At 37.4% G+C, this 144,179-nt stretch overlaps 1 protein-coding gene across 1 annotated transcript; it reads left to right on the top strand.

Annotated features, from left to right (window-relative positions):
• Nucleotides 1-70,113: 70,113 nt before the first annotated feature.
• On the top strand, nucleotides 70,114-121,065 carry LOC309830335 (copine-8-like). Its single transcript, XM_082666813.1, has 3 exons — nucleotides 70,114-70,279; nucleotides 119,230-119,270; nucleotides 120,750-121,065. The coding sequence occupies exons 1-3, from the start codon at nucleotides 70,143-70,145 to the stop codon at nucleotides 120,806-120,808; spliced, it is 237 nt and encodes a 78-aa protein (XP_082522939.1). The 5' UTR covers nucleotides 70,114-70,142; the 3' UTR covers nucleotides 120,809-121,065.
• The last annotated feature ends 23,114 nt before the right edge of the window (nucleotides 121,066-144,179 follow it).

Genomic DNA, 144,179 nt, shown 5'->3' with positions numbered 1-144,179 from the left:
AATCTATAAATCTAATACACTAATGAGTTCTATTCAAATTCTAAAATACTCCCTGTACTATTAAAAGGTACAATTTCTAATCCACAATAGTTTTTCCTAAAATCCAATTCTGTCACACCCTGCAGGTGAACTGGGGTTATAATTTGTTTAATTCTTCACTTCCTTCTTCAACTCTTCCTTCAAACCCCAGCAAGAGGCAGGAGTGGTCCTGGCTTTTGCTCTACTGCTCCCTTCTTCTCCTTCGCCATCACCCAGTCATCTAGATTTTCCCTACCCATTCTTCGTATTCTACATTACCAAAGCCCAGCAGCTGGTTATCTTCTAAAACTCTCCTTTAATGGAGGGGAAGCTGAGTGGGCTAAGATAGACCTGAGCAGTATTTGTAGAGGAGAGAGGGCAGGAAACACCTGCAGGTGAATAAATCCTGTCCCTCTCCTAGAAAGATAAACTGTCATAGATATTTCTCATCCTTTTTTTTTGCATAGAATTAAACAACCTCTTCAGTGGGCTATATTAAGATCAAAATAACTGAATTTTGGATATTCAGCAGAAAGACCCGTGCTGAATTTGCAGTTCATTATATTTAAGATTGAATGCTGGGCCAAACAACTAACTTAATTCACGTATTCCCAGTCTTCCTTTGGGAAAAACAAATTGCTGGAAGGCATTTTTGGACAATTTTCTGGCAAAGCCTAAATATATTGAATTTATTTGAAGGAAACAAATTTAGCAGCTGCAACAGCATTTCAAGGTTATATTTTTTCTTGAATAACAGCTCATTTATATTAATCAGATTCCACACACATATACACAAAGGTGCTAGATTCTTCCCACACAGATTTTATTAGTAAATAGTGAACTTTCAAATAGCTCTCATAACCAATGCTAGCTGAAATGTACAAACGTGATACTGAGCAGATAGAATTATTGATATGATGATAACTTATGAAAATTTGTTAATTTCTATTGAAAAGATGGATAAATGAGATAATTGCACGTTCATGTACTCTAGCTGCCAAGTTCTGAGTAAAATTCCTTGATGCAATTTTTGAAGCATAAATTTTAAGCTAAGTGTTATAACTGATGACAACTTAATCAGAATTTTCTTGAGGAAAAAAATTATTAAAAAAGAAATACATGACCATATTCATATTTAAATTCTTTGATTTAAATGATACCAGCCAAAGACTCTCATGGGATCAGAATAATCTATCAGTAAAAACTTTTTCTCTTCAAAGCCTTGATTTTTGTCTTAGCAACAAACATACAAACAAATTTTGCTGCCACCTTTAAGTTTGGATGAACTGCATGAGCAGTATCTTATTGCAGAAATAATAAAGGTAATTTATTTACATCTTCTTAGACAAAATTAGTAACATGACAGAAATAGGACTTGTCAAATGGAGGATGCAAAGATGAACATAAATGGAGACAATCTGCTTACCTATAGCAGTGAACAGTGTATGTCCTAGACCTCATGTAAAGATTCATATCTGTACTGGGAGAAGTCATGAAAACTTCGGGAGGAAAGGAGGTAAATAAAGGCACTACTGGAACTAAACAGAGACAGGAGAAAAGAGCTGCTAAGGTGTCCAGGATTCACCATGCAGGAACTGTCTATTATCAGCATTCTCTGGTAGTATTCCCAAATGAAAAGCAGGAAAAGAAAATGTGGTCCCATGTTGTAGCCCCTCTGCAAAAGACCCAATGCCATCTTTCTGGCACTATAAACTCCTCCTCATTATTTTCATATCACATAATTATATTCCGTGATTACCCTAGAGAATTCTCTGAAAACATTAGGATTACTAGAAATCCATTAGCATGACTAGAAAAGTATGTTGTATATAAATATGCAAAAGTTACCAATTATTCTATGTATTGTAATAACCAGTGAAAACACCTACTCATAAACAACTTAAAACTAAGGATAAGTTAATCACAAAACATCTAGAAATTAATTTAAATTAAGAAAGAGAATTGTATAAAAAAACAAACATGCTTATTACTTGATATGGAAGAAGGATTTAATAAATGAAGAGAAATATGGAACTCTTCGGTGGTATAACTTAATGATACAAATATTTAAATTCGTTCTAAATTAAAGCTTTAATACAACATTTGTCAAAATTCCAAAGCAAGAATAAAGTCTCAGAAAAATGAAATGTGAAACTAGAGGTGAGGAATAAATCATCAAATCATCTAAGAAGAGAGGAAACCCAGGTCTGGGTGGGTTAAAGAGGCATTAGAACAACAACAACAAAAATCCCATAATTCAAAGTGGGTTTAGTTATTTCATTCAAAGTCCATTTATTCTAGCATAATAAAAGTTTAAATTTTGTGTACATTTCTATCACAAAGCAGGTTAATGAATACATTTATCTCAAATCAACAGATTTTTTCAATAATCCCAGTATTTCAATGTAAGGAATTCAAAGGCAGAGTATTAAATGTTCTTTTTATTATATATGAATATGATATTACCAGCCTAAAATCATGTTTGGAAAATTTTCTAATGGGCTGTGGTTTTTGTTATTCAGCACCCACTCCTTCCCTCTCACACTCCCTCATTTTTGGTAATAATACTGTTATTTTCCTTTGGGGACAGACCTCTACTCCATTATCATTCCATGTGTTTTGATGCATTGACTCTTCTCATGTTCAAGAGTGTGCATGAAATGGGGAGTGGGGACTGGGGAGTGGGGCATGACTAACTAGTAAGAGCCTCACATCCCCTGGCCAATGTGATTGAATCAAGGGTCTGCACGGGTCCCAATCCAACCCAATGAAATATAATGTGAAAGATTTTTACCAGGATCACTGAAAGAGTCAAGTTTTCTTCTCCAGCATAACATTTGCTATACAAAATTACGTGAGACTACAACTGACAAGGAGTATGATAATGCAGAAAATAGAAGGTAAGGAGAGAACCATGTGAAATCCTGGGTCAAGATCATATTTTAAAATATTATTTAAAACATGATTACTTAGATTTTTCTGTTTTTGATTCCATAAATTATCTTTCTATTCAAATCACTTGACTGAGTGTCCTCTTACTGGCAGTTAAGGAGTCATAATGGATTCAACCAACTATTTAAAAGTGAAAAAGGTCAATACATTATTTTGTAAAGGAAAAGGAAGGATTTTACATGTTGCTATAACATACAAAATATGAATGTTATACAAAACACTTCAGTGAGAGTTATGTTTAAAAGCTTTTAAATTCAATTCATAAAATACCTATAGCTTCTGTTCAGAGACAAACAGTCCTTTTTTTTTTAACAACTCTATTGGAGTATAATTGCTTTACAATTGTGTGTTAGTTTCTGCTTTATAACAAAGTGAATCAGCTATACGTATACATATATCCCCATATCTCCTCCCTCTTGCGTCTCCCTCCCACCCTCCCTATCCCACCCTTCTAGGTGGTCACAAAGCATAGAGCTGATGTCACTGTGCTATCTGGCTGCTACGCACTAGCTATCTATTTTACATTTGGTAGTGTATATATGTCTCTGCCACTCTCTTACTTCATCCCAACTTACCCTTCCCCCTCCCTGTGTCCTCAAGTCCATTCTCTACGTCTTCATCTTTATTCCTGTCTTGCCACTAGGTTCGTCAGAACTATTTTCTCTTTTTTTAGATTGTATGTATATGTGTTACATTACAGTATTTGTTTTTCTCTTTCTGACTTACTTCACTCTGTATGACAGACTCTAGGCCCATCCACCTCACTACAAATAACTCAATTTCTTTGTTTTTTATGGCTGAGTAATATTCTGTTGTATATATGTGCAACATTTTCTTTACCTATTGATCTGTTGATGGACACATAGGTCGCTTCGATGACCTGGCTATTGTAAATAGTGCTTCAATGAACATTGTGGTACATGACTCTTTTGAATTATGGTTTTCTCAGGGTATATGTCCAGTAGTGGGATTGCTGGGTCATATGGTAGTTCTATTTTTAGGTTTTTAAGGAACCTCCATACTGTTCTCCATAGTGGCTGTATCAAATTACATTCCCACCAACAGTGCAAGAGAGTTCCCTTTTCTTCACACCCTCTCCAGCATTTATTATTTGTAGATTTTTTGATGATAGCCATTCTGACTGGTGTGAGGTGATACGTCATTGTGGTTTTGATTTGCATTTCTCTAATGATTAGTGATGTTCAGCATCTTTTCTTGTGTTTGTTGGCAATCTACATGTCTTCTTTGGAGAAATGTCTATTTAGGTCTGTTGCCCATTTTTGGATTGGATTATTTGTTTTTCTGATAATGAGCTCCCTGTAAATTTGAGAGATTAATCCTTTGTCAGTTGCTTCACTTGCAAATATTTTTTCCCATTCTGAGTGTGTCTTTCCTTCTTGTCTATGGTTTCCTTTGCTGTGCAAAAGCTTTTAAGTCACATTAGGTTCCATTTGTTTATTTTTGTTTTAATTTCCATTTCTCTAGGAGGTGGGTCAAAAAGGATCATGCTGTGATTTACGTCATAGAGTGCTCTGCCTCTGTTTTCCTCAGAGTTTTATAGTGTCTAGTCTTACATCCCAGCCTTTAGTCCATTTTGAGTTTATTTTTGTGTATGGTGTTAGGGAGTGTTCTCTTTTCATTCTTTTACATGTAGCTGTCCAGTTTTTCCAGCACCAGTTATTGAAAAGGTTATTTTCTCCATTGTATACTCTTGCCTCCTTTATCAAAGATAAGGTGACCATATGTGCATGGGTTTACCTCTGGGCTTAGTATCCTGTTCCATTGATCTATATTTCTGTTTTTGTGCCAGTACTATCCTGTCTTGACTACTATAGCTTTGTAGTATAGTTGAAGTCTGGGTGCCTGATTCCTCCAGCTCCATTGTTCTTTCTCAAGATTGCTTTGGCTATTCAGGGTCTTTTGTTTTTCCATACAAATTGTGAAATTCTGTGTTCTAGTTCTGTGAAAAGTGCCATTGGTAGTTTGGTAGGGATTGCAATTAATCTGTAGATTGCTGTGGGTAGTACAGTCATTTTCACAATGTTGATTCTTCCAATCCAAGAACATGGTATATCTCTCCATCTGTTTGTATCCTCTTTAATTTCTTTCATCAGTGTCTTATAGTTTTCTGCATACAGGTCTTTTGTCTCCTTAGGTAGTTTTTTTTTTTTTTAACATCTTTATTGGGGTATAATTGCTTTACAATGGTGTGTTAGTTTCTGCTTTATAACAAAGTGAATCAGTTATACATATACATATGTTCCCATATCTCCTCCCTCTTGTGTCTCCCTCCCTCCCACTCTCCCTATCCCACCCCTCCAGGTGGTCACAAAGCACCGAGCTGATCTCCCTGTGCTATGCGGCTGCTTCCCACTAGCTATCTACCTTACGTTTGGTAGTGTATATATGTCCATGCCTCTCGCTTTGTCACAACTCACCCTTCCCCCTCCCCATATCCTCAAGTCCGTTCTCTAGTAGGCCTGTGTCTTTATTCCTGTCGTACCCCTAGGCTCTTCATGACATTTTTTTTCTTAAATTCCATATATATGTGTTAGCATACGGTATTTGTCTTTCTATTTCTGACTTACTTCACTCTGTATGACAGACTCTAGGTCTATCCACATCATTACAAATAGCTCAATTTCATTTCTTTTTATGGCTGAATACTATTCCATTGTATATATGTGCCACATCTTCTTTATCCATTCATCCAATGATGGGCACATAGGTTGTTTCCATCTCCGGGCTATTGTAAATAGAGCTGCAATGAATATTTTGGTACATGACTCTTTTTGAATTATGGTTATCTCAGGGTATATGCCCAGTAGTGGGATTGCTGGGTCATATGGTAGTTCTATTTGTATTTTATTAAAGAACTTCCATACTGTTCTCCATAGTGGCTGTACCAATTAACATTCCCACCAGCAGTGCAAGAATGTTCCCTTTTCCCAACACCCTCTCCAGTATTTATTGTTTCTAGATATTTTGATGATGGCCATTCTGACCGGTGTGAGATGATATCCCATTGTAGTTTTTTTTTTTTTTTTTTTTTTTTTTTGCATTATGCGGGCCTCTCACTGCTGTGGCCTCCCCCGCTGTGGAGCACAGGCTCCGGACGCACAGGCTCAGCGGCCACAGCTCACGGGCCCAGCCGCTCCGCGGCACGTGGGATCCTCCCCGGCCGGGGCACGAACCCGCGTCCCCTGCATCGGCAGGCGGACCCCCAACCACTGCGCCACCAGGGAAGCCCCTCATTGTAGTTTTGATTTGCATTTCTCTAATGATTAATGATGTTGAGCATTCCTTCATGTGTTTGTTGGCAGTTTGTATATCTTCTTTGGAGAAATGTCTATTTAGGTCTTCTGCCCATTTTTGGATTGGGTTGTTTGTTTTTTTCGTTATTGAGCTGCATGAGCTGCCTGTAAATTGTGGACATTAATCCTTTGTCAGTTGCTTCATTTGCAAATATTTTCTCCCATTCTGAGTGTTGTCTTTTGGTCTTGTTTATGGTTTCCTCTGCTGTGCAAAAGCTTTGAAGTTTCATTAGGTCCCATTTGTTTATTTTTGTTTTTATTCCATTTCTCTTGGAAGTGGGTCATAAAGGATCTTGCTGTGATTTATGTCATAGAGTGTCCTGCCTATGTTTTCCTCTAAAAGTTTGACAGTTTCTGGCCTTACATTTATGTCTTTAATCCATTTTGAGCTTATTTTCGTGTATGGTGTTAGGGAGTGATCTAATCTCATAATTTTACATGTACCTATCCAGTTTTCCCAGCACCGCATATTGAAGAGGCTGTCCTTTCTCCACTCTACATTCCTGCCTCCTTTATCAAAGATAAGGTGACCATATGTGCATTGGTTTATCTCTGGGATTTCTATCCTGTTCCATTGATCTATATTTCTGTTTTTGTGCCAGTACCATACTGTCTTGATTACTGTAGCTTTGTAGTATAGTCTGAACTCAGGGAAACTGACTCCTCCAGCTCCATTTTTCATTCTCTACATTGCTTTGGCTATTCGGGGTCTTTTGTGTTTCCATACAAATTGTGAAATTTTATGTTCTAGTTCTGTGAAAAATGCCAGTGGTAGTTTGATAGAGATTGCATTGAATCTGTAGATTGCTTTGGGTAGTAGAGTCATTTTCACAATGTGGATTCTTCCAATCCAAGAACATGGTATATCTCTCCATCTATTTGTATCATTTTAAATTTCTTTCCTCAGTGTCTTATAATTTTCTGCATACAGGTCTTTTGTCTCCTTAGGTATGTTTATTCCTAGATATTTTATTCATTTTGTTGCAATGGTAAATGGGAGTGTTTTCTTGATTTCACTTTCAGATTTTTCATCATTAGTGTATAGGAATGTCAGAGATTACTGTGCATTAATTTTGTATCCTGCAACTTTACCAAATTCTTTGATTAGCTATAGTAGTTTTCTCGTAGCATCTTTAGGATTCTCTATGTATAGTATCATGTCATCTGCAAACAGTTACAGCTTTACTTCTTCTTTTCTGATTTGGATTCCTCTTATTTCCTTTTCTTCTCTGATTGCTGTGGCTAAAACTTCCAAAACTATGTTGAATAAGAGTGGTGAGAGTGGGCAACCTGGTCTTGTTTCTGATCTTAGTGGAAAGGCTTTCAGTTTTTCACCATAGAGGACGATGTTGGCTGTGGGTTTGTCATATATGGCCTTTACTATGTTGAGGAAAGTTCCCTCTATGCCTACTTTCTGCAGAGTTCTCATCATAAATGGGTGTTGAATTTTGTCAAAAGCTTTCTCTGCATCTATTGAGATGATCATATGGTTTTTCTCCTTCAGTTTGTTAACATGGTTTATCACATTGATTGATTTGCGTATATTGAAGAATCCTTGCATTCCTGGAATAAACCCCACTTAATCATGGTGTATGATCCTTTTAACGTGCAGTTGGATTCTGTTTGCTAGTATTTTTTTGAGGATTTTTGCGTCTATGTTCATCAGTGATATTGGCCTGTATTTTTCTTTCTTTGTGACATCCTTGTCTGGTTTTGGTATCAAGGTTATGGTGGCCTCATAGAATGAATATGGGAGTGTTCCTCCCTCTGCTATACTTTGGAAGAGTTTGAGAAGGATAGGTGTTAGCTCTTCTCTAAATGTTTGATAGACCTCGCCTGGGTAGCCATCTGGCCCTGGGCTTTTGTTTGTTGGAAGATATTTAATCACAGTTTCAAGTTCAGTGCTTGTGATTGGTCTGTTCATATTTTCTAGTTCTTCCTGATTCAGTCTTGGCAGGTTGTGCATTTCTTAGCATTTGTCCATTTCTTCCAGGCTGTCCATCTTATTGGCATAGAGTTGCTTGTAGTAATCTCTCATGTTCTTTTGTATTTCTACACTGTCAGTTGTTACTCCTCTTTTTCATTTCTAATTCTATTGATTTGAGACTTCTCCCTTTTTTTCTTGATGAGTCTGGCTAATGGTTTATCTATTTTGTTTGTCTTCTCAAAGAACCACCTTTTAGCTTTATTGATCTTTGCTATCATTTCCTTCATTTCTTTTTCATTTATTTCTAATCTGATTTTTATGATTTATTTCCCTCTGCTAACTTTGGGGTTTTTTGGTTCTTCTTTCTCTAATTGCTTTAGGTGCAAGGTTAAGTTGTTTATTCGAGTTGTTTCCTGTTTCTTAAGGTGGGCTTGTATTGCTATAAACTTCCCCCTTAGAACTGTTTTTGCTGCATCCCATAGGTTTGGGTCATCGTGTTTCCATTGTCATTTGTTTCTAGGTATTTTTTGATTTCCTCTTTGATTTCTTCAGTGATCACTTCATTATTAAGTAGTGTATTGTTTATCCTCCATGTGTTTGTATTTTTTGCAGATCTTTTCCTGTAATTGATATGTAGTCTCATAGCGTTGTTGTCGGAAAAGATACTTGATACAATTTCAATTTTCTTAAATTTACCAAGGCTTGATTTGTGGTCCGAGATATGATCTATCCTGGAGAATGTTCCATGAGCACTTGAGAAAAATGTGTATTCTGTTGTTTTTGGATGGAGTGTCCTATAAATATCTATTAAGTCCATCTTGTTTAATGTATCATTTAAAGCTTGTGTTTCTTTATTTATTTTCATTTTGGATGCTGTGTCCATTGGTGAAAGTGGGGTGTTAAATTCCCTTACTATGAATGTGTTACTGTCGATTTCCCCTTTTATGGCAGTCAGTACTTGCCTTATGTATTGAGGTGCTCCTATGTTGGGTGCGTAAATTTTTACAATTGTTATATTTTCTTCTTGGATCTATCCATTGATCATTATGTAGTGTCCTTCTTTGTCTCTTCTAATAGTCTTTATTCTAAAGTCTATTTTGTCTGATATGAGAATTGTTACTCCAGCTTTCTTTTGGCTTCCATTTGCACGGAATATCTTTTTCCATCCCCTTACTTTCATTCTTTATGTGTCTCTAAGTCTGAAGTGGGTCTCTTTTAGACAGCATATATATGGGTCTTCTCTTTGTATCCATTCATCCAATCTGTGTCTTTTGGTGGTAGCATTTAGTCCATTTACATTTAAGGTAATTATTGATATGTATGTTCCTATTCCCATTTTCTAAATTGTTTTGGTTTCATTATTGTAGGTCTTTTCCTTCTCTTGTGTTTCTTGCCTAGAGAAGTTCCTTTAGCATTTGTTGTAATGCTGTTTTGTGGTGCTGAACTCTCTCAGCTTTTCCTTGTCTGTAAAGGTTTTAATTTCTCCATCAAATCTGAATGAGATCCTTGCTGGGTAGAGTAATCTTGGTTGCATGTTTTTCTCCTTCATTACTTTCAATATGTCCTGCCACTCCCTTCTTGCTTACAGAGTTTCTGCTGAAAGATCAGCTGTTAACCTTATGGGGATTCCCTTGTGTGTTATTTGTTGTTTTTTCCTTGCTGCTTTTAATATGTTTTCTTTGTATTTAATTTTTGTCAGTTTGATTAATATGTGTCTTGGCGTATTTCTCCTTGCATTTATCCTGTATGGGACTCTCTGTAATTCCTGGACTTGATTAACTCTTTACTTTCCCATATTAGGGAAGTTTTCAACTATAATCTCCTCAAATATTTTCTCAGTCCCTTTCCTTTTCTCTTTTGCTTCTGGAACCCCTATAATTCAAATATTGGTGCATTTAATGTTTTCCCAGAGGTCTCTGAGACTGTCTTCAGTTCTTTTCATTCTTTCTCTTTATTCTGCTCTACAGTCATTATTTCCACTATTTTATCTTCCAGGACACTTGTCCATTCTTCTTCCTCAGTTATTCTGCTATTGATCCCATCTAGAGTATTTTTAATTTCATTTATTGTGTTGTTTATCATTGCTTGTTTCATCTTTAGTTCTTGTAGGTCCTTGTTAAATGTTTCTTCCATTTTGTCTATTCTATTTCCAAGATTTTGGATCATCTTTACTATCATTATTCTGAATTCTTTTTCGGGTAGACTGCCTCTTTCCTCTTCATTTGTTAGGGATGGTGGGAGGAAGGAGGGAAGGAAGGAAAAAAGAAAGAAAGAGAGAAGATAAAGTAAAATAAAATAAAGTAAAATATAATAAAGTTATTAAATTAAAAATAATTATTAAGAAAAAAATTCAAACAAAAACAAAAACAAAAAATGGATGGATAGAACCTTAGGACAAATGGTGGAAGCAAAGCTATAGAGACAAGATCTCACACAGAAGCATACACATACACACTCAGAAAAAGAGTAAAAGGGGAAAAAATCTTAAATCTTGCTCTCAAAGTCCACCTCCTCAATTTGGGATAATTCGTTGTCTATTCATGTATTCCACAGATGCAGGGTACATCAAGTTGATTGTGGAGCTTTAGTCCGCTGCTTCTGAGGCTGCTGGGAGAGGTTTCCCTTTCTCTTCTTCATTCTCACAGCTCCCAGATTTGGCCCCGCCTCTGTGTGTAGGTCGCCAAAGGGCGTCTGTTTTTCGCTCAGACAGGACGGGGTTAAAGGAGCCACTGATTGGGGGGCTCCGGCTCACTCAGGCTGGGGAGAGGGAAGGGCCCGGAGTGCGGGGCGAGCCTGCGGCGGCAGAGGCTGGCGTGACGTTGCCCCAGCCTGAGGCTCACCGTGCGTTCTCCCGGGGAAGTTGTCCCTGGATCCCAGGAACCTGGCAGTGGCGAGCTGCACATGCTCCCCAGAAGGGAGGTGTGGATAGTGACCTGTGCTCGCACTCAGGCTTCTTGGTGGAGGTAGCAGCAACCTTAGCATCTCATGCCCGTCTCTGGGGTCCGTGCTTTTAGTCGCGGCTCGTGACCGTCTCTGGAGCAGCTTTAAGCAGCGTTCTTAATCCCCTCTCCTCGTGCACCAGGAAACAAAGAGGGAAGAAAAAGTCTCTTGCCTCTTCGGCAGCTCCAGACATTTTCTTGGACTCCCTCCCGGCTAGCCGTGGTGCACTAACCCCTTCAGGTTGTGTTCACGCCGTCAACCCCAGTCCTCTCCCTGCACTCCTACCAAAGCCCGAGCCTCAGCTCGCAGCCCCGCCCGCCCCGGCGGGTGAGCAGACAAGCCTCTCGGGATAGTGAGTGCCGGTCAGCACCAATCCTTTTTGCGGGAATCTCCCCGCTTTGCCCTCCACACCTCTGTTGCTGCGCTCTCTTCCACGGCTCCAAAGCTCCCCACCTCCGCCACCCACAGTGTCCGTACGGGAAGGGGCTTCCTAGTGTGTGGAAACCTTTCCTCCTTCACAGCTCCCTCCCACTGGTGCAGGTCCCGTCCCTATTGTTTTGTCTCTGTTTTTTCTTTTTTTCTTTTGCCCTACCCAGGTACGTGGGGAGTTTCTTGTCTTTTGAGAGGTCTGAGGTCTTCTGCCAGCATTCAGTAGGTGTTCTGTAGGAGTTGTTTCACGTGTAGATGTATTTCTGGTGTATCTGTGGGGAGGAAGGTGATCTCTGCGTCTTACTCTTCTGCCATCTTCCTCTCTCCTTAGGTAGTTTTATTCCTAGGTATTTTATTCTTTTTCTTGCAGTGGTAAATGTGAGTGTTTCCTTAATTTCTGTTTCACATTTTTCATCATTAGTGTACAGGAATGCAAGAGATTTCTGTGCATTAATTTTGGATCCTGCTACTTTACCAAATTCATTGATTAGTTCTAGTAGTTTTCTGGTAGCATCTTTAGGCTTCTCTATGTATAGTATCATGTCAACTACGAACAGTGAGAGCTTTACTTCTTTTCCAGTTTGGATTCTTTTTATTTCTTTTTCTTCTCTGATTGCTGTGGTTAATACTTCCAAAACGATGTTGAATAATAGTGCTGAGAGTGGACCACCTTGTCTTGTTCCTGTTGTTAGAGGAAATGGTTTCAGTTTTTCACCATTGAGAACGATATTGGCTGTGGGTTTGTCATATGTGGCCTTCATTATATTGAGGTAAGTTCCCTCTATGCCTACTTTCTGGCGAGTTTTTATCATAAATGGGTGCTGAATTTTGTCGAAAGCTTTTCTGCATATATTGAGATGATCAAATGTTTTTTCTCCTTCAGTTTGTTAATATGGTGTATCACATTGATTGATTTGCAAATATTGAAGAATCCTAGCATTCCTGGGATAAACGCCACATGATCATGGTGTACGATCCTTTTAATATGCTGTTGAATTCTGTTTGCTAGTGTTTTGTTGAGGAGTTTTGCATCTATGTTCATCAGTGATATAGGCCTGTAGTTTTCTTTCTTTGTGACATCTTAGTCTGTTTTGGTATCAGGGTGATGGTGTCCTCATAAAATGAATTTGTGAGTGTTCCTCCCTCTGTAATATTTTGAAAGAGTTTGAGAAGGATAGGTGTTAGCTGTCCTGTAAATTTTTGATAGAGTTTGCCTGTGAAGCCATCTGGTCCTGGGTTTTTGTTTGTTGGAAGATTTTTAATCAGTGTCTCAGTATCAGTACTTGTGACTGGTCTGTTTATACTTTCTATTTCTCCCTGGTTCAGTCTTGGAAGATTCTACTTTTTAAAGAATTTTTCCCTTTGTTGCAGGTTGTCCATTTTATTGGCATAGAGTTGCTTGTAGGAATCTCTCATGATCCTTTGTATTTCTGCAGTGTCAGTTTTTACTTCTTTTTCATTTCTAATTCTATTGATTTGAGTCTTCTTCCTTTTTTCTTGGTGAGTCTGCCTTATGGTTTATCAATTTTGTTTATCCTCTCAGAGAACCAGCTGTTAGTTTTAATGATCTTTGCTATCTTTTCCTTCATTTCTTTTTCATTTATTTCTGATCTGATTTTTATGATTTCTTTCCTTCTGCTAACTTTGTATTATTTGTGTTCTTCTTTCCTAATTGCTTTAGGTGTACGGTTAGGTTGTTAATTTGAGATGTTTCTTTGGAATGTCGTGTTTTCATTGTCATTTGTTTCTATGTATTTTTTGATATCCTCTTTGATTTCCTCAGTGATCTCTTGAGTATTTGGTAGTGTATTGTGTAGCCTCGATGTGTTTGTAATTTTTACAGATTTTTTCCAGTAATTGGTATCCAGTCTCATAGCATTGTGGTCAGAAAAGATACTCGATATGAATTCAATTTTCTTATATTTACCAATGCTTGATTTGTGACCAAAGAAATGGTCTATCCTGGAGAGTGTTCCATTAGCACTTGAGAAGAAAGTGTGTTCTGTTCTTTTTGGATGTAATGTCCTGTAAATATCAATTAAGTCTGCCTTATTTAATGTGTCATTTAATGCTTGTGTTTCCTTATATATTTTCATTTTGGTTGATCTGTCCATTGGTGAAAGTGTGGTGTTAAAGTCCCCTACTATGATATTGTTACTGTTAATTTCCCCTTTTAAGGCTGTTAGCATTTGCCTTATGTATGGAGGTGCTTCTATGTTGGGTGCATAAATATTTACAATTTTTATATATTCTTCTTGGATTAATCCCTTGATCATTAAGTAGTGTCCTTCCTTGTCTCTTGTAATAGTCTTCATTTTACCGTCTATTTTGTCCGATATGAGAATTGTTACTCCAGCTTTCTTGTGATTTCCATTTGCATGGCATAAGTTTTTCCATTCCCTCACTTTCAGTGTGTATGTGTCGCTATGTCTCATGTTGGTCTCTTGTAGACAGCATATATATGGGTCTTGTTTCTGTATCCATTCAGCCAGTCTGTGTCATTTGGTTGGAGCATTTAATCCATTTACATTTAATGTAGTTATCGATATGTATGTTACTATTACCATTTTTTAAATTTTGCGGGGATTGTTATGGTAGGTCTTTTCCTTCTTTTGTGTTTTCTGCCTAGAGAAGTTCCTTTAGCATTTGTTGTAAAGCTGGTTTGGTGGTGCTGAATTCTCTTAGCACTTGCTTGTCCGTAAAGTTTTAATTTCTCTGTCGAATCTGAATGAGATCCTTGCTGGGTAGAGTAATCTTGGCTGTACATTTTTCCCTTTCATCACTTTAAATATGTCCTGCCACTCCCTTCTTGCTTGCAGAGTTTCTGCTGAAAGATCAGCTGTTAACCTTATGGGGCTTCCCTTGTATGTTATTTGCTGTTTTTCCCTTGGTGCTTTTAATAATTTTACCCTGTATTTAATTTTTGATAGTTTGATTAATATGTGTCTTGGCATGTTTCTCCTTGGATATTTCCTGTATGGGACTCTCTGCATTCCTGGACTTGATTGACTATTTCCTCTCCCATATTAGGGAAGATTTCAACTATAATCTCTTCAAATATTTTCTCAGTCCCTTTGTTTTTCTCTTCTCCTTCTGGGACCCCTATAAGTTGAATGTTGGTGCATTTAATGTTGTCCCAGAGGTCTCTGAGACTGTCCTCAATTCTTTTCATTCTTTTTTCTTTACTCTGCTCTGTGATAGTTATTTTCAGTCTTTTATCTTCCAGGTCACTTATCCATTCTTTTGTCTCAGTTATTCTGCTATTGTTTCCTTCTAGAGAATTTTTAATTTGATTTATTTTTTTGTTTGTCATTGTTTGTTTGCTCTTGGTTCTTCTAGGTCCTTTTTAAATGTTTCTTGTATTTTCTGCATTTTATTTCCAAGATTTTGGATCATCTTTACTATCATTACTCTGAATTCTTTTTCAGGTAGACTGCCTATTTCCTCTTCATTTGTTTGATCTGGTGGGTTTTTACCTTGCTCTTTCATCTGCTGTGTATTTCTCTGTCTTCTGATTTTGCTTAACTTACTATGTTTGGAGTCCCCTTTGCACAGGATGAAGGTTTGTAGTCCCAATTGTTTTTGGTGTCTCCCCCAGTGGGTAATTTGTTTCAGTGGGTTATTTGGTTCAGTGGGTTTTGTAGGCTTCCTGGTGGAGGGGACTGGTGCCTGTGTTCTGGTGGATGAGACTGGATCTTGCCTTTCTGGTCGGTAGGACCACATCTGGTGGTGTGTTTTGGGGTGTCTGTGACCTTATTATGATTTTAGGTAGCCTCTCTGCTAATGGCTGGGGTTCTGTTCCTCTCTTGCTAGTTGTTTAGCATAGGGTGTCCAGCACTGTAGCTTGCTGGTTTTTGAGTGGAACTGGGTCTTTGTGTTGAGATGGAGGTCACTGGGGGAGCTTTCACCATTTGATATTACATGGAGCTGGGGTGTCTCTGTTGGACCAGTGTCCTGAACTCTGCTCTCCCACCTCACAGGCACAGGCCTGACACCCACCCAGAGCTCTGAGACCCTGTCTGCCACACAGCTCAGAAGAAAAGGGAGAAGAAAATAAAGAAAGAAAAATAAATAACTTAAAATAAAATAGAGTAAAATAAAATAACATTATTAAAATAAAAAATAAAAATTATTATTGAAAATAAAGTTTTAAAGTAAGAAAAGAAAGAAAGAAAAGAGCAACCAACACAAAAAACAAATCCACCAATGGTAACAAGCCCTAAAAACTATACAAAAAAACAAAAACAGAGAGAACCCTAGGACAAATGGTAAAAGCAATGCTATACAGACAAGATCACACAAAGGAGAATACACATACACATTCACAAAAAGAGAAAAAGAAAAAATATATATCTATATATAACAAAAATGAAGAGGGCAACCAAATCAATAAACAAATCTACCAATGATAATAAACTTTAAATACTAAACTAAGGTAAACATAAAACCAGAAACAACTTAGATGCAGAAAGCAAACCCCAAGTCTACAGTTGTTTCCAAAGTCCACCACCTCAATTTTGGGATGATTCATTGTCTATTCAGGTATTCCACATATGCAGCATACATCAAGTTGATTATGGAGATTTAATCTGCTGCTCCTGAGGCTGCTGGGAGAAATTTCTCTCTCTCTTCTTTGTTCGCAGAGCTCCTGGGTTTCAGCTTTTGATTTGGCCCCTCTGCATGTAGGTCGCCTGAGGGCATCCATTCTTCACTCAGACAGGACGGTGTTAAGGTAGCAGCTGATTAGGGGGCTCTGGCTTACTCAGGCTAGTGGGAAGGAGGGGTACAGAATGCGGGGAAAGCCTGCGGCCGCAGAAACTGGCATGACATTGCAACAGCCTGAGGCATGCTGTGCGTTCTCCTGGGGAAGTTGTCCCTGGATCATGGGACCCTGGCAGTGACAGGCTGCACAGGCTCCCAGGAAGGGAGGTGTGGATAGTGACCTCTGCTTGCACACAGGATTCTTGCTTGCTGCAGCAGCAGCCTTAACGTTTTAAACCCTTCAGTGGTGTCCGTGCTGATAGTCATGGCTCGTGCCCATCTCTGGAGCTCATTTAGTCGGTGCTCTGTATCCCCTCTCCTTGCACACCAGGAAATAATGGTCTTTTGCCTCTTAGGCAGTTCCAGACTTTTCCCCCGACTTCCTCCTGGCTAGCTGTGGTGCACTAGTGCCCTTCAGGCTGTGTTCATGCAGCTAACCCCAGTCCTCTCCCTGGGATCTGACCTCCGAAGCCAGAACCTCAGTTCCCAGCCCCCACCTGCCCCAGTGGGTGAGCAGACAAGCCTCTCAGGCTGGTGAGTGCTGGTCAGTACCAATCCTCTGTGCGGGAATCTCTCCGCTTTGCCCTCTGTACCCCTATTGCTGCACTCTCCTCTGTGGCTCCGAAGCTTCCCCGCTGCCACCCACCATCTCCACCAGTGAAGGGGCTTCCTAGGCTGTGGAAACTTTTCCTCCTTCACAGTTCCCTCCCAGAGATGCAGGTCCTGTCCCTATACTTTTGTCTCTGTTTTCTTTTGCCCTAGCCAGGTACGTGGGGAGTTTCTTGCCTTTTGGGAAGTCTGAGGTCTTCTGCCAGCATTCAGTAGGTGTTCTGTAGGAGGTGTTCCACATGTAGATGTATTTCTGATGTATTTGTGGGGAGGAAGGTTATCTCCACGTCTTACTCCTCCACCATCTTGAAGGTCTCTCAAGCCATCCTTTGAGAGTCACTTGCTCTTGTATGAAAATTTCCTTAATGATTAATGCTTAAAGAACTCCATCTGAAGAACTCCATAGGAAGATGTGTAATAAATCATACTCAAGGTAAATATGTACTCATATTTATTAATTCTGAACAAAAGCCTGAATCATTTGTAGGAGGAAAATACAAAGTGTATGAGAGCCAACAAAATTTAGCTTGACCACTAAACTACTGAAACAATAACACACTGAGATATAAAATTCTTCTTCCCTTCTTTATTACTGTCTTTTATATAGTTCCCTGCCACTGTTCACATACCTGATAACTTTTGTCCAGTTTGGGAAACCTCAACATGCCTGTGGTTACCCTTTCAAAACCTGGGTGTTCAGTTCTTGATCTCCTTATTTCCTGCTTGGGATTTTAGACAATAAATATTCATCAAGCTCCTGGTCTTCACATGCAGTGAACTAAAAATCTTCCACCCTTAAAGAGTTTACATTTCACTGGAAAAGGCTTGAAATATAATAAATAACTATGTAATATAATGTCAGGTATTTAAATGATGTGAAATGAAATATTACAAAGACACAAAGAATGCTACTTTAGATAGAGTGGTCAGGAAAGGACTCTGAGGAGTGACATTTAAGCAAAGTTTTCAGTGATCTAAGGGGTGATCAACATCTTGGGAGGGAACCAACGGAACAGCAAGAGTATCGTACCTGAAGCAGTACTTGCTTATGTTGTAGAGAGAGCAAGAAGCCCACTCTTGGAACAGAGGGAAAGAGTGACAGAATGAAATTGGAGAGGTAGCCAGAAGACAGATACATATAACCTTACAGGTGGAAGCAATTTTGAACTTATTCTAAGAAGTCTTTGGAGGGTTTTTACCAAGAGACATATAAGATGATTTACATTTTAAAAGGATTACTCTGGTTGAAGTGCAGAATATAGATTATTCTATGATAAGAGGAATAAAGTATTATATATGTAGAAGTAAGGAGAACAGCTAGAGTGCTTCATTAATCCAGGAGAGAAAAGGTGAAGTTTTAGATGAGATGTGAGAGGAGCAGAGGAGTTGGTCCTCTTGGTCACACATTCTTGAAGTCATACTCACTACCTTGTTATCATTAAGACATTTTTTTTTTTTTTTTTGCTGTACGCGGGCCTCTCACTGTTGTTTTCATCTTTGTATCCCCAGAATATTGAACTTTACAGTATTCAATAAATATTGGATAAATGATGAAATGTCCTAGCAGAACTAGAACCACAACTGGTTTTTTTTGTTTGTTTTTTTTTGTTTGTTTGTTTTGCGGTACGCGGGCCTCTCACTGTTGTGGCCTCTCCTGTTGCAGAGCACAGGCTCCGGACGCGCAGGCTCAGCGGCCGTGGCTCACCGGCCCAGCTGCTCCTCGGCACGTGGGATCTTCCCAGACCGGGGCACGAACCCGTGTCCCCTGCATCGGCAGGTGGACTCTCAACAATTGCGCCACCAGGGAAGCCCCAAGACTTTTGCTCTTCAAAGAAAGTTCATAGTATTCCAGCTTGCTTGATCATTTTGTCCAGTTATGATATTTCTTTGGTATCACAAGGGCCTCCAAGCCATTGAGTCCTGAGCTCATTCCTAATCCATCAGCTTTCTCCCTTCTTTTCTGTCTTCCTTATCCAGCTTACATTCCATGGTTCCTAATTAAGTAAGAGTCATGCTAATATCTGTAACATCCTTGTTCTTTAGCTTGTTCAACTCACCAATCTGGCAAAAATGCAAATCTAATTGAGCCCATTATCTGCTTTCTTTATGTTTTTATTGAAGTATAATTTACTTACAACATTACATTAGTTTCAGATGTATAATACAGTGATTTGATATTTAATACATTAAAAATGGTCATTGTGATAAGTCTAGATACCATCTGTCATAGCACAAAAAACATTACAATATTTTTGATTATATTCCCTATGCTGTACATTACATCCCCATTACTTTTTTACTATATAACAGGACATTTATACCTGTTAATCTCCCTCAAGTATTTCACTCATCCCCCACCCCCTCCTTTCTGGCAATAACTAGCTTGTTCTCTGTATCTATTTCTGTTTTGTTATAATTTTTTGTTTTGCTTTCTAGATTTTATATATAAGTGAAATCATATGGTATTTGTCTTTCTCTGTCTGACTTATTTCACATAGCATAAAATTCTCGAGGTCCATCCATGTTGTTGCAAGTGGAAAGATTTCATTCGTTTTGTATGGCTGAATAATATTGTGTGTGTGTGTGTGTGTATCACATCTTTTTATCCATTCATCTATCTGTGGGCATTTAGGTTTTTTCCATATCTCAGCTATTGTAAATAATGCTGCAATGAACAGAGAGGTGCATATGTCTTTTTGAATTAGTATTTTTTTTTCTTAAGAAAAATACCCAGAAATAGAATTCCTGGATCATATGGTAGTTCTATTTTTAATTTTTTGAGGAACTTTCATACTTTTTTTTTCTATAGTGGCTGTACCAATTTACATTCCCACCAACATTGCACAAATGTTCCCTTTTCTCCACATCCTTGCCAACACTTGTTATTTGTTGTCTTTTTGATGATAGCCATTCTAACAGATGTGAGATGAAATCTCATTGTGATTTCGATTTGCATTTCCCTGATGATTAGTAAAGTTGAGCATCTTTTCATATGTCTTTTGGCCATCTGTGTGTCTTTTTTGGAAAAATGTCTATGCAGGTCCTCTGCCCATTTTTTAATTGTACTGTTTGTTTTCTGAATGTTGATTTGTATGACTTCTTGGCATATTTAGATATAAACCCTTTTATCAGATATATTGTTTATAAATATCTTCTCCCATTTAATGGGGTGTCTTTTAGTTTTGCTGATAGTTTCCTTGCTGTGGATATAGATGATTTTACTACTTTTGTCTTTTAACATTCCTAATAGCTTTATAAATGGTGAATCTACTACTCTTACTGTATGTTTGCCTTTACTAATGAGATTTTTCCTTTAATAATTTTCATATTTCTACTTGTGGTCTTTTATTTTTCACTTAGAGAAGTCCGTTTAACATTTCTTGTAAGTCTGCCTTAATGGTGCTGAACTCTTAGTTTTTGCTTGTCTGTAAAACACTTGCTCTCTTCCTCAAATCTGAATGATAGCCTTTTAAGATAGAGTATTCTTGGTTGTAAGTTTTCCTTTCATCAGTTTGAATATATTGTGACACTTCCCTTTGGCCTACTTACATATAGGAGTTTCCTCATAGGTAACTAGCTACTTTTCTCTTGCTGTTTTTAAGATTCTCTCTTTATCTTTAATTTTTTTCATTTTAATTTTAATGTGTCTTGTTTGGACCTCTTTGGATTCATCTTGTTTGGGAATCTCTGTGCTTCTTGGACATGGATTTCTGCTTCCTTGTCCAGGTTAGGGAAGTTTCTAGCTATTATTTCTTCAAATAAGTTCTCTGCCCCTTTCTCTTTCTCTTCTCCACCTGGTACCCCCATAATGCAAGTCAGTACATGATGTTTTCCCAGAAGTCTCTTAAATTATCTTTAAATTTTTTTTTCTCTTTTTTATTCCACTTGTGTGATTTCCACTACTCTATCTTCCAGTTCATTGATACATTTATCTGCATCATCTAATCTACTGTTGATTTCTTCTAATGTCTTTATTTTTAGTTTCATTTATTGTGTTCTTCAGGTCTGTTTGGTTCTTCTTTATATTTTCTAACTCTTTGTTAAACTTCTCACTGTGTTCATCATTCTTCTTCCAAATTTGTTGAGTATCTTTGTGATCATTACTTTGAACTCTTTATCAAGTAGATTGCTTATCTTTGTCTTGCTTAGTACTTCTTCTGAAGTTTTGTCTTGTTCCTTCATTTGGAACATATTCCTTGTCTCCTCATTTTGCCTAATTCTCTATGTTTATTTCTATATAATTGTTAGGTCAGTTATCTTTCCTAATCTTGGAGAAGTGGCCTAATGTAGGAGGTGTCCTATGGAGCCAGCAGCATACTCTCCTCTAGTATCAGAGCTATATGCTCTAGAGATGCCCCTACATGGGTTGCATGGGCCTTTCTGTTGTGGTGGGGCTGACTACTGGTAGGTGGGGCTGGGCCCTGACCCAGCTGGCTACCAGGCCCTGCCTTGTGTGGTAGCTGCCAGTCCACTGGTGCTTGGGGGCCAGGTTCCAGCATGGCTGGCTGAACAATCTGGGGGACCTGGGGCTGATGCCCACCTGCAGATGGAGAGTCTGGATGCCAATGTGGCTAACCATGGGACCCAGTTGTTCCCAGGGCTGGTACCAGCCTGCTGGTGGGCAGGTAAGGACCTGGTTTAAGTGGCTACAGGGTGGACTCCTAAATGGCATTTGCCAGCTTTAGTGTTCTCCTGGTAAAATGAATTCCCAAAAATGAATGTTGCCAGTATCTATGTCCAAAGGGAGAGTCCCAGTTGCCTTCTGACTCTCTGGGAAGCTCTCTAAGATCAGTAAATGGGTCTGAGTCAGGCTCTTGTCAAATCACTGCCTCTGCACTAGAACTAGGAGTGTGTGAGGTTTTGTGAGTATCCTTTAAAAGCAGAGTCTCTGTTTCTTATAGCCATCCATTTTTCTGGTAGGCAAGCCCTGCTGACTTTCAAAGCCAGGCCTCCTGGGAACTCAACTTCCCGGTGCAGGACCCCATGGCTGGGGAGCCCAATGTGGAGCTTGAATCCCTTGTTCCTTGGTGAGAACCTCTGCAGTTGTGATAATCCTCCTATTTATAGGTCTTCTACCCAGTGGCATGGGTTTTGATTATACCATATCTCTGCTCCTCCTACCCATCTTATTTTGGTTCCTTCTTTGTATCTTTACTTGTGGAAAATATTTTCAGCTACTTTATTAAATAGTTCAGGTAATTCTATTAAATAGTTGCTCTGTAAATAGTTGTAATTTTGGTTTGCCTGTGGGAGGAGGTGAGCTCAGCCTCTTCGTATTCCTCCATCTTGGTCACACTCCTTCTTTATCTATTTTTGTACCACAACTTTGTAGCATCACCCAACACACAGAAAAAGAAAACCTGGATATCAATCCTTAATAATGCTTCCACCTTATCTCTGATACCCATTTTCAATATATCACCAATTTTCTCTATCTAGTATCCTAAATATCCCTCAAATCAATCCAGCTCTTCATGTGTAAGCAACTCTTTTGTCAAAGTCATTTTCAACTCTTGCCTGAACTTCTTCAAGAACCACTAACTAGTCCTCCAAAATCTTGTACCTATACAACACAATCCAATTGTTGAAGCCAGAATGATTTTTTTTTTTTTTTACAATCAAATTTGATCATGCTACTTCTTTGGTTAAACATTTTCAGTTGTTCTTGGGATAAATTTTGTAGGATGGCCTATAAATAGGGGTACTATATAGCTAATAAGTGTCCAAAATGGGACACTTTTTAAAGTGAAAGGGGGAACTATTAATAGATATGTTAGAACTACTTACATGAACCTGGAATAATCAGTGAAAACTGGGATATATAGTCAGATAACATAATGCCTGATTGATCCTGTCACTCTCTAACTCTCCAGTTTCATCTCATATTCCATCCCATAATTTTAAAATACTCCAGCCACAATCACATGATTCCTCTTTGTGGATCTAGGGCTTTTGCCCAGTGTTTTTATGCTCACTGGAATGCACTTTCTGTTCCCTCACCATATTATCTGTTCAATTCATCCTTCATCCTTCAACTCAGATTTTACTTTCTCTTCCCCTTTACAGGAAACTTTTGAAAAGAGATGTTTATTTTTCCTTATTTTCCATTCACTGCACAACCTGTGCCAATTTGGCTTCCCTCTTATACAGGAAAACAGTCTCTGATCCTCCAGTCTAGGTCAAGTTCTCCAGTATATTCTCTTATAACGTCGTTTGCCTCTCCTTATAATTTAAGGATTATCTCTGTGGTTGTTTGGCTGTTTTACTTTCTAGATTATTAATTTTGTTTATTATTTATGTAAATCTCCTGGCAAAATATCTACTACAATAGTAGACACCCGATACCTGTTTGTTAGGTAAGTTACTGAATAAATAAATGAAAATTTAAAGCAAAAATGAAAAGAGAGTAATCATACTTGTCACTCTCTTCTGATGAATGGGAGGTCTGATACTCTATGTGTTAATTCCAACATAATTTAATTGGAAATAATATAATTTATTTTTTTACTAGTATACCCCAAATATTTGTTATTGGTCTTTAGAGGATCTATAACTTTGCCCTGTCCTTCATTGAAGCCACACTGAGATAGACACAGTTGTAGAATATTTTTCTTCCTTTTGTTTTATCTTATTACTTACATTTATTGTTGTAACTGATACACATGGTTTAAAGGAATGTAAGAATAAGCACATACCTGTGCTTACCACATATTACCACAGGTAATAAGAAATTAACTGTACATCTTTTCTTCCATATAAGACAGAATATACCTGTTCCCCCTGCTCCTACCACCACCCCACCAGCAAATTAGTTTGGGGATAAGCATAAAATTCCTTATACCTAAATAAGTGCAAAAAATTTTTTTTCTAAAAGAAAAATAACTGCGTGTATGGAGGAATAGAGTGAGAGTGGGGTAATAATATTTTTGGCATTTTAGTGAGATGGATGGAGTTGTTTAGGTTCATCTTGGCTCTACTATTCACACATCTGAGTCATAGATGTTTCCACAGTAAAATGGAGAGACTAGTACTAAGCCGTCAACTTGTGAAAACAAATTTTACAACATAAAACCTTAAATTTTTTCAGGACTGTACATGTCTAAGAGTCTAGGCAGTGAACCTGAATGGAGACTCAGATCACAAGGTAGACAACAAGAAACTATGTAGCTCCTGATAGCAGCAAATAATACCATGTATATAGTAATTTTTCCAAACAATTGAATCTGAATCTTATCAAGCCTTTAGGTCTAACCATCAATTTACAGGAAATATAAGGAACAGAGAAGCTTAGTAATTGACACAACAGACATGTCATCAATAAAATTCAGACTGTGGTAAACTTATAAGACAAACAACATAGTTTCTACCATAAATAAATTGCAAGTGTGGGAGGAGGATGATTGAGGGAAGGGAATCTATGTTAAAATAAATTTTATAGATATACCAAAAAATTGCCATCTGTGATCTTTATTTTGATCTGATTCAATCAAATAAACATAAAAAATTGTGAAAAACAAAATTGTCAGGGAAATGTGAACTCTGATTGGGTATTTAATAATAATGAGAGATGTGATTAACTTTTTAGGTGAGATGTTGGTTTTGTGATTATGATTTTATACTTGATTCATCATTTAAGTCTACATGCTGAAGTATTTATAGATGCAATGGTATGATGTCTGGGATCTGCTTCAAAATAATCTAGAGGAAGATTGGAAGGGAATTAGATACTAATGAAACAAAATTGGCTTTGAGTAGGTAAATACATAAGACAGGTGATGGGTACATGGGGTTTTATTATACTATTCTTCATGTATTTTATATTTTAAAATTTTGTAATAAACTCCAAATTAAAAAAAAATCTCTAAGGGAAAAAAGCAATTCTTTTTCTTCCTCCTTTTCTTTCTCTTCTTTTTCCTCCTCCCTCTCCTCCTCCTTCTCCTTCTTTTATCTCTCTCTCTGCCTCTCTTTGTTTATCTTACTATTGAGAAAATGGAAGCTAGGAGAAATTAAGTGACTTGTCCAAGGCACAGTAATTTCCATACTAGCAGTTTCTAGAATGGAGATCATTGAACTCATATCTCAGCAAGAAATATCTATGTGTGTGTGTGTGTGTGTGTGTGTGTGTGTGTGTGTGTGTGTCCCTTTGTATTTTTCTCCTTGGAAAAAAGATATTTTCTTTTCCTTGGACTCTCAAAAGAATCTGATGTGGATGCAGATCTCTTTCAGAGTAAATATGGGTGCAGAGTGCAGAATCTTATGAGGTCATATAACATACTCTATTTCTTTTACTTTCTAATTTTCAGTAAATAATTACTTTTGGGCATCCAGATAATGTTTGATTACTATAAATCATAAAGCATACATCTTCTTCTTCCTTCAGTCCTAGCCAAACTGAAGCTGTAAAATAATTGAAAACTTCATCTCAAAGCAATTTTATCATGAGGAAATATTTCTTTTTCTAATTACTCAAGATGCATACTACTTGTGAAGAAAAAACTCGGTAAGTATAAAGAGCTAAAAAGGAAATCCTACTTCTCCATAAACTATTCTCCTTGGAAATATCCATTGTATACAGTTTAGTGTGTATCCATTCAGATTTTTCTATGGGTTTATATCTATATGAGTATTCACACATATATACATTTTTAAAAAGTACTTAACTGGGAGCATTCTATATATTTTTCCAGTGGCTTGCTTTTTCTCCTTAACAGTAATGATTAGCATATAATTCTCTGCAAGCTGCTATAGATTTCCTTGCTCTATTTAACCACATATTTTAATAAATAGTATGGATGCACTATAATTTAGTTATTCCCTTACTGTCAGATATTTAAGTTGTTTTCAGTGTTTGTATGACAAACAGTATTATGGTACATATGCTGTACATGTAACTTTGTTGCATGTAGGTTACATGCCTATATCTATAGGATAAATTCCCCAACGTGGAATTATTCAGTCAATGATTTTCTCTAAAGTTGTATTCAGTACTACTATATTTCTCTCAAAAAGGCTATACAAATTACTGTCTCACTGGCAGTGAGTTTCAGGGCCCATTTCCCCATATTCATGGTGATAATAGTTATTATCAACCCACTGAATTTAATTCAATTTTATGTATAAAAGATAGTAACTCATTTATTTCTCTACTTCCTAGATAGTCTAAATGTCATTTACAGATTTATGGACCATATCTATTTATTTTGTAATTTGTTCTCTCTATTCTTTTTTTTTTTTTTTTTTTTTGCGGTACACGGGCTTCTCACTATTGTGGCCCCTCCGTTGCGGAACACAGGCTCCAGACATGCAGGCTCAGTGACCATGGCTCACAGGCCTAGCCGTCCACGGCATGTGAGATCTTCCCGGACCGGGGCACAAACCCATGTCTCCTGCATCGGCAGGCAGATTCTCAACCACTGCGCCACCAGGGAAGCCCCCTCTCTATTCTTTTATATTTAAAATAAATTTTTTTGTAGACAATATACAACTGATATTATTTTTTCTATTATATTAATTTCAGATATTATCTTTCAGTCATTTGCTTGTCTTTAATTTTGATTATAAAATCCATTGACATAGAAAAGTTTTGATTTTTGTGTAACTTTCTAGTGTATATAATATTGTTTCTTGCTAGGAAAGCCCCCCGAACATCAGCATTAAGAAAATGTATATGTATACTTTGATTTTTAAAATGTTTTCTTCTAGTAGTGTTATACACTTGTTTTATATATTTTAACTTGTAATCCATTTGAAATTTTTTTGAATATGGTGTGAGGTAAGGATTATTTATTCCAACTTGATTGTTAATTCCATTAGGAGCATTTAATAGATAAATTAGATAAACTATGCTTTTCCCATTGATTTGAATTTTCAATTTTATCATAAAGCTGTATTTCCATTAAAACATTTTTTTCCTTTTTACTAATTCTTCTGGTAAAACAGTGATATTTTTGTTTGCATTTAATTAGTAAATACTTTCATATATTTTAACATATATTATTGGTACATATCAAATATATATAATTTGTAATATATAATACAATCATATGTATAATATACATTTTTTGAACAATTTTCCAAAGATTTGGCTATTAATGCACATTTCCTGTTCTTTTAAACTTTAGAATTCCAAGTTCCTGCTGGCATATTACATAATTGCTTTGAATTTACACAGTAATTTCATAAATTTGGTTTTAATTTATTGGCAAAAGTAAAATATATCTATTTAGTTGAGGCTCCTTTTGTACTTTTCAGTCAAATTCGATAGTTTTATTCCCAGAGCTTTTAGATAGTTTTTATCATGTTTATTCTAGTTCTGGAACAAGGAAATGTATAAGATGAACCTAAAACATCTTTTCATACCACAAAGCAAGAAGCTATCAAAGAGTCATGTCAAAAAAGCACTCAGGAGCCATGTTGAATAGTCTCATAGACCAAAGATGAGAAAAAGTTGTTACCAACAAAAGTAGTATCTTCAAATGGCTTTAAACAAGAATATGTTTAAATCTATATGTTCATAATAGTACCAAAAAATCATTTGTTAACTTTGAGATTACTAAGGAAATCATTGTTTAGAAGTCGACAAAGGGAAAAATGTTATCATGCCTTTCTTATACAAACTGTACCTCAGAGTAACCAAATATTTAATGAGGGAATGAGCCACTAATCTAACTACCAATTTCTAAGAAATACAGGGGATAGAAGATTATGTTAATAGGCAAAGCAGAGATGTACTCAGCAAAATAATGACTGTAATAAACTCTTCAGGACAAACAACACAGTTCTTTAAAACACAATAACACCTCTCCAGAAAAAAAATCACAAGGAAAAATAGGGAAGAGAAGACTTGAGAATAAAACAGACCTAAGAGGTTTATCAAATAACTAAAATATATGCCTGTTTTGTTTCCTGATCCACTAAAGAAACTAAAGAAAACACTAAAAGACAATGGTTAAATGTAAACTAACTGTATATAAAATAATACAAGATATTTGTTACTTTTTAAATGGTATAACAAAACTGAAGTTATGTTTTAAACTTCACTCTGAGGGAATACCTTTACCTTGTAGTTAATAATGTAATCTTTAGCTACATTTATACTGCTATTATGTCCATTTGCTAAATTTTTAATTTTTTTTTTTGTGGTACGAGGCCACTGTTGTGGCCTCTCCTGTTGAGGAGCACAGGCTCCGGACGCGCAGGCTCAGCGGCCATGGCTCACGGGCCCAGCTGCTCCATGGCACGTGGGATCTTCCCAGACCAGGGCACGAACCCGTGTCCCCTGCATCGGCAGACTGACTCTCAACCACTGCGCCACCAGGGAAACCCTAAATTTTTAATATTTTAACAATCACTTTTTACATTTCCACAAACTCATTTTCCTGAAATTCCATTAATGTGTTATGGATATAATTTTCTTTCAGTACATTATTTTTAACTTAATGTGTTTTAAAGTAGTATTCTGCTCATTCTTCCCCACCCCCCAGATGTTATTTATATTGTTGACTGAATTCAGTGATTTCACAATGTTGATTTTCCCGTAATTTTTACAACTCTTTTTTTTAATATCTTCATATTTTTAAATAAGTGTGATTTCTAAGGTGAAATCTGACATACAGGTGAGAATTAGCTAGATAAGACAAGGAGTATAGCAGAAAGAGTGATTAAATGAGAAAAACTCAGGGCTAGTATGAAAATATACATTGTTTAGTATGGCTGATATAAAATTGTTAAAGGGGTGTGGTTATGATACAGTAGGCCAGAGAGTTAAAAAAAATGCTTTATATGTAATGCTAAGACATTTTGGACTGTATTCTACAATCAATGGGGAGTAATAACTGTGGCTTACAAAAATTACTTTGAGTAAGTGGTTTTCAAGAAAATGTAATGCATTCCTTTAAGAGAATGAGATTCAAAGATATAGGCTTGGTTTGATAGCTGGCTTCACAACTTACAAACTTCACACAGTAAGGCAAGTTATATTATCAACCTTGCTAAATTTCAATGCCTTTCAGAAATTGCAGCTAATAATACCCACCTCATGTGTTGTGTAAGAATTAAGTTAGTCTTACATTACACTTACTCAATAATGTAGTAAATGCTCAAGGAATTAGGATTTTTATCATGCTGGTAAATCTTCCTTTAGACATCTTGAGTTGGAATTGCTATAAGTTATTACAGTAAGTCCCCTGCTTTCGAATCTTCAAGTTGTTAACTTTCAAATCTAGGAACATGCATTCGTATGCTCAATTATGTAAGTTAGTTCACGTGTCTGGCATACATTGTCATGTGTGTGCATCCTCTACAAGTGGTTGTGCTTTTGTGTACTTTACTGTAGAGTACTGTATAGAGTACATTAGTACAGTATCTTTATTTCAAGCCTAGGATGTCCAGAACAGGTGTAAAAGCAGCAGTGATGTAGCTGGTACTGCTGAGAAGTGCCAAGCAATAACAATGGAAACAAAAATGAAAATAATTGAAAGAGTGGAGCGAGGTGAACACACAGTAGACGTTGCTCATTCTTATAACATAAATAGTTCAACCATCAGCATGATTCTAAATAATAAGGACAAGATCATGGGACATGTGAAGTCTGCTGTGCAAGTGATGTTGACAATAATATCGAAGAAGTGTGGAAAAGTGATGGAGGAAATGGAGAAACTTCTCAGTGTGTGGATGCAGGATCAGCATCAGCATCGAGTCCCCCTCAGCATAATGCTGATTCAAGAGAAAGTTAAAAGGCTTTATGAAGACTTGAAGAAGAAACATGGTGAAGAATCAGAGGGTACATCTTTTAATGCCAGCCATGGCTGGTTTCATCGGTTCAAGGTAGAGCCAACCTTCACAATGTAATAGTAAGTGGCGAGGCAGCAAGTGCAGATATGGTAGCTGCCTGGGAATTTCCTGAAACCCTTCGAGAAATTATTGATGAAGGTACGTATTACCCAACAAGGTTTTTTAATGTGGGTGAGACAGGACTGTACAGGAAGAGGATGCCAGACCGAAGTTACGTCAGTAAGGAGGAAACGTTGATGCCAGGCTATAAAGCAGCAAAGGATAGGCTAACTCTGTTGTTTGGTGGCAATGCATCTGGCGATATGAAGCTGAAGCTTCTCTTAGTTTTTCATTCAGAGAACAAAAGAGCCCTTAAAAACATAGCCAAGAGCTCTCTTCCTTTGTGTGGAAGAGTAACCCCAAAGCCTGGGTTACACAGGCCATTTTCTAGGACTGGTTTTTCCACTACTCTCTCTTGGAGGTAAAGAAATATTGCTTCAAGAAGGACATCCTATTCAACATTCTTTTGCTGCTTGACAGTGTTCCGGGTAACCCTCCATTCATGGATGACTTTCACCTCAATGCCACTGAATACTAAGTCACTCATCCAACCTATGAGCCAGGGAGTTATAGGAACTTTCAAGAAATATTATTTACATCACACTTTTTGTCAGACAGTAAAGGTGAGTGATGAGTCAGGAACAACCTTGCAACAATTTTGGAAGAACTATAACATCTATAATGCCATAAGAAACATTGACTTTTCTTGGCATGAGGTTATGGCCATCACCATGAATGGGGTTTGGAAGAACTTTTGCTTGCAGTTTGTTCACAATTTTCATGGATTTGAGAAGGTGGATGAAGAGAGAGTACAAAGAGGTCTTCAGCAACTTAGAGACCCTCAGCTAGAAGCTGGAGCTAGATCTGTGAGGACGACTTCATTGAACTCCTTGCTGTGCAGCACGAGGAGCTTACTAATGAAGACCTGATGGAATTGGAGGCCCAGAGAAAGGATGAAGAGAGACAAGAGGAAAAAGAAGTATCTGAAGAACCGAAGAGATTCATGATGAGGAAACTGCAAGGGGATTGTCTTGAAAGAATGCATGATAATTATTATGTAAGATGTAAAAATATAGTGTTGGAAGAGCTGAGAGTACATTTAAAAGATGTGTTTGTGTCTAGTTCTATATTAGACACTGGGGAAGATATGGAGGAAGTTGCATTTGAGGTGGGAGATAAAACAATGATAGGATTTTGATAGATGGACATAGGCAATTCAGGTGAAGGAAATGGTACAAACCAAAGGAGAGTAGAGATAGATATTGAACTTGCACTGAAGGTAATCTAATAGCTAATATTTGTAAAAAATTCCCTACAAGTTTTAGGCAAAAGTTTCCTAAATATAGGTCTCCAGCTTTGATCTTTTCCTCAAGATCCTGTTACAAAGACAAATATTAGGGTTTTTGGTTTCATGTATATATTCCCATACTTGAACTTTTCTATAATACCTTAGAAATACTTTTCGAAATTGGTAATTTCATGATTAAAGAAGTAATACTTTTTCTGCTAATATTATAGGCTGATTTTTGTCATAAATTTATAATGTTGTAATGGCAAGACAAATTTATTACTTGTTTAGATTTTTTTCCTGTAAATGGATGGATTACTAATTCTTCTTGCTATGACAATTGTTCGATTTTCCTAGCCCTTCCACCAAATAATAGTTTTGGGGACTCTCCTTAGATTCTGAGTCATGAAAGTTCTCTAAGATGTGTTAATTAATGACTTCCAATGGAAACAAAGAGAGAGGTTGTGGAGGAGTGATTGATATTTACATCCTGTGGTACTTGAGTTCATTTATACCATTGAAACCTAGAAAAATGCAATGCTTTAAAGACCAACTTCTTGTATTCTTAAATGTTCTGTGTCTACTTATTCTGGAGAATTGTAGTTGCTTATGGGCTCTGGGGGGAAAACACCTTTGTGTCTTAAGGTAGGTGAGGACTCAGTATTTTGAGTCTATTATTTTTTATGATACCTCATCATCAACAGCTACCCCTATGGCACTTACACAATATTTCTCTAACTCCTGTTTAGTGCATTGCAATAGAAACACATGTTCATGTTTTGACTTAAAAATTAAGTTTAGCTCAATTTCCTCCTTATTTGTTAAATTCCTTGAGTCAATTGCATGGGGTCCTCTAGAGCAAGTGTCATAACATGAAATATAATAGGAAATATATTTTTCTAAAGACATATTCTCCATGCAAACCCTCTGTGTTAACATTTCCTGCTTTTCAGCTAGAGAAAATGTCCTGTGTTATTTCCTACAATTACTTGGTAGAAACTGCGTAAAAGGGCACAGTGAATAAAACTTTTCAAGTCACCATATTGCAAGAAAAGCAAGTCTTGGAACAAGGCTCTTTCTATCTAATTTTAGGCATAGTTACACAGTGATACTTAATACCAAAAATCAAAGTAGGAAGTAAGGAAGACATGAAGCGAGTGGTCCCTGGCTTCAGAATTTATGGGTCACTTGGGTACCATTTCAGAACACTTGTCTTGTGATATTAGCTTTTGCTGCCAAGTGGCTGATAGGGTTACATTTTCTGGTCTAAATTCCTGACTTAGAACAATGAGTAACTTAGAAACTGAGGAGAAAGGGAGTCTACTGACTTCTAGTTTAATTTTAGAAATGTTCTTAATTGTAGTCAGCTTAATTTTTTCAGATTAAGGGTTTGTGTGTAAAATAATGGGGAAAATGGAACAGTTCATTACTGTTGACATTGCACAACTAACAGACTCAATCTGCTAACGTGTTTCTTCCTTAATTTATTTATTCATTCATTTAGCACTGTTTAGTATTTATTTCTGAGCTAAGTTTACTATCAAAGGTGCTGAGAGGAAATAGAGAAGTGAATAAGACATGGTCCCTTGCCTCCAGAAATTAATTCAGTCTAGTGAGAGTTTAATATTGCCTTTGCACATACAGGGGGAGTTTTAATTGATGATCATTTAAATTTGGCATTTGCAACTGACTAAATATATAAGAGCATGATTGGAGGAGGTTTGTTAAGAAGGTATCATTCTAAACTGCTAATGCAGATAAGGGACAGATTTCTCACTCTATGAGACTCATATCTCCCTCAAACTGAGCTTACTCACAGTCTTAAGTCCCTATTCTAGCCAGTAGTGGAAGACTATTCTTGAGTTTACCCTTTAGGGTAAGCTCAATCAATGTTTTGTATTCTCCTCTTGTCCTCTCTCCCTAGGTAAGCATTTAATTTTCTTGGGGCTTATATAGCATCATGAGAACATAAGTCCAAGATCCAAAAGTTTGAATTCATTCAGGTTTGATTCCTGTCCCTGTGTCTCTAGCCTCTACTTCATAATAATGAAGATACATTCCTTGGATAGAAGCATGTTATATGGTATTCCATGACAGTAATTAAGGTTCGGCTGTGTTAGCACTTAAGGCAATTCTTTCAACTAGTCAACACAGTAATTGTTCTGTTGAATTAGGGTCTGTGTCTACCAGCAGGATGGATGATATTATCTTGCTTTTTGAGGCTATTCAGTCAATCAATATTCATAAGATACATATTTGTGGTGCAATGAGCTGATTTGCATGGGATTTCCTGGGTTTACCATATACTTTAACACTGAGAAGCAGTTTGTCTTATAAAACTGAGAAAACTCAGTTACGGCTGGGAGTCAAATTCTTATGATGTTGTAGTGCTCTCTTATAGGATGGCTTTAATGCTCTGAATTCATTGAATGATGCATTTTCTTTCATATTCATGGTATTTGCTTCTTATGTATACAACACTGCATTCTTGTTCACAGGTTTGAATATATCCAGGAAAATTCTTTCATGGAGATACTATAACAGTTCCATTGAACTGAGATTTCTGCCTGGCAATTTTAGGCTCATATTGCCACTTAATGAGAGGTAAAAATACTCAACTGGCTTGGATAATTTAGCCTCTCAAAAGGAAAGAGATTTACTACTACACAAAGGAGACAGAAAGGAGTAGTAGATAGATGCCAGAAGGTCTCTGATACATGCATGTTCATTAAATGGAATAAAAAGCAATACCGTAGAGGAAGGACTTCCAGGGTGTGGTTAAGATAAAAAACTTAGGCAAAGAACCCAGGCCAGATTAGGTATTAGCTGAAGGATAGGGAATCAGTAAATGGGATGGTTAATGAGATATGGAGGTCATAAATACCAACTATAGCCTTATAACCAGTTGTAGATACAAAGAAGGGTATACTCATATTGTTCTTCTTGCAGGATTACATGTACACACACACACACACACTACAAACTAATTACCATTTTTCTTTCTTTTTCTCTCTCTCTCTGTATCTCTCATTATATGTTAGTCTATATTTTAAAGATTATTGAGACAGAATTATTTTGGAAAAAGAAAAGGCATGGGCATCCTCTAGAGATCTTGAAACAGGATGTGATAACTAATAAGTCTTTGTGGTGGTAATGAGTGTGTATTTGATGTGCAAGGCATAGTTGTTTTGTACTATATGTAATTATACATATAGATGTATGTGTCCAAATACATATTTAGAAGTTTTAGTAGGAGAAGAACCTCATTGAATATTTTTTGATTGCTCAGTGCTGTTATTCCTTTCTATATTTGTATTATTCTCATTTTGTGAGTTTTGGTGGGAAACATAGCTCATTTCTGAATAATGAATACTCATTTTCCCAGCCTCCCTTTCATCTAGAAAATGAGGTCTTTCTCTTGACCCAGTTTCTCCAAGAAAAAGACAAATATTCTCTCCTTGCTAGTGGTGGCAATGGTGTAAGTGGTATAGGTGGTGGTAGCAATGGTGAAGATGTAGCAATAGAGGTGGAAGAACTGCTGATAATGTTAGTAAAGGTGGCAAGTTTGACTATGGTGCTGCATGCAGATCAATTTTCCAGGAACAATAATCGAGCAGTACCAGGGGCAGTATTGATTAGCCTGTCTTAGTAATAGCAACACTACAAGGACAACATCTAATATTTATTGGTAGAAATGGTTTATGGGCATTGTTTCTAACTTCATTGCCTTTGAGACTGGTTCTCTTGTACTCTTAGTGATTCTGGAAATTACTCGATATCGAACAAGTTAATTAATTTCCTGCTGGAATCAACCAAAGGCTGCTTTGGTTGCTTCGAATTAAATAACGTGACATAAGATCTGTCAAGTTAAGTTAAAGCTTTCCTCTGAGAGAGAAAGTTATGTGAGGCCAGGGAGAGGTTTTGTCAATTGTTCTGACAGCAAGGATTTCTTCATTTTTTCCTGATTGCATTCTTCCTTTGAGTTTGAGCTTTGAAATTTCCCTCCCATATCTAGATTAAACCTACAAAGAACATATCTCCAATAACATTAAGAAAATTATCATTTAGGGGTACTCAAACTTACTTCCCTAAAATGCGATTGGCTTTTTTTCTACCTTAAATATAAATTTTCTTGTATGCTATTTTTTTGGATTTCCTGTTGGAGGTCTTCTCAGTTTTTTGTTTTTTGTCCTAAGTGTGGTTTATAAAAACTTATTTTTAATCAAGATTTTGGCTCACTGTGAGAGAGCAAAAAACAAGAAAACTATTTAAATAAAACTGGAAAATAAAACATTTAATTAAATGTTGTGTGCTTAGAAATGTAGAGATAGCTAAATTTAACACCAATTTAAAAAGGTTAAACTACTGTGTATTTGTTACAGGAGACATCAGTAAGAATTACCCAAAGTTGGAAAATGCTAAATACTTCATGTTTCTTTAAATTTACTTGGTTCTAAAATAAAATCATTTAGTGAAAGTTAATGCAAAGTAATATTTTAAAGAAGTACTAGAAGTGTGGAAGAGAAAGTGTCCAAGTTATTTATGTTGATATAAGGATTTACAGTAATTTAAAGAAAATATGTCTATTGTTATATCAATTATTTTTTAGTTTATGTTCTCTTTGTCCTAGAGAATTTAATAATAAAAGTATACCTCTCCTTAGAAAAATCACTGCCCAAAACAATATTTTGTACATAATTTTATAGGATTCATTGGCCCATTGAAGTCCATTCTTTCTTAGCGTACTTGGCTATCAAATTTCTGTTCTATTCTAAATAACCTACAAAAAGAAATTCAGTCAATTTTTCTGCAATTAATTTGTCAATTTACATGATCACATTAGAGATTTAACTCTTCTTTAGAATTTAAAATTAACTTGATTCAATTAACTTAATCTTATCATATGGAATAGTTTTACTATAGAGTTTGGGGAAACATAAAAGAAGGGTAAGTATTAATTATTTTTAAAAACAATCATTTCTATTTGACTTAAGTAGATTTTAAGCAGAAGAAAGGGGAAAATAGCTTTAGGAAAACAAAAGTAATTTAAAAAGCTGAATCAGATCAGTCACAGCTGTTCACAATAGCAGGAAGAAAAGGCATTGGCAGATAATGTGGTTACTCATTATTTATGCTCACTAGCAGGTAGGCATGTGCCATCTGCTCATCAGACAGTTTGATCGGGGCATATTCCCATTATGCAAAAAGCATGAGTCAGAGCCTGAAAAATGGGAATATATCTTGACAAAGCAAAACCTCTTGGGAGTGGCCAATTTTTGTTTGTTCATTTGTTGGTTTTAGTGCCTTTTTTTCTGTTCTAAAAGGAGGTATTACATTGCATCATAAACCTCAAATCAGACTTTCAATATCTGTTGATTTAATTTATAAAGCAATAACATGTTACATATTTGAACTGAAATCTACATTCTGCACAGACATAACCTCTAGCTTTGATGTTGTTGTTTTTCCTATTTACTGAATCTCCCTTTCCACCAAGGCAGATATATTAAAGAATTTTCAACTGAGTTATAGAAATAATCCTTGGGAGAAGACTCATTAATTTATCCTTATGGTCCAAGGTGGGATACAGACTAAATGTTCTATCAAGGGCTCTTATGATAATGTTCAAAGAGTTATGGACAACCCCTTGAAATGATAAACCCCTTCATAAAAGAAGTCTTTATAAATTCTAAACTGTTATCATATAATCCATGTCACCTGACAACACGGCAATTAAATTATTAATCAATACTAAAAAGGTTAAAAGAAAAACTCTTTGGAAAAACAAAGATAGGCTCCTAAATAATCAACTGATCATAGATGAATTGAAAATGATGTTTATAAAATATTTATATAATTTATAAAAGTACTATATACCCAAACTTGTGGGATGCAGCTAAAGCAGTGCTAAAGGGAAATGTATAGTTTTAAATAATTTATTATAATACAAAAAAAGATAAGTAATAAACTAAGCATTAAAGTCAGAAAAATGTAAACAGAGCAAAAGCAAAAGAATATGACAAAGCACAATAAAAATGAGCATGGAAATTAACAGAATAGTAAACAGATAACATGACACACAAAACATGCAGCATCAGCAGAGCTAAATCATTATGAGCAACGATGTTATGGGAGTTCAGAGGAGGAACGGATTAACTATGGGGGAAGGGAATATAATGTGCTACAGTGAGAAGAATCCAAACTTTGGAGTTATTTGATTGATGCCATCTGCTACTTTAGATATATGATCTAGGTAAGTTACCGAGCCCCTCTAAGTCTCAACTTTCTTACCTGAAAAAAGGAATAAGTAATACTTATTTTAAATACCTACTTCACAAGGTTTTGGTGAAGATTAAATGATGTTAATTATTAACATTATTTAGTGTACTTCAGCTTTGGATTTCATTGCCTAAGGAATGTTTTGATATAGTAAATTTCACTCAAGACTCTGAATTGCTTAATGTGTACATTCTAAAATGCCATTCAGGGACTTCCCTGGCGGCACAGTGGTTAAGAATCCTCCCACCAATGCAGGGGACATGGGTTCGAGCCCTGGTCGGGGAAGATCCCACATGCTACTGAGCAACAAAGCCTCTGTGCCACAACTACTGAGCCTGCACTCTAGAGCCTGCAATCCACAACTACTGAGCCCACGTGCCACAACTACTGAAGTCCATGTGCCTAGAGCCTGTGCTCCACAACAAGAGAAGCCACTACAATGAGAAGCCTGTGCACCTCAATGAAATGTAGCCCCCACTCACCGCAACTAGAGAAAGCCCACATGCAGCAACAAAGACCCAACACAGACAAAAATAAATAAGTAAGTAAATTTATAAAAAAAAGAAATAAAATGCCACTCAGCAGCCTATAATACACATGTACGAAGGGAAACACACCTTTATGATTAAAATTCTAGATTTTGAAAACTCTCTGGATTAAAATATATTGCTTCCTAGTTTTTTTCCACAACAAAAAATGACCTCTCATTTGTAATTCATTCAATATATTTACCATAAATAATTGTGTGCCAAGTCCTGGGCTTAGCAATCAGATGCTTTGGGTGACTTTCAGCTGACTGATAGACAGGCACAGTCTCTTGAAAACTGGCTTCATTATTTTTTTTGTCATCCATTTTGTTTTAGGTGAAGACATGTTTCATTCTTGCAATAATTGAAGGACAGGATACAGTTCAGTTTTAAAGAATAGGAAGAAGGCTCATTTGAACTTCTAAATGCTTAAAAACAAAATTTTCCCCCACTGGTTTGACTATGTGCATTGGAAAACATACAACTGTTTGCTTCCTTGAATGAATCTATCTATGTGGAATTTTACATGGTTGTTAACCATCTGGAAATTAAGCATTTACTTGCAGATGCTGGAGTCATGGAGACACCACTTGAGTGAAAAAAAAAGCAGGTTTTGAAAAGGGATTCACAATGGAGAAGTATCTAACATTCCCACTATTGCGATTACCTAATATCTTACTATTTGGGGCTATAGCTATTATACAAACAAAGTGGCAGTATGAAGTCCTTTGAAGAGAATAAGAAAATTGTGTCCTTCCAATCTGTAATTCTTTAAATGTTAGTACTTTTCTCAAGAAGGAAAATATACAAGAATTGTCAAAAATTTTATAAACCCAATGTAGTTGTCAATCTTAGTAATTAGAACAATTAACTGCCCAGCTAATATAATGAACTGTACTAGAAATGCTTCTCAAAACAAGCACACCAACACTACCACTACTGCCACCATAAACAGAAAACTAAGATTTAGTGGAAAATGTTTTTAATGGCCCCTGTTAAAGGTAAGCCATTTTAAATATACATGGAATCAATTACTATACAAATTGAATGTTAATTTTTGTTTTATGTCTGTAGACATTGTTGAGATAAGCATGAGTTTACTTGTATTAATTTTAAAATGTCCTAATAGAGATACATAAGGCTTTGCAATCCTATATATACAAGATAGAATAAGTAGGAATAATGGAGTCTCCTATGGAGAGATACTACTACACCCCAAATAACAGAGTTTCATACGGGCTTTTTAAATTCCTGTGGCATAGAGGGACACTAATAATTTATGAAAAAGAAACAGAAGGATGCAGAAAGAAGGGAATTGCTAGAAGCGAAGTTAGTGAACACAAACTTCCAAGCAACTTGCTTTTGTGGTCAGTGGAGTTGGAAAGGGTGCCAGCCAAGAGTGGAAATGTATAATAGTTGGTACAATCAATTTGCTTGAATATTTCCCCAAAGATCTAAGAAACATTTATTAAATATTTAAATAAAGAATTAAAAGTTTCAGATAAATGTGTATATCATAAGAAAGATTTGGGGCTAAAAGCTGTCTTCCTTTAATTGAGTGACAAGGTCCAATAATAGTCATTATATCTAAGTTTTGGAGGATGTAATTTTCTGGTGCCATGAAATCTTCCTCCATTTTACTGAGTTTTGTGTTTTTTTGTTTGTTTTTGTTTGTTTTGTTTTTTTGCAGTACATGGGCCTCTCACTGTTGTGGCCTCTCCCGTTGCTCCGGACGCACAGGCTCAGTGACCATGGCTCATGGGCCTAGCCGCTCCGTGGCATGTGGGATCTTCCGGGACCGGGGCACGAACCCGTGTCCCCGACATCGGCAGGCGGACTCTCAACCACTGCGCCACCAGGGAAGCCCCTAGCCTAAATCTTCTTGTTGTCTCTCTGTTATTCATAATGTCATTTATCCTCTTGGGTCTGCTACTATTTTATTTAGCTAGAGGCTATTTACATCAAAAGATTTGCTTAACTAGGTGAAAGTGCACAGGAAAAGTATCGCAAATATTTTTTTAAAGCAATGTTAATCAAAGTTCTGCTAATCTTCAGCCCTTTGCATATTAGTAGTGGTATGCAATATAACAAGAAGTAAAATAATTTTAAAGGGAATAAAATGTAATGGCTAGATTGGGCATTATATCAAGGTGGATCTGAAAAAGTAATGAGCAGAATTCAAGGAAAGTCCAGAGAGTATATGGTGAAAAGTGTCTCATGCTTTTGTTTCCAAATCATCTACTTTCTGTGCTAGAGACAAATGACTAGTATCAATTTTATGTGGATCCTTCCACAGATTTTTTTTAAATATAAAAATATATGTACATGCAAATATAGTTTTAATTTTTTAAATACAAAAGTTAGCATGATATACACTGTTCTGCATCTGTTTTTTATTACTTGATATATTACAGATTATTCCATACTAGTAGAAAATGAACTTATTCTTTATTATGCCTACCTAATATTCAATTGTGAAACATGATTTATCAAGTTCCTTACTGATGAACATTTAATTTGTTTTCAGTCTTTTGGTATTATTAACTATGGTGCAATAAATTACCTTGGGAAAATATAATTTCACACACTTGCAAATATTGCTGTAGAATAGAATGGATTTCTGAATTGGAACTGCCAGTGCAAATGGTATGTGCATTTTTAAAGCAGCTTTATTGAAGTATTTTTGACATACAATAAACTACACATAATTAAAGTGTTCAATTTGATATGTTTTGACATTTATATACAACCATGAAGCCATGACCACAATCAAGATTATGAACATACCCATCTCCTGTCAAAATATTTTTGTGCCCCTTTGAATTCTCTCCTTGTCTGTCCTTATTCCCAACCCATCTCCCGGTTCCTAGGCAACCAGTGATTTGCTGTATTTCACTGTGGGCTAGTTTATGTTTTCTAAAATTATATATAAAGAGAATCATGCAGTATGTAATCTTTTGTTCTGGCTTCTTTCACTAAGCATAATTATTTTGAGACTTATTCGAGTTGTTGCCTGTATCAATAATTCATTGCTTTTATTGTGTGCACCACAGGCTAACAAACAAACAAATACCTTTGGTAACTTCTCAGCCACAATATGAACTAGAGCAAAAGAAAACATTCTGTCATTGGACAAAATCTTAAATAGACCAAAATTTAAAGAAAACAAACACCCAAGTCCAAAGCAATATTAAAGTAAAAACTACTGGGAAGAAAGAATTTCCATCCTATAAGCAACTTGAAATAAAAACTTCAGAATTATAATAGTTACTCTACCATAATTTTCTGTAATAAAACTTCTATTGTAACTGATATGGCAATACAATACAAGTCCTGTTGTTCAGAAAACAGTACTATAAGTGAACCAGGAAAATTAAAGAAATACTTGTGTCAGAATTGCATGTTTAATGGAACCACTGAAAATTATCCTTCCTAGAGTGAAAATAAGTCTTGTGGGTATAGAGGAACTCTTCAGTGACATCTAAAATGGAAAACAAGGTGGGTTTGTTCATATTTTTTTTTGTTGTTGTTGGCTAGTAAGTATCCCACTGTATGGATATACGATAATTTGTTTATTCATTCATCTTTTGTTTCTGATTTTGGGCTATTACAAATAAAGTTGCTATGAACATCACATATACATCTTTGTATGGATATGTGCTGTTTATATCATGGGAATATACCTAGTAGTAGAATGGTATATGGTAAGAGTATGTTTAACTTTAAAAAAAATTGATGGTCAAATTGTTTTTTCTGTGTTTTACTATCTTATTAATATTTTTAAATTGAAATATAATTGATTCACATAATTATATTAGTTTCAGGTGTACAGCATACTGATTCAATGGTATATAGATTATACTCCCCTTAAAATTCTTAGAAGATAATGGCTATATTTCCCTTTGCTATACAATACATCCTTGTTGCTTATCTATTTTATACACAATAGTTTGTATCCCTTAATCCCATGCCCCTATCTTGTTCCTCCCCACCCCACCCCACCCACACCCCATCCCCACTTGTATCTACTTGTTTGTTTTCTATATCTGTGAGTCTCTTTCTGTTTTGTTATATGCATTTGTTTGTTTTATTTTGTAGATTCCACATACAAGTGATAACATACAGTATCCTCTTTCTCTGAATTATCTCACTAAGCATAATACTCTCTAGGTCCATCCACATTGTTGCAAATGGCAGAATTTCATTCTTTTTCATGGCCAAGTAATATTCCAGTGTGTGTGTGTGTGTGTGTGTGTGTGTGTGTGTGTGTGTGTGTGTGTGACATTTTCTTTACCTGTTGATGGGTACTTAGGTTGCTTACATATCTTGGCTATTATAACTAGTGCTACTATGAACACTGGGGTGCATGTATGCTTTTGAAATAGTGTTTTCATTTTCTTCCAATATATTCCCAGCAGTGGAAATATGGCTCATATGGTAGTTCTATTTTTAGCTTATCTTCCTATGTTTTCCTTACTGGCTGCACTAATTTATAATCTCACCAACAGTGTACTAGGGAATGCTTTTGTCCCTATTCTCACCAACATTAGTTATTTGTAGACATTTTGGTGCTAGCCATATTCACAGGTGTGAAGTGATACGTCATGGTTCTTTTGATTTGCATGTCTCTGATGATTAGTGATGTTTTACAATTTTTCATGTGCCTGTTAGCCATCTGTATATCTTCTTTGAAGAAATGTCTACTCAGGTCTTCTGCTCATTTCTTAATTGGGTTCTTTGGGGGGTTTTTTGCTATAAAGTTGTACGAGCTGTTAATGTATGTTGACTATTAACCACTTGTTGGTTATATGATTTGCAAATATTTTCTCCCATTCAGTTGGTTCCCTTTTCATTTTGTCAATGCATGCCTTTGATGTGCAAAATCTTTTAAGTTTAAATTGGTCCCATTTGTTTATTTTTGCTTTTATTATTTTTTAAAATAAATTTATTTATTTGTGGCTGTGTTGCTGTGCATGGGTTCTCTTTTGTTGTAGCGAGTGGGGGCTACTCTTCCTTGTGGTGCACGGGTTTCTCATTGTAGTGGCTTCTCTTGTTGTGGAGCACAGGCTCTAGGTGCACAGGTTCCAGTAGTTGTGGCATGCAGCCTCAGTAGTTTTGGTGCATGGGCTTAGTTGCTCCATGGCATGTGAGATCTTCCTGGACCAGGGCTTGAACCTGTGTCCCCTGAATTGGCAGGCAGATTCTTAACCACTGTGCCACCAGAGAAGTCCCTAATTTTTCTTTTATTTATTTTGCCTTAGGAGACAGATCCAAGAAAATATTGTAATGGTGGCCTTATAGAAAGAATTTGAGAGTGTTTCATCCTCTTTATTTTTTTGAATTGTTTGATGATAGGTATTAGCTCTTCTTTATATGTTTGGTTGTATTCCCATGTGAAGCCAACCAGTGTTGAACTTTTGTTTGCTGGGAGTTTTTTGTTACAAATTCAATTCCACTACTAGTGATCAGTCTGTTCAGATTGTCTATTTCCTCCTGATTCAGTCTCGGAAGTTTGTATGTTTCTAGAAATTGTCAGTTTCTTCTTGGTTGTGCAATTTATTGGCATAACAAATAAATAACTGTTCATAGTTTCCCTTCATGATATTTTGTATCTCTCTGGTATTTCTCCTTTTTATTTCTTGTTTTATTTGTTTGGGTCCCTTCTCTTTTCTTCTTGATGAGCCTGGTTAAGGTTTATCCAATTTGTTTATCTTTTCTAATAACCAGCTCTTGGTTTCATTGATCTTTTCTGTTATATTTTAGTCTCTATTTTATTTATTCCTCTCTGATCTTTATTTTTTCCTTCCTTCTGCTGACTTTGGGCTTTGATTGTTCTTCTTTTCCTAATTTCTTTAGTTGGAAGGTTAGGTTGTATATTTGATTTTTTTGTTGTTTGAGGTAGGCATGTAATTGCTATAAACTTCCCTCTTTGAACTGCTTTTGCTGCATCCCATTTTCATTTGCTTTGAGGTATTTTCTGATTTCCTCTTTGCGTCTTCATTTGCCCTTTGGTTTTCTAGTAGCATGGTGTTTAGTCTCCATGCATTTGTGATTTTCCATTTTCCTTCCTGTGATTGATTTCTAGTTTCATACACTGTGGTCAGAATAAATGCTTGATATAATTACTGTCCTCTCAAATTTGTTGAGATATGTTTTGTGGCATAACATGTTATCAATCCTGTAGAACGTTCCTTGTGCACTTGAAAAGAATGTGTATTCTGCTGGTTTGGATGGAATGTCCTATAGATATCTATTAAGTCCAACTGATCTATTGTGTCATCTAAGACTCCTGTTGCCTATTGATTTTCTGCCTGGATGATCTGTGGATTGATGTAAGTGGGGTGTTAAATCCCCTTCTATTACTTGTAGTGTTTTCAATTTCTCCCTTTATGTTTGCTAATATTTGCTTTATATATTTGGGTGCTCCTTTCTGGGTCCATATATGTTAACCAGTAAAATATCCTCTTCTGGTATTGATCCCTTTATCATTATATAACACCCCTCTTTGTCTTTTGTTAAAGACTTTGTTTTAAAGTCTACTTTGTCTGATATGAGTATTGCTAATCCCAGTTTCTTGTCATTTCCATTTGAACATAATGCCTTTTTCCATTCTCTCCCTTTCAGTCGCTGTGAGTCTTTAGTTCTCACATGAGTCTTGTAAGCAACATATAGATGGATTTTGTTTTTCACCCAATCAGTCATCCTATATCTTTTGTTTGGAGATTTTAGTCCATTGACATTTAAAGTAATTATTGATAGGTATGTATTCATTGCCATTTTATTACTTGTTTTCTGTTTGTTTTGTAGTTCTTCTCTGTTCATTTCTTCTTCATTATGTTTCTTCTCTGTGGTGTGATGATTTTCTTTGGTAGAATGCTTGTGTTCCTTTCTTTCTAGCTTTTGTGTATACAGTGTAAGTTTTTGATTTGTGATTACCATGGGGTATGTATTGTTGACCTATAACTAGATCTATTTGTTTTAAACATCCTTTAAAACATCCTAGTCCTTTAGGTTCAAACACATTCCAAAAGATCTATATTTTTACTCCCTTCCCCCACATTTTGTGTTTCTGATTTTACATTGTCATGTTTATCCCTTTACTGATTATTGCAGTTATACTTGATTCTACATTTCTTGTCTTTAAACTTCATACTACCTTAAGTGATCAATCCTCAGCCTTTGCTACATATTTGCCTTTCATAGTGAAAATTTTCTTTTCCTGTAGATATTTACTTCTTGTTATAGCCTTTTCTTTTCCACTTAGAGAAGACCATTTAATATTTCTTTTAGGGTTAGTGTAGTATTTATGACCTCTTAGTTTTTGCTTGTCTGAGATGTTCTTTAGCTTTCCTTCAATTCTAAATGATAATCTTGATTGGTAGAATATCCTTAGTTGCAGGTTTTCCCCTGTCAGCACTTTAAATATATTATGCCACTCTCTTCTGGCCTGCAGATTTTCTGTGGAAAAATCAACTGATAGCCTTATGGAGATTCCCTTGTATATGACTCTGTTTTTCTCTTGCTGCCTGTAGAAATCTCTATATTTATCATTTGCCATTTTAATTATGATATATATTAGTGTGGGTCTGTTTGAGTTCACCTTGTTTGGGACCCTCTGTTCTTCCTGTACCTGGATATCTGTTTCCTTCTTCAGGTTTGGGAAGTTTTCAGCCATAATTTCATTAAATACATTTTTGATTCCCTTCTCTCTCTCATTCCTTCTAGAAGCCCTATAATGCAAATGTTGGTTCACTTCCTGTTATCCCAAATATCCTCTAAACTCTTATCATTTTTTAAATTTGCTTTTCTTTTTGCTGTTCTGTTTGGGTGATTTCCATTATTCAAACTTCCAGATCATTTGTGTGTTCTTCTGTATCACCTACTCTGCTGTTCATTCCTTTTACTGTGTTTTTCATTTAAGTTACTGTATTCTTCAGTTCTGAGTCATTCTTTTTTTGTTTGTTTTTCGTTCCTTGTTAAAATTCTCACGTGCTTATCTATTCTTTTCCCTAATTCAGTTAGCATTCTTGTTAGTAATGCTTTGAATTCTTTAATCCAAATATTGTTTATTTGTTTCATTAGTTTTTTTTTTCAGGGATTTTCTCTTGCTCTTTCAGTTGAGAGCAGTTCCTCTTTCTCTTTCCATTTTGCTTAACTTTTTCTGTCTCTTTGAATATAAGTAAAACAATTACCTTTATCACTATTGAAGGGATTTTCATATGTGGCAGCATCCCTATACAATCTGCAGGTGCTCAGTGGCTTTGTTGGGAGAGCTGGATTTGACATGAACAAAAGTCACATCTTTCCTTAGGGCATGCTTGTAGCTATCACCTTGGTAGGGGGTGGGGCTAGAAATTGGCCGCCTAGGTCTAGTTAGATGTGACTCTCTTCAATGGCCATTACCACCCTCTCAGGGGCAGGTTTGGATACCAAGTTGATGGAACAAAAGCCCTCATTGTCGAGTCTGGGTTGGCTCTGTTCCTTTTAAGTATGTGCTCTTTCATATCATAGCACCAGTACCCTTAACCCAGAGGGTAGCAATGCTGCAGTAAGAGAGGTCCATGTGGGCTCTTGGCTTGTGACAGGGCATGAGCTGTCATGGGCTGGTCTCAGACACAGGTCTGGTCTGCCTCTGTTTTGCAGCCTGTGCAACCACCAGCAATGCCAGACCCACTGTGTCTGAGTGTCCTTCGTTCCCCACAGTTTATGACCCCTTAGCCTCCACTGCCCCCACCCTTTCATGGAGCTGCTCTCCAGGGCAGGCAGGGCCTGTGTGGGCTCTCATCATGTATGTAGCATGGGCTCTGTCTGTCTGGATGCTATCAAATTGGGATCACCCATGAAACTCTGTCCATGCAATCATCTGCAATGGCCACCCCCACTGTGCTCAGATACTGTGCCAGGTCCAATTCACTTCTGTGTCCCATAGTTGAACTCTCTCTCACTCTGCGCAGATTTGGGCACACACAAGAAAGTCATAGGAAACCAGGTAGCCACTGGAGCAGTCCTCAGTCTTCCCTTTTCTCAGCCTTCGTAGCAAGCAAGTGCTTGTATGCTCCTCATGAGCAGAGTTCAGGATTCCCACAGCCCTCTTGTTAGTCCAAGTTGCCCTCCAACCAGCCAATGGGGCTGGTCTTCCCTGTGTCTGACTCCAGAAGTGGGGCACCCAACATGTGGCTTAAATAGCTCACTCCTCAGGGCAGATCTCCACACATGCGTTCTCCCTTTTACTCTGAGTCCTCTCTGAAGGACAGAGGTCCCAACCTGACCACTTTTCTTCCTTTATTATCCAATCCTGTGTGGGTATTTCTTACAACCTTAGTTATACAGGAGTCTTTCTGCCAGTTTCCAGTTAGTTTCATTGAGAATTACTCCACACATAGACATAATTTTGATGCGCTCACAGGGGTAGTTGAGTTCTAGGTATGCCTACTCCACCATCTTGATTAACCAATGTATGTCTAACTTTTAAGACACTACCAAACTGTTTCCCAATGTTATCTGTATCATTTTATATTCCCAGCAGCAGTATATGGGAGTTCCATGTGTCCCAGACCATTGTCAATATTATGTATGGTAAATCCTTTTAATTTCAGCCATCCTAATAAAGGTGTAGTGGTATCTCACTGTGGTTTTAATTTATACTTTTCTAATAATTAATGATGTTGAGCTTTTTTTTTTTTTAAACATCTTTATTGGGGTATAATTGCTTTACAATGGGGTGTTAGTTTCTGCTTTATAACAAAGTGAATCAGTCATACATAAACATATGTTCCCATATGTCTTCCCTCTTGCGTCTCCCTCCTTCCCACCCTCCCTATCCCACCCCTCCAGGCTGTCACAAAGCACCGAGCCAATATCCCTGTGCCATGCGGCTGCTTCCCACTAGCTATCTACCTTACTACGTTTGTTAGTGTGTATATGCCCATGACTCTCTCTTGCCCTGTCACAGCTCACCCTGCCCCCTCCCCATAACCTCAAGTCTGTTCTCTAGTAGGTCTGTGTCTTTATTCCTGCTTTACCCCTAAGTTCTTCATGACATTTTTTTTTCTTAAATTCCATATATATGTGTTAGCATACGGTATTTGTCTTTTTCTTTCTGACTTACTTCACTCTGTATGACAGACTCTAGGTCTATCCACCTCATTACAAACAGCTCAATTTCGTTTCTTTTTTTTTTTTTTTTTTTAATTCTGCTCTCTTTTTTTTTTTTTTAACATCTTTATTGGGGTATAATTGCTTTACAATGGTGTGTTAGTTTCTGCTTTATAACAAAGTGAATCAGTCATACATAAACATATGTTCCCATATGTCTTCCCTGTTGCGTCTCCCTCCCTCCCACCCTCCCCATCCCACCCCTCCAGGCTGTCACAAAGCACCGAGCCAATATCCCTGTGCCATGCGGCTGCTTCCCACTAGCTATCTACCTTACTGCGTTTGTTAGTGTGTATATGCCCATGACTCTCTCTCGCCCTGTCACAGCTCACCCTTCCCCCTCCCCATAACCTCAAGTCCGTTCTCTAGGAAGTCTGCGTCTTTATTCCTGCTTTACCCCTAGGTTCTTCATGACATTTTTTTCTTAAATTCCATATATATGTGTTAGCATACGGTATTTGTCTTTTTCTTTCTGACTTACTTCACTCTGTATGACAGACTCTAGGTCTATCCACCTCATTACAAATAGCTCAATTTCGTTTCTTTTTATGGCTGAGTAATATTCCATTGTATTTATGTGCCACATCTTCTTTATCCATTCATCCGATGATGGGCACTTAGGTTGTTTCCATCTCCGGGCTATTGTAAATAGAGCTGCGATGAACATTTTGGTACATGACTCTTTTTGAATTTTGGTTTCCTCAGGGTATATGCCCAGTACTGGGATTGCTGGGTCATATGGTAGTTCTATTTGTAGTTTTTTAAGGAACCTCCATACTGTTCTCCATAGTGGCTGAACCAATTCACATTCCCACCAGCAGTGCAAGAGTGTTCCCTTTTCTCCACACCCTCTCCAGCATTTATTGTTTCTAGATTTTTTGATGATGGCCATTCTGACTGGTGTGAGGTGATATCTCATTGTAGTTTTGATTTGCATTTCTCTAATGATTAATGATGTTGAGCATTCTTTCATATGTTTGTTGGCAGTCTGTATATCTTCTTTGGAGAAATGTCTATTTAGGTCTTCTGCCCATTTTTGGATTGGGTTGTTTGTTTTCTTGTTATTGAGCTGCATGAGCTGCTTGTAAATTTTGGAGATTAATCCTTTGTCGGTTGCTTCATTTGCAAATATTTTCTCCCATTCTGAGGGTGGTCTTTTGGTCTTGTTTATGGTTTCCTTTGCTGTGCAAAAGCTTTTAAGTTTCATGAGGTCCCATTTGTTTATTTTTGTTTTTATTTCCATTACTCTAGGAGGTGGGTCAGAAAGGATCTTGCTGTGATTTATGTCATAGAGTGTTCTGCCTATGTTTTCCTCTAAGAGTTTGATAGTTTCTTGCCTTACATTTAGGTCTTTAATCCATTTTGAGCTTATTTTTGTGTATGGTGTTAGGGAGTGATCTAATCTCATACTTTTACATGTACCTGTCCAGTTTTCCCAGCACCACTTATTGAAGAGGCTGTCCTTCCTCCACTGTACATTACTGCCACCTTTATCAAAGATAAGGTGTCCATATGTGCATGGGTTTATCTCTGGGCTTTCTATCCTGTTCCATTGATCTATCTTTCTGTTTTTGTGCCAGTACCATACCGTCTTGATAACTGCAGCTTTGTAGTATAGTCTGAAGTCAGGGAGCCTGATTCTTCCAGTTCCGCCTTTCGTTCTCAAGATTGCTTTGGCTATTCGGGGTCTTTTGTGTTTCCATACAAATTGCAAAATTTTTTGTTCTAGTTCTGTGAAAAATGCCAGTGGTAGTTTGATAGGGATTGCATTGAATCTGTAGATTGCTTTGGGTAGTAGAGTCATTTTCACAATGTTGATTCTTCCAATCCAAGAACATGGTATATCTCTCCATCTATTTGTATCACCTTTAATTTCTTTCATCAGTGTCTTATAATTTTCTGCATACAGGTCTTTTGTCTCCTTAGGTAGGTTTATTCCTAGATATTTTATTCTTTTTGTTGCAATAGTAAATGGGAGTGTTTTCTTGATTTCACTTTCAGATTTTTCATCATTAATATATAGGAATGCCAGAGATTTCTGTGCATTAATTTTGTATCCTGCCACTTTACCAAATTCATTGATTAGCTCTAGTAGTTTTCTGGTAGCATCTTTAGGGTTCTCTATGTATAGGATCATGTCATCTGCAAACAGTGACAGCTTTACTTCTTCTTTTCCGATTTGGATTCCTTGTATTTCCTTTTCTTCTCTTATTGCTGTGGCTAAAACTTCCAAAACTATGTTGAATAAGAGTGGTGAGAGTGGGCAACCTTGTCTTGTCCTGATCTTAGTGGAAATGCTTTCAGTTTTTCACCATTGAGGATGATGTTTGCTGTGGGTTTGTCATATATGGCCTTTATTATGTTGAGGAAAGTTCCCTCTATGCCTACTTTCTGCAGGGTTTTTATCATAAATGGGTGTTGAATTTTGTCAAAAGCTTTCTCTGCATCTATTGAGATGATCATATGGTTTTTCTCCTTCAGTTTGTTAATATGGTTTATCACATTGATAGATTTGCATATATTGAAGAATCCTTGCATTCCTGGAATAAACCCCACTTGATCATGGTGTATGATCCTTTTAATGTGCAGTTGGATTCTGTTTGCTAGTATTTTGTTGAGGATTTTTGCATCTATGTTCATCAGTGATATTGGCCTGTAGTTTACTTTCTTTGTGACACTCTTGTCTGGTTTTGGTATCAAGGTGATGGTGGCCTCGTAGAAGGAGTTTGGGAGTGTTCCTCCCTCTGCTATACTTTGGAACAGTTTGAGAAGGATAGGTGTTAGCTCTTCTCTAAATGTTTGATAGAATTCGCCTGTGAAGCCATCTGGTCCTGGGCTTTTGTTTGTTGGAAGATTTTTAATCACAGTTTCAATTTCAGTGCTTGTGATTGGTCTGTTCATATTTTCTATTTCTTCCTGATTCAGTCTTGGCAGGTTGTGCCTTTCTAAGAATTTGTCCATTTCTTGCAGATTGTCCATTTTATTGGCATAGAGTTGCTTGTAGTAATCTCTCATGATCTCTTTTATTTCTGCAGTGTCAGTTGTTACCTCTCCTTTTTCATTTCTAATTCTATTGATTTGAGTCTTCTCCCTTTTTTTCTTGATGAGTCTGGCTAGTGGTTTATCTATTTTGTTTATCTTCTCAAAGAACCAGCTTTTAGTTTTATTGATCTTTGCTATTGTTTCCTTCATTTCTTTTTCATTTATTTCTGATCTGATTTTTATGATTTCTTTCCTTCTGCTAGCTTTGGGGTTTTTTTGTTCTTCTTTCTCTAATTGCTTGAGGTGCAAGGTTAGGTTGTTTATTGTAGATGTTTCCTGCTTCTTAAGGTGGGCTTGTATTGCTATAAACTTCCCCCTTAGAACTGCTTTTGCTGCATCCCACAGGTTTTGGGTCATTGTGTCTCCATTGTCATTTGTTTCTAGGTATTTTTTGATTTCCTCTTTGATTTCTTCAGTGATCACTTCATTATTCAGTAGTGTATTGTTTAGCCTCCATGTGTTTGTATTTTTTACAGGTCTTTTCCTGTAATTGATATCTAGTCTCATGGCGTTGTGGTCAGAAAAGATACTTGATACAATTTCAATTTTCTTAAATTTACCAAGGCTTGATTTGTGACCTAAGATATGATCTATCCTGGAGAATGTTCCATGAGCACTTGAGAAGAAAGTGTATTCTGTTGTTTTTGGATGGAGTGTCCTATAAATATCAATTAAGTCCATCTTGTTTAATGTATCATTTAAAGCTTGTGTTTCCTTATTTATTTTCATTTTGGATGATCTGTCCATGGGTGAAAGTGGGGTGTTAAAGTCCCCTACTATGAATGTGTTACTGTCGATTTCCCCTTTTATGGCTGTTAGTATTTGCCTCATGTATTGAGGTGCTCCTATGTTGGGTGCATAAATATTTACAATTGTTATATCTTCTTCTTGGATCGATCCCTTGATCATTATGGAGTGTCCTTCTTTGTCTCTTTTAATAGTCCTTATTTTAAAGTCTATTTTGTCTGATATGAGAATTGCTACTCCAGCTTTCTTTTGGTTTCCATTTGCATGGAATATCTTTTTCCATCCCCTTACTTTCAGTCTGTATGTATCCCTATGTCTGAAGTGGGTCTCTTGTAGACAGCATATATAAAGGTCTTGTTTTTGTATCCATTCAGCTAATCTGTGTCTTTTGGTGGGAGCATTTAGTCCATTTACATTTAAGGTAATTATCGATATGTATGTTCCTATTCCCATTTTCTAAATTGTTTTGGGTTCATTATTATAGGTCTTTTCCTTCTCTTGTGTTTCTTGCCTAGAGAAGATCCTTTAGCATTTGTTGTAAAGCTGGTTTGGTGGTGCTGAACTCTCTCAGCTTTTGCTTGTCTGTAAAGGTTATAATTTCTCCATCAAATCTGAATGAGATCCTTGCTGGGTAGAGTAGTCTTGGCTGCAGGTTTTTCTCCTTCATCACTTTCAGTATGTCCTGCCACTCCCTTCTGGCTTGTAGGGTTTCTGCTGAGAGATCAGCTGTTAACCTTATGGGGATTCCCTTATGTGTTATTTGTTGTTTTTCCCTTGCTGCTTTTAATATGCTTTCTTTGTATTTAATTTTTGACAGTTTGATTAATATGTGTCTTGGCGTATTTCTCCTTGGATTTATCCTGTATGGGACTCTCTGTGCTTCCTGGACTTGATTAACTATTTCCTTTCCCATATTAGGGAAGTTTTCAACTATAATCTCTTCAAATATTTTCTCAGTCCCTTTCTTTTTCTCTTCTTCTTCTGGAACCCCTATAATTCGAATGTTGGTGCATTTAATGTTGTCCCAGAGGTCTCTGAGACTGTCCTCAGTTCTTTCATTCTTTTTTCTTTATTCTGCTCTGCAGTAGTTATTTCCACTATTTTATCTTCCAGGTCACTTATCCGTTCTTCTGCCTCAGTTATTCTGCTATTGATCCCATCTAGAGTACTTTTAATTTCATTTATTGTGTTGTTCATCGTTGCTTGTTTCATCTTTAGTTCTTCTAGGTCCTTGTTAACTGATTCTTGCATTTTGTCCATTCTATTGTCCATTCTATCTCCAAGATTTCGGATCAACCTTACTATCATTATTCTGAATTCTTTTTCAGGTAGACTGCCTATTTCCTCTTCATTTGTTAGGTCTGGTGTATTTTTATCTTGCTCCTTTATCTGCTGTGTGTTTTTCTGTCTTCTCATTTTGCTTATCTTACTGTGTTTGGGGTCTCCCTTTTGCAGGCTGCAGGTTCGTAGTGCCTCCTGTTTTTGATGTCTGTCTCCAGTGGCTAAGGTTGTTTCAGTGGGTTGTGTAGGCTTCCTGGTGGAGGGGACTAGTGCCTGTGTTGTGGTGGATGAGGCTGTATCTTGTCTCTCTAGTGGGCAGGTTCACGTCTGGTGGTGTGTTTTGGGGTGTCTGTGGCCTTATTATGATTTTAGGCAGCCTCTCTGCTAATGGGTGGGGTTGTGTTCCTGTTTTGCTAGTTGTTTGGCATAGGTTTTCCAGCACTGTGGCTTGCTGGTCGTTGAGTGAAGCTGGGTGCTGGTGTTAAGATGGAGGTCTCTGGGAAATTTTTGCCGTTTGATATTATGTGGAGCTGGGAGGTCTCTTGTTGACCAGTGTCCTGAAGTTGGCTCTCCTACCTCAGAGGCAGAGCCCTGCCTCCTGGCTGGAGCACCAAGAGCTTTTCATCCACACGGCTCAGGATAAAAGGGAGAAAAAGTAGAGGGAATTAGTAGAAGTATGAGGAAAGAAAGAAGGAAAGGAGGGTAGGAAGGAAGGAAGAAGGAAAGAAAGAAGCAAAGAAGGAAAGAAGGCAAGAAGGAAAGAAAGGAGGGAGGGAGGGAGGAAGGAAGGAGGGAAAGAAGGAAAAAAGACAGAAAGAAAGAAGATACAGTAAAAATAAAATAAAGTATAATAAAGTTATTGAATTAAAAAATTCTTATTTAGAAAAAAAAAATGGGGACGGATAGAACCTTAGGACAAATGTTGGAAGCAAAGCTATACAGACAAAATCTTACACAGAAGCATACACATACACCCTCACTAAAAGAGGTAAATGGGGAAAAATCATAAATCTTGCTGTCAGAGACCACCTCCTCAATTTGGGATGATTCGTTGTCTAAAGGAGGGAAGGAAGGAAGGAAGGAAAGAAAGAAAGAAAGAAAGAAAGAAGGTAAAGTATAATAACGTTATTAAAATTAATTATTAAGAAAAAAATTTAAAAAAAAACATGGACGGATAGAACCCTAGGACAAATGGTGGAAGCAAGACTATACAGACAAGATCTCACACAGAAGCATACACATACACATTCACAAAAAGAGGAAAAGGGAAAAAATCATAGATCTTGCTCCTAAAGTCCACTTCCTTAATTTGGGATGATTGGTTGTCTATTCAGGTATTCCACAGATGCAGGGTATATCAAGTTGATTGTGGAGCTTTAATCCGCTGCTTCTGAGGCTGCTGGGAGAGATTTCCCTTTCTCTTCTTTGTTCTCACAGCTCCCAGGGCTCAGCTTTGGATTTGGCCCTGCCACTGCGTGTAGGTCGCTGGAGGGCGTCTGTTTTTTGCTCAGACAGGATGGGGTTAAAAGAGCCGCTGATTCGGGGGCTCTGGCGCACTCAAGCCGGCGGGGAGGGAGGGGCACGGAGTGCGGGGCGGGCCTGCGGTGGCAGAGGCTGGCGTGATTTTGCACCAGCCTGAGGCGCGCTGTGCGGTCTCCCGGGGAAGTTGTCCCTGGATCCCGGGAACCTGGCAGTGGCGGGCTGCACAGGCTCCGCAGAAGAGGGGTGTGGAGAGTGACCTGTGCTCGCACACAGGCCCCTTGGTGGCGGCAGCAGCAGCCTTAGCGTCTCCCGCCCATCTCTGGGGTCCGCGCTTTTAGCCGAGGCTCGCGCCCGTCTCTGGAGTTCCTTTAAGCAGCGTTCTTAAACCCCTCTCCTCACGCCCCAGGAAACAAAGAGGGAAGGAAAAGTCTCCTGCCTCTTCGGCAGGTGCAGACTTTTCCCCGGACTCCCTCCCGGCTAGCCGTGGTGCACTAACCCCTTCAGGCTATGTTCAAGCCGCCAACCCCAGTCCTCTCCCTGCACTCCGACCGAAGCCCGAACCTCAGAGCCTCAGCTCGCAGCCCCGCCCGCCCCGGCGGGTGAGCAGACAAGCCTCTGGGGCTGGTGAGTGCCGGTCGGCACCAATCCTCTGTGCGGGAATCTCCCCGCTTTGCCCTCCGCACCCGTTGCTGTGCTCTCCTCCGCGGCTTCGAAGCTCCCCCCTCCGCCTCCCGCAGTCTCCGCCCGCGAAGGGGCTTCCTAGTGTGTGGAAACTTTTCCTCCTTCACAGCTCCCTCCCACTGGTGCAGGTGCTGTCCCTATTCTTTTGTCTCTGTTTTTTCTTTTTTTCTTTTGCCCTACCCAGGTACGTGGGGAGTTTCTTGCCTTTTGGGAGGTCTGAGGTCTTCTGCCAGCCTTCAGTAGGTGTTCTGTAGCAGTTGTTCCACGTGTAGCTGTATTTCTGGTGTATCTGTGGGGAGGAAGGTGATCTCCGCGTCTTACTCTTCCGCCATCTTACGCCTTCCCCCAATGTTGAGCTTTTTTAATGTACTTATTTGCTATTTGTAATCTTATTTGGTGAAGCTGTTTGTTCTTACAGAATTTTGACTGTTTTTTATGTATTCTGTATGCAAGTTATTCATTATATAAATGTTTTATAAAATATTCCCTTCAGTGGGTGCTTTGTCTTCTTCATAATCTTTCAACGAATAGGACATTTTAATTTTGATGAAGTCCATTGTATCACTTTGTTCTTTTTAAAAATCTGTTTATTCAGTTATTTTTGGCTGCACTGGGTCTTCGTTGCTGCGTGTGGGCTTTCACTAGTTGTGGCAAGCAGGGGTTACTCTTCGTTGTGGTGTGCAGGCTTCTTATTGCAGCGGCTTCTCTTGCTGTGGAGCATGGGCTCCAGGCACATGGGCTTCGGTAGATGCAGCACATGGGCTCAGTAGTTTTGGCTCAGGGGCTCTAGAGTGCAGGCTCAGTAGTTGTGGCACACTGGCTTAGTTGCTCTGCGGCATGTGCGATCTTCCCAGACCAGGGCTCAAACATATATCTCCTGCATTGGCAGGCAGAATTCTTAACCACTGCGGCACCAGGGAAGCCCTCAGTTTGTCCTTTCATAGATCATGATTTTGGTGTCATATCTATGAAATCTTTGCCTAAACTAACCTCATAAAAATTATCTCCTATGTTTTCTTCTAGAAGTTTAATAATATTACGCTTTATGTTGCAGTCTATGTTGGGTAATGTTTTATATGGTATAAGGTATGGATTAAAGTTTGTTTTTCAAATAGATATCCAATTGAACAATTTTTAACTTGGATAACTATTACCAGGTTGTCCTCTATAAAAGTCACACCATTTTACATTTCTGACAGAAATGCATGAGGGTGTCTCTCACAGACTCACAATACTTGAATACTAGGAAAAAAGTAGTATCTTCATCTATTGTTAAATTGTTTTTTTAAATTGTAAGTGAGGTTGAGCATCATTTTATATATTTTAGAGCTATTTCATTTCCTTTCTATATACTGTTTATTTCTGCCCTCTGTTCATTATTTTCTACTGGGATGTTGGTCATTTTTCTTTCTGTTTAGGAAATTAATTAAAAATGCTGAATTCTCAGGCTTCCCTGGTGGTGCAGTGGTTAAGAATACACCTGCCAATGCAGGAGACACAGGTTCTAGCCCTGGTCCGGGAAGATCCCACATGCCATGGAGCAGCAAAGCCCGTGTGCCACAACTACTTAGCCTGTGCTCTAGAGCCCATGAGCCATAACTACTGAGCCTGCATGCCTAGAGCCCATGCTCCTCAACCAGAGAAGCCACGGCAATGAGAAGCGCACAAACTGAAATGGAAGAGTAGCCCCCACTCATCACAACTAGAGAAAAAGGCCACATGCAGCAACGAAGACCTAACGCAGCCAAAAATCAATAAATAAAATAAATAAATTTTACAAAAAGATAGCCTCAAAGATGTATTGCACAAACCAGGGAATATAGGCATTTTTTTTTAAATGCTGAATTCTATCTGATTGCTTTTGCAAAAATAAAATAACTTTCAGAGTGTAACACATGAACACTGAATTTCTAAAAAGTATTTTTTAAAATTTTTAATTAATTAATTAGTGTCTTTTTAACACCTTTATTGGAGTGTGATTGCTTTACAATGTAGTGTTAGTTTTTGCTGTAAAACAAAGTGAATCAGCTATATGCATACGTATATCCCCATATGCCCTCCCTCTTGCATCTCCCTCCCACCCTCCTTATCCCACCCTCTAGTAGGTCGCAAAGCACCAAGCTGATCTCCCTGTGCCATGAAGCTGCTTCTCACTAGCTATCTATTTTACACTTGGTAGTGTATATATGTCAATGCTAATCTCTTACTTCATCCCCGCTTACCCTTCCACTGCCCTGTGTCCTCAAGTCCATTCTCTACGTCTGTGTCTTTACTCCTGTCCTACCCCTAGGTTCGTCAGAACATTTTTCTTTTTCTTTTTTTTTTTTTTAGATTCCATACATATGTGTTAGCATGCGGTATTTGCTTTTCTCTTTCTGACTTCACTCTGTATGACAGACTCTAGGTCAATCCACCTCACAGCAAATAACTCAATTTCATTTCTTTCTATGGCTGAGTAATATTCCATTGTATATATGTGCCACATCTTCTTTATCTATTCATCTGTTGATGGACACTTATGTTGCTTCCACATCCTGGCTATTGTAAATAGTGCTGCAATGAACACTGTGGTACATGACCCTTTTTCAGTTATGGTTTTCTCAGGGTATATGCCCAGTAGTGGGATTGCTGTGTCATATGGTAGTTCTATTTTTAGTCTTTTAAGGAACCTCCATACTGTTCTCCATGGTGGCTGTACCAATTTACATTCCCAACAACAGTGCAAGAGGGTTCCCTTTTCTCCACACCCTCTCCAGCATTTACTGTTTGTAGGTTTTTTGATGATGGTCATTCTGACCGGTGTGAGGTGATACCTCATTGTAGTTTTGATTTGCATATCTCTAATGATTAGTTATGTTGAGCATCTTTTCATGTGTTTGTTGGCAATCTGTATATCTTCTTTAGGAAAATGTCTGTTTAGGTCTTCTTCCCACTTTTGGATTGGGTTTTTTATTTTTTGATATTGAGCTGCATGAGCTGCTTGTATATTTTGGAGATTAATCTTTTGTCAGTTGATTCATTTCCAAATATTTTCTCCCATTTTGAGGGTTGCCTTTTTGTCTTGTTTATGGTTTCCTTTGCTGTGCAAAAGATTTTAAATTTCATTAGGTCTCATTTGTTTATTTTTGTTTTTATTTCCATTTCTCTAGGAGGTGGGTCAAAAAGGATCCTGCTGTGATTTATGTCATAGAGTGTTCTGCCTATGTTTTCCTCTAAGAGTTTGATAGTCTCTGGCCTTACATTTAGATCTTTACTTCATTTTGAGTTCATTTTTGTGTATGGTGTTAGGGAGTGTTCTAATCTCATACTTTTACATGTAGCTGTCCAGTTTTCCCAGCACCACTTATTGAAGAGGCTGCCTTTTCTCCATTGTATACTCTTGCCTTCTTTATCAAAGATAAGGTGACCATATGTGTGTGGGTTTATCTCTGGGCATTCTATCCTGTTCCATTGATCTATGTTTCTGTTTTGTGCCAGTACCATACTGTCTTGATTACTGTAGCTTTGTAATAAAGGTTGAAGTCTGGGAGCCTGATTCCTCCAGCTCCATTTTTATTTCTCAAGATTGTTTTGGCTATTTGGTGTATTTTGTGTTTCCATACAAATTGTGATTTTTTTGTTCTAGGTCTGTGAAAAATGCCATTGGTAGTTAGATAGGGATTGCATTGAATCTGTAGATTGCTTTGGGTAGTAGAGTTATGTTCACAATGTTTATTCTTCCAATCCAAGAACATGGCATATCTCTCCATCTGTTTGTATCATCTTTAATTTCTTTCATCAGTGTCTTCTAGTTTTCTGTATACAGGTCTTTTGTCCCCTTAGGTAGGTTTATTCCTATGTATTTTATTCTTTTACTTGTGATGGTAAATGGGAGTATTTCCTTAATTTCTCTTTCAGATTTTTCATCATTAGCGTGTAGGAATGCAAGAAATTTCTGTGCATTAATTTTGTATCCTGCTACTCTACCAAATTCATTGATTAGCTCTAGTAGTTTTCTGGTAGCATCTTTAGGATTTTCTATATATTGTATCATGTCATCTGCAAACAGTGACAGCTTTACTTCTTTTCCAATTTGGATTCCTTTTATTTATTTTTCATCTTTGATTGCTGTGGCTAAAACGTACAAAACCATGTTGAATAAAAGTGGTGAGAGTGGACAACCTTCTCTTGTTCCTGATCTTAGAGGAAATGGTTTCAGTTTTTCACCATTGAGAATGATATTGGCTGTGGGTTTGTCATATATGGCCTTTATTATGTTGAGGTAGGTTCCCTCTATGCCTACTTTCTGCAGAGTTCTCATCATAAATGGGTGTTGAATTTTGTCAAAAGCTTTTTCTGCATCTATTGAGATGATCATACGGTTTTTATTCTTCAATTTGTTAATATGGTGTATCACATGGATTAATTTGCTTATTGAAGAATCCTTGCTTTCCTGGGATAAACCCCATTTGATCATGGTGTATGATCCTTTTAATGTGCTGTTGGATTCTGTTTGCTAGTATTTTGTTGAGGATTTTTGCATTGGTGTTCATCAGAGATATTGACCTCTAATTTTCTTTGTTTGTGACATCTTTGTCTGGTTTTGGTATCAGGGTGATGGTGGCCTCATAGAATGAGTTTGGGAGTGTTCCTCCCTCTGCTATATTTTGGAACAGTTTGAGAAAGATAGTTGTTTGCTCTTCTCTAAATGTTGGATAGTATTTGCCTGTGAAGCCATCTGGTCCTGGGCTTTTGTTTGTTGGATGATTTTTAATCACAGTTTCAATTTCAATGCTTGTGATTTGTCTGTTTTTCTTTTTTATTTGTTCCTGGTTCAGTCTCAGAAGGTTGTAGTTTTCTAAGAATTTGTCCATTTTTTCCAGGTTGTCCATTTTATTGGCATAGAGTTACTTGTGGTAATCTCTCATGATCCTTTGTATTTCTGCAGTGTCAGTTGTTATTTCTCCATTTTCAATTCTAATTCTGTTGATTTGTATCATCTCCCTTTTTTTCTTGATGAGTCTGGTTAATGGTTTATCAATTTTGTTTATCTTCTCAAAGAAATAGCTTTTAGTTTTATTGACCTTTGCTATTGTATCCTTAATTTCTTTTTCATTTATTTCTGATCTGATCTTTATGATTTCTTTCCTTCTGCTAACTCTTGGGTTTTTATTGTTCTTCTTTCTCTAATTGCTTTAGGTGTAAGATTAGGTTGTTTATTTGAGATTTTTCTTGTTTACTGAGGTAGGATTGTATTGCTATAAACTTCCCCCTTAGAACTGCTTTAGCTGCATCCCATAGGTTTTGGGTCATTGTGTTTTCATTGTCATTTGTTTCTAGGTATATTTTGATTTCCTCAGGGATCTCTTGGTTATCTAGTAATGTATTTTTTAGCCTCCATTTGTTTGTAATTTTTACAGTCTTTTTCCTGTAATTGATATCTAGTCTCGTAGTGTTGTGGTTGGAAAAGATACTTGATATGATTTCAATTTTCTTATATTTACCAAAGCTTGATTTGTGACCCAAGATATGGTTTATCCTGGAGAATGGTCCATGAGCACTTGAGAAGAAAGTGAATTCTGCTTTTCTTGGATGGAATGTCCTACAAGTATCAATTAAGTCCATCTTGTTTAATGTGTCATTTAAAGCTTGTGTTTCCTTATTTATTTTCATTTCGGATGATCTGTACATTGCTGAAAGTGGGGTGTTAAAGTTCCCTATTATTATTGTGTTACTGTCAATTTCCCCTTTTATGGCTGTTAATTTTTGCCTTATGTATTAAGTTTCTCCTATGTTGGGTGCATAAATATTTACAATGGTTATATCTTCTTCTTGGACTGATCCCTTGATCATTATGTAGAGTCCTTCTTTGTCTCTTCTAATAGTCTTTATTTTAAAGTCTATTTTGTCTGATATGAGATTTGCTACTCCAGCTTTTTTTTGATTTCCATTTGCATGGAATATCATTTCCCATCCTCTCACTTTTAGTCTGTCTGTGTCCCTAGGTCTGAAGTGGGTCTCTTGTAGACAGCATATGTATGGGTCTTGTTCTTGTGTCCATTCAGCCAGTCTATGTTTTGGTTGGAGCATTTAATCCATTCATGATTAAGGTAACTATCGATATGTATGTTCCTATTAACATTCTCTTAATTGTTTTGGGTTTGTTATTGTAGGTCTTTTCCATCTCTCGTGTTTCCTGCCTAGAGGAGTTCCTTTAGCAGTTGTTTTAAAGCTGGTTTGGTGGTGCTGAATTCTCTTAACTTTTGCTTGTGTGTAAAGGTTTTAATTTCTCTCTAAAATCTTAATGAGATCCTTCCTGGGTAGAGTAATCTTGGTATAGGTCTTTCCCTTTCATCACTTTAAATATGTCCTGCCACTCTCTTCTGGCTTATAGAGGTTGTGCTGAAAAATCAGCTGCTAACGTTATGGGGATTCCCTTGTATATTATTTATTGTTTTCCCCATGCTGCTTTCAATATTTTTTCTTTTATTTAATTTTTGATAGTTTGATTAATATGTGTCTTGGCGTGTTTTTCTTTGGGTTTATCCTGAATGTTACTCTCTGTGCTCCCTGGAATTTATTGCCTATTTCCTTTCCCATGTTAGGGAACTTTTCCACTATAATCTCTTCAAATATTTTCTCAGACCATTTCTTTTTTCCTTCTTCTGGGACCCCTGTAATTCGAATGCTCATGTGTTTAATGTTGTCCCAGAGGTCTCTGAGACTGTGCTCAATTATTTTCATTCTTTTTTCTTTATTCTGCTCTTAGTAGTTATTTCCACAATTTTATCTTCCAGCTCACTTATCCGTTCTTCTGCCTCAGTTATTCTGTTATTGATTTCTTCTAGAGTGTTTTTAATTCCAGTAATTGTGTTGTTCATCACTGTTTGTTGCTCTTTAGTTTTTCTAGATCCTTGTTAATTGTTTCTTTTATTTTATCCATTCTGTTTCTCAGAATTTGGATCATCTTTACTATCATTATTCTGAATTCTTTTTCAGGTAGGTTGCCTATTTTGTCTTCATTTATTTGGTCTTGTAGATTTTTACCTTGCTTCTTCATCTGTCACAATTTTTTTTGTCATTTCTTTTTTTGATGGGTGGTGCTGTATTCCTGTCCCAGTGGTTTTTTGGCCTGAGACATCCAGCACTGGAGTTTGCAGGCAGTTGGATAGAGCTGGGTCTTGGTGCTGAGATGAGGACATCTGGGAGGCCTCACTCTGATTGGTATTCCCTGGGGTCTGAGTTTCTCTGTTAGTCCAGCAGTTTGAACTTGGAGCTCCCACCACAGGTGCTTGGGCCCAACCTCTAGTCTGGGAACCAAGATGCTGCAAGCATTGTGGTGTGGTTAAAAAAAAAAAAAAAAAAAAGGAAGAAAGAAAAAAAGGAGGAGTACAACATCAAAGAATAGAAAACAAAATAAAATTAGAAAGATAAAAAATATATTAGGAAAAATAAAATATAATTGAAACAACTGCATCAATGTAAAATAAAACCAGAACAGAAAAAAGAAAAAGAAAAAAACGGGGGGATGGGGGTTAGGGGGAACAAGTGAAAAGGAGACATCACTAACAAAGTATAACGAACAAAAAAAAATTAGAAAAATAAAAGATTTTTTAGGAAAAATAAAAATAGAATCAGCAACAATGAATCAACAAGGTAAAACAAAACCCCAGTCTAAAAGAGAAAAAAAAGAAAAGAAAAGAAAAAAAAGCCTTTGCTCTTGGGGTGTAGTTTAGGCAGGTGTGGGACTTAGGCAGGGGAGGGGTTTCGGGTGGGGTGGGACCTAGGCAGGTAGGGGTGGTGATGTTTGAGAATGGGGTGGGGTCTAGGCAGGGCAAAGTTCAAGCGTGGGGCAGGGCCTGTGCTTAGGACCTGTGCAGAAAGGGAGAGACAGCAGGTGGAAAGGAGGGCCTGTGGAGTGCAGAGTCCCCACGTTTGGAGGTAGGGCCCTGGGTGAGGTTGTGTGGGTGGTGTTTAGACCCAGCATATTGGAGGGGGTCTCCGAGTATAGAGGTAGGGCTCTGAGTGGTGGTGTAGGGGCGGGGCTTGGGCTCTGCGTGGCAGGAGGGAGGCTCTGAGGGCACAGGATTAGGCCTGGGAGCCCAACAGGCTTCCCAGTGGCTAAGTGGACAGGTAAAGTACTGGCCCCATTTCCTTCCATTCCTTCGTGCTCCTCCCTCACCGTCTCCCCCAGATCTCCCCCGTCGCCACTGGACCCCTAACTGTGGGTGGGTCCCACTGGGTGTATGAACTCCTCCCCTCCTCCAGCCGCCCCTCATGGGTGCCGGTCCCATAGGTCCGGCCTTTTCTTTTGCTCCCCCTTCCCTCCCTCCCACTCCCTCAGGACCCTGGCGGTGGACGGGGCCTTGGTGGGCAGAGGATCAGGCCTGGGATCTCAGCAGGCTCCTGGGGGTCCAAGTGGGCAGGGGAAACCTGGCCATGCTCCCTTTTGATCCTCTGCCCTCCCAGTAGTTCCCCAATTTCCCCCTTCGGGAGTGGCATCCCTTCCCCTCTCCCAGCTGCCCCTCAGGGGCACCAGTCCTGTCCTGCCTCCACTTCTCCTCCCCCTTCATTCCCCCAAGCCCCACATCCTACCTGGTTGCTGGGCATTCCTCCCGTCCCCTTAGGTGTCTGTTGCCCCCCGCCGGTGACAGGTGCCCTAGTTGTGAGGAGATGTGAATTCCCTGTCCTCCTAGTATGCCATCTTGACTCCTCAATATTTGAACTTTTAACACCCTAAAATAGTGTTTTTAAAGAAGTCTCAAAATACTTCATTAGTAAACTATTGCTGAGTTAAATGTAGGACTCTAAAATTCAAATCTCCTAATTCACCAAGATGATTTTCAGTGACATGGACTGATCAGAATACCATTTGAAAAGTCCAGAGACACAGTGACGTAAGTGGGCTTATGCTTTATTTTACTGTCTATATTTTCAAAACAAGACCACAAAATACAAAAACTTGACTCCAGTCTTTAAGATGTGGGTCTCAACAGAATGCTTTCCTACTATGAATCTCTTTAGCAGCATCAATGCCATTTGGCAAAAGTATCTATGGGGGTTTGGTCCTTCAATGTCAATAGGCAAAAACAGGGACATGTTATGATGTTGAAACTTAAAGATAATTGTTCCTTGAACAGCTCTTGGTAGATGAATTTTAACTAAGGAGGAGCTTAATAAATGGCATAAGTTATCCTTCATTAAAGCAAAAACTAAACTGCAACACAGTTTCATAGAATAAATAACTAAAGTCCTTCTTTTTAAAACAAGATTATCACTTTCAGTGTCTGTGGGAACTTTTCCTGAGCATCTAACAACTAAAACCCCATGTTTATTTCTATTAACCTTACAACATTCTAAGAGACTCACTTGAGAAACATGATGATTTAATTATTTGAACTTGAATAGAAAATACTCCATCGACTGTGCCAAATCATGGTAAATTTAACAGCAATTATTAAGGTATGAAAAAGAGTTTTGTGAATTACAAAATTCTGACCAAATCTCTTGGGCAGTTAGGGAAAGTTTCAGCAAAATTTTAGCATTGTCTCATTAAAATATCTATTTTAAAATATATCAAAAGGCTGGGTTATCCCCCAAAATGTTAATTTCACTAAGTTATTAAATACTTAAGATTTATATACTTTTCTCTGTGTGTGTCTCTCCAGTTTCCAACAAAACTTTCATTTTTTTCCATGGTTGCACATTCTAATTGTCCAAGCAGGAAAGAAACCAGAATAGACTCTGACCACATACTAATTAATGTTTATCTGCCCTGCTCTAGGAAAGGTCTAAATCAGGTTTGAAAATTAGGCATTTAGTTCCTTACACATTATGGCCATAAAATGCCATTGTTTCTGTATGAGGTCCTCAGCAATGCAATTGCTTACTAGATACCTATTTTTTGCACTGATGACTTCTGAAATAGGGTAGACTTCAGGCTCAAGGCAGTAAAGTAGGGCTAAAGGTGAGCTTCCGGGAGCATTGCAGCCGAAGAGTCTGAAAAACAGACCTGGAATAATAACTGATAATCTTTAGAGTATTCTGTAATACTGGTAATTGTCCAAGAAAGAGAATGAGGCAAGCCCACAGCCAGAAAAAAAAAAAAAAGGCAGTAATGTGGTCTCTGCAGCACCTGCTGCAATGATCCTGTTGGTCTCTTTCTCCTTGAAAGCCTCTTCTTCCTTTTCCTTAGTATCTTTATCTTGGGTTTTTTTCTCTCCTATTTGTTCAAGTGCTTCTTCCCCACCCATTTCCTTGGTGGGACCCTTCCTTGTTTTCTTTTCTCCAGGGTGGATGCTCATCCTACTTGATTCTTATTTTTATTCCTTTTTCCTTTTTCCCTGGAGTGTCACTCATATGCTTGGCTCCAACTCTAACTCTAAGCTGTTGATTCCAACCTCAACAATCCTGTTTCCTCACTATAGCTCCTAATGCCTGTTGTACATTCCACCTGAGTGCTCAGCTCTCACTTGAACTCAATATATCAAAGCAAATTTTGATACTTTCAACAGTTGCTGGCCACACAGCACCTGACTCACATCAGTCAGTATGCTGGGCAGAGGAGATAATCAATGAAGACGATATGCTCCTTATGCTCTTGAAATCGAAAGTCTAGCAGGGGCAATAGGTATCAAGCAAGTTGTCACACAATAATTATTCTAATTATGATAGTTAAAGGTAAAAGGTATTGTACTACAATCTAGTCTATTTTGGGCATTTAGGAAGGCTCCTGTACAAGCAAAATATTTTAGACTTTATAATCCTTTTATAAGAATGTTTACTTTCCTATATTCTTTGAATAAACTGGAGAATTCTTTAGGCCTGCCCTTTCTGATACATTCTTTTTTTTTTTTTTTTTTTTTTTTGCGGTATGCGGGCCTCTCACTGTTGTGGCCTCTCCCGTTGTGGAGCACAGGCTCCGGATGCGCAGGCCCAGCGGCCATGGCTCACGGGCCCAGCCGCTCCGCGGCATGTGGGATCTTCCCGGACCGGGGCACGAACCCGTGTCCCCTGCATCGGCAGGCGGACTCTCAACCACTGTGCCACCAGGGAAGCCCCCTCTGATACATTCTTGAAAATGGATTTCTTACAGCAGCTTTGAAAAATCAAACTCTCTGAATTAGCAGATTTAGTGAAAAGCTACTTGAAGAAACTTTAGGTAAATTTGGCATCTGAAAACATTTATAAAAATAATAATGTGGGTTTCCCTGGTGGCGCAGTGGTTGAGAGTCCGCTGCCGATGCAGGGGACACGGGTTTGTGCCCCGGTCCAGGAAGATCCCACATGCCGCGGAGCAGCTAGGCCCGTGAGCCATGGCCGCTGAACCTGCGTGTCCACAGCCTGTGCTCCGCAATGGGAGAGGCCACAACAATGAGATGCCCGCGTACCGCAAAAAATAAATAAATAAATTAAAAATTCAAAAAAACAATAATAATGCTTAGGGTGATAATAATAATTTGGTGATGATGGTTTAAATTCTCTAGCTCTATTTTCTCATGTAAGCTACCCAAAGTAGCACTCCAAGAAGTGCCACTTATCTGCCAAGTAATAATTTTAAATTACTTATATAGCTCATATTACTAAAGGGGATCCACATTCACTATAATTCAATTACATGGCCTTCCCTGAACCATTCTACCCTACTATGCACCTCTCCTCCTTGAAGCTTGAAAAAAAAAAATCGATATATATACACATCTTCTTTATTCCATCATTACTTAAACTCCTATTCATCCCTTATGGCCTATCTAAAATGTCACTTCCTCATGGAAATGTCCAATAAATACTTTGCACTGGTTTCAAATAACTAATCTGACAGGGCAACTTACTTTATGCACAAAGAAGAGTCAAAGATGAAATTCTTTTATCTAACAGGGAAAACGGCAGTTTACAACTCTTCTAGAGTTAGATGTTCATCTGAATATGATTATCCAATGATAACTAGTTAACATTAAGAATTTTCATAGAATAAACCCTACATTCCTTGAAATCCTTTAAATGTCTTTAGGAGAAATGCAAATCAAAACTACAATGAGGTATCACCTCACACCGGTCAGAATGACCATCATCAAAAAACCTACAAACAGTAAATGCTGGAGAGGGTGTGGAGAAAAGCGAACCCTCTTGCACTGTTGTTGGGAATGTAAATTGGTACAGCCACCATGGAGAACAGTATGGAGGTTCCTTAAAAGACTAAAAATAGAACTACCATATGACACAGCAATCCCACTACTGGGCATATACCCTGAGAAAACCCTAATTCAAAAAGATTTATGTACCACAATGTTCATTGCAGCACTATTTACAATAGCCAGGACATGGAAGCAACCTAAGTGTCCATCGACAGATGAATGGATACATAAGATGTGGCACATATATACAATGGAATATTACTCAGCCATAAAAAGAAACAAAACTGAGTTATTTGTAGTGAGGTGGATGGACCTAGAGTCTGTCATACAGAGTGAAGTAAGTCAGAAAGAGAAAAACAAATACTGTATGCTAACATATATGGAATCAAAAAAAAAAATTGTTCTGACGAACCTAGGGGCAGGACAGGAATAAAGACACAGACATAGAGAATGCACTTGAGGAAATGGGGAGGGGGAAGGGTAAGCTGGGACGAAGTGGGAGAGTGGCATTGACATATATACATTACCAAATGTAAAATAGATAGCTAGTGGGAAGCAGCTGCATCACACAGAGAGATCAGCTCGGTGCTGTGTGTCCACCTAGAGGAGTGGGATAGGGAGGGTGGGAGGGAGATGCACAGAGGGAGGGGATACGGGGATATATGTATACAAATAGCTGATTCACTTTGTAATACAGCAGAAACTAACACATTGTAAAGCAAGTATACTCCAATAAAGATGTTTTAAAGTCTTTAAAAGGTGCCTTTCTTAAGAATTTTACAAGAACATATTGTAAACCCATCTAACACCTGTCAAGGGCCCCTATTAAGTCTCTTTCAGATACCCCAGAACTGTAAAATTACTGAAGACTGCAAGTCTATTCTCTGAAAAACTACATCCTACAGAGACACAGCCGGCCTGGGTACTGCTGTGGACCAGAATAGACATAAACCCACCCCTTTTCCTGCACCTTGCCCTGTGAAGCCCAGTAAAAGGCTCAAACCTCCACCCTTCGGTGCCGATTCTACTCTATGAGTCTGGCTCCTTTCCTCCCTTGGAAAGTGAATAAAAACTTTGTTTTCTTCTCTTGCTAATATTTCTGTGAATTCTTTCACAATCCGCGTCGGCTCACCTAACACATATTTTCATGATTACTAGACACAGAATAGATCGTACTTTTATTTCTTCAGTAGGCTTCTATAAAATAAAAGTATGATTAGCTTAAAAAATATACTTAGGTCTCTTCCCCTAAGCTAATTTTGGACAGCATAACAGAAATGTCTGGAGTTTTAGGACATTTTCCAATAGGCAAAGGGAAACAGAAAACTCTAGACTAAAGTGTGACAAGTGGTGGGTGGGGAGATCAGGAAAGGAAACCAAGAATGAAACGTGGGAAGGATTTTTGGCAGCGCAAAGCCTCCAGACTGCACCCACACATCCTCACCTGCAACTCTATAGATTCTCTAGCAGGTGGCTCCAATTGTATTAAAATGTTACAACCAACGTAGGGTAAGTCCTCAAATCACGAAAACGGTTCCTCCCTGAGTTAGTCTTGCCAGCGGGCAACTCAGTGCTTCGGCGCTTTAAAGGAAGGTGGATACCCATAACCCTCCGTCCCTCTGTACCCCTTCTCCTGCTTCGCGGTACTCCGCGTCCTGATCGCTGTCTCCCCCTGGTGGTGAGCGTCCTGGGACCCTCAGGCGCTGGGGTGACGCTGGAGGGAAGGTGCCTGTAATAAAGGTCGCTGTAATGGAGGGGAGCGGCGGGCTTTTGCAGCTTCTGCATCCTGGCACAAGTCTGGCGGCCCCAGAATCCAGTTTCCAACACTGCGCTCACTCCGGCTCAGTTCTGCTTTCATCCGTCCAGGTTCATTCATGTCTTGCCGGGTGGGAGTCGGAGTGAGGGAGGTCTGTTTTGTAGTTGTGATTCAGGTTTTAGAGCGTAACTTCCATGCATTTGGAAACGAGGGGGCGCAGAAGACCCCCGAAAGTAGAAGGATTGTCACCTTTAGACCCCTATGTTCCGAAGAACTCAAGGAAGAGGGAAACCAGATGGCTCCCTTAAATCCCATATAGTTTTTTCCCCCTCCACCTTAGGTCCACCCTGCTCTCGTCTTGTTCCATATATTGATCTGTTACTTTACCACCGCATACATAAGGTTGGAGATCGTCCCCAAGTCCGTCTCATCCTCCCCAATCCTTAAGCGGCCGCGGGCGGACAGTTCAGAAGCGGGGACTCGGCTCGCCTGTCCTATGGCGTAGTGCGGGGGACCTCCGTGGACTCCGAGAGCGAGGTGAGGATCACCGCTGGATGGGAAGGGGTGGGCTTATGATGCGGGATTTAGGAACTGTCGCGGGTGTGAAGAGGCGGAGACAAAACCCTAACCGCGCTCCAAACCGGGCTGGGCTTGCTCTACTAGACGGTTGGGTTCTGGGTCTGCGGCCACCTATCCCGCCAGGCTGCCCGGTGGCTCCGCAGAGCCTGACGCTCAGAGCCGGGAAAGGATCGCGGAGTGTCCTCAGCCGGGGCTGCTGCCTGCAAGGAGGGGGCGGGGAAGCTGAGAGCCCGGTGCGCCACTTCCCCGGCAGCTTCAGCTTGTGCAGGCCTGTCTTGCTGCTGCCTCGCGGCTTTGCACTGAGGTCCGCCTCTCCCCTCCCTCCTACTTCCCGCGAGCTGCCTCCGCCTTCTTCCTCTGCCTCCACCCTCAACCTCCAACCCCGACTGTCGGGAGCAGGGCTAGGAGCCCTCAGTCGGCCGGAGCTCTGGATGTGGGCGCCAGCCAAGCCCACGGCGCCTACCTCCAAGATGGACAGCCGCTACACCAGCACCGCCGGCCTCGGGGATTTAAACCAGCTGAGCGCGGCCATCCCGGCCACACGAGTGGAGGTGTCCGTGTCCTGCAGGTGAGGACGCAGCCCTCCCCCTTCCTCCTTCTGGCTCCCATCTACCCTCCCATCTACCCGGTCGGTAGCGCTTTGCAAGCGCTCAGGGTACCCCGAGGCTTTGCGCGGGTGTGAAGTTGCGCAGTGAGTGGGAAATAGCCCAATTGTGGGTCTCGAGTCACCGCCGGGTCGAGTGACAGAGCGGAGAGCCGCAACTAGGAGCGAGTGTAGGCTACGGGACTGAGACTTAATTTCCTTTCTGGGAAATGCTGTAAAAGTTGGCTGGGCTGTGACTCAGCGGCGGGAACCCCTGGCCTCCGCCCACTTTACAAGCCCTTTTTCACGTCGCACACCCGAGCTGTGGGGTTGGGTGATGGCAGGAATCGAAGGGGACAGCATTGCCAAAAGCGCTTGTGAGCAATGCGCGCAGTGGCCCAGGACTCCCTCTGGTAGGCGTGTGCAAACCTGCTGTCTGCACTGTTGGCTCCAAACCCGGCAGCTTCCTCCCCACCCACTTCCTGGAGCCATCCAGCTTGCTTCCCGCGCCCCCCCACCCCCCACCCCGGGCTCTATGCCTTTGGCCTTCTAGGTGGAGATTTCGGCTGCAGCCTTACCTAAAGTGTGGGAAGTCAAGACATTTTGCCTGCAAGTGGATACATTTGAGTGTGTGTAACAACCTACACTCTGCTGTACGTTTCAGACTCCTTTGCGTGACGTTCTTTGGGTCAGTTTCCTTGTAAATAAAGCAGCATAATTGCTATATTGCAGAAGATTTTGAGAAACAGATGGACAGACTACACTAAATTTGTAATGGCAACAGAAGGAGAGAGAGAACTTGCAAATTATACTACTGACTGGAGCCCACTCCCTTGTTTGCATACTTTGATCTTGCTCAGTGGAAAGCTCTTCTCATCTGTCCACTTTTCGCTTGTTTTTAATGCCCTCAAATCCTCCCCTTCCTTTTTTAGCAAAAAAGGAAAAAATCTTGAAGAAATTTAATAAACATGGGTAATCTTCGATGTAAATAAGCCCCAAGGCATAAACTGCTATCAACCCAGTGGTGTTTAATTTTGCATTGTCACAAGACTAAGCTTAAAAGCCAAAGGAATGATTTATTATTATTTTTTTGGTGGAGACTCAAGCACCAACACTCCCCTCCCCTGAGGTATTAGGGGAGAGGTGATAGATAGCTTTATAGCTGTCCCTGAAACTATATCCCATGATTGCTTGCTTCCTCTTAAGTGACCTCAGACCATAACAGTAATTCTGATAGTGGTTGCTAACATTAGTGGTTGCCTTATTGTGGTCACTGCTTTAAATGCTGCCTGAGATTTCTGTCAATTGAACAAGTGAATCTGAACGGAAAATTCTTTTTAGACCTTAATTTCTATGCCTTTTTCTTTTCTCTGAAGCTAGCTTTGCGTGCTAGAGGGAGGTTATTAATGTATACAGATAATGCGTAGCCTAAAGTTCTACAATAACAGCATTTTCTAGAGTTCTTATTCTCTGCTGAACATCCTGCAAGTCTGAATGGCATGTGGCCTGTACATGGAATGAATGCAAATGTAAATTAAATCTGAATTCCCCATAAGCTCTTTAGGGGTGATGGAGAAATTATACCTTAGCTGGTCTTTCTGCCCATAAGGTCCATATTTAACTGCTTGTTTTGTTGTTTTTTTCCTCCCTTTGATGCTTGTTTGCTATGGGTGTAGTACTGGGAATCCTGAAGTCAGTTGGCTTTAAGCCAGTTTCTTTCAGCTTGCTACCTCAGAACCTGGAGATCCCCTTGTTTCAGCCTTTTTTAATACCACTGATTTATGTATTGTTTTTAATTTTTAAATGTTCAAATAGAAAAATAAGTTCTGAAAGAGAACCCAAGTACTTTTAGTACTTATACTGTTGATAATTGGATCTTGTAATGGTAGATGGTGGTGTCTTTTGGGCTTTGGCATAAGAGACCTGGTTATATATTCTGGCTTTGTGACTTACTAGTGTTGTTGCCTTGGAGCAAGTCTTTAAGCTTTCTAATGTCTAAAATGAAGATAATTATGGTATTTATGTTATATAGGGTGTTACCAGAGTTTAATAAAATGATATCTGAAAAATACTAACGCGATGTATGACACAAAAGAAAGTGTTAAAAAATGTTTGTTATTATTATGATATTGGAAATAGTATTTATTGAATAAATGCATTATATATGATTCAGCTATGGAATTCTGTAAATAGTCCTTCTCTGTTGAACTTCAATAAATTGGTTAAAGGATACAAGGATAGAGATGGCCTTGAGATACCTGTTCCCTCTTTCTCTTTCTTCTTTGATATGTATAAAAAGCGTATTTCCTGGTTGTTTGTGGGGATTTTACTTAGCAACAAGGTGCAGCTGTAAGCCCCTTAGCCTTACTATGGGCAAGCAGAGCAAGGAATTACCTTGCCTTTTCATATTGAAGACTTCTTATGATTTGCTGACAACCCTTTTGATAACTTCCTTTCACTGTGTCCAATCTAAGACTTTGTAAAAGTTTTATGATGTTTGCATCTTCATTTTGAGGGAGGTGAGAAAATCAGCAACTGAAGCTTTAAGCAAAACACAATTCATGGAAATCATTTCGTCTATTCACTTATGGAAGTGTTTGAGTGTCTTATATATTTAGCCCTATGCCATGCTCCATGAGAAATGCAAGAGAAGTTCACTGAAAATGTAAAATCTGGTTGGGAGATAAATATAATATTAGATTATATAACACACAATAACATAGGACTAAATCCAAAGATGAGGTTCATGCACAGGTAGGGAGGAGATCATTGTGGAACAGAGTACTTGGAATATGCTGCAAAGAGGAGATGGGGCTCAAGTGGAGACAAGACAGACTGGCATTGCTGGTATGAGAGAAAGGGCAGTATATGTGGAGTTTCCGTAGTAGCTACAAGGTTGGTTGTTAGAGTGACAAGTACACTTTTCTAGCTATATTTATGTAGAGATAAGCTCCTACTCTTTGACCTAGGCTTCTACTCATTATTTAGCTCTTATTGCATTCATTTTTAAAATTATGTTAATTTTTTAACATTTAAGATTTTTAAGTTATTGGGTTACCTAATTAAAGTGTCTATAGCTGAAATGATACAACCTTAGAAACATAAAGTAACATTTATAACATTCCTGTTTTATTCTGAAAACAGATTAACATAGAATAATGTTAAAACCAATGGGAAAAATAATATGCAGTAATTAACTGTTTTCCCTGGAAACTTGGTTTGTTGCACTATTTCTCACACACCGTTTTGATGATTTTTGTCATTTTCTCTGATTGAGAAACTAGCTTATCAAGTATAAAAGCAGGGAGGGCAGTCTATATTTCTAGATTTTGTAGGTTAGGTATCACATGTAAATCCTTTCAAAGCAATAATCCTGTAATGGTGATAAAACTAATTTTAAAATCTAGTGTGGAAGGAAGAATACAAAGTGGAAAAGTAATTCCTACTTTGTACTAGGAATTCTAAAAAGCACTTCCTGACCTGGCCATAACTGCCTTGCCTAATCTCCCACCACTCCTTGCATGAACTCTATGACTGAACATAGTCTAACAAATATGTGCTTACTATATGCGAAAACTAGGGCCAGGTAAATGTGGCTACAGAACACTAATAAGAGGTACAGTCCCAAAGCATGTGCTGTTGTCCTATTGGGCCAAACTCTCTTTGCCTATGTGGCTGTACACATGCTGTTCTCTGCCCTGAACGTCCCTTCCTCTCTTCTCCTTCTTTTCTTGATTAGCTTGTTCTCCTTCTTCAAGGCTCAGGTCAAACATCATTTTCTCTCATGACCCCGACCCCTCTTCCAAGCTGGATTTTGCTGTATTCTCAAAGCAGCTGGTATGTACCAATATTATAGTTATAATTCTTGGTCTCTGTAGTCTCCTTGAGGACAAGTTTTGTCTCTTTCGTATCTACACATTCTGAATTTGGCATAGAATAAGTAGTCAGTAAATGCTGGATGATGTAATTCTCTGAATGAATCATCTGTCATGGGGAGAGGGGTTTGCCTGTTAAAATACAAACCCCTAGGCCCCACACCAGATCTACTGAATGAAAATCTCTGGGACTAAGGTCCAGGAATCTGTACTTTTAAAAAGTTTTCCATGTGCTGGTTATATACATTAAATTAAAAGAAAGATATTGTTGGAATGAACAAATCTATGAATAAATCAACTCTGAACCTAGTATGTGAGTAGTAGTCAGAAATTTCTCTTTGCTTTAGATAGGGCCATTGGTGATTCATTCTCAACTTGCTGACAAGATGTTGTTACTCTGTCTTGGCACTGCTGACTTCTCAGACACCTCATATTACACAGGGCTTATGAATTGTCTTTTGGAAATTTTGTACCAGGCTTTTTTTTTTTACCATTTCCCTATGCATTAAACATTTTAATTTACTTGTTTGATGAGCTAATGACTCTGACTGTAGTTACTTGGTTTGGATTAACAGTACCTGCCTCAGTAAGGTGCTAGGAGTATACTTTTCAATGGCATGCTGGAACTGGCTTAAATGGGATTGAAACAGGAATTTGTGTGTTAGTGGTTAAATACAGAGATTTTTAAAAATTTAAGTTATGTAAGTCTAAAATTAAATTATACCAAAGACAAAGTTAAGACATACTCAAAAATTATTACTTCCTAATTATTTTAGTAACTACATTTTATTATTATCTAGATTCTTTACTATCATCTATGCTCTGTTTCTTAAATCTGTGAGTTGAAAATATTATGCAATTATGTGCTACTGCTCATCTTATCTCAATCCATGTTCAGTGACATCACATTTGGCAGCTTGAAATTGACTGTGGTGGGAATATTTACATCATGGAAAGTGGCAAACACTACAAATCAGGGTTTGATATATTGTTTTATTGTTGTCTATGCTTAAGACATTCTGTGGGAATCAATTGGCTCTATAGAATTTATAATAAAAGTATTATTTGTATATATTTTATTATTTGTAAATTGCTCAGCTACACATACTTTATATCAGTAAAATTTATAATAAATTATGTACCTACAACACACACATACATTCAGTTTTTTGGGGGGAAATCTGTTTTTAAACATACTTGCACATCACTGTTTATAGGCCTTTTGTAAAAGTTAAAGCATGTACAAAGGAAAATTACTGCTGCTGTCAGGTTGTCACTATTAGAAATGGTAGTGTCAAGTTCGGCTCGGTCTCTGGTTTTACTTTTTTACTATAATAAGTGGGGTTGTGTGATCTTTTATAATCCATGAAAGGTTTTGGCAGCCTGCAAAACACTTTTTCTTTTCTTCTTTTCATGTAGTCCTTTCCACATCTTTATTCTTCTTTTACTTTGAAGATTATTTTTCGTTTTTCCATCCACTAGTGGGATGTACTTTGCAAATTTATGTGTTACAGTTCCAACTCATTTAGTGATTAATTGAGCACTGGGGAAAGCAAATTCAATTCCAAGAGACAGAATCTGATTGGTCCAGTGGGAAGTGTTACAGTTTGAAACAGATACTGATGCTGTTCCGAATATCTATGGTGAAAGAGAATCAAAGTGTTCAAACACGATTGGTGGCTCCACTCCAGTCCACATTGGTTTATCTCTTATACACACTTTACCCTTCTTTTGTCAGACAAAATGTTCGACATTAGCCTGTAAATAGGTTTTCAAGTGATACTGATGAATTATAAAGTTACTATAAGCTAGGGAAATTAGAATACCTGTTATCCTGTTAATGAGGCATGTGACAGGCATGGCCATAACAGCCTATTCTCTGGCTCTGCAGTTCCTGAGGTCCTGTGGTTCAGAATTGTATTCACCCAATAGTGCTTTTTTGGGTTTGTCTTAACCCCAGAGTTTCAGAGAAATTTGTCCTAGGGGCATGTTTGGACAGTGCTTTTGAAGTCTTAATGGTGGAGTTGCCCAGGTATGTCTTAGCAGAGAAAAGCTTTACTCATGTTGTTGTTCTATCAATAGTTTGGTATGCCCTGCATTTTTTTTTTTAGCATTTGGAGTGTTTAAAACAGCCTTGTAATGTGGAGAATGTGAGTCTAGAAGCAATTCACAAAGCAGGGCCCCATAGGAGAGGATGCTAAAGCTGTGCTCTTTTAGGTATGCTGTTTGTGGCATAATAGTCAGAAGCCTGAATTCCCTATTTGATTTTACTCAAGGCAGAGAAGAAAAACAATCCATCTCAAAGGGGTTTTATTCATTTGTTAGCCTGTTTTATAATAATAACACTTGCTTATTTGAGCCAGTTTGCTTAGCCTTGAGGAGCATGGGTGTGGAAGTAGACCAGTTCTAACACTTGCTAGCTATGAAAACTTGGAAAGTTACTTAATCTCTCTGTTCCTCAATTTTTTCATTTGTAGAGTGGGTATAACAATAGCCCCTACCTCTTATTTTGTTTTGAGGGTTACATAAGCTAATACATTTACATGAGTTAAAACACTGCTCGTCACATTAATTAAGCAATCAGTAATTACAAATAGATATAAGCACAAAATAAAAATCACCCACTATTTCATCAAACTATATGCATTCAGTTCATTTCTTTCTCTTGGGAGGCGGAGATATTGAATAATATCCTGCGAACTGAGAAAGAACTTTGAGACTGAAAAATGAAGCAGACAACTCCATAAAGTGCAATTATAAAGTTTATTGTGGGTAACTTACATACAGGTAGGAAAGATCAGGCGAACAGAAGATCCAGAGGCATTCACAGCTGTGCTTTGTACTGCCAAAAGGGGTATGGGGGATTTAAAGGTACCAAAGTTAAAAACAGAATCAGACTACCAAGTAAGAAGCACATCCACACAGACCGGAACCAGGGACACCCACCCCACTTCTGGGTCTCATGACCATTAACCATCTACCTCAGCAAAAGGCCCTCTTCCAGCTTTCATTTTAGATGAAGGCAAGGGTAAAAGTTGATAGGGAACTCATCTGGCTTGGGCGCATTCCTTTGTGAGCTAGGCTAAAGCTCAGTCACCTGGAAAGGACTGCAGGCCTAAGATAGAGCTGCCAAGATGGAGCCAGTATGGTTCAGCTCCACGCTCCACCCCTGACATCTATAAGGCCTGCACGATCTTATCCACCATTCTTCCGAGAATACCCTAGAGCCAGACCTCAGGAGTTTACATGCTGGCCCCACCCATTGTCCCCGTGATGTAAGGCTGAAAGACAGTATACCCCTGGCATTACTTCAGAGCTAGACATTGGCAGCAATCTGCATACCCAGAAGTCAGAGTGGTTGTGGATGTCAACATAGGTGGTAGCCCAGGACAAGAATGCATTAGTGAAGGTAGGTGGCACTAATCTTAGAAGGAAAAGGCTAAGGATGATAAGTGTTTTAAAGGTACCAAGAAAAGGTACCAAGAAAGACAAATCTTCATTCAGAAACAACACTGTAGCAGTTTGGTCTCCATGTGCCAGGATCACCCTGGGCTTTGACACTTTTCCAATAGGACAATACCAGACATTTTGTGCCTTTACACCGGAACTGGGCAGAGAGATATTATATGTGGGAGCTTCAGTAGGGGCTCATAAAAGAAGCCCTACTTCAGTCCCCCATTTGATTTCTATGGGTGTGATCACCTTGGTTATGGCTGGGCCTTCACTTAGAAAGATTGAGGAAATACTATGCCAGGGCCTAGCCCTTACCCCCAAGGTATAAGGATGCCAAGCCACCTGGGAGGGGTATACCATTTGTCTCCAATCTAAGATAGTCTCCCCAGGTAGGAGGTTCTGTGGCACTCTTAGGATAAGACCCACATCCTATCAGATGGGTCTCAGTGCTCCTTCTAACACTTGTACCTTTCAGGCCCTAGTTGGCAGAGCAGGCACAGTCAGTCTCTCATAAGCAGACCTGTGGCCTGCTGTGGGTTCAGTGTTTAGCAGCCACATGGCTTCTAACAGTGGTGGAGAACAACTTCTTAAAGACCCGTCTGGAGAAAGCTTCTTCAATGTCTCTTTCAGTAACCTGTTCATTCTTTCTACCAGCCCTGTGGCTGTTGGGTTATATGGCAGATGGAAGGTCCATAAAATCTCCTGGGCTTCAGCCCATTCTTTTACATCATGACCAGTGATATGGGTCCCTTGGTTGCTGTCTGTATGAATGGGGATCCAGTACATACTTTCCAACTTGGTCAAGCCCCTGATAGTGGCTGTCTGATTTGCCCTTTTACTGGGAAAGGCTTGTATCAGTCAGGTACCTGTGTCCACACAGGTCAATGTGTACTTGTGTCCTTCTGATAAGGGCAGGGGGCTGATATAGACCACTTACCACCTGGTCACTGAACTAGTGCTCGTCCGACGTGACCAGGAGTATGTCTCAGGGGTCGTCACCACAGGCTACAGTGGGGGCAGTCCCTATCAACTGCCTGCCAGTCAGTGTATTTGATGGAGAGGTGTAACCTCTTGGCTATCTCCCAGGTGGTTGGGGCCTCAGTGTCTGTCCTGGTTTTCAGTGAAGCCACTTTGCCACGTCTGAGGGAGTCTGTAACTCTTCCAGGAGGACAGCTTCCTCCTTGGCTAGGGTGTCTGCTTTGTGGTTCCCAGGCAGTGTAGTTGGAGAATGCCCAGAGACGTGCCTTACCTTGATGGCAGTACTGGGTTGTGTGCACACATCCCAGATGTCCCTCTGTAGGTCAGCTCCCCACAGATGCCGTCCCAAGATAGTCCAGCTTTCCTGATGACATTGTGGCATCCACATGGTCAGTCCTTTTCACACAGCCCACTTGTCTGTGGCTGTATAGAGGAGCGTAGATTGATGAGTGATCTCAAGCTATACTGCCCCCAGTTTAGCCCGCTGACTGCTGTGCTTAGTGCCTTTTTCAAACCAAATGACATTGAAATCCAGGCGAACTGCTGAAGTGGGCCAGGTGGGGGTATTGCCTTGACTGCTGCCATTGGTGAACCATGTCTCAGGAGGAATGGTCCCGATTCCGTCTTTGACTTGGCTGAGAGGGGAGCGATGGGTGGTATCTGAGGGGCCATGTCTAGATTCACATAAGACCCTGGCCCAAGGAGAGCATGTAATTTCTCAGACAGCAGGCTTGAATTGTACACATTATCTTGTTGAAGGTATGGGTGCCACTTTTGCAGTGTGCTTACGTGGGCACAGGCACTTTTTGGTTTAAGGAGCATGTTCTTAACCCATTCACTTACTGGGAGGGAAGTTTGAACAGACACTGGTAAGTCCATGGTGAGGCCTTCTGTTTTTGCTGCAGGGCCAGGTAGACTACAAGGAGCTGTTTTTCAGTAGGGCTGTACCTCACCTGCTGTCCCTTCTACAACTGAGAATAAAATCCTAGTGGGATGCAATTCCTTTCCTGCCTTTGCCACAGGCCCTAGCCAGAACCTTTCAGGTGTGAGTCAACATCTAATTCACAGGCAGCGTCCCACATAAGTACTCCCAGAGCCTGAACCTGTTTTACTACAATTTCAGCCTTTTCAAAAGCTTCCTGAAGGTGGATGTCCTCGTCCCATTTTTGTCCCTTTCTAACCAGAGAGTACTATAGGGGCCGTATTATTTGTGCCGAATGCGGTATGAAAGGATGACAATAATCTAGTGACCCCAGAAAGGATTGTAATTCCTTGACTGACTGGTCTGGCCAAGGCTTGGATTTTATCGATAACCGAGGCTGGGGTAACTTTTGTCTTACCTGACCAGATAACTCCCCAAAACTTTACTGACTGCCCAGGTCCCTGGATCTTGTCAGTGTTTATTACTTCCTATCCTCAGTTCTGTAAATGTGTCTGTAAAGAGGCAGCAGTTCGCGGCAGGAGTGACAAGGCATCAGAGGTCAACATAATGTCATCAATCTAATGAAATAATTCCAGCTCAGGGTGGGGCTTTCACCAGATTTCTAGGTCCTGAGCGACCAAACTATGACAAATGGCAGGACTGTAAATAACCTTGAGGCAAGACCTGAAAGGTCCATTGCCTCCCATCCCAGTTGAAGGCAAATTGATCTTGAGAGCTAGCACACAAAAGAATGCTGTAAAAGGGGTTACAGAGGTCAGTCACACAATAGAAAGTTTTCAGCGCAGAGGAAAGATGTTCTAAAATAGTAGCAATATTGGAGACCTCCACATGGATGGGAGGAACCACCTTATTTAATTCTCTTTAGTCCACTGTCCCTTTAGGCCATTTTACTGGCTGCAATGGATTATTTTAGGGGCTGTGCATGGATCTAATGACTCCCACATTTTCTAGTTCTTTAAGTGTAGTAGTAATTTCTTCATAGCCCCCAGGCAGCCAATACTCTTTGACATTAACAATCTGGCAGGGTAAATGGACAAGGGTTCACTTCACATGGCCCACCAACATGGGTTTCACCACTCTGATGCGAAGGCAGAACTCTCCAGTAGTGGTGGTCAAATCTAGGTCTTGTGAAACATCAACGCCTAGTATATATTCTGGTATGTGATCAATGTATATGAGGGACAGGCAGGGGACAAACAGCCAATTTGGAGATATAAGCTGGTTTGTCTTACTCGAATAGTTTGGCCCCCTTATCTATCTATAGCCCGTATTCTCCCCCAAATTTAAAAGGGTTGTCATGCAGTAAGGTATACTCAGCTGTGGTATCTACCAGTGCTAAGACTGTTCGTGCAGGTCCAATAAATCATCAGTTCCACTTGGGGCTTCCAGTCACCTCCTACAACACAAAGTAGAGGGCAACGTTGTCCCAACCCCTAGTTCTCTGCATGTAGGGGATCCATCCTGGCGTTCTACTTCTAGTGGTGGGACACTGGGACCCATTGCCACATGTTTATGTTCAGTAGGCAGAGGAGTGAACTGTCTTGTTAGGGCTTTCCACAAAGATAACAGGACTTAATTAGGTTGCTTATCAATGTCTTCCTTTGGAGTCCTTGCTACTCCTATATCCTGCCAAAGCTGTTTGCATGTCAACTGGGTTGGTCCTTTCTGTGTTTTCTCCATCCTTTCTTTGTTTCACCTTTATTTCTTTATTTTTGTTTGCCTTTCTGTTTCCTTCGTGGTGGACTCTTTCTGTTTCACTGAGATCTGCTATAATTGCAACTACCAGAGCTATTGCTTTACTGACCATAGGTGCCAGAACTGATATTAAGGTGCTATACCAAGCTCCAGGAGCAAGACTGTAAGAAGCAATCCTTCATACCTGCGGTAAATATTTCTTCATGGGTTGCCTGAGTCTTTGTTTGAATGAGTGGATGAGTCCTTGGGTCATCTTTCTCTTCAACAATTATATCTTCCTACTCAGAGGAATCATTACACCTTGGATCCTACCATTTGGGATTCCAGTCTTCCCGTGAGATGATGGTATTCACTTTGTTGGTGAATACAGGTGCCGCCTTTGCATTTTAGCCACTTTAGTCATTTTAGCTTGACCTCCAGGTGTTCTTGTTGTAGTAACTTTTTGGCTAGTAGATCCTAACTAGAGGAACAAGCCACTTGTAGATCTTATTCTAATGCCAGGGCCTCTTTAGATTTTTCTAGTTCCTACCTGAGTTGGAGCTCGTTTTCTGTATCAGTCTCAGGGCCCAATGCAGAGGCCATAGCATACCTATTTTCCCACCTTAGTTTCTTTTTCCTGTTGTTTCAGTTAGAATGTCCAGCAACCCTTTTGGTGTTTTCGGGGTGTCCCCAAACTCACGTGCCTGCCTGAAGCATTCCAAACTTGGCTAGATCTCCCCATGTGGAGGAAGCTGGCCATCCTGGGATTTCCACCACTGACAATGGGCTTTCCCACAACACATTTCCTTTACCCATGCCTGTTTCATTTTCTGTCTTCTGGCTGGCTTGCCAATTGTTGGGAGGCAGAGGTATTGAATAATATCCTCCAAAATGAGAAGGAACTTTGAGGCCAAAAAACAAAGTAAGCAGCTCCATAAAGTGCAGTGGATGGAAGGGAAGGGAGTAGGCCTGGGAGCTTAAGAAGGAGCTGACAAAATGGAGCCAGTGTGGTTCAGCCACATACTCTCATGTATAACATCACATTTATACTCTCATTGTCCCTCTGTGCGTGTTTTTCTGTGTGTGTGTAAGTTCACACACATTGTATAATGGGATCATACTATATATTCTATACAATTTATCTTCTGCACTTTTCTAGTAATATTATATCATGAAGATGTCATTAGTTTTTGCAAATATAACCTTCCATGTCTCTGCTGTAGTCCATTATTTGGGTATACTATATTTATTTAATTTATCTCTTATTTTCCAAAATTTATTTCAATAAGTTACTGTTCATCTGCTTCATGTGAACATTCTTATTTGCAAACACTTGAGTACACCTGTGATTCCTTTTTTCCTGGGAATCGTTTTCTAGAGCTGAAGTTATTGATAAGCTATCTTCTCAAGGAGATTTTAATAGCTTGTTTTGGTTATTTCCCCCATTCCTCTTTAAATAAGCTGAGTGAAGTATAAACGTCTGGCTGCACCTTTCTAAATACTTTCATTCCCATGAGTAAGTTGCATTTAAAGATTAATGAGAATTTGGGGCAGCAAAGTATACCAGCAAGAAAATGGAATTGAGTCAGATGTCTTTAAATCCCATTTTTATCCCTTTTTGTAATGGTATTTTTGGTAACTTATTTCAACTTTTGGAATTTCATTTCCTAATCAGTAAAATGGAAATGACTTAAAAACCAAATTTATAAGATTATTGGGGAAGTAAATGAAGTAAAGGCTATAAAATACCCAGCACCATGCCTGTCACAAAAAAGGAGTTAATAACTGTTAATCTTATCTCAGTTTATTATCAGTATATTGCCGTGTGGCACAGAAGCAATATAGGAGAGAAGGGTCTTTGTATTCTAATACTTTGGGATAATTACAATCAATTTGGGAAGTCATACAAACATGAAATGCAAAGTTGCAGTTACAAAAGGGAATGTTAAAGACCATACATTGTAGTCCAGGCATATACCTGGAGGAGATATAGAATAAAATAATGGTCACAAGAGTGTAGATTTGGAAATGCATACTCATGTTCTACAGATTTTACCCCACAGCTCCTCCACCGGAACACACATAATCAGACATGTGGACCTAATAGGATTTGACAAATAGGAGGTAGTGTTTAACAACAAAGTTTCAGAATCAAAGCACATTCTTGCATCTGACCAGTAAGATCAATGGGCTGATGTTTATTTAGAGAGGTCTTTTGTGTCAGACATGTGATAAAACAGATATCCAAGTAGATGACAACACAGGCTGAAAATGGGTAAGCACTTATTGCCAGTGATAAAATGAGGTATATTTAAAAGCTGCCTTGCCTCAATGGCCAATGTTCACTGCCTGACATACAATACCTTAATACTTTCAAACTTGTGACAACCGTTAATGTTAATGCCTCTTCAGCCAGGATCATTAACTATCAGGCCTTCTTTTTCAAGTTGTTAGACATTTTGTCAAGTTTATTCTGTAAAGAATAATACTCCAAACATTCTGAGGGAATTATCAGATAATTTCCTGAAACTCTGAAGATACAAAATATCATTGAATAATCCCTGGGTAATATTTCTATTTATTAGACAGTAAAGCTATTCAAATATAAGCTGTACTAATGAGTCCAAGAAACTTGAAAGCTTTGGACATTTACATCAGTGTCCAAATCTAAATCTATGTGAGACAATGTATAGAGCACTTAATATATGCTAATTTGCTCAATCCTTACAACAGTTATGTAAAACAGGTAATATTATGTCCTATTTTACAGGTGAAGAGATTGAAGTTCAGAGAATGTTCAAGTAATTTGGCCTAAGTTGCACATCTGGGGTGGTGGGGGTGGGGCGGCAAGGTATGTATGGAGATCCTGCCCTATACATATTTAATTCTTAGGTGTATGCTTCTGACCACTAGCCATATTCCATTACTCTTCTCTAAGTTCTTGTTTTTTTTAAGAGTTTTATACTATTTTTTAAAAATTGAAGTACAGTTGATTTACAATGTTTTGTTAGTTTCAGGTATACAGCAAAGTGATTCAGTTATACATATATATATATATTCTTTTTCAGATTATTTTCCGTGATAGGTTATTATAAGAAATTAGGTATAGTTCCCTGTGCTGTACACTAGGTCCTTGTTGTTTATCTGTTTTATATATAGTAGTGTGTATGTGTTAATCCCAAACTCCTAATTTATCTCCCCCCCTTCCCCTTTGGTGCCCTTAAGTTTGCTTTCTATGTCTGAGACTCTATTTCTGTTTTTAAAGTAAGTTCATTTGTATCATATTTTTTTATTCCACATATAAGTGATATCATATAATATTTGTCTTTGAGTTACTTCACTTAGTATGATAGTCTCTTAGTCCATCCATGTTACTGCAAATGGCAATATTTCATACATTCTTATGGCTGAGTAATATTCCACTGTATATATATACCACATCTTCTTTATCCATTCAGTTGTTGACAGGCATTTAAGTTGCTTCCTTGTCTAGGCTATTGTATCAATAGGTAGTGCTGCTATGAACATTTGGGTGCATGTATCTTTTTGAATTAGAGTTTTCGTCTTTTCCTGATATATGCTCAGGAGTGGGAGTGCTGGATCATGTGGTAACTCTATTTTTAGTTTTTTGAGGAACTTTCATATTGTACTCCATACTGGCTGTACTAATTTACATTCCCATCAACAGTGCAGAAGAGTTCCCTTTTCTCCACACCCTCTCCAGGATTTATTATTTGTAGATTTTTTGATGGCCATTCTGACCAGTGAGAGGTAATACCTCATTGTGGTTTTGATGTGCATTTCTCTAATAATTAGCAATGTTGAGCATCTTTTCATGTAGCTGTTGGCCATCTGTATGTCTACTTTGGAGAAATGTCTATTAAGGGTTTCTGCCCTTTTCTTGATTGTTCCTTTTTTAAAAAAAATATTGAGCTGTATGAACTGTTTGTATATTTTAGAAAGTACTCCCTTGTCCGTAGCATTGTTTGCAAATATTTTCTCCCATTCCATACGTTCTTTTCATTTTGTTTATGTTTTCCTTTGCTGTGCAAAAGCTTTTAAATTTAATTAGGTTCGATTTGTTCATTTTGCTTTGTTTCCATTACTCTAGGAGATGGTTTTTAAAAAATATTGCTACCATTTATGTCAAAAAGTGTTCTGCCTGTTTTCCTCTTGGAGTTTTATAGTATCTGGTCTTACATTTAGTTCTTTAATCCATTTTGAGTTTATTTTTGTATATGATGTTAGAAAATCTTCTAATTTATTTCTTTTACATGTAGGTGTTGAATTTTCGCAGCACCATTTATCAAAGAGACTGTCTTTTCTCCATTGTACATTCTTGCCTCCTTCATCACTGATTAATTGACCATAGGTTTGTGGGTTTATTTCTGAGCTTTCTATCCTGTTCCATTGATCTATATTTCTGACTTTGCATCAGTACCATACTGTTTTGATTACTACAGCTTTGTAGTATAGTCTGAAGTCAGGGAGCCTGATTCCTCCAGCTCCGTTTTGTTTTCTCAAGATTGTTTTGACTCCTCAGAGTCCTTTCTGTTTCCATACAAATCTTAAATTTTTTTGTTCTAATTCTGTGAAAAATGCCACTGGTATTTTGTTAGGGATTGCATTGAGTCTGTAGATTGCCTTGGGTAGTATGGTCATTTTAACAATATTGATGCTTCCAATCCAAGAACATGGTTTATCTGTCCATTTGTTTTGTTGTCTTCAGTTTATTTCATCAGCATCTTATAGGTTTTGGAGTACAGGTCATTTGCCTCCTTAGATAGGTTTTTCCTAGGTATTTTATTCTTTTTGATGCAATGGTAAATGGGATTATTTCCTTAATTTCTCTTTCTGATATTTTGTTGTTAGTATACAGAAATGCAACAGATTTCTGTATATTAATTTTGTATCCTGCAACTTTACTGAATTTATTGATGAACTGTATTAGTTTTCTGGTGGCATCTTTAGTATTTTCTATGTATAGTATCATGTCATCTGCAAAGAGTGACAGGTTTATTTCTTCCTTTCCAATTTGGATTCATTTTATTTGTTTTTCTTGTCTGATTGCTGTGGCTAGGACTTCCACAACTATGTTGAATAAATGAGGTGAATAAAAGTTTTCTTGTCTTGTTCCTGATCTTAGAGGGAATGCTTTCAGCTTTTCACCATTGAGTATGATGTTAGCTGTGGGTTTTTCATATATGGGCTTTATTATGTTGACATGTGTTGTTTCTATTCCCACATTCTGAAGAGTTTTTTTAATCATAAATTGATATTCAATTTTATGAAAACCTTTTTCTGTGTCTATTGAGATGATCATATGGTTTTTATTCAGTTTGTTAATAGGGTGTATCACATTGATTGATTTGTGGACATTGTAAAATCCTTGCATCTCTGGGATAAATCCCATTGATAATGGTGTATAATCCTTTTAATGTATTGTTGGAGTTGGTTTGCGAATATTTGGCTGAGGATTTTTGCATCAATATTCATCAGTGATATTAATCTGTAAATTTCTTCTTTTGTGATATCTTTGTCTGGTTTTTGCATTAGTGTGATGGTGGCCTTATTGAGTGAGTTCTCAAGTATTCCTTTCTCTGCATTTTTTGGGAATTGTTTGAGAAAGATAGGTCATAAGTCTTTTCTAAATGTTTGGTAGAATTCATCTGGTCCTGGACTATTGTTTGTTGGGAGTATTTTTTTTTTTTTTTTTTTTTTTGTGGTACACGGGCCTCTCACTGTTGAAGCCTCTCCCATTGCGGAGCACAGGCTCCAGACACGCAGACTCAGCGGCCATGGCTCACGGGCCCAGCCGCTCCGCGGCATGTGGGATCTTCCTGGACCGGGGCACGAACCTGTGTCCTCTGCATCAGCAGGCAGACTCTCAACCACTGCGCCACCAGGGAAGCCCCTGTTGGGAGTATTTTAATTACTGATTCAATTTCAGTACTGGTAATTGGTCTGCTCATATTTTCTATTTCTTCCTGCTTCAGTCTTGGGAGATTGTACATTTCTAAGAATTTGTCCATTTCTTCTAGGTTGTCCATTTTATTGTTATAGTTGCTAATAGTAGTCTCATGACTTTTTGTATTTCTGTGGTGTTGGTTGTAACTTCTCCTGTTTCATTTCTGATTTTAATGATTTGGACACTCTCCCATTTTTTTTTCTTGATGAGTCTGGCTGAAGGTTTATTGATTTTGTTTATCTTTTCAGAGAACCAGCTCTTAGTTTCATTGATCTTTTCTATTTTTTTTAAATCTCTACTTCATTTATTTCTGCTCTGAGCTTTATGATCTCTTTCCTTCTACTATGTTTTTTTTTTTTTTTTCTCTAGTTGCTTTAGGTGTAAGTTTAGGTTGTTTATTTGAGATTTTTCTTGCTTCCTGAGGTAAGACTGTATTGCTGTTAACTTTCCTCTTAGAATTGCTTTTGCTACATCCCATGTGTTTTGGATTGTCATGTTTTTGTTGTCATTTGTCTCTAGGTATTTTTTGATTTCATCTTTGATTTCTTTAGCAATCCATTGGTTGTTTAGTAGCATAATGTTTATCGTCCAAGTGTTTGTGTTTTTTGCATTTCTTTTCTTGTAACTGATTTCTAGTCTTACACTATAATGGTCAGAAAAGATGCTTCACATTATTTCAATTTAAATTCACCATGGCTTGTTTTGTGGCCTAGCATATGATCTATACTGGAGAATGTTCCATGTGCACTTGAAAAGAATGTATATTTTGCTGCTTTCAGAGGTAATAGTCTATAAATATCAATTAAGTCCATTTGGTCTAATATGTCATCTAAGGCTTGTTTCCTTATTGATTTGTCTGTCTGGATGATTTGTCCATTGATGTAAGTGGGCTGTTAAAGTCCGCTACTATTACTGTGTTACTGTCAATTTCTCCTTTTATGTCTGTTAACATTTTTCTTACATATTGAAGTGTTCCTGTGTTGGGTGCATATATATTTACAATTTTAATATCTTCTTGGATTGAATCCTTGATCATTATGTAGTGTCCTTCTTTGTCTCTTGTAACAATCTTTACTTTACTTTGTCTGATACAAGTACTGCTACTCTGGCTTTCTTTTAATTTCCATTTGTGTGGAATATCTTTTGCCATCTCTTCACTTTTAGTCTGTATGTGTTTCTAGATCTGAAGTGAGTTTCTTGTAGGCAGCAAATATATGGGTCTTGCTTTTGTGTCAGTTCAGCCAGTCTGTGTCATTTGGTTGGAGCATTTAGTCCATTTACATTTAAGGCAATTATCGATATGTATGTTCTTATTGCCATTTTGTTAATTGTTTTGGATTTGTCTTTGTTGGTCATTTTTCTTTTGTGTTCTTGTCTTGTGATTTGATGACTATATTCAGTGTTATGTTTAGAATCCATTTTCTTTTTGTGTGTATGTTTATTATAGATATTTGATTTGATGTTACCATGAGGTTTTCATATAGCAGTCTATATATAAAAGAGATTGTTTTAAGTTGCTGATCTCTTAATTTCAAATTCATTTTATTTATTTTTGCATACACGTATTTTATTTATTTATTTATTTTATACAGCAGGTTTTTATTAGTTACCTATTTTATACATATTAGTGTATATATGTCAATCCCAATCTCCCAATTCATCCCATCACCCCCACCACTTATTCCCTTGGTGTCCATACGTTTATTCTCTACATCTGTGTCTCTACTTCTGCCTTGCAAACTGGTTCATCTGTACCATTTTTCTAGATTCCACATATATGTGTTAATATATGATATTTGTTTTTCTCTTTCTGACTTACTTCACTCTGTATGACAGTCTCTAGGCCCATCCAAATCTCTACAAATGACCCAATTTCGTTCCTTTTTATGTCTGAGTAATATTCCATTGTATTATATGTACCACATCTTCTTTACCCATTTGTCTGTTGATGGGCATTTAGGTTGCTTTCATGACCTGGCTATTGTAAATAGTGCTGCAATGAATTTTGAGGTGCATGTGTCTTTTTGATTTATGGTTTTCTCTGGGTACATGCCCAGTAGTTTGGGATTGCTGTGTCATATGGTAATTCTATTTTTAGTTTTTTAAGGAACCTCCATACTGTTCTTCATAGTGGCTGTATCAATTTACTTTCCCACCAATAGTGCAGGAGGGTTCCCTTTTCTTCACACCCTCTCCACCATTTGTTGCTTGTAGATTTTTTTTTTTTTTCTTTTTTTTTTGCAGTACGCAGGCCTCTCACTGTTGTGGCCTCTCCTGTTGCGGAGCACAGGCTCCAGATGCGCAGGCTCAGCGGCCATGGCCCATGGGCCCAGCCGCTCTGCGGCATGTGGGATCTTCCCGGACTGGGGCACGAACCAGTGTCCCCTGCATTGGCAGGCAGACTCTCAACCACTGCGCCACCAGGGAAACCCATAGATTTTTTTGATGATGGCCGTTCTGACTGGATGAGGTGATACCTGATTGTAGGTTTGATTTGAATTTCTCTAATAATTAGTGATGTTGAGCAGCTTTTCACATGCATCTTGGCCATCTATATGTCTTCTTTGGAGTAGTGTCTATTTAGATCTTCTGCCCATTTTTTGATTGGGTTGTTTGGTTTTTTAATATTGAGCTGCATGAGCTGTTTATATATTTTGGAGATTAATCCTTTGTTGATTCATTTGCAAATATTTTCTCCCATTCTGAGGGTTGTCTTTACGTCTTGTTTATAGTTTCCTTTGCTGTGCAAAAGCTTTTAAGTTTCATTAGGTCCCATTTGTTTATTTTTGTTTTTATTTCCATTTCTCTAGGAGGTGGGTCAAAAAAGATGTTGCTGTGATTTATATCAAAGAATGTTCTTCCTACGTTTTCCTCTAAGGGTTTTATAGTGTCTGGTCTTACATTTAGGTCTTTAATCCATTTTGAGTTTATTTTTGTGTATGGTGTTAGGGAGTGTTTGTTTGTTTGTTTGTTTGTTTTGCGGTACATGGGCCTCCCACTGCTGTGGCCCCTCCCGCTGTGGAGCATAGGCTCCAGACGTGCAGGCTCAGCGGCCATGGCCCATGGGCCCAGCCTCTCTGTGGCATATGGGATCCTCCCGGCCTGGGGCACGAACCCGCATCCCCCACATCGGCAGGCAGACTGTCAACCACTGTGCCACCAGGGAAGCCTGGGAGTGTTTTAATTTCATTTTTTTACATGTAGCTGTCTAATTTTTCCAGCACTGCTTATTGAAGAGGCTGTCTTTTCTCAGTTGTATATCCTTGCCTCCTTTGTCATAGATTAGTTGACCATAGGTGCATGGGTTTATCTCTGGGCTTTCTATCTTGTTCCATTGATCTGTGTTTCTGTTTTTGTGCCAGTACCATACTGTCTTGATTACTGTAGCTTTGTAGTACAGTCTGCAGTCAGGGAGTCTGATCCTCTAACTCCATTTTTTCCCCTCAAGATTGCTTTGGCTATTTGGGGTCCTTTGTGTCTCCATACAAATTTTAAGATTTTTTGTTCTACTTCTGTAAAAAATGCCATTGATAATTTAATAGGGATTGCATTGAATCTGTAGATTGCTTTGGGTAGTATAGTCATTTTCATGATATTGATTCTTCCAATCCAAGAACATGGTATATCTCTCCATTTGTTTTTGTCATCTTTGATTTCTTTCTTCAGTGTCTTATAGCTTCCTGAGTACAGGCCTGTTGCGTCCTTAGGTAGGTTTATTCCTAGGTATTTTATTTTTTCTGTTGCAACAGCTAATGGGATTGTTTACTTAATTTCTATTGCTTCACATGCATTTAAAATATCCTGCTTTGTACTTTCTGTCCCTCATGATTGCTGTTTTTGATATATTTTACATCTAATTTTTTGTGTATCCCTTAACTTCTTATTGTGGATATTGGTGTTTTTACGACTTTTGTCTTTAACCTCCCTACTAGTTTAGTGTGTGGGTGATTTCCTACCTTTCTTGTATGTTTGGTTTTACCAGTGAGCTTTTTCATTTCATTGTTTTCTTGTTTCTAGTTGTGACCTTTTCTTTTTCACCTGTAGAATTTCCTGTAACATTTCTTGTAAAGCTGGTTTGGTGGTACTGAATTCTTTTAGCTTTAGCTTATCTGTAACGCTTTTGACTTCTGCATCAAATTTGAATGAGAGCCATTTTGGATACACCATTCTTTGTTGTAGGTTTTTTTCTTTCTTCGTTTTATTTTTTTTAAAAAATATTGAAATATAGTTGATTTATAATGTGTTAGTTTCAGATGTACAGCTAAGTGATTCAGCTTTATATATATTATATATGTATATAATATATATGTGACATAATATGATATTTGTCTTTCTCTGTCTGACTTCAGTTAGTATGATAATCTCTAGGTCCATCCATGTTGCTCAAATGGCATTATTTCATTCTTTTTTATGGCTGAGTAATATTCCATTGTGTATATATACCACATCTCTTAACCATTTATCCATTGATGGACACTTAGGTTGCTTCCATGTCTTGTCTAATGAATGGCCTGCAGAGTCTCTGCTTAAACATTGGTTGGTAGTCTTATGGTAGTTCACCTGTATGTGATTTGTTGCTTTTCCCTTGCTACTTTTAGTATTCTCTCTTTATCTTTAATTTTTGTCATTTTGATTACAATGTGTCTTGTTGTATTCCTCTTTGGGTTAATCGTTTATGGGACTCTGTGCTTCTTGGACTGGGGGCCTGTTTCTTTTCCCCAGTTAGGGAATTTTTCAGCTATTATTGCTTCAAATATTTTCTTGGACCATTTCTCTCTTTCTGGGTCCCCTATAATGCAAATATTAGTGTTCTTCATGTTGTTCCAGAGGTCTCTTAAACTTTCCTCATTTCTTTTCATTCTTTTTTATTTTTTCTTTTCAGTGGCAGTGATTACCACTGGTTTGTCTTCCAGCTTACTGATCCGTTCTTGTCTACTTGTCTATCATTTAGTCTACTATTAATTCCTTCTAGTGTATTTTTCATTTCAGTTATTGTGTGCTTTATCTCTGTTTGTCCTTTATATTTTCTAACTCTTTGTTGAAAATTTCTAACTTCTAGCTAGAAATTTCTAAATTCTAGCTTCTAGCTAGAAACTTCTAGCTCTGTGCATCTACTCTTCTCCCAAGTTCTTTGAGCATTTTTAGGATCATTACTCTGAACTCTTTCTCAGGTAGACTGACTATTTCCACTTCATTTAGCTCTTTTTCTGAAATTGTATCTTGTTCCTTTGGCTGGAATGTATTCCTCTGCTGCCTATTTTGTCTAAATTGCTATTTTTATTTTTAAGTCTGCGGTATGTTATGTTTCTCGACCTTGGAGAAGTGGCCCTCTAGGAGATGTCCAGTGCGTTCCAGAATGCACTCCTCTCTTGTCACCCAAGCTATATGCTCTAGGGGTTCTCCTTGAGAATGCTATGTGGGTGCTTCTGTTGTGGCAGAATGACTATGTTGGTGGTCTGGTAGGCTTGGTTGGCCCTTAGTGTGGTTGGTTGCCAGGTCCTGCCATGTGTGGATGTTGTTGGCTGATGTTTAGCACAGCGTGGTCATGAGGTGGCTGGTTGTGGAACCCTAGGAAGCCTCAGGGCTAGTGCTGGCTCACTGATGGGTGGAGTTAGGGTCACACACACTCTGGGGCTGTTGCCCACTCACTGGCAGTTGAAACCAGATCATGGGGTTAGTGCCAGTCTGCTGGCAGGCAGGACCAGTTTCTGGAGTCTGGCTGCAGGGCCCAGGGATCCTAGAGCTCATTTCAGATCATTGGTAGGGGAAGGCCAGTTTCTGACACAGCTGGGTATGTGGTCTTGGATACACCGAAGGTGTTGTTGGCCTGCTAGTGGGCAGGGCCAGGGCCCAGTTGGTCCTGGGCTAGGGTGTGTCTTGTGTTATAGGATCATAGTTTTCTTGCTTCTTGTGTCTGCCCTTTGGGCTGGTCTAGAGGTTTGTGCAGGCTTCCTTGCAGGAGAGGCCAGTGCCTGCCTACTGGTGGGTGGAGTTGGGGCTTGGCCCTCGTGTAGGCAGGGTGTTGTCTAGGGGCATGTCTGTAGGCAGCTGTGGGCTCAGGAAGACTTTAGGCACCCTGTCTGCTGATGGGTAGGTCTGTGTTCCTGCCCAATGAGTTGTTTGGCCTGAGGTGTCTCAGCACTGGAGCCTACTGGCTATTGGGTAGGGTCAGGACTTGGTACTAATGATGCAATGTCAGCCTCCAGGAATGTTCACCTGGTTGAATATTCCCCAATATGTGTGCCACCGGTGTCTGTGTCCCCCAATGATCTGCAGCCACCCACTGCCTCTCTGGGAGACTCTGCAAGACCAGCAGGTAGGCCTGGCCCAGTCTCCTATCAAGATATTGCTTATGCTCTGGGTCCCAGTGCAAGTGAGATTTTGTGTGCACCCTTTAAGTGTGAAGTTTCTATTCCCCCAGTCCTGTGGGGCTTCTGAAATTAAAACCCCACTGGCCTTCAAAGCCAAATGTTCTGGGGCCTCGTCTTCCTGGCACTGGATCCCCAGGCCAGGGAACCTAATGTGGCGCTCAGAACTCTCACTCCTGTGAGAGACCCTCTGCAACATAATTATTCTCCAGTTTGTGGGTTGCCTACCCATGGGGTATGGGATTTGATTATGTCATGAGTCTGCCCCTCAAACCCATTTCGTCGTGTTTCCTTCTTTATGTCTTTAGTTCTAGAAGCTCTTTTCTGATAGTTTCCAGTTTTTTTTTTATCAATGTTTGTTCTGCAGGTAGTTGTGATTTTGGTGTGCTTGTGAGAGGAGGTGAGTCAGTGTCTTTCTACTCCACGACCTTGGCCACTCTCCCCATGACTCTTGCTTGATTTTTCATTTAAAAAGGTGTGTCCATAATTTCTTTATTTTAGGATATAAGGGTGGAGGTCTTTCCAATCAGAATCTAGGTGTTGGTGACTGAAGACAAATTACAAAGCTGGGAGAGATCATTAGATGATTACTAATACTATCACAAAGCGGTATATGGAATTCTTTTGTATTTTTTCTGTCACCAGTTGGTGAGACCGTGGGGAGAACAATTCAAATGTGTGACTTAAACTTTGACAATTTAATGTTTATTTTCCAAGTATTGATTCTTACCTTTTTTTCACTGCTGAGTTACCTAATGAAGATATGGGAAATTGAGTTAGGAGAGGACTATTTAACTGAAACCAAAAGGCAAGGTGATATGAAAGCTAAATGCTGGAGAAAGGGTGATGGACTTGGCAAATGAAAGGTACAGGAAAATTAATTGAATTTTTCTTCAGAATTCTATGTAAATAAAATAATTACTTAGATATTGAAAATGTCACATAGTATTCTGAGTTGTGACATGAATTTGTAGTCAATATTTTCTACTTTGCTGATTAGCTGCTCTCTTTCTCTCTCTGTGTATATATATACATACACTATATATATAAATATATATATATAAATACGTATATAATAATTAACAAGTGATGCATTAGATTTATTAAGAATGATCTTAGGGCTTCTCTGGTGACGCAGTGGCTGGGAATTTCCACATGCCACGGAGCGACTGAGTCTGTGCGCCACGACTGCTGAGCCAGCATGCCACAACTACTGAAGCCTGCATGCCTAGAGTCCATGCTCTACAACAAGAGAGGCCACCTCAATGAGTAGCCCGCACACTGCAATGAAGAGTAGCCCCTGCTCTCTGCAACTAGAGAAAAGCCTGTGTGCAGCAGTGAAGACCCAACACAGCCAAAAATAAAATAAAATAACTTAATTTAAAAAAAGAGAATGATCTTAAATGTTAGAGAGTGTAATGAACCAGATATATTTATAGTTGTCATAACTGGTTAAAACCAACACATTTCTCAGCCTTAGTTAGCATAATAGTGGTTTTAGGATCATTTTCAGAAATTTGTTTCTCAATGTGTATAATTCTGTGGGCATTCTTTCAAACCTTTTTTTATGTAAATGAACTCCCATAAAGGGAGTATCATATTATCTGTGGTTTTCTAGGTAGTTGAAAAATCAATCATTCTTCTTTAATGTCTTCAATAGGATATAGAGCAAAGAATATAAGAGAGAGAGAGAGCTAGTAGAGTGAGCACTATGGAGACTAAGTGATACTTGAGAACTGTATCAGAATAATAATTTTGTTTGCTAAGTATTTCTAAATTACCTACTATTTTGGACATAGCTTATTTTCTGATTTACCTTGATATCTCAACTTTCAAATTAATTGTGAAAGCAGAACTATTAAGAAAGTTGATTGCAATTGATTTTTATGCTGGTGGTTTCATCCAAAGGCTTTTGGTAGGCATTGGGAAAAGGAGGCATAATCAATATTAAGTTATTAGTGAATGCTTCTCTTAGTTGGTAAATTAAGTTAGTAAATTTAAAAATATATTTGGAGTGAAGCTTGAAATATACTAGCTAAAAGATTGATTTGCAACTCAATATTTGTCTCATAATTTAAATTAAGTCATTTTGTCATTTGAATGTCATTTATATGACTTCTTTCCTCACGGAATATGTCAGCAAGTATAGTGGAAATCCCTGAGCTTTCATTCTGTTTCTGACACTGGCTTTGTGACCTTTGACAACCTCACCACTTCTCCGGGCATTAGTTCCTATGGAAGGTTGAATCCTTTTTCTAGCTGACCTGGGATGTCACTTGGAACTTGGTAATTCTATGATGTTAGAAGCAGGACCTTGAAATAAAATGTAAACATGCTCTGATTTAAGGAAATGTTGTGATCGTCAATGCACATTTGAAAACTTAGGCTCTAATTCTAGTGTCTGAGTTTTTAGAGGAATATTAAGGTAGACTTAGAATAATGCAAACTACTTCCTACTTCAAAGTCCTCATTACACTTAATATACTCCCAAAGGGGTGTCAAGTTCTGTTGTTGCTGTTCTAGTTTTTCCTCTCAATAGGGATCTATAGCTAGTTTTCTTCATCCTGAAAATGAACATTTGATATTGATAAGATATCTGTACCTTTCTTGCAATTTACTTTTGTAATATGTTACCCTTCCCCCCACCATTTATATCTCTGTGGCAAATATAGGGCTTATGGTGGAGAGGGCAAATGGGTTCAATCTTGTGTTACGTGGTTAGTTGTTAGTAAATGTTGGCTGCCTGAAATAGTACCTAGAAAGATTTTTTGGGAATATCCGGGCTTTGTGGGAAAGAGTGCAATAGTTGACTTCAGAAATATAGTAAATGTGGCATGTAAACTGTTACTTTTTTATTGTGTTAATCTTTGACTTACTGACTGATCAGTCACTGAAACTTGTCTATGCAGCAGTTCAGAGTATTGGTCGCTTCCCTTTCTATTCCTGCTGCCACAATTCTTGTTCAGGAAGCTGTCACTTTACCCCAGACTATTAAAATATTCTCTGAATTATTATCTGTAACTCCAGAATTCATGACTTTGGTCTATTCTTCCCATGTTGTGTAGTTAGCTTCCCAAATGAAGGTTGAATTGTGTGATTTTCCTTTGCAGAAACTTTCATTGTTTCCCCTTTGCTACAGAATGGGTCCAAGCACCTTAACATGGTGCTCAGGATCTTTCCTCATCCTGGCCACATATCTCCTTCCAGTCATGTCTCAGACATGGACTCTAGTCAAAGTGGAGTACTTGCTAATTGCCAAAACTCTTGTGTGTAACTTTCACTTCCCACCATTGTTGGTACGTCCCTTTGGGCTGAAATCTCCCCTTCTCCCCACCAATTTCTGTGCCTATCCTTGTTTGTGAAGGTATAACAGTAACTCATGATGGTTTACTAGACTCCCACAACTGGAATTAATTGTTCCTTCTTTTGAGTTCCCACACCATGTTTCTTACACTTTTATTTTATTCTGACTTATGATTGCTTATGTTTTTGAATGTTCTGTCTCACCTACCAATTTTAAGAGTGCATATTTATTTTATTAGTGATTTTTCATAAAACCTGTGTGCTTTGCACATGGAAGGATTTCAATAAATATCTGCTGCCTGATGGACAGATTGGAAGAATGAATTTGGACACCAAGTAATTTTTGTGTACCTACACTCTTAAAAATATTAGTTTATATATATATATAAATATATATTATATATAATATATATATGTTATATATATATGAGAACATGAAAATGATTCATTTTACTAGTACGATTTAGGAAAAGCATAATCAATCAATCTTAGTTTATATGAAACATCCTATAATGTTTTAAAGAAATGAGAAAAAAATAATTTCAAATGAACTTACCTTGTCTCCAAGCAGAGCAAAGCTATATAGTTTTAGAACTGGGCACTTAGTACTTTCTAAAGGTGGACAGATGATTTGCTTATTTAAATTGGGATAAAATAATAATAATTTAAAAAACCAGAGAAGTAGTAGAATTCATATGTATGATATTCTGTGTAATATATCTAAATAGGAAAATAAATGAGCATATCTTTGACCAAGGAAGATTTTGTCCTGGGGGAAGATGTTTCTAATACGATACTTGGTGAACCGATAAAGTGCAGTAGGACATAATGGTTTCACTTGGGTGTAATCCAGTGTAAGAACAGCTTTTTGGTGGCCTGGCCTCTTCAAGAAGCAGTAGATTTCCACCAATTTTAATTTTGTGTCAGAAAGTGGTAAAACCAAATTTTAGAAAAGTCTAAATTCAACTTAAAAATGTCAAAAATGTGGAGATAGAAGATGAAACAATGTTTTCTATGGGAAAAGGAAAAAAAAAAAAACTAAAACCAGAACTTGTTTTCATGTGCACAAGTAAAAAATAAATGAGCATGTTTACTTAAGTCAAGTTGCTATACATCAATCACATTGTTTCTTACACTTGTCTGGTTATAAAATTTTGTTGGATTTCCTAAGTGCTTGTAACACAGCTGAAGCATCTAAGAGCTCAGTTGAGTATATTTAACCTAAAATGTTTAGGTCCTGCTTTTTTTTTTTTTTTAACATCTTTATTGGAGTATAATTGCTTTACAATTGTGTGTTAGTTTCTGCTTTACAACAAAATGAATCAGTTATATATATACATATGTTCCCATATCGCTTCCCTCTTGCGTCTCCCTCCTTCCCACCATTCCCTATCCCACCCCTCTAGGCGCTCACAAAGCACCGAGCTGATCTCCCTGTGCTATGCAGTTGCTTACCACTAGCTATCTATTTTACGTTTGGTAGTGTATATATGTCCATGCCACTCTCTCACTTTGTCACAGCTTACCCTTCCCCCTCCCCATATCCTCAAGTCCATGCTTTTTTTTTTTCCTTAAATTCCATATATATGTGTTAGCATACGGTATTTGTTTTTCTCTTTCTGACTTACTTCACTCTGTATGACAGACTCCAGGTCCATCCACCTCACTACAAATATCTCAATTTCGTTTCTTTTTATGTCTGAGTAATATTCCATTGTATATATGTGCCACATCTTCTTTATCCATTCATCCGATGGTGGACACTTAGGTTGCTTCCATGTCCTGGCTATTATCACTTTTACACGGCTGACAACTCTACTTCTGAGCAGTTTCAGGCCTGACTCCTGCACAAGTTCCTTGACTCTTCCAACCTCACACCTTGCTTTGGCCAACCTCCTCCTCCCTGCCGTGAATCCTTTACATTGGGCTGCTAGAGCCCTGTTCAAAATGGGCAGATATCATCATACTCTTACTCTTTTGCTTACAACCCTTTAATTGCCTGGGTAATGAGTACATCTGGATCTTGCAAACACCGACCTAGCTTTTCAGCTTCATTTCTTTCACTCCATGTCCAACCCCGTTCTTTCTCCCCACTTTCCTGTCTAAATTTTCTGCTAAACTCTAAGCCATTTCAGACCACTTGCATTTCCTGAGGGAACCATGATGCTCACACCTTAGTTATTTTGGGAATCATTCTGCCTCACTTTGTTATCTCACTCTATAGACTCTACTGATAGTTCAAGCATCACTCTCACTATGAAGACTTTTCCTGATCTTTCAGAGATAATTGACCATTCCTCCTTTTCTATAATCTGTAATGAATATATTATACACATTCCACATTTTATTGCACATCTGTCCCCTTGATGGAATATAAATAACAAGGGCCTTGAGCTCACGTGTTCATATCACAATCTCCAACAACAAATCCTTTTTCTGTCACTTAGTAATTTGGTATTTGTTGAATAAACATTTGAAAGAATATCAGATGATTATTAATTATAAATTACTATAGGACAGGAATGTTTCTTATTCACCTTTTTCTTAGTATCTAGTACAGTGTATTGTATATAGAAAGTGCTTGATAATTATTTATTCAATATAAAGTTGAAGAAAGGAAAGTCGAGAATCCCAGATGAATGGGAACCATGATTGGTAGGCACCAATGCAGGAAAGAATGTAACAGCATTCGATTTAAAAAAAATCAATTGTATAAAGTCTAAATGAAGAAGACATGGCTGAATAAGGAGATTTGTGCCTGTTTCACTCAGTTATTTTTAGGAATGGTAGCATGGGTTCATAGGTTACTATTGAGCTTTTCTTTTCTTTTTTCTTTTCTAGAAGAGAATTTTTGAGTTGGGGCAAATTTCTGGTCTAATTATCTGTGACAAGGGTAACAAATGCATATTAGAAAATGATTTTCAGTCTCTCTATCTCAGCTGGCCATTTATGCTTACAAATAAATTTCCTTTCCAGATTAATTCCTTCTTCTGTTTAAATTCTGATGTTGATTCTGCAAAGCTCAGATTGCTCTTAAAGACATTTGATTTGTTTAATGATCAATGATCCAAAGAAATTACAGAAGCTATTACTTAAAATCTGGAGGACAAAACAAAATAAAATACTGCCAACCTAGTCTTACCTTTATAGGAATATTATTTTTCACATTGGAATTGGCCTACGTATTGATTGATAAATCTTAAAGAGAGCTTCCAAAAACAACTTTGCGTATAGATAAAGATTTTCTTTTGAAGTGTTGAGCCTGAAGATACATTACTTTTTCCCCACATAGAAACAATATATTGCTTAACAGCTAATAGACAAAGAAACAAAGAGTTGGAAAACCTAGGGATGTGACCAACATAATTTGGGAGTGGTTTTTGGAAGGCAGCAACGTCTGAGCTGATATTGGGCAGAGTAATGTTAGTCCTCAGCTTTCTACTTGGTGGTGATTTGGGCATCTATCACAGTCATCAGCTCTTATATTTTGGACAGGTGATTGTTACCTATAAGCATGCCTTGTGCATTGACTCTGGGAAAAGTAATAAACCCTGAAAGACTGCTAATCTAGCTAATTGTTTAAAATATGTTAAGCTCATTGCCCGCCTAGCTGTTGGCAAGTGAGCTGAAAGTGGTTACTGCTTTTAGAGTAGGCAGCAGGAGAGACTGAGGAAAATGATGATACACAATCTCAAGTGTTGTAACATAATTAGGGAAATGGTGTAATGTATTGAGCACAGCACAAGTTTAGAGATGGAAAGATCTGGATTTAAACTGCAGGTCCATATATTACCAACCATGAGAGTTCAGATAAATTAGTTAATCTCTCTGTGCTTTGCATTATAAATGAGGATAGACATTCCCCAACTCTTAGCAAGAACTCTCATTTTTATAGTGGCATTCAACAGAAATAGTTGGAAAACAGTGGAACACATCATGAAGATAGTGAAGACTATAAAAACATCTATAATTTTTGAAAAAATGCTCATGCTCATTGTAAAAACACACACACAAAAACTGAATAGCATTGAAAACAACAAAGGAGAATGTACTCATCACCCCATATTTTACCCAGTGATAGTTCATACCAACCAGATATCTCTGTGCATTTCTTTAAATATATACATACATATGTATGACATGTATCCATTAATATCCATGTTATGATCATTTAGACAAGATGGAAGTCCAGTATTTTCCTGGGTTTTTCCACTCAAAATATTAATTCTTGAAACTTGCTTTCTCTCTGCAAGCGTGGTGCCCCCTGCCTGCAGAGGAGGAACTCAAGTGCACCTCTCTGAGTGAATGACCTCAGTTGCCATCCCAGTAAATCTTTCACTGCTGTCTACACAGAGCCCTGACCAATATTGTTAAAAAGTTGCTGTTGACATACCCCTGGGAAGGTGCAGTAATATCATTTTTAAAAATACTGAAGTATAGTTGATTTACAGTCTTGTGTTAGTTTCAGGCATAGAGCATAGTCATTCAGTTTTCCTTTTTTTTTTTGCAGGTAATATTCCATTATAGGTCATTACAAGATATTAGGTACAGTTCCCATGCTATACAACAAATCCTTGTTGCTTATCTATTTTATGTATAGTACTCTGTTTCTGTTAATCCCATACTCCTAATTTGTCCCTCCCCCACTCCTTATCCTTTTTGGTAACCATAAGTTTGTTTTCTATGTCTGTGAGTAGATTTCTCTATTGTATAGAGATTCATTTGTATTATTTTTTAGATTCCACATAAAATGATATCAGATAGTATTTGTCTTTCTCTGTCTGACTTATTTCACTAAGCATAATATTCTCTAGGTCCATCTATGTTACTGCAAATGGCAATATTTTATTCTTTTTTATGGCTGAGTATATATATATATATATATATATATATATATATATATATATAATATATTCACATCTTCTTAAGTTAATTGTCTGTTGATGGGCATTTGGACTTGGGTTGCTTCCAAGTCTTGACTATTGGAAATAATGCTGCTGTGAACCCTGGGGTGCGTGTATCTTCTTGAATTAGAGTTTTCACTTTTTTCTGCATATATACCCAGGAGTGGAATTGCTCTATCATATGGTAGTTCTATTTTTAGTTTTTTAAGGAACTTCCATACTGTTCTGCATAGTGGCTGTACCAATTTACATTGCCACCCCACAGTGTATGAGGATTCTCCTCCACATCCTCTCCAGCATTTTTTATTTGTAGACTTTTTGCTGATAGCCATTTTGACAGGTGTGAGGTGATACCTCATTAGGGTTTTGATTTGCATTTTTCTAATAATTTGCCATATTAAGCATCTTTTCATGTACCTGTTAGCCATCTGTATGTCTTCTTTGGAAAAATTTATATTTAGGTATTCTGCCCATTTTTTTTAATGAGTTGATGATTTTCTTTGATATTGAATTGTATGAGCTGCTTGTATATTTTGAATATAAATCCCTTGTCGCTTGCACATTTGCAAATATTTTATCCCATTGCATAGGTTGTCTTTCTGTTTTGTTGATGGCTTCCTTTACTGTGCAAAAGCTTTTAAATTTGGTTAGGTCCCATTTTTTAATTTTTGCTTTTGTTTCTTTTGCCTTAAGAGACAGATCTAAGAAAATAATGCTGTGATTTATGTCAGAGAATATTTTGCCTGTGTTCTCTTCTAAGTGTTATGTGGTGTCATGTCTTAAATTTAGGTCTTTAAACCATTTTGAGTTTACTTTTGTATATGGTATGAGGGAATATTCTAATTTCATTGTTTTAAATGTAGATGTCCAACTTTCCCTACACCACTTGTTGAAGAGACTGTCTTTTCCTTGTATATTCTTATATCCTTTGTCTTAGATTAATGGATTATAGGTGCATGGATTTATTTCTGGACTCTGCATTCTCTTCCCTTGATCTATATGTCTGTTTTTTTTTGCCAGTACCATGCTGTTTGGATTACTGTAGCTTTGTAGTACAATGTGAAGTCTGGAAAGGTTATATCTCCGGCTTTGTTCTTTTTTCTCAGGATTATTTTGGCAATTTGGGGCCTTTTGTAGTTCCATAGAAATTTTAGGATTATTTGTTCTAGTTCTGTGAAAAATGGCATGAGTATTTAGATAAGGACTGCATTAATTTGTAGATTGCTTTAAATTTGTAGTATAGCTATTTCAACAATATTAATTCTTCCAATCTAAGAGCATGGTGTATCTTTCCATTTTTTGAATCATCTCTAATTTCCTTTATCAATGTTTTATAGTTTTTCATGTTAGGTCTTTCAGTTCCTTGGTTAAATTTATTCATAAATTTTTTTGATGCAATTTTAAATGGGATTTTTTTACTTTCTCTTTCTGATATTTCTGTGTATTAATTTTGGATCTTGCTACCTTGCTGAAGTAATTTATTAGTTCTAATTGTTTTTGTGTGGACACTAGGGCTTTCTATATAGAGTATCATGTCATGTAAATAATGACAATTTAACCTCTCCCCTTCTTATTTTGATACTTTTTTATTTCTTTTTCCTGTCTGATTGATGTGGCTAGGACTTTCAATCCTATTTTAAATAGAAGTGGTGAGAGTGGGCATCCTTGTTTTGTTCCTGAATTTAGTGGGCTTTCAGCTCTTCACTCTTGAGTATGATGTTGACTGTGGGTTTGTCATAAGTGGCATTTATCATGTTGAGATATGTTCCCTCTATAATCACTTTGATGAGAGTTTTTATCATGATTGGATTTTGAATTTTGTCAAATGCTTTTTCTGCATCTGTTGTGATGATCATGTGGTATTTGTCTTTCCTTTTGTTAATGTGGTGTATCATGTTGATTGATCTGCAAATGTAGAACCATCCTTATGATCCTGGAATGAATCCAACTTGATCATGGTGTATGATGCTTTTTATGTATTGTATTTGGTTTGCTAATTTTTTGAGGATTTTTACATCTATATTCATCAAAAATATTGGCCTGTAATTTTCTTTTTTTGTAGTGGCTTTGTTTTCTTTTGGTGTCATGGTAATGGTGGCCTTGTAGAATGAATTTGGGAGTATTCTTTCCTCTTCAATTTTTTGGGATGGTTTGAGAAAGATAGGTATAATGCTTCCTTATATGTTTGGTATAACTCCCCAGTGAAGCTATCTGGTCCTGGATTTTTGTTTGCAGGGAGTTTTGTTTGTTTGTTTTCTTTTGTTTCGTTAATTAAAGATTCTATTTCACTTCTAGTGATTGGTCTGTTCAAATTGTTTCTTTCTTCTTGACTCAGTCTTGGCAGGCTGTATATTTCTAGAAATTTGTCCATTTCTTCTAGGTTGTTCATTTTGTTGGCATATAGCTATTCATAGTGTTCTCGTCTTTCTTTTTTTTTGTATTTTTGTGGTATTGGTTACTGTTTTCCTCTTTCATTTCTTATTTTTTTAAAATTTGCATCCTCCCTTTCTTCTTGGTGAGCCTGGCTAGAGATCTGTCTGTTTTGTTTTTTTTATCTTTTCAAAAAACCAGCTCTTGGTTTTATTGATCTTTTCTATGTTTTTTTTTTAAATCTCTATTTCATTTATTTCCTCTCTGATCTTTATTATTTCTTTTCTTCTGCTGACTTTGTGCTTGTTCTTGTTTTTCTAATTCTTTTAGGTGGTAGGTTAGGTTGTTTATTTGAGATTTTTCTTGTTTCTTGAAGAAGCCCTGTATCACTATGAACTTCCCTCTTAGAACTGCTTTTGCTACATTCCATAGATTTTGTAAAGTAGTGTTTTCATTTCATTTGTCTCTAGGCATTTTCTGATTTCTTTTTTGACTTCATCATTGACCCATTGATTTTTTTTTTAGTAGCATGTTGTTTAGTCTCCATGTGTTTGTTCTTTTCCCATTTTTCTTTCTATAGTTGATATCTAGTTTCATACCATTGTGGTCAGAAATGAGGCTTGATATTTCTATTCTCTTAAACTTGATGAGGCTTGTTTTGTGACCTAGTATATGGTCTGTACTGGAGAATGTTCCATACATGCTTGACAAGAATGTGTGTCCTGCTTTTTTTGGATGTAATATCCTATAGATATCATTAAGTCCAACCAGTCTACTGCATGATTTAGGACCTCTGTTGCCTGACTGATTTTTTGTCTTGATGATCTGTCCACTGATGTCAGTGGGGTTAAATCTCCTACTCTTATTGTATTATTGTTGATTTCTCCTTTATGTCTGTTAGTATTTGCTTTATATATTTAGGTGCTTCTGTACTGGGTGCATATATGTTAATGAGTGTCATTTTCTCTTCTTCTATCAATCTTTTTATCATAATATAATGCTTTTTATAATATAATATAATAAATATAATATAATTATAATAATGTCTCTCTTTAGGGTATTTATTTCAAAGTCTATAATATAATATAATTATAATAATGTCTCTCTTTAGGGTGTTTATTTCAAAGTCTTCTTTGTTTGATATAAGTATTGCTATTTCTGCTTTCTTTCATTTCCACTTCATTAAATACCTTTGTCTATCACGTCACTTTCATTCTGTGTGTGTCTTTTGCACTGAAGTGAATTTCTTGTAGGTAGCATATTGCAGGTTCTTTTAAAATTTATTTATCTAATAAGACACTGTGTTATTTTGTTTGGAGCATTTAGTCCATTGACACTTAAAGTAATTATTGATAGGTATGTACTTATTGCCATTTTTATTTTTTGTTTTCCAGTTGTTTTTTGTTCTTCGTTCATTTCCTCTTCTTTTTGTTTTTCCCATTGTGGTTTCATGATTTTCTTTTGTAGTATGATTGAGTTCCTTTCTTTTTGGTTTTTGTGAATCTGTTGTAGGTTTTTGATTTGTGGTTACCATAGGGTTCATATATCTTGACCTATAATTATATGTATTTGCTTTAAACTGATAATCATTTAAGTTCAAACACATTCTAAAATATCTACATTTTTTACTCCACTTCTCCATATTTCTTGTTTTTGATGTCATATTTTACATCTTCGCTTATCCCTTTTCTGTTTATTGTAGCTATAGTTGCTTTTACAATTTTTATTTTGTTTTTTTTTTAATCTATGTACTGGTTTATTTTTTTTTCACATCTTTATTGGAGTATAACTGCTTTACAATATTGTGTTAGTTTCTGCTGTATAACAAAGTGAATCAGCTATATGTATACATATATCCCCATATCTCCTCCCTCTTGAGCCTCCCTCCTACCCTCCCTATCCCATCCTTCTAGGTTATCACAAAGCATTGAGTTGATCTCCTTGTGCTATGCAGCAGCTTCTCACTAGCCATCCATTTTACATGTGGTAGTGTATATATGTCAATGCTACTCTCTCACTTCGTCCCAGCTTCCCTTCCCTCCCTGTGCCCTCTAATTCCTATTATGTACTTGCCCCTTCCTGTTGGGATTTTCCCTTTCTTATAGATTCTTAGTTCTTTCCATTTAGAGAAGACCGTTCAACATTTCTTTTAGGGTATGTTTAGTATTGCTGAATTCTTTTAGTTTTTGCTTCTCTGAGAATTCTTTCTCTCTCCTTCTTTTCTAAATGATAATCTTGTTGGGTAGAATATCCTAGGTTGCAGGCTTTTCCTTTTCAGGACTTTGACTATATTGTGCCACTCCCTCTTGGCCTGCCACGTTTCTGTAGAGAAATCAGCTGATTGCCTTATGGGGGTTCCCTTGTATATGAGTGGTTTTCTCTTGATTCCTTTATAATTCTCTGTTTTAACTTTTGCAATTTTAATTATATGTCTTGGTATGGGTCTGTTTGGGTTCTTCTGGTTTGGGACCTTCTGGTTTGTGACCCTCTGTGGTTCCTGGACCTGGATATCTGTTTCCTTTAGGTTTGGGAAGTTTTCAGCCATAATTAATTCACATACATTTTTGATTGCTTTTGCTCTCTCTTCTCCTTCTGGAACCCCTATTATGTGTAGGTTGGCCTGTTTTATATTATTCCATAGATCTTGTATGTTGCTCTTGATTTTCTTCATTTGTCTTTCTATTTTCTGTTCTCATTGTGTGATTTCCATTATTCTGTCTTCCAAATCGCTTTTAAACTCTTCTGTGTCATTTAGTTGGCTATTCATTGCTTCTTATCTCAGAAATTGAAGTATCTATTTTTGATTGAGTCATCTTTATAGTTTCTAGTTCCTTGTTAAAATGATCTTCCTTTACATCAATAATCTTTCTTAATTCAGTTAGCATTTTTATTACTAAGTTTTTGAACTCATTATCTGGTGGACTGATTATCTCTGTTTCATTGTTTTTTTCAGGGGTTTTCTTTTGCTGTTTCAATTGAGAGTAGTTTCTCTGACTTTTCATTTTACTTAACTTTCTCTGTCTCTGTGAATTTAGGAGAAACAGTTATCTATCATGGTCTTGAAAGGGTGTTTTTATGTAGGAGCATCCCTGTGTAGACTGTGTGTGTTCAGTGCCTTTGGTGTGATGCCTGGTTTTGATATGGATGCCAGCCATGTCTTTCCTCAGGGTGTGCTGGCCACTGTCAACTCTATAGGATGTGTGGCTGGTGTTGGAGGATCTAGAGCCAGTGTAGCATGTGAGGTGGGACTTCCTCTCTGCTTCCTGTCACTGCCCTGTCAGAGATGGGGTGTGCTCTTCAGTTGTTGGAGTAGAAGCCCTGAGGGTCAGACTGGTCAGACTTTATTAACCTTGAGTGCCTGTCCTGTAACAAAGGAAGGGATTGCTGAAGCAAGTGAGGCCCATGCACTCACCCTCACCAAGGTCTGATGTGGTACGTAGACATCTGCAGCTCTGCTCAGATGGAACCCAAAGTCATGTCTCTTCTCTTATTGTGTTTTTCCTTGATCTAGTACAAGTCTATAGCATGGAGTGGGTGGGTCTAGAGTATTTGCTGGGCTGGGGTTGGGCGTCAGGGCATTGTGGCTGCAGGAATTGAGGTGGCCACGCTGCTACCAGATATCTGGGCTGCCACTGTGGCAGTGTTCTCCCAGGACTTTTCTGCCAAAGATCCAGTGTGAAGCTGTGGCTTGGAATGGGTAAGGCCAGAGCACTCTCTTGGCTTGAAGAAGGACCACAGTGTGAGGGTTGTGGTGTCTCAGCAAGTGCTGACAATGGCCATTGGCACCCCACTAGGATCACACCCTAGGCCCACAGTGGCTGCTGCCACCCCACCAGGACCACACCACACTACACCTAGGCCTCTGGGTTCTTTCTCCATAGCTAGACTGAGTCTTTTCTCAGGGCTGTCTCAGATCTCATGCCAAGCTGTGGTGTGGAATGAGCAGAGCTGAAGTGTTCTTCTCACTTGGATTGGGGAGTATGGCAAGGTGGTGGCCACCAGTGTAAAGCCCTCTCTGCCCTGATCATTGGGCAGTCAGCACAGGTACACTCTTTGTGAGTAGAGTCTAGGCTTTTCTAGCTCTTCTATCTGTCCCAGTGTTTCTTCCAGCAGCCAGGGGAGCTTGTCTCCTCCCTGAAGGGCCCCATGACTGGGATAGCCAATTTGTGGCTCGACCTGCTTGCTCCCCAAGTGAGAGTCCACCATGTGGACCTTCTCTTCCTTTCACATTCCTCTCAGGGCCAGAGGTCCCAACTTTATCCTTTTTTTCTTCCTACCTTGTTATGTGGAAATCTTTCTTATAGCTTTGGTTGTATAGGAGTTCTGCCAGTTTCCAGTTAGTTTTCCATGTGAATTGTTCTACATGTAAATGTATTTTTGGTGTGTTTGTGGGGGGTGGTGAGCTTCAGTCCTCCTATTCTTCTATCTTTATCTGCTCAGTAATGCCCTTTTGCTGCAGGGCCTGGCATGTGGTCTTGCTGCCTATTGTCCCTGTAGCCTTGCTTATTGCCTTGTGGTGCTGGTCTCTGCTGATTTACCAGGTCTTTGGGGGTTTGTCCTTGTTTTAGTTCTTTCCATTGGGTCAGTTATGTTCTTAAGTTACCTCCATAAAACATCTCCATACTTTCATTATAAATTTCCCTGTTTTGTGTCACTTACAACTAAATGAGTCTTAATTCATGCAGCTAATATTTATCTATGTCATAGGACATTCTTATTTATTTAATTTTCATGTCATTGCTTACTATTGAGGATGAACTTCATGTAAATTTTAAAATATTTCAACAGAGGCAGTGTGATTTAGATGTTTGTGTTAGATTGTAGTGTTAAATCTGAAGTATCTTAATCAGTATCTTACATATTTAGGATGTACTGTGTTAGTATTTGAAGTCTGAGAGCCCACACTTAAGAAATGCCTACTCTGAAACTATTCTATGATTTTTATCCTTGATCAGCACCAGAGGGTTTTGTAATTACTGTGTATGTCAGAAATGACTTTTTTTTTTTAACTAGTGATGTGTATGGTGATCAGATATGTGAATTGACCACTTTACACCACTAGATGATTATAATAAAAAAGACAGTAATAAGTACTAGAGAGGATGTGGAGAAATTGGAACCTTCATACATTGTTGGTAGGAATGTAACATGGTGCAACTACTTTGAAAAATAGTTTGGCAGTTTCTCAAAATGTTAAAAATAGTGTTATTATATGAGCCAGAAATTCCACTTCTAGGTATATATCCAAGAGAACTGAAATTCTATGTTCACACAAAAACCTATATGCAGATGTTTAAGGCAGCATTATGGATGATAGCCAAAAGTGGAAACAACCCAAATGTGTATCATTTAATGAACAAAATGGGATATATCCATACAATGGAATATTATTTGGATATAAAAAGTAAAGATACTGATACTTGCCATAACATGGATGAACCTTAAAAACATTATGCTAGGTAAAAGAAACTAGTCACAAAAGGCCATATATTGTGTAATTCCATTTATATGAAATATGCAGAATGGGCAAATGCATAGAGACAGAAAGTATATTGGTGGTTATCAAGGGTTGGAGGAGGTGGAATTGAGAGTGACTACTAATGGGTAGAGTTTTTGTAGGGGATGGTGGTGAAAATGTTCTAAAATTAGATAGTGGTGATGATTGCATAACTCTTTGAATATACTATAAACCACTGAATTGTACATTTTTAAAGGGTGAATTGTATGGTCTGGGAATTATATCTGAGTAAAATTGTTATTAAAAAATATATATGCAGATTGGCTAGAAATATTGCACAAATGAACAGGGCATATGAACCTAGAGAATCCTGTGATTATGCCTTTTGGAGTGGTGCCCTAAACTTAGGGACTCCTTGGGTCATGGGCACAGAATGTTTAGAGGATTCTCTACCATGATTTGACCAGAGGTTAGATGAATCTTGTCAACAGAAGATTGTCACATCTGCCTTAGGCTGCTGTTCTGAATGCCTGAAAGCACAGAGAGTTGGAACTTGATTAAACATAGAGCATATTGTGTGACTGTTTTGAGTCCCACTTATTAATGTATGTGCCTTTGGCAGAATTTGGTCTGAGACTTGCTTTCATGGTAACAGCATTTGGGAGTGAAGTGATAGTGTAAGAGAATTGCACAGCACTCACATACTTCAGCAATTGAAGGCAACAGATAACTACCAAAAAGTCCAAAGTGGATAGGACAGTTGTTAACAATTGGTACTCAGGAATATTACTGACCTTTATGTATTCATCATGCCTCTAACCACTTTACTGAATTATCCTGTTAATTTTGAAAGATTTTATTAATTAATTATCTTACTTTTTTCTGGGTACAAAATTAAATCTTTTGCACATAATGATAATTTTCCTCTTTCCTGTAGTGTGTCTTATTTTCATTTTATAATTTATTGGCTAGAGCTTGGAAAGCAATGATGAGTGGTATGATAATACTGTTTGCAGTTCATTTCATTTTATACTTAATAATATGGACAAATAATATAACCAATACAAAATTTGAAAGTCAAAATCAAAATTATAAATCAGTCAAAAATTTACAAAAATGCACCTTAAGCATTTATTATTCTTGCAACTTTTTCCACATTATTTAACCTCTCTGAATTTTACTATCTCACCTGGAAAATGGATTTGGAAAATAATTGCTACTTATTAGGATTATGGTGAAGATTAAATAAAATGATTTATTTAAAGTGCTCATACCATGTTCTTGGATTGGAAGAATCAACATTGTGAAATGACTCTACTACCCAAAGCAATCTACAGATTCAGTGCAATCCCTATCAAACTACCACTGGCATTTTTCACAGAACTAGAGCAAAAAATTTCACAATTTGTATGGAAATACAAAAGACCCCAAATAGCCAAAGCAATCTTGAGAAAGAAAAATGGAGGTGGAGGAATCAGGCTCCCGGACTTCAGACTATACTACAAAGCTACAGTAATTAAGAGAGTATGGTACTGGCACAAAAACAGAAATATAGATCAATGGAACAGGATACAAATCCCAGAGATAAACCTACGCACATATGGTCACCTTATCTTTGATAAAGGAGGCAAGAATATACAGTGGAGAAAAGACAGCCTCTTCAATAAGTGGTTCTTGGAAAACTGGACAGCTACATGTAAAAGAGTGAAATTAGAACACTCCCTAACACCATACACAAAAATAAGCTCAAAATGGATTAAAGACCTAAATGTAAGGCCAGACACTATAAAACTCTTAGAGGAAAACATAGGCAGAACACTCGATGACATAAATCACAGCAAGATCCTTTTTGACCCACCTCCTAGAGAAATGGAAATAAAAACAAAAATAAACAAATGAGACCTAATGAAACTTCAAAGCTTTTGCACAGCAAAGGAAACCATAAACAAGACCAAAAGACAACACTCAGAATGGGAGAAAATATTTGCAAATGAAGCAATGGACAAAGGATTAATCTCCAAAATTTACAAGCAGCTCATGCAGCTCAATATCAAAAAAACAAATAACCCAATCCAAAAATGGGCAGAAGACCTAAATAGACATTTCTCCAAAGAAGATATACAGATTGCTAACAAACATATGAAAGAATGCTCAACATCATTAATCATTAGAGAAATGCCAATCAAAACTCCAATGAGATATCATCTCACACCGGTCAGAATGGCAATGTAGATCAAAACATGTAGATCAAAAAATCTAGAAACAATAAATGCTGGAGAGGGTGTGGAGAAAAAGGAATCCTCTTACACTGTTTGTGGGAATGTAAATTGATACAGCGACTATGGAGAACAGTATGGAGGTTCCTTAAAAAACTAAAAATAGAACTACCACATGACCCAGCAATCCCACTACTAGGCATATACCCTGAGAAAACCATAATTCAAAAAGAGTCATGTACCACAATGTTCATTGCAGCTCTGTTTACAATAGCCAGGACATGGAAGCAACCTAAGTGTCCATCAACAGATGAATGGATAAAGAAGATGTGGCACATATATACAATGGAATATTTCTTAGCCATAAAAAGAACCGAAATTGAGTTATTTGTAGTCAGGTGGATAGACCTAGAGTCTGTCATACAGAGTGAAGTAAGTCAGAAAGAGAAAAACAAATACCGTATGCTAACACACATATATGGAATCTAAAAAACAACAAAAAAAGTGGTCATGAAGAACCTAGGGGCAAGACGGGAATAAAGACACAGACCTACTAGAGAATTGACTTGAGGATATGAGGAGGGGAAAGGGTAAGCTGGGACAAAGTGAGAGAGTGGCATGGACACATATACACTACTAAATGTAAAATAGATAGCTAGTGGGAAGCAACTGCATAGCACAGGGAGATCAGCTCGGTTCTTCGTTACCACCTAGAGTGGTGGGATAGGGAACGTGGGAGGGAGGGAGACGCAAGAGGGAAGAGATATGGGGATATGTGTATATGTATAACGGATTCACTTTGTTATAAAACAGAAACTAACACACCATTATAAAGCAATTATACTCCAATAAAGTTGTTGAAATAAATAAATAAAGTGCTCAGCACAAAAAAAAGAAGCAAGTGGTAGCATTAGCCATTCCCCTATAAGAGGTAAGGCCTGCCAGTTTTTAAGTATGAAGATTGCAAAATTTTGAATACAATTTTAAATATTAAAAAAAAGTGTTCAGCACAGTGCCTGGCACCCAGCTAAGTAAATAAATAGTAAGTGAGGAATTTGTGACATAGGTTCATGTTGGGTATGATGGAGTAGACGGAGGGAATAATCATTTCTACCTTCTCGGGGGACACCAATGAGGAAAGGCTGAAAGAGGAATTCACATTTCCCAGCGGAAATGAGGTTGCTGAGGAAATTTTAGGGACAGGGTAAAATAATAGTACAGAAATATGAGGCAATTTTAGACTAAAGGACTGTAAAAAATCTGAGATGTCTGGAACAGAGTCTGTGATATGGAATATGGATAGAAGTGCAGCTAGAGATAAAGCCGGGATCAGAATGTGGCAGGTATGTAGTATTATTTTAAGGAGTTTGGAGTTTTTGTTGGTAATGGGTTTTATGCAGGGGAGCCATTTGGTCAGGTTTTACTGTAGAGAACTTTCTCTTGGAGACATCTTGGTGAATGAACTGGGAGACAGGAGGCAGGAAGACCAGTTAAGAGCTAGCTCTAAGGTCTGGGATGCAGTTGGGACTTGGAAGCAGAAGCCAAGGTGGGGGAAGCATTAGCAGAAGGAGATGGAGGGGAAGGATGATTGGAGTCTTGCTTGGAAGAGAGATGGGTTGAACCCTGTTGCTGTATTAGTTTCCTGTAGCTGTTGTAACAAATTATCACAAACTTGTTGAGTTAAAACCACAGAAATTTTTTCTTACAGTTCTGGAGGCCAGAAGTGTAAATAGAGTGTCACTTGGCTGAAACCAAGATGTTGGTAGGACTGCTTTCCCTCTGGGGGTTCTGGTGTAGAAGTCATTCCTTGCTCTTTTCCAGCTTCTTGTGGCTGCTGGCATGCCTTGGCTTGTGGCTGCATCATTTGGGTCTTCAAGGCTAGAGCCCACACATCTCTCTCTGCTCTGTTCACATCACTCTCTCTGTGTCAAATCTCCCTCTGCCTTCTTCTTATTAGGATATGTGATTGATTGCATTTAGGGCCCACCCAGATAATCCAGGATAAATGCCTCATCACAGAACCAATAATTTAATCACATCTGCACAGACCTTTTTTCCTCTAAATAAGGGTCACATTAATAGGACCCAGAGATTAAGACCTGTTATGTTTGGGGGGCCATAATTCTGCCTTCCATTGTTGCCACTTACTGAGATAGGAAATGAAGAGGCTACAAGACTGCAGAAAATATAATGAAATTAGTTTTGTACATAAGTTTTAGGTTTTTAAGAAGACTCATATTCTGTTCTCAGTTTCTTTTATCCTTCCCATTTTTAACACAAATGTTTCTCTTCTTTGGCTGAAATCAGGAATTGGGTTTTGTCAAACCCATCTTTTTTTCTAAAAGCTTGTATCACCCTGAGTTAACCCTACATATTACTTCAAACCAAAGGGTTCTTCTGTTTACCTTAGCTCAGGCAAACAGAGCTCTGACATGTCAGATTGTGAAAAGCCCTGAGTTTCCTTTAAGTAAATTTCAAGAATATCAATCATAGGTGAATACAGAAAAATTTTCACCATTAATTATCTTCCCCTCAAATTCTTTTAGTATATATACCAAATTCAACCCAGGCAAAGGTTGAAACTGTATATTTTATTACTGACCTTTTCAGCTCAACAGTACTAATAAATACTTTAAAACAACCATTTTCAGCAAAAACTGAAAAATAAAGTTTATTTTATTACTAGTTTTCATTGAGTAATATATATCATACACGATAAAGTTCTACTTGTATGCTCAGACTATGAAAGGTGGCTGCTGCTGAGCTGAAATTTTAGTCTATTTGTACAACTTCAAACCTGAATGTCTATTCTTATTTTCTTGAAAGCTGGTAAACTTGTTAAGTACTTTCCAATGATCCTACCCTTTAGAATTACTTGGTGTCTTAGATTCTAGCTAATTCTGGCTTTTTAGTAAGCTTCAGTTTCAAAATACTTGATTTGTTTCATTTCTAAAGTTTTACTTTTTCAGTACAGTGTTTCTATTTGCCGTAGAAGTTTTAGGTTCAGGAAAATATTTTTTTCCTTAAATTTGCATGCTAAATTTCCAGCTATAATATTTGATCAAAGAATAAAAATAATGCATAAATGAATCATAGAGAATTAAATATTGCATTCAAGTGACTTCCAAAGATTCGATGAATTTCCTTTCAGTTGCTCAAAACAAGTCTTGATTTCCCTGTCATTATTTAAAAAACTCAGAAAACCATTTTGTGTGTTATATGCATTAAATATATAATATATATATTTTATATATATATATATATGCATGCCAAGAACTTCTTAATTCCAGTCCTTAAGACAATATAATGCCCAAGGTAAGGGCCTAGACATGACCCAGTGACATGGGGCATGTTTATAATTTCCTCACTCAGGTTTTATTCAGTTAATGAGTTACTTATTAGGGCAAAGGTCTAATATGCCACCTTCCTCTTCTACTCTTTTTTCCATAATAAAACACCTCATCATACCTAAAGTGAAAAAGGTGATGCTTTTGATTTGATACTAAAACCGTTCATTCGTACAGACCTTTGCTTATGTGCCAACTACGTTCTGTGGTTGCCTAAGCAATATTTAGTAAAGACCTTGCAGGTGGTCAGTTGATCCTGAGACTAAGTTGAATAACAGGTAAATAAAAGTCCTATAATAATTTCCTAAATTTTAATTAAACCCAGAGTCATCCTGTTTATAGATACAGAACAGTTCTCAGAGGCAGTTATATTTATGCAGAGACGTGGTTCTCTGTCCACATGTAGAAAATTTATGCTGGACTGTGTTTGTAAAATGATAAAGCATTGTTTGGCTCTATTCATAGGTATATTTTTGTTCATATGGAAAATTAAATAGAACAGTTTTTTTATTTGGCTCTATTTATAAGCTATATTTTTGTTCTTATTAAAAATTAAATAGAACAATTCCACTCAGGTACAGCAGTGGAGCCTCGTTACATGTTGTCTAAGTTCTGCTGGCCACAAGTAGCTTTTTGGAATTCACTTCATACCTTCAGTTTGAAGATTTATTCCCTAAAACAAATATATTGTGTGCTTTTTTAAAATTAGCACTTTAAAAATTCACAAATAGTAAAATTGTCTTTACTGTGGAACTATTAACTTTAGAATTCATAATATATACAAGTAGATTTTCTTTTTCAAAATGCATCTGTGTTAGGATAATAATATTTGCTTCTCTTTTAAAGGAATCAAAAAATTCAATATTTACTACGCTAAGAACAATACTTATTAGCTTATTTCATTTACTGAGTTGGAAAGAATTAGGAGCAGGCCTACAACTTGTAGGTTAACTCACTTACAAATATCCTTTACCTTAATAGATGGTGTTGTTATGCTCATTTTACATGTGAATAATTAGAAGTTTTAGTTTTCCACTAATAAACTCTCATTATATAATTGTAACAGAAAAGGATACTTAACCTTAAAAAAATAAGGCAATTATTTCAAGATATACATTTGTTTAGACTGTTTTTGTTATATAGACATACCTATAAATTGTTTTTTTTCTAGTATATTTAAAAAAATAATTTGGTTAAGAGCTAACTATTGTACCTGATGTTTTTTATTTGTAGTTGAATTAATTTTACTCTATTTTACTCTTCCTTCTCCCCATAATAAACTGTTATTTTATATACCATCCAATATTGCTATTGATTTCTGAGTTTGTCCTCTTAGTAAAGTTCAGGCATCTTGAGATTTGAGAACATGTTTAATTAGTTAGTGCTTAGTTAGGTCTTGGGCATAGAATATTTTCTTGAAAAATACTTGCAGAATTGCTCTGAAGTTTAAATGGAATTGCAATTTTCCTGTTAGAGAAAGACAAGTCTGAGATGTCATTTTAAGAGATTAACTGGCTGTTCAGTATGGGTCTTGGAATGCCAGTTGAGTATAAAAACTATAATGGTCAAGAAAACTGTAATATTCATCTTGGCCACTAAGCACAGTTCTGTGCTAATAACTATATGAGAAGCCATCTTAAAATTGGAAGGTGGCTTGTTGAGCATAAAATCAGAGTAAGCAGCGTTGTCGGATGAGCTAATTGACTATTGTCATCAAGGGAAGGTAGCTTGATGCATTTGTCTGTTTTAAGAGATTAATATCAATAACGATTGAATTATAAAGGGTGAAGTCAGGGAACCTTTTCTCCTGGATGGTCCTGGAAAGGTGTTACTAACTTCTTCCTTATCTACTCCTATTGCAGGCTTCATGCAAAATATGCCTCTTCCATTAACCTAGTACTTCTTCATACAGGTTAGAGTTTAATTGATTGCGCTTTAGCTTTAGTTATGATATTTCAATCATACTCTTAAGTCCAGACATTTTAATTGGAATTTGAGATGAGTGGTTACTAGAGCAAATCATGCAATTCACAGATTAAATTTTTGATTAGGTTATTTCTTCAGGTAAGTTTTCTGACTAATGCACTGTATTTCTCCATAATTTCTTTTCAGGAATTTGCTCTCTTCCTTGTTTAGCTTCATCAAGGTTTATAGAATAGAAAGACCTGTTCAGGATTTTTATAATGTTCAAGTTCAACATTCCATTATAAAATTGTAGGCATAATGTTAAAGGCATCCTAACTCGAGCAAAAGACAACCTCATGGAGGGAAGAGTAACCTTCCTATATAAAAGCTGGTGAGGGGTGGTGTGTGTGTGTTTTTTTAAAGTGCTTTATATAGAAAACAAAAAAATTTTTCTGTGACTAAGTACAGTTATGTTTGGCCTCCTATCCTAGTTCTCTTTGTTCATAGCATAGGCGGCATCTCTCTTCACATTAGTCTATAAACAAGAATTTATTTTATGTCATACTCTAGTGGCTCAACGAGTAGGTATAATGGGAGGCCTTCTACATTTCCAACAGTCAGGAAAACAAGTTGTTTCTCCCTGACTTCTCCAGACAATGTAGCATTTTGTAAAGAACAGGAAAATCAGATTCAAAAGGTTGACTTCATTGGAATATTCTGTACTGGGCTGTGTGGTCTTATTCATTTACTCAGTTTCTCTGACCCTCAGCTTCTTTTCTTTTTTTTTATACAATAGTCTTCACAATAATACCTCTCTTTTAACTTAATGTGAAAGTGCTTTGTTTCTAATGGGATATTAGGGAGGAAAAAATCTTGCATTCCTGTCATCAGTCCTAACTTTATGATGCATTTTGATAATCACTGGTCTTTTGCAGTGATTCTTATCATGTAAGAATATTTGCCTTTTACAAACTTGTAAAATCATATAACTTTGAGTATAGTAGTCTTTGGGGAATTAAATCTAGTCAGAGATAGTTTATTCTATTTTATTCATATGATCAAATTATAGCTGAAATTTATTGTCAAACAGCAATGGGAAAGCTAAACTGCAAAGTTCAGGGACTAAGTTATGAAGAGTTTATGGAGTTTTTTCCCCCTCATATTATAAAGGGTCTAAGGTTTTTTGTTTGTTTGTTTGTTTTTGACCTTACCTACTGTATGTTATGGATCATAATTGCTAGAAGAAATAATGTGGCAAGTAAAGTCTATGATTAAGAATATTTATCTTTATTGTTGATAGAAATCCATTATTTTGTATTTATGGTTAAAGATTGTAAGGTTTTTATTTTTTTTAAGATAAATAAGGCACCGAAATCACATTATTTGCTTTTAAATGTGTATAACATAGTTTTTGAGTCCCAAGCACACTGCAATATTTGCACTGTCATCTCTCCTCGACTTTAGTGAACTCTGAAAGAAAGAGCTGAATTACATTTTTTAGGACACTTAATGAGCAAAACTAGACACATAGGAAAGGCTGGAGAATTTCCATGTGAGCGGAGAGCTACCTTTATAAATATATAACATAGTATATTCTCAAATGGAAATGTTTGAAATTTACTGTTTGCCAGTCATTGCTGGGGTCATAGTGTCTGCTTAGGGGACAGAAGGATTATTTTAATATGATTTCTGACTAGTGGTCTTTGACTTAATTCCAAATATAAACATGTCTGATAGTTTCTTTCTGGGAATATTTGAAGGTGTAATCCCATTTTTTTTTTTTTTTTTTGTCTGTGCTGTTCTGTTGACTGTGTTTTTATTTTCTCAGTGTATAGTGATTCCACAGAAGGAGTAACTTTTAAGAACCTGAAATATGAAAGGCTATCAGGTTGATATGAAAAAAAGCCTTTCAAATAACAAGCACGGTACAGATAAATGCACATGAGTGGTAGTCCTGGTGAAAGAATACAACAGGGTAAACATGAGATTTTTATTATAAGTATTAAAGATAAAAATGTAATTTAACTATTATAAATTATTACCAATTAATGGAGGATGAATATGAAGCACAAATGTAACTTTTGGAACTTTCAAGTCATCATTCATGTATATATATATTTATATAAATATTTTGGTATTATATTCATCTAACATTTTCTCTTTTATTCAACAGAAATCTTCTTGACAGAGACACGTTTTCTAAATCTGATCCAAGTAAGTATCTATTACTTGCTTTTTTTTTTTTTTTCCGGTACACGGGCCTCTCACAGCTGCGGCCTCTCCCGTTGTGGAGCACAGGCTCCAGACGCGCAGGCTCAGCGGCCATGGCTCACGGGCCCAGCCGCTCCACGGCATGTGGGATCTTCCCGGACCGGGGCACGAACCCGTGTCCCCTGCATCGGCAGGCGGACTCTCAACCACTGCGCCACCAGGGAAGCCCTATTACTTGCTTTTTGAAATAGTCTACTTATTTTACTTGATTTTTCAAAAACTTGTTTGAAAATCATAGTTCTTATTTAAATATTTGTTTTGAAGGCTAGAAAGCAAGATGGAGTATAGTCTTAGGCCCTGCATTCTCATCTACTTGGGCAGTACTCTGGCTAAAGAGAGGGAATTGCTTAGCATTTTGAGAATAAGATGACAATGCAGATGACTGCAATGTAGGACAGTTCACTTTGAAATTAAACCTCATTGTATAGCCATATGGTAGAAATTATCTTTGAAAGACAACTGTAATGGGCCATAATTTTATGATCAAGTCAGAGTAATCATTTTCCTTTTTTTGTGAATAAATGCAGTATATAAAGGCATATACAACCAAGTGAATTATATAATATCTTGAATGAGCTGAAGTTTTTGATTCCTAATTATATATATTGAAAATTGGAGATAAATTGTAAAATGAGACAGTTTAAATTAGAAAACAACAGAAATAATGTATAAATCAAGTAGTGAGTCCAAATCTTGTAATATTTAGAAGCTGATATCCAGCAGCTCTCCATCTCTACAAATGTGTGAACCTGTGTGGTTTAACTACAGGAGAGAGGTTTTGTCAGTTGACAGAAGAATTCTTGAGGTAGTCACTGGAGAAAAGGCATTAAACTTTGTGGGTATTAAAAATTCCTGGGGCCCATTGACAAGTGGGTGGGATATTTTTATAAATTAATCTTTACCCCAAACTCTTAATCTCCCTTTTTTGCAACTTTCTTTTGTGGTTCATAGGATTTCTTACTTGTTTACAAACATTGAGGATAGGAGTTGCAAATATTAAATGTGGCGTATGATTTGCTCCAGATATCCTTCCTATGATGGTTTTGAGCATTATAAGTATCCTAGGAAGAGCTTGACTTATGACTGGTAACATACTGAAATATTTCAAACTGTTTAACCTTAGTTAAAAGATTTTTTTATCTATATCTGTAGCATAATGCAATTGAAGACATTAGCAAATAATTGTTATTTTTTTTTTGTGCCTAGCTCTATACATGCTAAGTTCTAAAGACCTGATATTGTTTCTTGCTTTTTTATAAAAAATTTTCATCATGTGATGATTTATTAGCAATTTTCATGCCAGAGTAAGGCTAGGAACTAATTTTAATATAGCTTTTGTACAGCTGAAAAATAAATTGGATACATTTATATCTGATATTTATAAAAAACGTTTAGATATATTTATTTTTTCATCTTTTGTAGTTTGTGTCTTGTATGTACAAGGAGTTGGAAATAAAGAATGGAGAGAGGTAAGAATTTGAATTAAAAAAATTGTGCTGGAAGATATGGTATAATGTGATCAAGATGATACTTTCCTGTTTTTAGTTATTTTAGTAATTTTCTTATAGATTTATTTATTTTTATTTATTTATTTTTGGCTGCATTGTGTCTTTGTTTCTGCTCGCAGGCTTTCTCTAGTTGGGGCGAGCAGGGACTACTCTTTGTTGTGGTGCGTGGGCTTCTCATTGTGGTGGCTTCTCTTGTTGTGGAGCACCGCCTCTAGGCATGCGGGCTTCTGTAGTTGTGGCACACAGGCTCAGTAGTTGTGGCTTGCAGGCTCTAGATCTCAGGCTCAGTATTGTGGCACATGGGCTTAGTTGCTTCACGGTTTGTGGGATCTTCCCGGACAAGGGCTCAAACCCATGTCCCCTGCATTGGCAGGCAGATTCTCAACCTCTGCACCACCAGGGAAGTCCTTCAACCCAAAGATTGAATTCCTTTTTTATTTTATTTCATTTTAATTTGATGAAAGCAATCTTTGTGTTTTGTTCTTAATAATCCTTAATGTTTAGCTCATTTATGATCTTTCTGTGGAATAATCTACCCTTGAATTTGTATTCTCCTCAGTCTTACATAAATTTAATGTGATCCAATTCTTACATAATTGAAGTTTGTGGGTTTAGTCTCACTTTTTGAGATCAACTGCTGATTTTATAAAATATTGCTTTAAAGTGTTTTAAAAGTGATATCAATTATCACCTGCTTTTTGACAGTTAATAACTTGTTATTTGAAAATAAAGTAGAAACTCAGTTTCCTAATACAAATACTTTGTGTAATGGAGTAAGAGCAAGGAGGCAGAATTACTTTTTTCATGGTTAATAATTTTATTTATTTATTTTTATTGCAGTATAGTTGATGTGTAATATGTTTCAGGTGTACAATATACTGATTCACAAATTTTAAGGGTTGTACTCCATTTATAGTTATTATAAAGTATTGGCTATATCCCCTGTGTTGTATAGTATATCTTTCTAGCTTGTTTTATACATAATAGTTTTTACCTCTTAGTCCCCTCCGCCTGTATTGCCCCTCCCCACTTTCCTCTCCCCATTGGGAACCACTAGTTTTGTTCTTTATATCTGTGAGTCTGTTTCCTTTTTGTTATACTCACTAGTTTGTTGTATTTTTTAGATTCCATGTATAAATAATATCATCCAGTATTTGTCGTTCTCTGTCTTATTTCACTTAGCATAATACCCTCCAAGTCCATTCATGTTGTTGCAAATGTAAAATTTCATTCTTTTTTATGGGTAATATGCCATTTTGTATATATGTGTGTGTGTGTATATATATATATTTATATCTCACATCTTCCAGTCCAAGAACATGGTATACCTTTCCATCTGTTTATGTCATCTTCAGTTTTTTTCATCAGCATCTTACAGTTTTTGGGATACAGGTCTTTTTCCTCCTCAGGTAGGTTTATTCCTAGTTATTTTATTCTTATTGATGCAATGATAAATGGGATTATCTTCCTGGTATTTCATAGATAGTATACAGAAATGCAACAGATTTCTGTATATTTGTATCCTGCAAAGTTACCAAATTCATTGATGAGCTCTACTAGTTTTATGGTGGCTGCTTTAGGTTTTTCTGTGGATAATATCATTTCAACTGCAAACAGTGACAGTTTTACTTCTTCCTTACCAATTTGGATTTCTTTTATTTTTTCTTGTGTAATTGCTATGTCTAGGACTTCCAATACAATGTTGAATAAAACTGGTGAGAGTGGGCAGCTTTGTCTTAGAGGAAATTCTTATAGATTTATACTGTTGAGTATGATATTAGCTGTGGGATTTTCATATATGGGATTTTCATATATTTTCATATATGCCCTTTATTATGTTGAGGTATGTTTCCTTTATGCTCACATTCTAGAGATTATAATAAATGGATGTTGAATTTTGGGGACTGTTAAAGGAACTGAGATAAATATCCATAATGTATAGAACCAGGCATCTTGGCCAACGAAAATCCTTAATGATGAGGCTTTCTTATTGCCTAAGCAATGAGATGTAAGTTTCTTATTTAATATACAGTGTTTTTCATAACAATAATGACTCTTGTTCTAAGCCCTTTAGAATACTGACTAATTTAGTTTGCACAGCAACCTTAAGAGGTAGATGCCATTTGCATCCTTATTTTACACATGAAGAAATTAAAGAACAGAAAGCTTAAGTGACTTGACCAAAGTTAGCCAGTTGTAAATAATAGAATGGGGATTTCAACCCAGGCCATTTGGCTCTATAGTTCCTAATTTGCAGAATCCTTATCTGACTCCAACCTTCACATTCTGGTTTTATTAATAGAAAGAAATTCTGTAAATTGATCTTTGGGTCTTTATTCATATCTTCTTCAGCTTGACTTTGGATGAAAAACAAGTAAGAGAAGAAGCCTACTATTTAGGTAAAATGGCATAATATTAAAATAAATCGGAAAACAGAATATTTTACTTATTTATTTTTTTCTCTTCAAAGGGGTAGAATGTATAAGAGGGAATAATATGCAAAATTGGTATAAAAACAAAGTAGAAATTGAGAATATGATGATAAATAGGACCCAGAATCATATAGAGGGGGTAGGGAAAAGATGGACGAAGATGGGGAGATACCAGTTAAGAGACAATTTCAATAGACAGCATTTCAAAAAAATTAAAAGTGTTAAGAACTAGAGAATAGTCTGGAAGAATAGAAAAGGAAGTGTCAGATGCAGAGACAGCATTTTGTAGGTAAAATCCATTGTATATAGCATCTAATTGAACTAGCTGGATAAAGGAAAGGGGTGAAAAAAATGAAATACACTGTATATATTACTAAATCCCCACCAAATCATTTGAGAAAGTCAGTTTCTTTACATTGAGAGCCAGTATGGTATACAGTGGTTAAGGGAGTACACTTGACCTCTTAGTGACTGTTTCCTCATCTGAAATGTGGGGAATTATGCTAATGATTCTAGCTCACACAGTAGTTATGAGGATTAAACTAACCACTGGACCATGACTGGCACATAGTAAACACTATATGATTAAGGCTACCTTGGTTCTCTAAGAGATCAAAATACATTTTTAAGAATAACAAAACTAGTAAGTGGCAGGTAAGTAAATTCCTGCATTATAATATTCTGTAAAATTCATTGTACAAGCCCAACAGTTGATGGGAAAATGACCTGTGGGATTTGCTTGGCCTCAAACCTAATATGATGGTATGGTGTTGCATAACTGCTAAAAAGCTAATGCAATCTGAGGATGCATTGATGGATGTGCAATGCTTACATTAAGGAAGATCATGCTGTTATGTTGAGCTATATTAAATTGTCATTTTTGTAGCTCAGAGTGGTTGAGTGTTGGCAATTTTATGTGATTCAATTAAATACTCTTGTATTTTGCTCTCGTAGGAGCAAATCTGGAATGTTTGTTTTCAGTTCTCCATTTGAGATCATTGAAATGCCATATATGAGGAGGGCTACCATCTTGAAGAAAGGGATAGACACTATGTCATATTAATGGAGGAATGTTTAACCTGAAAAATGCAGACACTCTGAGTAGTTATAATAATTGTCTTCAGATTCTTAAAAGTATTTTGATTTAGACATGGGGGTACAGTTACTTGAAGTTGAAACAAGAAAGGAGGAAAGAAAAAATTTGGCTCAAAGGATGAAGAGACAAAGGCATATATTTTGTTCACTGTGGGTGAGACCTTTGTAACATTTAGAGTATTCCATGGTAGAATGGGTTTCCTAGAACAGTATCCTGGAGCTAGAACTATAGTGGATGTCCTGTCCTGTATTCAAACAGGAGTTGGACTAATTCATCAGGAAAAAAACTGGACTTAATTAGTTCTAATTACTTGCAACTCTGATTTTATGATGCTATAGAAGTCATAAAGAGTTTTGCACTCATTAATTCTTCCCATTATCTTTTAAGTACTGAGCATATTTTACAAAATAATAACAAGAACCACTCTAATAATTATCCTCAGTGTATTTGGAATTAGACAAGTAAAACAATATTTTAGATAATTTAGTAAAAATTTAACATATATTCATCCATTTATCAATTTGACCTGTATTTATTGGGTGCCTATCATGTAGCTGCAGTGGTGGAAAAAATTTTAAATAGACAGTATTTTTACCTCAAGGAGCATAAAATATAGTTGAAGAGTTTTACCAGCAACTTCAGTGTGACTATACAATCCATTTACTGATTTAGGTATCAATACTGTGTCAGTAACATAGTGGTCATGTTTGTATTTGAATTTAGATGTGTTCTGGAAAAGTATGTATTCACTAGCCACATGATTTTATGTTCTGGGATGAATTACTTTTATACAGTAAGGAGAAATTAAAAAAAGAAAAAAAAATGGGCTTCCCTGGTGGCTCAGTGGTTGAGGGTCCACCTGCCGATGCGGGGGACACCGGTTCGTGCCCCGGTCTGGGAGGATCCCACATGCCGCGGAGCGGCTGGTCCTGTGGGCCATGGCCGCTGGGCTTGCGCGTCCGGAGCCTGTGCTCTGCGGCGGGAGAGGCCACAGCAGAGGGAGGCCCGCGTACTGCAAAAAAATAAATAAATAAAAAATTTTTTAAAAAGCTTAAAATATGTGGAAACAAATGCTCCAAATAAAGTGATAAAAAATTATTTAAAACTGTAGTGGTAATCTGCAGTTTAAAAATTATATCTGACACTATTACAATTACCTGCATACAAAACATTCTATCTAATGATTGTGAATTGTCAAAGTAATTTGTCTTTTAAAACTAAAACAATATTTCAGTGCATAATAATTTGGAGCTAGAAATGATAAAGTGCCATGAATTATGAAAATATGAAAACCTCTTAGTGATGAATGGAAATAGCAAAGTCATGTCCCTAAGGATGCACACATACTTGGCTTTGAGAGGTTCTGAAAATGTTGCAATTAATTTCTTTGAGTTAAATTTTAGTTATCCATAGGTCATCTATTTTGTGAATTACTTTTAAACATTTAAAATTACGGAGTTGGTTCCTGATTCCATATGTTAGTTATATAATGAAATGAAGCAAGCTGAAGTTGTTTATAACCCACAGTGAGTGTACTTTGGAGGCAAATATACTGCCAAATGCTGATTTCCATAGTTTGACATTGTCTCTGTTCTGCACTGTTCCATTGATATTGAGCTGTTTTAATATTTATTCATGCCCATGCTGAATAATATATGTATAATACGTAAACACACACATATTCAGAAAGGATAAGAAAATTTTTCATAGCTCAGCTTAAATGTTACTTTACCTGTTGACCTTTTCTAACCCTCACAACTAGAATTTCCTCCTTTCATCTTTTTGAAATCCCATAACTTAAATATCTTTCTTATGGTCCTTGTCACCTTCTACTTTATATCATTCAACAAACATTAAAGACTTTTTTGTGAACCTATTTTCTTCTGTGTCTTCACTTCTTAATTCAGTGCTCCTTAAAGGTCAAGCTCCTCCCTACAGCATTTAGGATAGGGCTTTTGTGCTTAGAAGATGCTCAGTTAATATTTGTTAACAGGAGGAATTTGAGGATACCCTCAAATATGGGCACACACTTAATGATTGTGGTTTCAGAATTTATGAGTTGCAAGCCTCCTTGTAGATAATTCGGTACAAAGGTCACATTTTTCATATGAGAACATTCACGTGGCATGCGAAGTACTTATGAGAGCTCAGTGCTTATTCTGCTGCTTTTTATCGTAACTTTTACTACATATTTAGGAAATTGAATTATAGCATTCATTGAAAAACATGCTTTTTACCTCTTAAAGCTTAGGGTGTACTCATTTCATTCTTTTTTGTTCTGTGGAAATAATAGAGTGAAGCATCTATAAAGTTATTGATATAGGAAAGAGGAAACTCCCCATGGCCTTTAGGCAGTCACTGTTGCTAAACCACTGAGGGTCCAACTTGGTTATTGACACTATCTGCACTATTGGGTTCATGCTGCAGAGCAGCTGCACGTTTTTGTTTGGTTTAGTTTTATTTTCTATTTTATAAAAGAGACTTTAATTACAATATACTGCTGAGAATTCAGTTTGTAGAGATTATATTCCTCTAGTAGACATTTGAAGGATTCTTACTATATGTATCCGCTGTGATTGAGGGGATGATAACAGAAGAGAACTGAGGAGAAGTTGTGTGGCATGTGGTTGAAAGAACTTTGTTAAACCAATATTTTCTACAGAAAGTATAGTCATTCTTAAGGCGTTACTGCTTTAGCAAAAATTTGTTGTGTGTCCCTCAGGAAAATACCATATTACACTCATTTGGATTCCTAACATCAGCCATACCAGTTTTGGAAACAACTGTAGATTGGCTTTGAAATTTTTCTGTTTGGAAAAGGACATAAAATAGTTTTACAGATATTTCTGGTCATAGAGAATTAGACGTTTAGGCTTAATGTAATTGCCTCTGTTTATAAGGCTAAATTGAAGTCTTAGCTCTATCGATATTTTATGTCCAACTGAACAAGAATTATACTTTCTTTTTTTTAAAATTTCACTATCATGTTATCTGTTTTTTTAATACATTTATTTATATTTTATTTATTTATTTTTGGCTGTGTTGGTCTTCATTGCTCTCCGCAGGCTTTCTATAGTTGCTGCGAGCGGGGCCTGTGCTTTGTTGCAGTACACGGGCTTCTCATTGCGGTGGCTTCTCTTGTTGTTGAGCACAGGCTCTAGGCACACGGGCTTCAGTAGTTGTGACACGTGGTCTCAGTAGTTGTGGCTCGCGGGCTCTAGAGCACAGGCTCAGTAGTTGTGGCGCACGGGCTTAGTTGCTCCGCGGCATGTGGAATCTTCCTGGACCAGGAAGATTGAACCCGTGTCCCCTGCATTGGCAGGTGGATTCTTAACCACTGTGCCACTAGGGAAGTCCAAGAATTATACTTCAACAGAACTTTTCTGATTGTTAGCTGAAAAACAAATCCAGAATAATTTTCTTCTCGAACTATTTTTTCCTGTTTGGCTTTTATTTATTTTTTATTTTTCCAGCTTTACTGAAAGGTAGTTGATATAGAACATTGTGTAAGTTTAAGGTGTACAACATACTGATTTGATATATGTATATAGATATTCTTTCTTTGTGTGATGAGAACTTTTAAAATGTGCAGTATAGTATTGTTAATTATAGTCACTATGCTGTACGTTACATCCCCAGAACTTACTTATCTTTATATTATAACAGGAGGTTTTTACCCTTTGACCAACTTCACACATTTCTCCCACCCCCCACCCTTGGCAACCATCAATCTGTTCTGTTTCTATGACTGGCTTTCTTAGATTCCACACATAAGTGAGATCATACAGTATTTGTCTTCCTTTGTCATATTTCACTAGCCTAATGCCCTCAAGATTTATCTGTGTTATTGCAAATGGCATAATTTCCTACTTTTTAAAGGCTGTGTTCCTGTTCTAATTTTAGTATACCTTTTTATTGAAATAAAACATACCCAGATGAAGGGTACACATCATACAGCACAGTGAATTTGTTAGATGCAAATACATCCATGTGACCACCCCACATCTACAAATAGAATATTGCTAGCATCCAGGAATTCTGTTTGTGCACTTTCTTCCTCCCAGATTAAACTGCATCCTGACTTCTAGCACTATAAAATAATTTTGCCTATTTTTAAGCCTCATATAAGTAAAATCATATATTATATATGTATTTGTCTAGCTTGTTTCACTCAGAATTATGTGTGTGGAATCTATCCATGCATGTGGCAATAGTTTGTTCATATTTGTTGCTGTATGGTTTTCTATTTTATGAATATACCCCAATTTATTTATCCATTCTACTCTGGGTAGATTTTTGGGTTGTTCGCAGTTGCTGAATAGTATGATTAACTGCTTAGAACATTCCAGTACATGTCTTTTAGATCTTATATTTGTAAATTATTATTGTCTGCACATGTAGGAGTAAAATTTCTGAGCCACAGGGTATGCATATTTTCATATTCAGTAAATACTGATGAACTGTTTTCTAGAATTTTCCACGTGGCAGTACATCTTTGCCAGTGCTTTGTATTGTTAATTAAAAAAACATATTTCCATTCTGCTTAGTATAAAGATATCTTGTTTGGACTTTAACTTCATGATGATTAATATGGCTGAGCACCCTTTGATAGGCCTAATGGCCATTTGGCTATCCTCCTATGAAGTGCACATTCAGGTGTTTTGCCTATTTTCTTACTGATTTTTAGGAGTTATTTATGCCTTCAGGATAGGAATTTTTGTTGCTTATATGTCTTGCAAATATCTTCTCTCCTGTTGTAGCATGGCTTTTAACTCTTTGAACCATATATTTTGTTGAACAGAAGTTCGTAATTTTAATTTAGGTTGTAATATCAATTTATTCCTTTCTGATCTGTGCTTTTATTCTGTTTAAGGAATGTTTCTGTTTGAAGGCCACGACGATGTTATATTCTAGAAGTTTTATTGTTTTAATTTCATATTTAGACCTACAATTCCTCTGGGATTAATTTTTGTGTATGATTTGAGGTAAAATTTACTTTGATTCCATATGGTATCGAATTGACCCAGGAGCATTTGTTGAAGAGATTTTCTTTTTTTATTGTAAATCATATGACCTTTGACATAAATGAAATGATTAAATATGTGAAGACTTAATGATTAAATCCTTGTTGAGGATTCTATTGTGTTATACTATGCTATCTTAATAACTAGTTGTATGTACTTTGTAGTTGTTTTCTTTTACTTCAAGGTTTTCTAGGTCAGGGGTCAGCAGTCTTTTTCTGTAAAGGACAAGATACAAATAGGGGCCAGGGGTAAATATTTTAGACTAGGTGGTCCCTATGTTCTCTGGGGCTATTGTAGCATAAAAGCAGCCATAGACAATACATGAATGGTTAATTAGGGCTATGTCCCAATGAATCTTAATTTACAAAACAAGTGGCAGGCCAGATTTGGCTTATGGACTGTTCTAGGATATTTGTAGCTTTTTACATCACCACAAAATTTTAGAATTTGTCAGTTTATACACATACACTTGCATACATGTATGTGTGCGTGCGCGTGCGCGCGCGCGCGCGCGCGCACACACACACACACACACTGTGAGATTTGAGTTTGGTTTGAATCTGTAGATTAATTTCTGAGAATTGAAGTATGTAAAATCCATGAATATGGATACAATCCATGAATACGGATACTCCTCTATTTATTTAAATTTTCTTTAGTTTCTCTGAATAATATTTTATAGTTTTTGTGTAAGGGTCTTATACATCTTTAATTGTATTTGTCCCTAGTGATTAGATATTTTTTTGATGCCAATATAACTTGTCATGTCTCATTTTTATTTATTATTGTAGTATATAAAATGTCATTTTATTTTTTGGATAATTGAATTGACTTTGCTTAACTTACTAATAATAGTTTGGATTTTTAAAAATTTTCTTCATACACTATGGTAATCTGCACATAATGTTTTATTTTTCCCTTTCTAATCATGATGTTTATTGTACTGACAACTTCCTCTGCACAGTGTTGAATAAAAGTGATGATAGGAGACATCCTTGTCTTGTTCCTGATATTAAGACTAAAGTTTTCATATATTTGCATCTATGAGGTGTTTATATGATTTTTCTTTATTTTTGTAAATGTGGTAAATTACTTGATTTTCAGTATTAAAACAAATATATTTCTGGAATGATCCAACTGATTCATGATATATTATCTTTTAAATATATTGCTTACAGTGTTTTCCTAATATTTATTAGAATTTTGCATTATGTTATTTATGAGTGATATTGATCTATAAATTTCCTTCCTTAGCATAAATTTGTTGGTTTTTGTTCTTAAGGTTAAATAGGACTCATTAAATGTGTTTGAAAATATTTCCTCTTTTACTGTTCTCTGAAAGAATATGTGAAAGATTAACGTTATGTCTGAGTTAAATGTTCGGAAAAATTTCCTGCTAAAGAATTCTGAGCCTGATTATTTCTCTGTGGGAAGTTTGAATTTCAAATTCACTTTTTTTCTTTTATTAATTTATTTATTTTTGGCTGTGTTGGGTCTTCGTTTCTGTGCGAGGGCTTTCTCAAGTTGCGGCAAGCAGGGGCCACTCTTCATCGAGGTGCGCAGGCCTCTCAGTATTGTGACCTCTGTTGTTGCGGAGCACAGGCTCCAGATGCGCAGGCTCAGTAGTTGTGGCTCACAGGCCTAGTTGCTCCATGGCATGTGGGATCTTTCCAGACCAGGGCTCGAACCCATGTCCCCTGCATTGGCAGGCAGATTCTCAACCACTGCACCACCAGGGAAGCCCCACTTTCTTTCTTAACTATCTGTCTACTCACGATTTCGGTTTCCTGTCCTGACAATTTTGCATGTTGTGTTTTTCCAGGAATTTGTTGATTTCGCCCAAATTCTCAAATTTATTGGCATAAAGTTGCTCATAATATACTGTTAAGATATATATTTCTCTAAGATCTATAACGATACCCCGCTTTTTACTTTCAGATGTTGATAATTTGTATTTTTCTCTCTATTTTTTTCCTTTATCCATCTCAGCAGAGGTTTATCTGCACATAGTGTTTTATTTTTTCCTCTCTAATCATGATATTTATTGCACTGACAATTTTATTAGTCCTTTCTAAGAAGCCACTTTTGCCTTTGTTGGCTATCTCTAGTTTTTTAAGAATTTCATTGATTAGTGCAATTATCTTTATTTTTTCCTACTTTTTTTGGTTTTAATTTGCTGTCCTGTTTCTAAGTTCTTGAGATAGATAACTTAATATTTATTTTCAATCATTTTTCTTTTCTACGTATGCATTTTAGGCTATAAATTTCTCTTTAAAGGAGCTTTAAGTATATCCAACAAGTATTGTTATGTTATACTTTTATTTACATTCAGATTCAAAGAGTTAAAAAAATTTTTTTAATTGATTTCAAATTTACTGAAAAGTTGTGAATATAGTGTAAAGATTTTTTTTTCCTTTGAGCTATTTGAGAATAAGTTGCCAACATGATGCCCCAGGAGCTTGAATACTCTATTGCATAAAGCACATTCTCCTAGAAAGCCATAATATAATAATCAGAATCAGGAAATTAGCACTGACATATTTTTACCATTTAATCTTAAGACCCCTTTCAATTTCACTTAATTGGCCCAATAATATCTTTTAGCAAATGGATCCCATTCAGAATTACCTATTCCGTGTACCTGTCTTTTCCTTTACTGTTTTATTGTTGTTGTTGTTGTTGTTGTCTCTTTGATCTTAGTTTCTCAGTCTTTTCTTAACTTGATGTCCTTGACAATTTTTGTGGATGAAATGCCAGCTACTTTGCAGAATTTGTCGTATTTTGACTTTGAGTGATTTTTTTTTCTTCATGATGCATCTTTGGGTGGAATATCACAGAAGTGGTATGGTGCTCTTCTTATGCCTGGCATAAGATTTTGATTTGTCCCATTTCTGGTTAGGTTAATTTTGATCACTTGATAAAAGTGGTGTCTGCTAGCCTTCTCTATCAAACAGTTACTTTTTCCATTTTGTAGTTAATATTACTTTTGGGACGGGAAGCTGGGAGTTATGATGGGAAGGTATTTGATGAGTATTTGGGAAGATACTTTGAGAGTATATAAATATCTCTTTCCCCATTAAACGTTTTTTAATTAATTTAATTATTTTGTGAGTGTGGACTTATAGTTTCCTCTGTTTTTCAATGGATTTTCATATACTATCATTTATTTTGGTGCTCAAATTGTCCCAGATTTGTCCAATGGGAGCACCTTGAGGCTGGCTTCTGTGTCTGTTAAAAGTTGCCCCTATCATTCTTTTAGCATGTCCTTATTTCCTAGGACAAGATGTTCAGGGTGTTTATTCTTTTCTGGAAATGTTTCTTGTCTTAAATTCTACTTTGCTTAGAAAGTGAATAGTTAGACTAGTTTACATTTGTTTAATTTTTATATGGTTTCTCTTATCTCATGGATTTTTGACTTTCCTGTGTATTTATATTTGAAGTGTATCTCTTATAAGCAGCAGATAGTTGGGCTTAAAAATAAACTTACATTCTCTTTGTCATTTATATGGAGTGTTTAGATCATTTACAATTAACTTAATTATCAATATGTTTGGGTAAAACTTACCATTTCTTTTTATTTTATTCACATATTTTAAATTCTTTATCTTTCCTTTCTTTCCTTCCTGGATTTGGATATTTATCTATCATCTATCTTTCTTTCTTCCTATCTATCTATCTATCATCTATCTATATCACTGTATATTTTCCCCAATATTAGCTTGTTAGTTTTACTTTCTTTTATCATTATTTTAATAGTTACCCTAAAGATTTCAACATACAGTCTGGATATTTTAGAATCTGTTATAAACTAGTTTTGTAACTTCTCCGAAAATGCTTGGTCTTTAAAACATTTAACTCAAGAGGGACTTTCAAGATGGTGGAGGAGTAAGACGTGGATATCACCTTCCTCCCCACAAATACATCAAAAATGCATCTACATGTGGAGCAACTCCTACAGAACACCTACTGAACGCTGGTAGAAGACCTCAGACTTCCCAAAAGGCAAGAAAATCCCCATCTACCTGCGTAGGGAAAAAGAAAAAAGAAAAAACAGAGACAAAAGAATAGGGACAAGACCTGCACCTCTGGAGGGAGCTGTGAAGGAGGAAAAGTTTCCACACACTAGGAAGCCCCTTCACTGATGGAGACAGGGGTTGGGTTGTTGCGGGGGGAAGCTTTGGAGCCACAGAGGAGAGCACAGCAACAGGGTGCAGAGGGCAAAGCACAGAGATTCCTGCACAGAGGATCAGTGCTGACCAGCACTCACCAGCCTGAGAGGCTTGTCTGCTCACCTGTTAGGGTGGGTGGGGCCTGGGAGCTGAGGCTTTGGCTTCTGAAGTCAGATCCCAGGAAGAGGACTGGGGTTGACTGCATGAACATAGCCTGAAGGGGGCTAGTGTGCCACAGCTAGCCAGGAGGGAGTCCAGGAAAAAATTCTGGACCTGCCTAAGAGGCAAGAGACCGTTGTTTCAGGGTACATGAGGAGAGGAGATTCCTTCCCCATCTGCCCACAGAAGGCAGAGCACTCCCTACATGAGCTCCAGAGACAGGCATGAGCCACAGCTAACAGCTCAGACTGCAAAGATGGGCATGAAATGCTAGTGTTGCTGCTGCAGCCACCAAGAATCCTGTGTGCAAGCACAGGTCACTATCCATACTCCCCAGGGAGCCTGTGCAGCATGCCACTGCCAGGGTCCTGTGGCACAGGGACAACTTACCCAGGGGAACACATGGCGTGCCTCAGGCTGTTGCAACATCATGCCAGCCTCTGCCTCTGCAGGCTCACCAGGCATTCCAATTATAACTACTGTACCTCTCCCACCCCCAGCCTGAATGAGAAAGAGCCACCTAATCAGCCGCTCCTTTAACCCCATCCTGTCTAGGTGGGAACAGATGCCTGAGGGTGACCTACATGCAGAGGTGGGGCCAAAACCAAAGTTGAACCCCAGGAGCTGTGAGAAAGAAGACAAAAGGAAATTTCTCCATGCAGCCTCTGGAGCAGCAGATTAAATTCCCACAATCAACTTGATAAACCATGCATCTGTGGAATACCGGAATAGACAACGAATTATCCCAAAATTGAGGCGGTGGACTTTGGGAGCAACTGAAGACTTGGGGTTTGCTTTCTGCATCTGATTTGTTTCTGGTTTTTATGTTTACCTTAGTATAGTTTTTAGCACTTGTTATCATTGGTGGATTTGTTTATTGGTTTGGTTGCTGTCTTCTTTTTTTAATTATTATTTTTTTTTCATTTTAATAACATTTTTATGATTAAAAATTTTTTTTCTCCTTTCTTTTTTTTCTCACTTTCTTCACAGCCATGTGGCTGACACAGTCTTGGTACTCTGGCCTGTTCTCAGGTCTGACCCTCTGAGGTGGGAGAGCTCAGTTCAGGACACTGGACCACCTGAGACCTCCCGGCCTCAAGTAATATCAATTGGCGAGATCTCTCTCAGTGATCTCCGTCTCAATGCTAAGACCCAGCGCCACCCAAAGGCCAGCAAACTATAGTGCTGGACGACCCATGCCAAGCAACTAGCAAGACAGGAACACAAACCCACCCATTAGCAGACAGGCTGCCTAAAATCATACTAACTTCACAGACACCCCAAAACACACCACCAGATGTGGCCGTACCCACCAGAAAGACAAGATCCAGCCCCACCCAGCAGAACATAGGCACCAGTCCCCTCCACCAGGAAGCCTACACAACCCACTGAACCAACCTTAGCCACTGGCGAAAGACACCAAAAACAATGGGAACTACGAACCTGCAACCTATGTAAAGGAGACCCCAAACACAGTAAGTTAAACAAAATGAGAAGACAGAAAAATATGCAGCAGATGAAAGAGCAAGGTAAAAACCCACCAGACCAAACAAATGAAGAGGAAATAGGCAGGCTACCTGAAAAAGAATTCAGAGTAATGATAGTAAAGATGATCCCAAATCTTGAAACTAGAATGGAGAAAATACAAGAAAGGTTTAAAAAGGATATAGAACTAAAGAGCAAACAAACAATGCTGAACAACACAATAAATGAAATGAAAAATTCTCTAGAAGGAATCAATAGCAGAATAACTGAGGCAGAAGAAATAGTGGAAATAACTACTGCAGAACAGAATAAAGAAAAAAGAATGAAAAGAATTAAGGATGGTCTCAGAGACCTCTGGGACAGCATTACACACACCAACATTCGAATTATAGGCATCCCAGAAGAAGAAGAGAAAGAGAAAGGGTCTGAGAAAATATTTGAAGAGATTTTAGTAGAAAACTTCCCTAATATGGGAAAATAAATTGTCAATCAAGTCCAGGAAGTGCAGAGAGTCCCATACAGAATAAATCTAAGGAGAAACACGCCAAGATACATATTAATCAAACTATCAAAAGTTAAAGAAAAAATTTAAAAGCAGCAAGGGAAAACAACAAATAATATACAAGGGAATCCCCATAGGGTTGGCAGCTGATCTTTCAGCAGAAATTCTTCAAGCCAGAAGAGAGTGGCAGGACTTATTTAAAGTGATGAAAGGGTAAAACATACAACCAAGATTACCCAGCAAGGATCTCATTCACATCTGACGGAGAAATTAAAACTTTTACAGACAAGCAAAAGTTAAGCGAATTCCGCACCACCAAACCAGCTTTACAACAAATGCTAAAGGAACTTCCCTAGGCAAGAAACACAAGAGAAGGAAAAGACCTACAAAAACAAACCCAAAACAATTAAGAAAATGGTAATAGTAACATATGTCTCAATAATTATCTTAAATGTAAATGGATTAAATGCTCCAACCAAAAGACATAGACTGGCTGAGTGGATACAAAAACAAGACCCATATATATGCTGTCTACAAGAGACCCACTTCAGATCTAGGGACACATACAGACTAAAAGTGAGGGGATGAAAACAGATATTCCATGCAAATGGAAATCAAAAGAAAGCTGGAGTAGCAATTCTCATATCAGAAAAAATAGACTTTAAAATAAAGACTATTACAAGAGACAAAGACAGACACTGCATAATGATCAAGGGATCAATCCAAGAAGAAGACATAACAATTGTTAATTTTTATGCATCCAACATAGGAGCACCTTAATACATAAAGCAAATGCTAACAGCCATAAAAGGGGAAATCGACAGTGACACAAAAATAGTAGAGGATGTTCACAACCCACTTTCACCAATGGACAGATCATCCAAAATGAAAATAAATAAGGAAACACAAGCTTTAAATGATACATTAAAGAAGATGATCTTAATTGATATTTATAGGACATTCCATCCCAAAACAACAAAATACACTTTCTTTTCAAGTACTCATGGAACATTCTCCAGGATAGATCATATCTTGGGTCACAAATCAAGCCTTGGTAAATCTGAGAAAATTGAAACTGTATCAAGTATCCTTTCTGACCACAGTGCTCTGAGATAGATATCAAATACAGGAACAAACCTGTAAAAAATACAAACTCATGGAGGCTAAAACATATGCTACCTAATAACTAAGAGATCACTGAAGAAATCAAAGAGGAAATAAAAAAAAATACCTAAAAACAAATGACAATGAAAACACGACTACCCAAAAGCTATGGGATGCAGCAAAAACAGATCTAAGAGGGAAGTTCATAGCAGTATAATCCTATCTCAAGAAACAGAAACATCTCAAATAAACAACCTAACCCTATACCTAAAGCAATTAAAGAAAGAACAAAAAACACCAAAGTTAGCAGAAGGAAAGAAATCATAAAGATCAGATCAGAAATAAATGAAAAAGAAGTAAAGGACAAATAGCAAAGATCATTAAAAATAAAAGCTGGTTCTTTGAGAAGATAAAAAAATTGATAAACCATTAGCCAGACTCATCAAGAGAAAAAGGGAGTTGACTCAAATCAACAGAATTAGAAATGAAAAAGGAGAAGTAACAACTGACACTGTAGAAATACAAAGGATCTTGAGAGATTACTGCAAGCAACTATATGCCAATGAAATGGACAACCTGGAAGAAATGGAAAAATTCTTAGAAAAGCACAACCTTCCGTGACTGAACCAGGAAGGAATAGAAAATATAAACAGACCAATCACAAGCACTGAAATTGAGACTGTGATGAAAAATCTTCCAACAAACGAAAATACACGAACAGATGGCTTCCTAGGCGACTTCTATCCAACATTTAGAGAAGTGCTAAGACCTTTCCTTCTCAAACTCTCAAAATACAGCAGAGGGAAGAACACTCCCAAACTCATTCTATGCTGCCACCATCAACCTGATACCAAACCAGATAAAGATGGCACAAAGAAAGAAAATTACAGGCCAATATAATTGATGAACATAGATGCAAAAATCCTCAACAAAATATTAGCAAACAGAATCCAACAGCACATTAAAAGGATCATACACCATGATCAAGTGCGGTTTATTCCAGGAATGCAAGGATTCTTCAATATACGCAAAACAATCAATGTGATACACCATATTAACAAATAGAAGGATAAAAAGCATATGATAATCACAATGATGCAGAAAAAGCTTTTGACAAAATTCAGCACCCATTTATGATAAAATCTCTCCAGAAAGTAGCCATAGAGGGAACCTGTGTCAAAATAATAAAGGCCATTTGTGACTAACCCACAGCCAACATCATTACCAATGATGAAAAACTGAAACCATTCCTCCCCTAAAATCCAGAACAAGACGAGGTTTCCCACTCTCTCTGCTGTTATTCAACATAGTTTGGAAGTTTTAGCCACTGCTAGGAATCAGAAAAGAATAAGAAATAAAAGGAATCCAAATTGGAAAAGAAGAAGTAAAACTGTCACTGTTGGCAGATGACATGATACTATACAGAGAGCATTCTAAAGATGCTCCCAGAAAACTACTAGATCCAATCAGTGGATTTGATAAGGTAGCAAGATACAAAGTTAATATACAGAAATCTCTTGCAGTCCTATACACTAATGATGAAAAATCTGAAAGAGAAATTAAGGAAATAATCCCATTTACCATCACAACAAAAGAGGATAAAGTACTTAGGAATAAACCTAGCTAAGGTGACCAAAGACCTGTATGCAGAAAACTATAAGACACTGATGAAACATATTAAAGATGATACAAACAGATGGAGAGATATATCATGTTCTTGGACTGGAAGAATCAACATTGTGAAAATGACTATACTACCCAAAGCAATCTACAGATTCAGGGCAATCCCTATCATACTACCAATGGCATTTTTAAAAGACCTAGAACAAAAATAATTCACTATTTGTATGGAAACATGAAAGACCCAGAAAAGCCAAAGCAGTCTTGAGAAGGAAAATAAGAGATGGAGGAATCAGGCTCTCTGACCTCAAACTATACCTCAAAGCTACAATAACCAAGACAGTATGGTATGGGGACAAAAATAGAAATATGGATGAATGGAACAGGATAGATATCCCAGTGATAAACCCATGCCATGCACATATGGTTACCTTATCTTTGATAAACGAGGCAAGAATATACAGTGGGGAAGAGAAAGCCTCTTCAATAAGTGGTGCTGGGAAAACTGGACAGCTACATGTAAAAGAATGAAATTAGAACACTCCCTAACACCATATACAACAGTAAACTCAAAATGGGTTAAAGATCTAAATGTAAGACCAGACACCATAAAACACTTAGAGGAAAACATAGACAGAACACTCTATGACATAAATCACAGCAAGACCCTTTTTGACCCACCTCCTAGAGAAATGGAAATAAAAAGAAAAATAAACAAATGGGACCTAATGAAACTTAAAACTTTTGCATAACAAAGGAAACCATAAAGGAGATGAGAAGACAGTCCTCCAAATGGGAGAAAATATTTGCAAATGAAACAATGGGCAAAGGATTAATCTCCAAAATACACAATAGCTCATGCAGCTCAATATCAAAAAAAAAACAACTCAATCCAAAAATGGGCAGAAGACCTAAACAGACATTTTGCCAAAGAAGATATACAGATTGCCAAGAAACACGTGAAAGGATGCTCAACATCACTAATCATTAGAGAAATGCAAATCAAAACTACAATGAGATATCACCTCAGACTGGTCAGAATGGCCATCATCAAAAAATCTAGAAACAATAAATGCTGGAGAGGGTGTGGAGAAAAGGGGACCCTCTTGCACTGTTGGTGGGAATGTAAATCGATACATCCACTATGGAGAACAGTATGGAGGTTCCTTAAAAAACTAAAAATAGAGCTACTGTATGACCCAGCGATCCCACTATTGGGCATATACCCTGAGAAAACTGTAATTCTAAGAGTCATGTATCAAAATGTTCACTGTAGCACCATGTACAATAGCCAGGACATGGAAGTAACCTAAGTGTCCACTGACAGATGAATGGATAAAGAAGATGTGGCATATATTTACAATGGAATATTACTCAGCCATAAAAAGAAATGAAATTGAGTTATTTGTAGAGAGGTGGATGGACCTAGAGCCTGTCATACAGAGTGAAGTAAATCAGAAAAACAAATACCGTATGCTAACACATATATATGGAATCTAAAAAAAAGAAGAAATTGGTTCTGATGAACCTTGGGGCAGGACAGGAATAAAGATACGGACATAGTGAATGGACTTGAGGGTACGGGGAGGGGGAAGGGTAAGCTTGGACGAAGTGCGAGAGCAGCATTGACATATATAGACTACCAAATGTAAAATAGAAAGCTAGTGGGAAGCAGCTTCATTGCACGGGAGATCAGCTTGGTGCTTTGTGACCAACTAGACTTGTGTGATAGGGAGGGTGGGAAGGAGATGCAAGCGCTAGGGGATATGGGATTAATATGTATACATATAGCTGATCCACTTTATTATATAGCAGAAACTAACACAACACTGTAAAAGCAATTATACTCCAATAACGACGTTAAAAAAAATTTGTAACTCATTATCTCCACTCCCGTCTTTGGTGTCATTATTATGAGTGTTAATTTTGCATATAATTTAAACACACAAGACATTTTATTATGTTTTATATCGTCAATAGTCTTTTATTTTCCATATATTTTCATATATTTCCTATCACTTCCTCTTCATTTCTTGTTGCATTTGTATGTTTCCTTCAAGGATCATTTTTATTCCCAATGAATAAATCCCTTTAAAATTTCTGTTTGTGCAATTTTGCATTTATACAGCCAGAGTGAATTGTCTTAATTGTTTTTAATGGGGAAGTCTTTATTTTGAATTTTTTCTCTTTTTTATTGTAAATAGAGAAAACAATACAAAAAGTGGAAAACTTAGTGAATTATTATAAGGCAAACATCTTTGTAACCATTAGCAAGGTCAAGAAATAGAACTTTGCCAGCCACCCAAAGTTTCCTGCCACATGCCCCTCTTAATCAGAGCTCTCTGTTTTCATGGAGTAATGATGTGTGTGTGTGTGTGTGTGTGCGTGTGTGCGTGTGTGCGTGTGTGTGTGTGCCTGTGCATTTATGGTTTTTTCATCCAATTGTGAACCTCTCGACATTACAGTTTAGTCTTAAACACTTAAAAAAAAAAAAAAAGAACTGGCATACATTTTCTTTCTGTTTTCACCTACAACTTTCCCTGCATCCCTTTGATTTTCTTTCAACTTGTCTCCTAGAGAATCTGGACCATTTGATCTGTAGTTCCATAGTCAAGATCTTACTGACCATATGCTTATGGTTCAGTTCATCATGTTTTTCTGTTCTTTGTATATCTTCAGTTTGATAGGCTGACTCAAAAGGGTGATCAGACACAGGTTTAGTTATTTTAATAAAGCTATCGTTGGTCGTGTGAACTTCATTAGGAGGCACTCTTTTTTGGTGTTAGTATCCATTGGTGTTTAGTGCCTAGATCACTGGGAATTTTCACTTGTTAGTTGGAATAATATTACCCTGTATCAACATTATCAAATCATATTGCCACTGCATACTCTCATTTAGCTCTAATTTAGTCTTAGTTCTATAAGTAATTCTCACCACTACTCCATATGTTCGACTTATGATTTTGTGACTTTACGATAGTGTGAATCGGCATTCAGTAGAAACTGTACTTTGAACTTTGAATTTTGATCTCTTCCAGAGCTAGAAATACTCTCTAGTGATGCTGGGCAGCAGCAGCAAGCCACAGCTCCCAGTCAGCCACACAATCATGAGGGTAAACAACTGAAACACTTAAAACCATTCTGTTCCTACAGGACCATTCTGGTTTTCACTTTCAGTACAGTATTTAATAAATTACATGAGATATTCCACACTTTAGTATAAAATGTTTATAATACATTTATTATAAAATAGGTTTTGTGCTAGATTATTTTGCCCAACTAGAGACTAGTGTTAAATGTTCTTAAAAGTGTTCTTAAAAGTAAGCACTTTTAAGGTAGGCTAAGGCTGAGCTGAGATGTTCAGTAGGTTAGGTATATTAAATGCATTTTTGACTTAGGATATTTTCAACTTATGATGGGTTCATCAGGATGTAACCCCATCGTAAGTCCAGGAAAATCTATACCTCTCTAGGCATTGTGGTTATTGAAAGCACGATCTCTAGTGTAGATTCTTAAGAAAAGTTCATGGGAACAATATTCCCCTGGTTCTTCTATGTTGATAACAATCTGCGCCCTTTAAATATGAGGAATAGAAAATCTTTTGATCACACTTTCCTTAGGTATATTAAGTATGTTATTCCATTTTCTTTTGTCATAAAGCATTTCCATCAAAAAGTCTGGTGAAAATCTAATTTTATTTTTCTCTAAGTCATGTGCTAATGAATTTTGTTTTTAATATTTGTTTGTTCTTTGCTTTGATTTTCTTCATGTAATTTGCTACCTTCTCTCAACTCTTCATTTTTTTGATTCTTAAAAACAAACATTTCCTTCCAACTTGTATTAAGGTATCATGTATTGCACTTATTTATTCTTGTGTCCTTACTAGTTTCTGTCATTTCTAAAATGTTTTATTTTATGTATATTTCTTCCTTGATTTCTATCACCTCATTTCTCAGTGTTTCTAATTCTGATTTATGCTGTTCATGTTTTCTATAATTTTCTTTATGTGTTTATCTCCATTTGAAATACTACATTACAGTTTTGATCTGGTTTTTAGTATGTCTTTTGTCATGCTTTCATTTCCAATAGGGGTATTATTCTGCCCTCTAATCTCCTTTTTTAATGGTAACTTTGTATGTAATTGGACCTTGATACCTTTAGTTTTCCTGAAATTTGAAAGGAATTTGGTTTCAGATAGCTTTTCTAGCTTCACAAAACTCCTACCTCTGTTTAGTTATACAGTCCTCAAAAGTGTGGCAAATTGTTGCTGAGACTTCTGGCTTTGCTTCTCTTTCCATTTTTATCTGGACTTTCTCTTTTCTTTGTCACTGTTTGTTCCAAGCAAAAGTTGGGCTCACATTAATTTCCCTTTTCTCCAGCATTAGGCTTTTCAGCACTTGGCTGTCTTTGCATCTCTACAATAATCTCAAATAATACGTTTTTGTATTTTATGTACCCTTTCTTGTTCTCAGAAGTATTTGTCTGTTATAAGTGACTCCATTTGAGCTGGAAGCAGAAGTTCTCATGCCTGATAATAATTGCTGGATATTGTATAGGAACAATTAGTGATAACTTGAGGCTTTGAGTGAATTTATATTTTTTCAGAGTGGGTTTACTGTTGCTTCTGGGGAGACAGCTAGGCTAGGAAAATACACTGTAATTCAGTTAAAAATTTGACTAAGTTGAGCTTTATTCCTCCTGAGGATTAATTTTGTAATTCATCTTTACTCCGTGGTGTAGCCTTTTGAGATCCTAACCCCCCGAACATTTGTTACTTTATTTTTAATCCCTATTTTATTTTAATTTATTTTTTGCGGTACGCGGGCCTCTCACTGTTGTGGCCTCTCCCGTTGCGGAGCACAGGCTCCGGACGCGCAGGCTCAGTGGCCATGGCTCACGGGCCCAGCCGCTCCGTGGCATGTGGGATCTTCCCGGACCGGGGCACGAACCCGTGTCCCCTGCATCAGCAGGCAGACTCTCAACCACTGCGCCACCAGGGAAGCCCCTATTTTTAATCCCTATTTTAAAAAGTTAAAAACATATCAAAATGTGTAAAGAAATATAGAATGAACCTGCATGTATTTTTTTAAACTCCATTGTCTCTCCTAGGTGGATGGGACTGTGGAAATTTCTGCTCAGCTTGCTTCTCTTTTTCAAATACAGGATCCTACCAGGCTCCTCTTTTTGCTTCTCTTTTTTCCAGGTTTTTGTTTCCACAATTTATAAATTTTTGTTAGCTCTCTTGTGCATGCAAAAAAATTGTTTTATGATTTCGTTTGACTTTTCTAGTTGTTCTCAGGGGAAAAGTTGGTCTGAAACAACCTAATTTGCCATAGGCAGAACTAAAAGTTTATTCTGACTGCTTTTGAATGAAAATAATTTGTAGACTTAGCTTTGCAGTGTTTCTACTTTCCTATAAAGTTCTGAACAAAAAACTAAAATGAATAAAACTCACAAAAATAAGAATTGAGAATTTAAGAATCTCTATGTTGAAACTATCCTAAAGATCTGTCTTATATACAGTAATTTCAGGAAGGGGAGGAAGAGTTGCATCATAAAGAAAGGCAGTAAGAGAATTTAATAATTCAAAAAAAAATCTAGGAATTATTGATTTGGAGGAATTTTAATATAATTGATTAAAAATTAGTTTTGAGGGCTTCCCTGGTGGCGCAGTGGTTGAGAATCTGCCTGCCAATGCAGGGGACACGGGTTTGAGCCCTGGTCTGGGAAGATCCCACATACCACGGAGCAAT

This window comes from Grampus griseus, assembly GCF_964374135.1.
Source record: "Grampus griseus genome assembly, chromosome: 11".
NCBI lineage: Eukaryota > Metazoa > Chordata > Mammalia > Artiodactyla > Delphinidae > Grampus > Grampus griseus.
Note: the sequence above shows the minus strand (reverse complement) of the source record. Positions and strands in the feature narration are given on the sequence as shown.

Bases quoted from the DNA above. Each gene is read 5' to 3' on its own strand.
- LOC309830335 (XM_082666813.1), top strand. From the start codon at position 70,143: ATGTGGGCGCCAGCCAAGCCCACGGCGCCTACCTCCAAGATGGACAGC. The intron at 70,280-119,229 runs GTGAGGACGCAG...TTTATTCAACAG, and splicing joins GAGGTGTCCGTGTCCTGCAG to AAATCTTCTTGACAGAGACA. The intron at 119,271-120,749 runs GTAAGTATCTAT...CATCTTTTGTAG, and splicing joins GTTTTCTAAATCTGATCCAA to TTTGTGTCTTGTATGTACAA.